The 144,179-nt window shown below is 39.6% G+C and overlaps 1 protein-coding gene across 1 annotated transcript; it reads left to right on the top strand.

Moving 5' to 3' along the window:
* Positions 1-29,382: 29,382 nt before the first annotated feature.
* On the top strand, positions 29,383-107,854 carry LOC129476697 (amelogenin, Y isoform). Its single transcript, XM_055269580.1, has 9 exons — positions 29,383-29,475; positions 94,580-94,621; positions 99,533-99,632; positions 100,966-101,031; positions 103,494-103,541; positions 104,638-104,678; positions 104,770-104,815; positions 105,083-105,505; positions 107,783-107,854. The coding sequence occupies exons 4-9, from the start codon at positions 100,978-100,980 to the stop codon at positions 107,786-107,788; spliced, it is 618 nt and encodes a 205-aa protein (XP_055125555.1). The 5' UTR covers positions 29,383-29,475; positions 94,580-94,621; positions 99,533-99,632; positions 100,966-100,977; the 3' UTR covers positions 107,789-107,854.
* Positions 107,855-144,179: the final 36,325 nt, after the last annotated feature.

Below are 144,179 nucleotides of genomic sequence, written 5' to 3'. Positions count from 1 at the left end.
GATGAGCACCCAGAAGAAACAAATGATTAATAAGCATAGTAAATATTCAACTTCACTAGACATCTTTACTAGAAACTTAAGAACTGTGTGTTATAATCAAAATAACTTATGTTATCTATTCTAAACTTCTACAACTTTGAGCAAATAATGTGAATCTCATTCCTGTTAAATTGTAAAATTTGGAAGGCGTACTTTCCCTGAAGACTTCAAAACAATTTTTAAAAAATTTAAAAGAGAAATTTCTGGTAATATATGTACTTTGAAAAAAAGCATAGTTTTTAATTAGTTATAATTACTACATGTTATGTATTATACATATTATACTTTACAGTATGACATTACATTAGGTTTGTTAGGTTTGTTTACAGCTGCATCACCACAAACATGTGAGTAATTCATTGTCCTATGACTTTAAAATAGTTCCAGCATCATTAGGTGATAGGAATTTGTCAGCTCTATTATAATCTGATGTAAATGATGTCTTATATACATGTTTGTCCTTGATGAAAACTTTATTTTTCCATAAGTTATTGGGGAACAGGTGGTGTTTGGTTATATGAGTAAGTTCTTTGGTGGTGATTTGTGAGATTTTTGTGCACCCATCTCCTTAGCAGTATACACTGCACCCTATTTGTTGTCGTTTACCTCTCACACCCCTCCTGCTCCATCTCTCCGAGTCCCCAAAGTGTGTTGCATCATTCTTATGCCTTTGTGTCCTCATAGCTTAGCTCCCACATATCAGTGAGAATGTATGATGTTTGGTTTTCCATTCCTGAGTTACTTCATTTGGAATAATAGCCTCCAATCTCATCCAAGTCACTGCAAATGTCATTAGCTCATTCCTTTTTGTGGCTGAGTAGTATTCCATCGTATGTATGTATGTATGTATGTATGTATGTATGTATGTATGTATCTATCTATCTATCTATCTATCTATCTATAACACAGTTTCTTTATCCACTCATTGATTGATGGGCGTTTGGGTTGGTTCCATGATTTTGCAATTATGAATTGTGCTGCTATAAACATGCCATGTGCAAGTATATTTTGTACAATGACTTCTTTTCCTCTGGGTAGATACCCAGTAGTGGTATTGCTGGATCAAATGGTAGTTCTACTTTTAGCTCTTTAAGGAATCCTCACACTGTTTTTCATAGTGGTTGTACTAGTTTACATCCCCACAAACAATGTAGAAGTCCTCCCTGATCACTGCATCCACACTAACATCTACTGGTTTTTGATTTTTTGATCATGGCCATTCTTGCAGGAGTAAGGTGGTATAGCATTGTGGTTTTCACTTGCATTTCCCTGATCATTAGTGATGTTGAGCATTTTTTCATGTTTCTTGGCCATTTGTATATCTTCTTTTGCGAATTATCTATTCATGTCCTTAGCCCACTTTTTGATGGGATTATTTGTTGTTATTTTTTTCTTGCGAATTTGTTTGAGTTCATTGTAGATTCTGGATATTAGTCCTTTGTCAGATTTATAGATTGTGAATATTTTCTCCCACTCTATGGGTTGTCTGTTTGCTCTGCTGAATGTTCCTTTTGATATGCAAGGTTCTTTCGTTTAATTAAGTCCCAGCTATTTATCTTTGTTTTTATTGTATTTGCTTTTGGGTTCTTGGCAATAAAATCCTTGCCTAAGCTAATGTCTAGAAGGGATTTTTCAACATTATCTTCTAGAATTTGTATAGTTTCAGGTCTTAGGTTTAAGTCCTTAATCAGTTGATTTTTGTGTTAAGTGAGAGATGAGGATCCAGTTTCATTCTCCTATATGTGGCTAGCCAATTATCCCAGCACCATTTGTTGAATAGGGTATCCTTTCCCTACATTAAGTTTTTGTTTCCTTTGGCAAAGATCATTTGACTATAAGTATTACGGTTTACTTCTGGCTTATCTATTCTGTTCCATTGGTCTATGTGCCTATTTTTATACCAGTACCATGCTGTTTTGGTGACTGTGTCCTTTCACTATAGTTTGAATTCAAGTAATGTGATGCCTCCAGGTTTGTTCTTTTTGCTTAGTCTTACTTTGGCTCTGTGGGCTCTTTTTTGGTTCCATATGAATTTTATAATTGCTTTTTCTAATTCTGAGAAGAATGATCATGGTATTTTGATGGAGATTGCATTGAATTTGTAGATTGCTTTTGGCAGTGTGATCATTTTCACAACATTGATTCTACCCATCCATGAGCATAGGATGTGTTTGCATTTGTTTGTGTCATCTATGATTTCTTTCAGTAATGTTTTGTAGTTTTCCTTGTAGAGATATTTCTCCTCCTTGGTTAGGTATATTTGTAAGTAATTTTATTTGCAGCAATTGTAAAAGAGGTTGAGTGCTTGATTTGATTCTCTGCTTGGTCGCTGTTGGTGTATAGAAGAGCTACTGTTTGGTCTGCATTAATCTTGTATCCAGAAACTTTGATGAATTATTTTATCAGTTCTAGGAGCTTTCTAGAGGAATCTTTAGGGTTTTAGAGGTAAACAATAATATCATCAGCAAACAGTGACAGTTGACTCCCTCTTTATCGATTTGGATGCCCTTTATTTCTTTCTCTTGTCTGATTGCTCTGTCTAGGACTTCGAGTACAATGTGGAAGAGGAGTGGTGAGAATGGGAATCCTTGTCTTCTTCCTGTTCTCAGCAGAAATGCTTTCAGCTTTTCCGCATTCATTATGATGTTGGCTGTGCAGTTGTCATAGACAGCTTTTATCATATCGAGGTATGTCCCTTGTATGCCAATTTTGCTTAGAGTTTTTATCATAAAAGGATGCTGGATTTTGTCAGATGCTTTTTCTGCATCTATTGTGATGATCACGTGATGTTTGTTTTTAATTCTGTTTATGTGGTATATCACATTTATTGACTTAAGTATGTTAAACTATCCCTGTATCCCTGGTATGACATCCACTTGATCATGGTGGATTATCTTTTTGATATGTTGCTGGATTCAGTTAGCTAGTGTTTCGTTAAAGACATCAGCATCTATGTTCATCAGGGATATCGGTCTGGAGTGATTTTTTTTTGTTATGTCCATTCCTGCTTATGGTATTCAGTGATGTTGGCTTCATAGAATGATTTAGGAAGGGTTTCCTCTTTCTCTCTTTTGGAACAGTGTCAAAATAATTGATACCAATTCTCCTTAGAATGTCTGCTAGAATTCTGCTGTGAATACGGTTTTGACAGGTTGTGTCACTACTGTCGTTCAGTTCAAAGAATTTTTTTAAATTTCCATCTTGATTTGATGTTTAACTCAATGATCATTCAGGAGCAAGTTTTTTAATTTCCATGTATTTGCAAGGTTTTGAAGGTTACTTTTGGAGTTGATTTCCAGTTTTCTTGCACCACAGTCTCAGAGCATGCTTGATGAAATTTCAATTTTATTAAATTTATTGAGGCTCATTTTTGTGGCCTATCATATGGTCTAATTTGGAGAAAGTTTTGTGCGGTGTTCAATAGAATGTGTATTCTGTGGTTGTTGGATGGAATGTTCTGTAAATATCTGTTAAGCTCATTTGTTCCATGATATTGTTTAAATCCATTGTTTCTTTGTTAACTTTTTATCTTGATGACCTGTCTAGTACTGTAAGTGGAGTATTGAAGTCTCCCACTACTATTGTGGTGTTGTCCATCTCATTTCTTAGGTCTATTAGTAATTGTTCTATAAATTTGGGAGCTCCAGTGTTAGGTGCATATATTTTTAGAATTGTGATATTTTTCTGTTGAACAAGGCCTTTTACCATTATGTAATGTCCCTTTTTGTCTTTTTTAACTGCTGTTGCTTTAAAGCTTGTTTTTTCTGATATAAGAATAGGTACTTCGGGCCAGGCTCATGCCTGTAATCCCAGAACTTTGGGATGCCAAAGCAGGTGGGTTGCCTGAGCTCAGGAGTTCAAGACCGGCCAGCCTGGGCAACATAGTGAAGTTCCGTCTCTACCAAAATACAAAAAATTAGGCTGGTGTGGCAGCATGTGCCTGTAGTCTCAGCTACTCGGGAGGCTGAGGCAGGAGAATTGCTTGAACCTGGTGGGCAGAAGTTGCAGTGAGCTGACATCATGCCACTGCACTCCAGCTTGGCTGACAGAGCAAGACTCCTTTACCTGAAGTTTATGTGAGTCCTTATGTGTTGGGTGAGCCTCTTGAAGGCAGCAAATAGTTGGTTGGTGAATTCTAATCCACTCTGCAGTTCTGTATCTTTCAAATAGAGCATTTAGGCCATTTACATTTAATGTAAATGAGTGTGAGGTACCTAACCATTCCATTCATCATGCTATTTGTTGCCTATGTATCTTGATTTTTTTGTTTTTGTTTTTTAACTTTTATTTTTGTTTTATAGGTCCTGTGTGATTTACGCTTTAAAGAGTTTCTGTTTTGATGTATTTCCAGGATGTGTTTTAAGATTCAGAACTGCTTTTAACATTTCTTGTAGTGCTGGCTTGGTAGTGGTGAATTATTTCAGAATTTGTTTTTCTGAAAAAGACTGTGTCTTTTCTTCATATATGATGCTTAGTTTCACTGGATACAAAATTTTGGCTGATAATTGTTTTGTTTGAGGAGGCTAAAAATAGGGCCCCAGTCTGTTCTATTTTGTAGAGTTTCAGCTGAGAAATCTGCTTTTAATCTGATAGGTTACCTAGTGCTATTGTCTCACAGCTCTTAGATTCTTTCCTTTGTCTTAACTTTAGTTAACCTGAAGACAATGTGCCTAGGTAATGATCTTTTTCAATGAGGTTCCCATGCGTTCTTTGTGCTTCTTGCATTTAGATGTCTAGTTCTCTAGGTAGGTTGGGGAAAATTTCCTTGATTATTCCCCTAAATATGTTTTCCAAACTTTTAGATTTCTCTTTTTCCCAGGAATGCCAATTATTCTTAGGGTTGGTCGTTTAACATAATCCCAAACTTTCTGGAGGCTTTGTTCATATTTTCATATTCTTTTTTCTTTGTCTTTGTTGGACTGGATTAATTCAAAGAGCTTGTCTTCAAGCTCCGAATTTCTTTATTCTACTTCTTCAGTTCTATTGCTGAGACTTTCCAGAGCATTTTGCATTTCTGTGTGTCCAGTGTTTCCTGAAGTTTTTTTTTTAATTTAAGCTATTTATTTCATTGAATATTTTTTCCTTCAATTCTTGTATTTTTTTTTATTTCCTTATATTGGGCCTCACCTTTCTCTCTTGCCTCCCTGATTAGCTTAGTAACTAACCTCCCGAATTCTTTTTCAGGTAAATCAGGGATTTCTTCTTGGCATAGCTTCATTGCTGGTGAGTTAGTGTGATTTTTCGGGGGTATTAAAGAGCCTTGTTTTGTCATGTTACCAGAGTTGGTTTTCTGGTTCCTTCTCATTTGGGTAGCCTCCATCACAGGGAAGATCTGGGGCTAAAGGCTGTTGTTCAGATTATTTTGTCCCATGGGGTGGTCTCCTGATATAGTACTCTCACACTTTTCCAAGGGATGTGGCTTCCTGAGAGCCAAGCTGTTGTGATTCTTATCTCTCTTCTGGATTTAGCCACCCAGCGTGTCTACCAGGCTGTCATCTGTTACTGGAGATTGTCTGCACAGGGTTCTGTGCAGCCAATCTCTCAGCCATGGATACTGGCACCTGTTCTGCTGGAGGCTGCAGGAGGGTGAAATAGACTCTGTGAGGGTACTTAGCTTTGATCATTTAATACCCAATTTTTGTGCTGGTTGGCCTCCTGATGGAAGGTGGCACTTTCCAGAGAGCATCAGCTGTGGTAGTATGGAGAGGAACCAGCAGAGGGTGGGGCCTGGGAACTATCAATAATATATGCCCTCAGTTAACAGGATGGGTGGGGAAGGACTATCAGATAAGGGTGGGGCTAGGCATGTCTGAGCTCAGATTCTTCTTGGGGGTGGGGATTGGACTCCCAGTTCAATGGAGTCGTGTACCTAGGAGGATTATGGCAGCCTCTGCCCAGTCATGCAGGTTGTCAGGGAAGGGGGGAAAGCTGGTAGTCACAGGCTTCACCTAGCTTCCACACAATCCTAAAGGCCAGTCTCATTTCTACTGAATTCACCCCTAACAGCACTGAGTCTGTTTCCAGGCAGTGGGCAAGCAGGGGTGAGAATTTGCCCCAGGCTACCCACCTCCTAGCTGTGAAGGAAAGTAGGGCTTTAGTTCTTCCCACACCTGTAGAGTCTGCATGTCAGATTTGTGCCCTAACCCAAGTTCTGGCCACAAGGCTTCTCAATCAGCTCAAATTGTTACAAAGTTCATCTGGAGATTTCCTTCTCCCTGTGGCATTTTCCCTATACCTCTGGCCACCCTCCTGAAAGATCCTGTGATGCCATGCAGTAATGGCCTGCTTGGGGCCCCAGTGAGCTCACAGGGATTTTCCCTCTTGTTTCTCTACCCTTGTATTTTGCTTGTTCTAAATTGACTCAGCTCCAGGTAAGGTTGGAATCTTCTCCCATCAACTAGACCTTCATTTCCCCAGTTGAGGTGTGTGTTTGGAGACAGACAAGATCCCTTTCCCACTTCCACATTTTGGACCCTCACAGGATTTGGGGTGTCTTCCGGGTCCTACAAGAGCAATCTGCTTCCTTCAGAGGGTCTGTGGGTCCTCTCAGTTTTCCTGATTTATTCCTGCAGTTGTTCTGGAGCTTAAATTCATGGTGTGAACCTCCACATGCTGCTCTGTCCGTCCATGTGGATAATGAAAACATTATTATGCAGCACATGGCTGTATTGGGTTTCTCTGTTTTGTCCTAAAGTGGAAGTCGGAGATAAAAATTATGGAAGTTGTCAATTAATCAAGTCCTGGCCATTTTCAGCTCACTGATACTGAAGTTATTTTTAGCCTCCTTTGTTGTCATTAAAGATATAGCTCTCTGGCTGTCTATGAATCTGACTCATGGTAGACTGGCTTTCTGGGTTGTTCATTAAAGATAAGGAGGTTGGCTTCCTGGGAAGGTAGAGGATCAAAAGTTCTATTTTTATGTATAGTATAACCAATGTCCATTTGTATATTCAGTTTGTTAGAAGAGAGGATCAGTTTTTTTCTGATGATAGTATTTTCCTATGATGTAATACTGGGGAATCGCATGAATATAAAGACTTCAGGATATATTCTATTTTTTGTTTTTTTTTGCTTTGAGATGTAGTCTTACCATGTTGCCCATGCTGATCTCGAACTCCTAGGCCCATGCAATTTTCTTGCCTCAGCCTCCCAAGTGGCTAGAATTACAGGCACCCCACCATAACTAGCCATTCAACCTACTGATTATAGGTTACGTCAACCTAAAAAGAATGAGATGAAGAACAAAACATGATGTAAAGAATTTACATGCGCTAAAGTGAGCACAAGCTGTCTGAAAAACTCAGACCCAAGTAACCTTGGATATGAGCTTCATTTGGTCTCTATTAACAAGCAGGTTTTAAACCAAAAGATAGGGAATGGGGAGTAGGCTGATAAAAGTTACCTGTCAGGAATTCTCACTGGTTTACAGCAAAAACATTAACTAATTACTGGCTACACATTGTTAAGCTATTCAGTGTGGGCTATAGTATCTGGGGTGGCATTATTGGATAAATTTGTAGCTACTTGTGGCAATAGGAAGCAGTTTCAAGAGATGGTTACATAGCTTGAAGTGAGGAGTGAAAGCCAAGCCCAGTGGCTCATGCTTGTAATCCCAACACTTTGGGAGGCTGAGGCAGGCAGATCATGAGGTCAAGAGATGGAGGCCATACTGGCCAACATGGTGAAACCCCATTTGTACTAAAAATACCAAAATTAGCTGGGCATGTTGGCATGTGCCTGTAGTCCCAGCTACTTGGGAGGCTGAGGCAGGAGAACCACTTGAACCTGGGAGTTGGAGGTTGCAGTGAGCCGAGATCACACCACTGCACTCCAGCCTGGTGACAGACTGAGACTCTCTCAAAAAAAAAAAAAAAAAGGTGGGGAGTGAGACAGAATTCCTTTCTAATTTTAATGCCTCTTTGGGCCTGATCACTTAAAAAGACTTGCCTTCTTCAGATTAAAGTTTTTTCTTCCCTAATTTCCCCCTCCTTATGGACTCTTTTTTTTAAAACTGACTTCTGGCTGTTATTTTTTTACTTTTTAACAAAGGCCATTCTGATGCTGTGAGATGGTATCTCATGGTGGTTGTGATTTGCATTTCTCTGGTCATTAGGATGTGGAGTCTTTTCTCACATGTTTGTTGGCCATATTTATGTTTTCTATTTTTTTTTTTTGAGTCAGTCTCACTCTTTTGCCCAGGCTGGAGTGCAGTGGTGTGATCTCGGCTCACTGTAAGCTCCACCTCCCAGGTTCACACCATTCTCCTGCCTCAGCCTCCCTAGTAGCTGGGACTACAGGTGCCCGCCACAGCGCCTGCCTAATTTTTTGTATTTTTAGTAGAGATGGGGTTTTACCGTGTTAGCCAGGATGGTCTCGATTTCCTGACTTCATGATCCACCCATCTCAGCCTCCTAAAGTGTTGGGATTACAGGTGTGAGCCACTGTACCTGGCCTTATGTTTTCTTTTGAGAAGTGTCTGTTGATGTCCTTTGCCCATTTTTAATAGGGTTATTTATTTTTTGCTTTCTCAATTAAGTTCTTTATAGATCCTGGATATTAGACCTTTGTTGGATGCATAATTTGCAAATTCTTTCACCCATTCTATAGGTTGTCTGTTTACTCTGTTCATAGTTTCTTTTACTGTGCAGAAGCTCTTTATTTTAATTAGGTCCTACTTGTCAATTTTTGCTTTTGTTGTGATTGCTTTTGAGGACTCAGTCATGAATTATTTCCCAAGGCCAAATCCAGAGGGCTGATTCCAAGGTTTTCTTCTAGGATTCTTATAGCTTAATGTCTTACCTTTAAATCTTTAATGGACCTTCAGTTAATTTTTGTATATAGTGAAAGGAAAGGCAGTGGTCCAGTTTCAATCTTCTGCATACAGCTAGTCAGTTATTCTAGCAACAATTATTGAATAGGGAGTCATTTCCCTATTGCTTATTTCTGTCAACTTTGTTGAAGATCAGATGTCTAGGGGTGTGTCTTATTGCCTGGGTTCTCTATTCTGTTCCATTGGTCTGTTTCTGTGCCAGTACCATGCTGCTTTGGTCACCGTAGACTTATAGTATAAAGTTAGGTAACATAATGCCTCTGATTTTGTTCTTTTTGCATAGGAGTGCTTTAGCTATTAGGACTTAAAAAACATACGAATTTTATTCCTGTTCTAAGATGGCCAAATAGGAACAGCTCTGGTATGCAGCTCCCAGCGTGACTGACGCAGAAAGTGGGTGATTTCTGCATTTCCAACCAAGGTACCTGGTTCATCTCACTGGGAGTGGTTGGACAGTGGGTGCAGCCCACAGAGGGCGAGCTGAAGCAGGATGGGGCATAGTCTTACCTGGGAAGTGCAAGGGGACAGGGGATTTCCCTTTCCTAGCCAAGGGAAGCCACGACAGACAGTACCTGGAAAAATGGGAAACTCCCGCCCAAATACTGTGCTTTTCCAACAGTCTTGGCAAATGGCACAACAGGAGATTACATCCCATGCCTGGCTCAGCAGATCCCATGCCCATGGAGCCTTGCTTACTGCTAGTGCAGCAGTCTGAGTTAAGCCTGCGAGGCAGCAACCTAGCAGGGGGAGGGGCGTCTGCCATTGCTGAGGCTTGGGTAGGTAAACAAGGAGGTGGGGGAAGCTCGAATTGGGTGGAGCCAACCACAGCTCAGCAAGGCCTGCTGCTTCTGTAGTCTCCACTTCTGAGGGCAGGGCGTAGCTGAAAAAATGGCAGCAGAAATTTCTGCAGATTTAAATGTCCTTGTCTGACAGCTCTAAAGAGAGCAGTGGTTCTTCCAGCATGGTGTTTGAGCTCAGAGAATGGACAGACTGCCTCCTCAAGTGGGTCCTTGAACCCTGTGTAGCCTAACTGGGAGATACTTCCCAGTAGAGGCCGACTGACACCTCATACAGGTGGGTGCCCCCTGGGACGAAGCTTCTAGGGGAAGGATCACGTAGCAATATTTGCTCTTCTGAAATGTTTGCTGTCCTGCAGCCTCCACTGGTGATACCCAGGCAAACAGGGTCTGCAGTGGACCTCCAGCAAACTCCAACAGACCTGCAGCTGAGGGACCTGACTGTTAGAAGGAAAACTAACAAACAGAAAGGAATAGCATCAACATCAACAAAAAGTTCATCTATACCAAAACCCCATCTGTAGGTGACCAACATCAAAGACCAAAGTTAGATCAAAACCACAAAGATGGGGAGAAATGAGAACAGAAAAGCTGAAAATTTTAAAAACCAGAATGCCTCATCTCCTCCAAAGGATCGCAGCTACTTGCCAGCAATGGAACAAAGTGGGATGGAGAATGACTTTGACGAGCTGACAGAAGTAGGCCTCAGAAGGTTAGTAATAACAAAACTCTCTGAGCTAGAGGAAGATGTTCAAACCCATTGCAAGGAAGCTAAAAACCTTGAAAAAATATTAAATGAGTGGCTAACCAGAATAAACAGTGTAAAGAAGACCTTAAATAACCTGATGAAGCTGAAAACCACAGCACGAGAACTACGTGACACATGCACGAACTTCAATAGCTGAATCGATCAAGCGGAAGAAATCGTATTACTGATTGCAGATCAAATTAATGAAATTAAGCGAAAAAGAGAAGTTTAGTAAAAAAAGAGTGAAAAGAAACGAACAAAGCCTCCAAGAAATATGGGACTATGTGAAAAGACAAAATCTACATTTGATTGGTGTACCGAAAGTGATGGGGAGAATGGAACCAAGTTGGAAAACACTCTTCAAGGCATTATGCAGGAGAACTTCCCCAACCTAGCAAGGAAATACAAATTCTCTGTATTTCCTGAATTGCTAGCAAATTCAGGAAATACAGAGAACACAACAAAGATACTCCTCAAGAAGAGCAACCCCAAGACACATAATCGTGAGATTCACCAAGGTTGAAATGAAGGAAAAGATATTAAGGACAGCCAGAGAGAAAGCCCATCAGACTAACAGCAGATCTCTTGGCAGAAATCCTACAAGCTGGAAGAGAGAGGGGGCCAGTATTCAACATTCTTAAAGAAAAGAATTTTCCACTCAGAGTTACATTTCCAGCCAAACTTCCAGCTTCAGAAGTGAAGGAGAAATAAAATCCTTTACAGACAAGCAAATGCTGAGGGAATTTTTCACCACCAGGCCTGCCTTACAAGAGGTCCTGAAGAAAGCACTAAACATGGAAAGGAACATCTGGTACCAGCCACTGCAGAAACATTCCAAATTGTAAAGACATTGATGCTAGGAGGAAACTGCATCAACTAATGGGCAAAATAAGCAGCTAACATCATAATGATAGGATCAGATTCACACATAATAATATTAACCTTAAATGTAAATGGGCTAAATGCCCCAATTAAAGACACAGACTGGCAAATTGCATAAAGAGTCAGGACCCATCAGTGTGCTATATTCAGGAGATCCATCTCATGTGCAGAGACACACATAGGCTCAAAATAAAGGGATGGAGGAAGATCTACCAAGAAAACGGATAGCAAAAAAAAAAGAAAGGGTTGCAATCCTAGTCTCTGATAAAACAGACTTTAAACCAACAAAGATCAAAAGAGACAAGGAAGGCGATTATATAATGGTAAAGGGATCAATTCAACAAGAAGAGCTAACTATCCTAAATATATATGCACCCAATACAGGAGCACCCAGATTCATAAAGCAAGTCCTTAGAGACCTACAAACACACTTAGATTCTCACACAATAATAATAGGAGATTTTGACACCCCACTATCAACATTAGACACATCAATGAGACAGAATATTAATAAGGATATCCAGGACATGAACTCAGCTCTGCACCAAGCAGACCTAATAGACCTCTACAGAACTCTCCACTCCAAATCAACAGAGTATACATTCTTCTCGGCACCACATTGCACTTATTCCAAAATTGACCACATAGTTGGAAGCAAAGTACTCCTCAGCAAATGTAAAAGAAAAGAAATCATGACAAACTGTTTCTCAGATCACAGTGCAGACAAATTAGAACTCAGGATTAAGAAACTCAGTCAAAACCGCACTATATGGAAACTGAAACTATATGGGAACTGAACAACCGGCTGCTGAATGACCACTGGGTACATAATGAAATGAAGGCAGCAATAAAGATGTTCTTCGTAACCAATGAGAACAAATACACAATGTATCAGAATCTCTGGGACACATTTAAAGCAGTGTGTAGAGGGAAATTTATACAACTAAATGCCCATAAGAGAAAGCAGAAAAGATCTAAAATCAACACTGTAATATCACAATTAAAAGAACCAGAGAAGCAAGAGCAAACAAAAGAGCTGGAGGCATCACACTACCTGACTTCAAACTATACTATAAGGTTACAGTAACCAGAACAGTATGGTACTGGTACCAAAACAGATATATAGATCAATGCAACAGAACAGAGTCCTCAGAAGTAACACCACACATCTACAACCATCTGATCTATGACATACATGACAAAAACAAGAAAAGGGGAAAGGATTTCTTATTTAATAAATGGTGCTGGGAAAACTGGCTAGCCATATGTAGAAAGCTGAAACTGGATCCCTTCCTTACACCTTATACAAAAATTAATTCAAGTTGGATTAAAGACTTAAATGTTAGATCTAAAACCATAAAAATCCTAGAAGAAAACCTAGGCAATACCATTCAGGAGATAGGCATGGGCAAGGACTTCATCACTAAAAACACCAAAAGCAATGGCAACAAAAACCAAAATAGAGAAATGGGATCTAATTAAACTAAATAGCTTTTGAACAGCAAAAGAAACTACCCTCAGAGTGAATAGGCAACCTACAGAATGGGAGAAAATTTTTGCAATTTACCCATCTGACAAAGGGCTAATATCCAGCATCTACAGAGAACTTAAACAAATTTACAAGAAAAAAACAAACAGCCCCATCAAGAAGTGGGCAAAGGATATGAACAGACATTTCTCAAAAGAAGACTGTTACGCAGCCAAGAGACACATGAAAAAATGCTCATCCTCACCGGTCAGCAGAGAAATGCAAATCAAAACCACAATGAAATAGCATCTCATACCAGTTAGCATGGCGATCGTTAAAAAGTCAGGAAAGAACAGATGCTGGAAAAGATGTGGATAAATAGGAATGCTTTTACACTGTTGGTAGGAGTGTAAACTAGTTCAACTATTGTGGAAGACAGTGTGGTGATTCCTCAAGATCTAGAACTAGAAATACCATTTGCCCCAGCCATCCCATTACTGGGTATATACCCAAAGGATTATAAATCATGCTACTATAAAGACACATGCACACGTATGTTTTTTGTGGCACTATTCACAGTAGCAAAGACTTGGAACCAACCCAAAGGTCCATCAGTGATAAACTGGATTAAGAAAATGTGGCACATATACACCATGGAATACTATGCAACCAAAAAAAGGGATGAGTTTATGTCCTTTGCAGGAACATGGATGCAGCTAGAAACCATTATTCTGAGCAAACTATCACAAGGACAGAAAAACAAACACCTCATGTTCTCACTCATAGATGGGAATTGAACAATGAGAACACTTGAACACAGGGCAGGGAACATCACACCCTGGGACCTGTCATGGGGTGGAGGGCAGGGGGAGGGGATAGCATTAGGAGATATACCTAATGTAAATGATGAGTTAATGAATGCAGCAAGAAACATGGCACATGTACACCTATGTAACAAACCTACACGTTGTGCACATGTACTCTAGAACTTAAAGTATTAAAAAAAAGAATTTTAAAATAGTTTTTTCCCATTCTTTTAAAAATTACCTTGATAATTTGATAGAAATAGCATAGAATTTGTATATTGCTTGCAGTAGTATAGAGATATTAATGATACTGATTCTTTTAGCCCATGAGCATGATATATTTTTCTATTCATGTCATCTATGATTTCCAACCACAATATTTTGTAGGTGTTCTTGTACAGACCTTTTAACTCCTTGGTTAGCTCTATTTCTAGGTATTTTATTTTATTTTTGTGTGGCTGTTGTAAATGGAATTGTGTTCTTTATTTGGTGCTCAGCTTGAACATTATTGGTGTATATAACTGCTACTGGTTTTTGTACACTGATTTTGCATCCTGAACCTTTACTAAAGTTTGTTTATCAGTTGCAGAAAACTTTTGGATGGATTTTGAGCATTTTCTAGGTGCAGCATCATATTTTCTGCTAAGAAGGATGGTTTGATTTCTTTTATCAGGATGCCTTTTCTTTCTTTCTATTGACTAATTGTTTTGGCTAGGACTTCCAGTTCTGTGTGGTGAGAATAGGAGTGGTGAGAGTGGGCAACCTTGTCTTGTTCCAGTTCCCAAGGAATGCTTCCAGTTTTTGCCTGTTCAGTATGATGTTGGCTGTGGATTTTTCACAGATGGCTCTTTTGAGGTATGTTCTTTTGATGACTCATCTGTTGTCTGTTGAGAGCTTTCATCGAGAAGGGATATTGGATCTTTTTTTTTTTTTTTTTTGAGGCAAAGTTTCACTCTTGTTGCCCAAGCTGGAGTGCAATGGTGCGACCTCAGCTCACCGCAACCTCCACCTCCTGGGTTCAAGCGATTCTCCTGCCTCAGCCTCCTTAGTAGCTGGGATTACAGGCACACACTACCATGCCTGGCTAATTTTGTATTTTAGTAGAGACGGGGTTTCGCCATGTTGGTCAGGCTGGTCTCAAACTCCTGACCTCAGGTGATCCTCCCGCCTCGGCCTCCCAAAGTCCTGGGAGCATAGGCATGAGCCACCATCCCTGGCTGGTTTGTTTTTTACTTGTGTTTATGAGGTGAACCATATTTATTGTGATTTAATTTCCCTTTGTACATGATCTGACATTTTATCTCTAGGTGCCTTTAAGATTTTTTTAAATTTAGCATTGATGTTGGACATCCTGGTGACTAGAGGTGTTGGTGATATTTGCTTTGTATGGTATCTCTCAAGTGTTCCTCGGATTTCTTGTATCTGGATGTTTACCTCTCCAGCAAGATCAGAGAAATTTTCTTGATTTATTCCCTGATGTATCTTTTTCAGGTTGTTTACCTATTTTCCTCCTCTCTCAAGAATCCCAATAATTTGTAGGCTTGGTCATTTTACATAATCTCATATTTCTCAAATACTTTGTTCATTTTTTAGAATGCTTTTTAAAAGCTTTTATTTCATTGGGTTATTTTGATAGACCATTCTTCATGATCTGAAATCTTTTCTTCTGCTTATTCCAATCTGTTGATAAACCTTTCCACTGTATTTTAAAATTCCTTACATGAGTTTTCCACCCAACAAACTCTGATTGACTTGTTTTGAAGTTATTTATCTCTTCCTTCATTTCCTGGATGGCTTTAGAAGTTTCTTTCTGTTGATTTTTAACCTTGTCTTGGATCTCATTGAGTTTTCTTGCAATCCATGCTTTGAATTTTTTATCTGTCATTTTCTGAGTTTCCATTTTAGTCAGAGACCATTCTTGAAAGGTAGTGCGATCCTTTAGTGGTGTCAGTGCATTCACATTTTTCATAAATGCTAGAATCTTTCCAGCAGATGGTGTCTTGTCATCTGAAGATGCTGGCACTTCTAATTTTTGTAATTATTTTTGGTGTGGGTAGAACTTAGTTTTTCTTTTCAAATAATGTTATTATTATCACTGTTTCATTTCCTCTTCCCTTTCTACCTTCCCTAGGGGGTGTAACTCATAGAGTTTTTTGGCTTTGCTTCTATAGCCTTACGCACTTGTTGGCTTATGCTGGCGGTTTTTACTTTTTTTTGTATACTGGGCTTTTATTGGGCTCTGTAGTTTGAACGATAAGCCAGGAGATGGTGCTGATTGCTAAGAACCAGCTGCAGCGAATAGCCTGAGTATTTGATCCTTGTTTCCGGAGAGAAGCTCTGTTACCTCACGCAGTGGGTTGGTTTGTGGAGTGCACAGTGGTCTAATCTCCCTGCTGTGCCACTGCGGGCGGAGGGACCAAGGTGAGTAGGGCTGGACCAGTTAGATCTGCCTGCAAGTCCGATGACGGCAGGCAGGCACGGACACTAGCACCAAGGGAGAATCCAGTGGGCAGCCACCAAGCGTCTGAAGGTGTTCCTAGGGGTAGAGCTGGGAAACTTCCATGGACTCACGTTCTCTGCCTAGGGATGGACGGCAGCCTAAACTCCTAATCCAAGACAGTCGGGATTTCAGATGGTTAAAGATCTGTTTGGGTAGGGAGGGCCCCCTGCACCAGGATATCTGCACAGAAAAGGTGAGTTGACTCAGGCCACTGAGCAAGGCAAGCGGGTTCTCTAAATGCCTGGAGATCTGCCTGAGTGTGAAACAGAAGGCACCCCCTGCGCATGGATCTCTGCACCGGAAGGGTGGGCAGCTGAGGCTGCTAGTTCAGACACGCTGGTATTCCGAATGCCTGGATTTCTGCCTGGGTGTGGATCAGAGAAAGCCCCACTGCAATGCAATCTCAGGGGAGCAGGGTGGGGCATCCAGCAATGGCACATGCAGACCAGTTCCAGGTCACCAAGCTGGACCTAGCTGCAGGTCTTATTACCCAAGAGAAACTGCAGCTGTAGCAGCTTTCCATACTTGCCCCTTCATCCCTTCCAGGCCTGCGGTTGGGTAGGGCACAATTCCAGCTTCTACTGCCGAGGCTTCTTCCACAGTTCTGGCTGTGGAGGCCCCTATCCCTCTCCAGGTGCTCCGTTCTTCCGCCTGAGGCTAAAATTCCTGCGTGGATACCCTGCCAGGTGGCCAGATAATGGCTGACTTTGACGTTGTATGTTGCCAGATTAAAAATGGCCTCCTTCTCTAGTCCAGAGTCTGGGAAAATGCCCGCAGCTTTGCCTGTTGTAGTTTTCTCAGTATTTCTAAGCCTCTTCCCATGTCAGCTCCAGGGCTTGGAAGAAACAATGTGTTCTCCCTCAGTCTGGGATCCCCGGTGGAAAGCTGACTCACAGAAGGAGACTCCCTGCCTCTCCCCCATACTGGGGCTTCACTAACTTTTATAGGCCAGACATCTTCACATGAGCTGTTTGCTGGTGTTCTCTTCCCCAGGATGTGGACTGTCCTTCATGATTCCAGTGATTTCCACTTTGCTTCTTGAATTAAAGTGCACAGAGTTAATCTTGATGCACTATCTTGCTATTGCCAAGTAGCTGAGACATACTAACAATTGTAAATCCACCACCTTTGAGGGATAAAAGCATCAATAGCTTTTGGGATTACAGTCAGAAACTTTTTTGAAATTTTGATCTAGTTTTGGTGGCATTGGAATCTGTATTTGTCAGCTATGTCATTTCTCTTTTCTGGACAAAGAATACTTATAACAATCTGGGGTATGGATGAACTCACCTAGAGCCAGAGGAGAGAAAATATTCTAGAATTCTAACTCAAGGAAATATTGTTTGCTGATGTTCGAAAAGTTGTCTTTGGTTTCTTGTGGAAGCAAAAACTGCTAGATCTTTATGCAGGATCTTGGAAATGTTTGTGCAAGAAGTGTGTTGATCTGTTTATTATTTCTTATAGTCTAAACTAAAGGGTACCAGTAAATCTTTTTTAATAAGCGCAGTGCTTCTGGTTCTCCTAAACACAGATGGAGAAGTGAAGAATCTGAGGCCCTTTTTGACAGTGATGGAAAATGATTCTGATGTTCCATGGCATCTTCTCAAACTAGAAATACTTATTGAAGATAAGGAAGCAAATTAATCATAATATGCTGTTTTAAGTTAAGGATTTTGTTGTTTGTAAATTATTAAAATATGCTTACAGAATAAAAAATATGTAGGAATTTATTCTGTAATTTGAAACAAATTTTCCAATTACACCTATCTTTGTGAAGTGTCAGTATTCTTTCTAGTACAATGATCCACGTGGTTAATTTCATTTGTACTTCTCCTCCCAAATTTATCATTACCTAGTATACTTTTAGATATCTGGTATTATGCTACCATTTGTACACCTCTGATTGGCCACCTCCTCTTCTCATGCCAATGTAAGATGATTGAGCTTTGATTCACAGGATATAAATCAACTTTATCTGTCACCTGTTCAATCCATGCTCCTTGCTGATGATAAACTACTTCAGGACATGTGTAACTGCAGTTTGAGGCATGCAGTTATATAGATTTCGTGTTTATCCAATTTTTATTTGTCTGTAATCTTAAATAGTGGCAGCCCACCAAAGACTTTCTTTTTGCTTTCTGTTTTGGTTGTTATACGCCTGGAGTAACTGGCAAATCTGAATAACATGAATTCTTTTATAACAAACCAAGTTTTAAATTACATAGTTGAGTTTGTAAGATGAAAACCAAAAGTGATTAGTGAAAAATCGTAATATTTGGTCTATCCATATACTCGAAACTAGTAAACTAAGGGGACTTTATGCTTTAGTTTACATTGCCTCAAAATTAAAAGTAAAACAATTTAAAATAATTATTCCCCAAGTTATTACATGTATTCAATTTGTTGATATAAGTCAATAGAGAAATGTGAGTCAGTAGAATTTCCTTAGAATCACCTTTCTGAATGATGTCTATATTAAATGAAGTTTACCTTTACTTGACTGGGTCTTGTAATTAATCTTATGTTCAATTTGCTTAACCAGATCCATTGATTCTTTCTGCTTAGCACTTCAGTTAGAAGTGCTACATTCCCAAACTTTAATGTTAGTTCAGGAGAGCTGGGAGAGCTTATGCATTTTTCATGCTGAAAAATGTCTTTTCCTTTCAGCTTGAAAGTAAGCAAAATTGGATCTTGTGGAATGGTGATCTGATGCAAATATTCCCTTTTTGCTTATTTTTTGTCTTCGTATGTTTAACATGTCCATAGCATATACCTTAGATTGGCACTATTAGATATATTATGTGAGCCACAAATGTGAGCTGCATCTGTAATTTTAAATTTTCTGGTAGCCATACAGAAAAGTTTAAAAAACCCAGATAGAATCAATTTTAATGATATATTTTAAGTAAATATATTAAATATATCATTTCGACATGCAAATTATACATTCTTTTTTTCTTCAATTTTCTGTGTATTTTACCCCTATCAGTTTCAACTAGTCATATTTCAAGTGCTTGATTAGTCACATCTGGCTAGTGGCTATTATACTGGACAGCCCAGGTCTGGATAGAAGCCTGGCAATGTTCTACATAAAATAAAAGAACTATCATGTACCTTTCCATGGTGTTGTATGGGCAGTGTAGTACATTTGTTATTAACCTTTTAGAACATTGCATTTTCTTTTTCTTTTTTTTTTTTGACATGAAGTCTCGCTTTGTTGCCCAGGATGGAGTGCAGTGGTGCGATCTCGGTTCACTGCAAGCTCCGCCTCCTGGGTTCATGCCATTCCTGTACCTAAGCCTCTTGAGTAGCTGGGACTAGAGGTGACTGCAACCGTGCCCGGCTAATTATTATTATTATTATTAGTAGTAGTATTTTTAGTAGAGACAGGGTTTCACCGTGTTAGCCAGGATGGTCTCGATATCCTGAACTCGTGATCCACCCGCCTTGGCCTCCTAAACTACTGGGATTACAGGCGTGAGCCACCGCGTCTGTCCCCCAGAACACTGCATATTTTAGGTACTCAAGCAACCTGTATCTCTTTGTAGCAACTATTACTATTAAAAGTTTTGAGATGCTACGTGCAATGGCTCACACCTACAACCCCAGCCCTTTAGAAGGCCAAACTGCAAGGATCACTGAGACCAACTTGAACAACATAATGAGACCCCATTGCTACAGAAAATAAAAATAATAAAATTAGCTGGCATGATGGCACATAACTATAGTCTTAGCTATTCAGGAGGCAAAGGCAGAAGGATTGCCTAAACCTGTGATTTTAAGGCCAGCCTGGGCAACATAGGGATAGCCAGTCTCTTAAAACACACACACACACAAACACGTGTGTAAATTTTTAACGTATATTGGCTTGCTTTTTTTTTACTCATATTGCTTAATCAGTACGATTCTGAAGATAAATTTTGGTAGTACTCAGATTTTTACTCTGGTCTCAGAATTTTAATGTAATAATGTTTAAGTTGCAAATAGAATTCTTTCTTCTTTATGCAGATTGATCAACTTTCAACAGAAAACTTTTCATTGACCATGTCTCTGGAAGAACTCATCAGAGCTCCAAGAATTATAAGTTTTTATTTAAAAGATTTGACCTTTCTGAATTTTAACCTCTGATTTATTAAACTCTGCTCTTACTGACTTCTTTCATTCTTATTTTCTTATTTGTATAGTTTGACTTCATTTTTGGCTCTCTGTAAACTTTTTTTCTATTGAAATAGAAAATATTTTGACACTTCAATATGAATGTATGAGTTTTCTCTTTTTGACATACAGCAGCTTTGAAATATTTATACTGTATTTATAAAATATAACTGAGCAAAGAATTGTTCATCATCTGTTTTGGATTTTTTGATTGGCAATATGTTTTTTATATAAGGTACATAGTTACCAACACTCAGAGAGGAAAGTTTGTATCCCTTTTTTGCCCATTCAATCTTGCTATCCATATTACTTTCTTTTGCTTAAGTAACTTTAGAGGATTTAAAAAGTAAGTAAATTTAAACATGTTTCTGCCCCTTTTATTTGGGATGATATACATTGTAAAATATTACTTAGAATTACTGAATAAAGAGGTTAAAGATTGTCTTTCTTCCCTTTAGTTATTTGTTTTCTTCTGTGTATACTTAGAAATTTTAGAATGTGCTAGAGAATTTTCTTTTCTTTTTTTTTTGAGAAGAAGTCTCGCTCTGTCACCAGGCTGGAGTGCAGTGGCACAATCTCAGCTCACTGTAAGCTTCACCTCCCAGATTCAAGCAATTCTCTGCCTCACCCACCCAAGTAGCTAGGACTACAAGTGTGTGCCACCATGCCCAGCTAATTTTCATATTTTTAGTAGAGACAGGGGTTTCACCATCTTGGCCAGGCTCGTCTTGAACTAACCTCTTGATCCACCTGCCTTGACCTCTCAAAATGCTGGGATTACAGGTGTAAGCCACTATGCTCAGCTGATAATTTTCAGCTGAATAATTAATTACTTTTTTCCAATGTGGAATTACTTAGTAGGCACAGATCTTTTGGAAATAAATTCTTTAGATTCTTTGGAATGTAAACACTTTTATTCTAGGAATATAATCTCTCACAGTCATAATGAGCATATTTACTATCTTCACCCTAATTTTTTTTGCTTTATTTTTGTCATACCCAAGATGAATATAATGTTTAACTAAATAATAGATTACATAGGTGCGTTAGAGTAGGCAGATAGCCAGAAATGAACAGCCAAGGATGCTGCTGGGGAAATAAGACCTGGAGATGCTGCTTACTGACAGCAAAAAAGAGAGTGGCTACAAAGGATACTTTTGGCCTTGTGTTTGAGCTCCTCTGGCCCTGAAGGGGACTTACTGGGGGCCAGCTAGAGATAATCATGCTAGGGACTTCCCTTACTGATGAGTACATGCATGCCTCCAATAACTTGCCCTAGAGTAGCCTTTTACTCAATAATAATCAAAAGCACACCCTTGAGTGGAGATTTTAGATGCTAATGAAATATGCAATGTATGTACTAGCATGTACAACCACACAGCATGCACACCCAAAGAAACTTAAACATGCTTACAAGTGTCACCCCCTTTTGCTCCTCCATGAATAATCATATAAGACTCTCATAGACTCTTGCAGCACTATCTGCAGCTGGCTCATTCTGTTGAGCAGGCTGCTTGGCCTTGTCTTTCAGAGTGTACTGTGTCTTTAAATAAACATTACTCCAGATTTTTCCGGCTGGAGCAGCCCAGAGCTATTTTCCACTTCTCTCTAGGAATGCCCTTTATTTTCCTTGAATAAACTGTGCTACTTAAACCTTGCTATGCATCTCTTGGCTGATTTATTTCTTCCAATTTAGACAAGAACTGAGGATTCTACCACTTCCTGGTAATCAGTGGAGAGTCTTATTAGTATGAAATCTTGCAGCTGCTGTAATGTTTCTTTCTACCTTCATCACAAAACTCAGCTCAAGCTGTTATACTTAAACACCATTTCTTAAGTATGCTAAGTGAACCTAATCAAACAGTTTTGATGTAGTAGAAGAAAAAGGAAGAAAGAGAGGAAGTTAGAAATATAAATTTGTAATTAGAATATAATAGTTATTTAAGAAAACTGAAGTGGCCAGGCATGGGGGCTCATGCCTGTAATCTCAGCAGTTTGGGAGGCGGAGGTGGGCAATCACGAGGTGAGGAGATCAAGACCATCCTGGCTAACATGGTGAAACTCCGTGTCTACTAAAAAAAAAAAAAAAAAAATTAGCCAGGTGTGGTGGCGGTCACCTGTGGTCCCATCTACTTGAGAGGCGAGGCCTCTGCTCCCTGAGAGGCCTGAGAGAAAGAGAATCTATTTGATCCTTCTCTCTTTTCTTCTTTAGTGTCTGGCTAGCAGTCTGTCTATTTTGTTAACCTTTTCAAAACACCAGCTCCTGGATTCATTGATTTTTGAAGGGGTTTTTCTGTCTCTATCTCCTTCAGTTCTGCTCTGATCTTAGATATTTCTTGTCTTCTGCTAGCTTTTGAATTTTTTGCTCTTGCATCTCTAGTTCTTTTAATTGTGATGTCAGAGTGTCGATTTTATCTTTCTTGCTTTCACATGTGGGCATTTAGTGCTATAAATTTCCCTGTAAACACTGCTTTAGCTGTGTCCCAGAGATTTTATTATGTTGTGTCTTTGTTCTCGTTGGTTTCAAAGAACTTATTTATTTCTCCCTTAATTTCATTGTTTACCTAGTAGTCATGCAGGAGCAGGTTGTTCAGTTTCCATTTAGTTGTGTGGTTTTGAGTGAGTTTCTGAATCCTGAGTTCTAACTTGATTGTGTTGTGGTCTGAGAGACAGTTTGTTATGATTTCTGCTGTTTTGCACTTGCTAGGGAGTGTTTTACTTCAAATTATGTGGCCAATTTTAGAATAAGTGCTATGTGGTGCTGAGAAGAATGTATATACTGTTGATTCAGTGGGGAGAGTTCCATAGGTATCTATTAGGTCAGCTTGGTCCAGAGCTGAGTTCAAGTCCTGAATATCTTTGTTAATTTTCTGTCTTGTTGAACTGTCTAATATTTACAGTGGGGTGTTAAAGTCTCCCATTATTATTGTGTGGGAGTCTAAGTCTCTTTGTCAGTCTCTAAGAACTTGCTTTATGAATCTGGGTGCCCTTGTATTGCATGCATACATATTTAGGAGAGTTAGCTCTTCTTGTTGCATCGATCCCTTTACCATTATGTAATGCCTTTGTCTTTTTCGATGTTTATTGGTTTAAAGTCTGTTTCATCAGAGACTAAGATTGCAACGCCTGCTTTTTTTTTTTTTTTTTTTTTTTTTTTTTTTTTTTTTTGCTGTCCATTTGCTTGGTAAATATTCCTGCATCCCTTTATTTTGAGACAATGTGTATCTTGCATATGAGATAAGTCTCCTGAATACAGCACACCTATGGGTCTTGACTCTATTCAATTTGCCAGTCTGTGTCCTTTAACTGGGGCATTTAGCCCACTTACATTTAAGGTTAATATTGTTATGTGTGAATTTGATCCTGTCATCATGATGCTAGCTGGTTATTTTGCACATTAGTTGTAGTTTCTTCATAGTGTCATTGGTCTTTATATTTTGGTATGTTTTGCAGTGGTTGGTACAGGTTTTTCCTTTCCATATGTAGTGCTTCCTTCAGGAGCTCTTGTAAGGCAGATCTGGTGGTGACAAAATCCCTCAACATTTGCTTGTCTGTAAAGGATTTTATTTCTCCATCACTTATGCAGTTTAATTTGGCTGGATATGAAATCCTGGGTTGAAAATATTTTTCTTTAAGAATGTCGAATATTGGTCCCCACTCTCTTCTGGCTTGTAGGGTTTCTGCTGAGACATCAGCTGTTAGTCTGATGCGCTTCCTTTTATAGGTAACATGACCTTTCTCTCTGGCTGCCTTTAAAATTTTTCCTTCATTTCAACCTTGGAGAATCTGATGATTTTGTGTCTTGGGGTTGCTGTTCTTGAGGAGTATCTTAGTGGTGTTCTTGGTATTTCCTGAATTTGAATGTTGGCTTTTCTTGCTAGGTTGGGAAACTTCCCCTGAATAATATCCTGAAGTGTATTTTCTAACTTGGTTCCATTCTCCCCATCACTTTCAGATACACTAAAGAATTATAGGTTTGGTCTTTTCACATAGTCCCATATTTCTTGGAGGCTTTGATCATTCCTTTTCATTCTTTTTTTTCTAATCTTGTCTTCATGCTTTATTTCATTAAGTTGATCTTCAGTCTCTGATATCCTTTCTTCTGCTTCATTGATTCAGCTATTGATACTTGCGTATGCTTCATGAAGTTCTCATGGTGTGTTTTTCAGTTCCATCAGATCATTTATGTTCTTCTCTAAACTGGTTATTTTAGTTAGCAGTTCCTGTAACTTTTTATCAAGGTTCTAAGCTTCCTTGTATGCTCCTTTAGCTCAGAGGAGTTTGCTATTACTTCTGAAGCCTACTTCTGTCAATTCATCAAAGTCATTCTCCATGCAGTTTTGAGCCCTTGCTGCAGAGGAGTTGCAATCATGTGGAGGAGAAGAGGCATTCTGGGTTTTGGAGTTTTCAGCATTTTTGTGCTGCTTTTTCCTCATCTTTGTGGATTTATCTACCTTTGATCTTTGATGCTGATGACATTTGGTTGGGGTTTTGGTATGGGTGTCCTTTTTGTTGATGTTGATGTTATTGCTTTCTGTTTGTTAGTTTTCCTTCTAATAGCGAGGCCTCTCTTTGGCACGTCTGTTGGAGTTTGCTGGAGGTTCACTCCGGACTCTGTTTGCCTGGGTATCACCAGCAGAGGCTGTACAACAGCTGCATCCTTCTTCCTTTTGAAGATTCATCCCAGAGGGGCACCTGCCTGATGCCAGCTGGAGCTCTCCTGTATGAGGTGTCTGTTGACCCGTGCTGGGAGGTGTCTCCCAGTCAAGGCACAGGGGTCAGGGGCTCACTTGAGCAGGCAGGCAGTCTGTCCCTTAGCAGAGCTCGAGTGCCGTGCTGGGATATCTGCTGTTCTCTTCAGAGCTGGCAGGCAGGAACGTTTAAGTCTGCTGAAGCTGTGCCCACAGCTGCCCCTTTCCCCAGGTGCTCTGTCCCCAGGAGATGGGGGTTTTATCTATAAGCCCCTGATTGGGACTGCTGCCTTTCTTTCAGAGATGTCATGCCCAATGAGGACCAATCTAGGCAGTCTGGCCACAGTCGCTTTGTTGCCATGTGGTCAGTTCTGTCCAGCCTGAACTTCCTGGCAGCTTCCTTAACACTGTGAGGGGAAAGCTGATTACTCAAGTCTCAGAAGTGGCGGGTGCCCCTCCCTGCACCAAGCTTGGGCATCTCAGGTCAGCTTTGGACTGCTGTTCTGGCAGCAAGAATTTCAAGCCAGAGTTTCTTAGGTTGCTGAGCTCCATGGGAGTAAGACCTGCTGAGTGAGACCACTTGGCTCCCTAGCTTTCATACCTTTTGCCTGGGAGTGAAGAGTTCCTGGGGTTTCAGGTGCCACTGGGATATGAAAAACAAAAAACAAAAAACCAAACTCCTGCAGCTAGTTCAGTGTCTACCCAAACAATGTCCCACTTTTGTGCTTGAAACCCAGAGCCCTGATGGTGTAAGCACACGTGGGAATCTCCTGGTCTGTGGGCTGCAAAAACCATGGGAAAAGTGTAGTATCTGGGCCAGATAGCACAGTCCCTCTTGCCTTCCCATGGCTAGGGGAGGCAGGTCCCAGGCCCTTTGCACTTCCCGAGTAAGGCAACTCCCCACCCTCTTTCTGCTTATCCTCTGTTGGTGGTACCCACTGTCTAACCAGTGCCAGTGAGATGAACTGGGTACTTCAGTTTGAAATGCAGAAATTACCAGCCTTCTCTGTTGGCATCACCAGGAGCTACAGATGGAGCTGTTCCTATTCAGCCATCTTGAGCCAGACATAAGATTCTTAAATAATATCATAATTTTACTCACATATTAAAAGTTTTGACATTAGTTAAATATGTCATAGAAATACTATACTACTTTGGATAAAAATTGCAAGATACATCATTGACACAGCAAGTTTCAAACAAACGCAGTGACCAAAACATTTGTGCCCTTTTACTCAAGCTCTTACAAACACATTTAATTGTTGGTGTTTGAGTAAATCAGTTTTGGTTTTCTCATACTGCTCCATGTGTCTTATGCTAAACCCATTTGTAGATGATCTGCTTAGTGACCCATCTCCCTGGCTGTGATCTACTGAAAGTCAACACAAGGTGGGGAAACTGGTGCTAACATTGAGGCAGAAGTAAAGGAAAAGTCAGTTAGATAGACAGTTAAGAATGGTCCTTGGAGAAGTAGCCTGCCTGAAAAAACACAGCTACAGGCAAAATAGAGCAGCCTGGGGAAAACTTAGACTGTATCTGCACAGATAAGCAGGCAGGGTTCACCACAGAAGTCTTTTGTTCTTTTGTGATTAGCAGCCTCCCAGGAAAAACTTTTGTCCCCTTTTCAGGCTTATACGTCAAGAGAAATTTCACAGGGAGGAGGGGGCCTTACCTAAAACAAACCCACAGTTATATATACAAGAGAAGCAGCACTTTGTGCTTGTCTAGAGACATACCTGCAGCTGTATAAGATAAGGGGAGTTGCACAGACAGTTTTACTGATAAGAGAAGTTACTCAAACTGCTACAGAGATGAGAGCGGGTTCATATAAAAGCTTTGGAATTGAACCGTAAAAATGGCAAGCCAGTGAGGCTCCCCCTCTCCACTGCGGAGAACTTTCTTCTTTCGCTTATTAAATTTTCACTCCAACCTCACCCTTTGTATCTATGCTCTTTAATTCTCTTGGTCATTATGCAACAAGTGCAAATATTTTAGATAATGAGACCAGTGACCCTGACCTATTTCTTTCTTTCTGTTTTTTTTTGAGACAGATTCTCACTCTGTCATCCAGGCTGGAGTGCAGTGTTGTGATCTTGGCTCATTGCAAGCTCTGCTTCCCAGGTTCACTCCATTCTCCTGCCTTGGCCTCCCGAGTAGCTGGGACTACATGCACCCGCCACTGTGCTCACCTAATTTTTTGTATTTTTAGTAGAGATAGGGTTTCACCATGTTAGCCAGGATGGTCCCGATTTCCTGACCTTGTGATCTGCCCTCGTCGACCTTCCAAAGTGCTGGGATTACAGGCATGAGCCACTGTGCCCGGCCGACTCTGACCTATTTCTATATGATGATTGTCTAGTTGCTAAATTTATAATGTAATGGCATTTTAGACAAGTTTTTTTCTCCATATTTTTCATGTTAGATATTAGATTGTTTTACCTGTTTCCAATGCCATACCTGATTTTAATTACTATTAATATTATTTAATTTTATTTTTTAGAGATAGAGTCTTGCTCTGTCATGCAGGCTGGAGTGCGGTGGTGAGATCACAGATCACTACAATTTTGACCTTGTTGGGTGAAGCGATCCTCCCACCTCAGCCTCCCGAGCAGGCAGCACTACAGGTGCGTGCCGCCATCCCTGGCTAATTTTCTATTTTCCAATTTAATTTTTTTTTTTTGAGACAAAGTCTCACTCTGTCACCAGGCTGGAGTGCAGTTGTGTGGTGTCAGCTCACTACAACCTCTTCCTCCCTGGTTAAAGCAATTCTGCTGCCTTAGCCTCCTAAGTAGCTAGGACTACAGGTGCATGCCACTACACCCAGCTAATTTTTTTGTGTGTATTTAGTAGAGACGGGGTTTCACCTTGTTGGCCAGGATGGTCTTGGTCTCTTGACCTCATGATCCATCCACATCAGCCTCCCAAAGTGCTGAGATTATAGGGGTGCACCACCTCACCCAGCCTATTTATTTATTTATTTTTGAGACAGAGTCTCACTTTGTTACCCAGGCTGGAGTTAAGTGGTGCAATCTTCGCTCACTGCAACCTCCACCTCCAGGGTTCAATGAATTTTCCTGCCTCAGCCTCCTGAGTAGCAGCTAGGATTACAGGTTCCCACCACCATGTCCAGCTAATTTTTGTATTTTTAGTACAGATGGGATTTCACCATGTTGGCCAGGATGGTCTCAATCTCTTGACCTCATCATCTGCCCCACCTTGGCCTTCCAAAGTGCTAGGATTACAGGCATGAGCCACTGCACTGGCCTATTTTACTTTTTTCTGGAGATGAGGTCTCACTGTGTTGCCCAGGCTGGTCTTGAAATTTTGGGCTCAAGCGATCTTGCAACCTTAGCTTCCCAAAGCCTGGGATTACAGACGTGAGCCACTGCACCTAATCATATGTTTTTAGGCAGATGTTTTTCAGAAGTTTCTGATTGTGTAAAAAATGAGTTTTCTTGCTTTCAGCGGCTCTTTTACTATATCTGTTCACTTTTTACTGTTTCTCAATATATGTTCTTGCTGGTTTCTATGCTTTAACTTAGATAAAATATTCTTATGAGTTATTTTTCTTATGTCAAAATTCGCTTGTTTTAATTTCTGTAAAATAACTTCTGGATTTACCTTTAAAATTACTGTTCTTGAGGCGGTTGGATCACTTGAGGTCAGTAGTTCCGATCAGTCTGGCCAACATGGAGAAACTCCCTCTACTAACAACACAAAAAATTAGCCTGACATTGTGGCACATGCCTGTAATCCCAGCTACTCAAGAGGCAGAGTCAGGAGAACCGCTTGAACTCTGGAGGCAGAGATTGTAGTTAGCCAAGATTGTGCCTTCACCCTCCAACCTGAGTGACACAGTGAGACTCTGTCTCAAAAAAAAAAAAAAAAAATTACCGTTCCCACTCTTTCACTTTTCACCACTTTTATTGTTGCCTTCCTTAGAAAGCCTGATGATTTTTCATTCAGCACATAATTCTCATTAACACTTAACTTTCTACATCATATAGTTGTAGCAAAGTGTTGAAAAAAAGTGAGAGGTAAAGCCAGCTGGACTTCCTGGGTCAAGTGGGGACTTGGAGAACTTCTCTGTAGCTAGTTAGAGGTTTGTAAAATGCACCAATCGGTGTTCTGTAAAAATGCATTTGTGCTTTATAGCTAGCTAGAGGTTTGTAAATACACCAATCAGTGCTCTGTAAAAACGCACCACTCAGCACTCTGTAGCTAGCTACAGGTTTGTAAAATAGACCAAACAGCACTGTGTAAAATGGGCCAATCAGCAAAACATGGGTAGGGGCAAATAAGAGAATAAAAGCTGGCCAATACATCCAGCAGCAACAACCCACTTGGGTTCCCTTTCACACTCTAGAAGCTTTGTTCTTTCACTCTTCACAGTGAATCTTGCTGCTCCTCACTCTTTGGGTCTGCACCAACTTTAAGAGCTGTAACACTCACCATGAGGGTCTGCAGCTTCATTCTTTAAGTCAGCAAGACCACAAACCCACCAGAAGGAACAAACTCTGGTCACATCTTGGCTACTACAAAGGGACTATCACCAAGCGGTGAGTATTATGGGACCCCTTTTGCTTGTTCTGTTTTTCCTTAGAATTCGGGGACTAAACACCAGGCATGTGTTGGCTAGTTAAAAGTGACTAGCATGGCCACTGGACTCAAGACACAGATGTCAGGCTTTCTGGGAAAGGGCTATCTAACAACCCGTGACTCTTTGGAGTTGACATTGTTGGTTTTCCTGGAACCAGCTTCCACTTTTTCTGTACTTCCGAGCTGAGCCAACGGTGGACAGAGAGGAAAGCCATTCAGCTCCAGGGTCCCAACAAAAAGTTGGTTGACCCTGTAGCCATGAGCGGAACCCTCAGAGCCACATCGCCCAAGTGAGACTCACTCATCTTTCCTATCCATCCTGACCCATGCCTCCTGGGTCCTAATGCCTAACAGACAAACTTCCTCCTGTCTCTCTTCTCGCAGGCTAGTCCTGCTTCCACTCCCTGTCTCTTGTGCTTATCTAGTTTCTCCTATAAGAATGATTTCTAGTATAAATTTTGGGACTGTGTTCCTTTCTTTAGGCACCCAGGCTCACCAATCAGAAAGACATTTTTTTTTTACCCAAAGTCCCATCGAGGGGGAGACCAAATGGAATTTTGGTATCCCTCCTCAATTTGTTAGGCCTAGCAGGCCTAACAAAGGCTATTCCCAAAGCTAAGATATGGGGAGCCTCAGAAATTATATCCTTCATATCTATATGCTGAAAAGTGAGGACAAAAGGCATCACTCTTCCAACCCTGGAAATCCCTTCCCTCCCTCATGGTATGCCCCTCCACTCCATTTTGAGGCATAGCATCTTTATAGGACCAAGGGTAAGGTCCCAATACTAACAGGAGAAAATATTTAGGACTCTGACAGATTTTCGAGAATGCATTGGTAAGGGCCACTAAATCTGATTTTTCTCAGTCCTCTTTGTGGTCTAAGGGGAAAGGCAAGGGTGCAGAGTTTTGAGAATGCATCAATAAGGGCCACTAAATCCAACGTTCCTCAGTCCTCTTTTGTGGTCTAGGAGGAAAACTAGTATTTTTGGTGCTGCATTGGTGAGTGCAATTATTCCAGTCAGCAGGGTCCAGAAACTGTTGTGGGTTCTTGGGCAAGAGGGGGATCAGCTGCTGCATCGGTGAGCACAACTATTCTGATCAGCAGGGTCCAGGGACCATTGCGAGTTCTTCAGCGGGGTTGGGGGGAAACAAACAAATCAAAACCGCTGGCAGTTTTTTCTTTCAGATGCAAAACACTCAGGCATCAACAGGCTCACCCTTGAAATGCCTCCTAAGCCATTGGGACCAAACCCTGAAAAAGAGGTGACTCATTTTTTCTGTACCATGTCCTGGCCCCAATATTCTCTCTCTGATGGGGAAAAATGACCACCTGAGGGAAGTATACATTACAATACTATCCTGTCCCTTGACGTTTTCTGTAAGAGGGAAGGCAAATGGAGTGAAATACCTTATGTCCAAGCTTTATTTTCATTGAAGGAGAATCAACAGCTATGCAAAGTTTGCAATTTACATCCCACAGTAGGACCTCTCAGCTTACCTCCATATCCTAGCCTCCCTATAGCTCCTCTTCCTATTAATGATAAGCCTCCTCTAATCTCCCCTACCCAGAAGAAAACAAGGAAATCTCCAAAGGAGCACAAAAACCCCTGGGCTATCAGTTATGTCCCCTTCAAGCTGTAGGGGAGGGGAATTTGGCCCAACCCAGGTACATATCCGCTTCTCCATCTCTGATTTAAATCAAATCAAGGTAGATCTGGGGAAGTTTTCAGATGATCCTGATAGGTACATAGATGTCCTACAGGATATAGGGCAAACTTTTGACCTCACTTGGAGAGATGTCATGCTATTGTTAGATAAAACCCTGGCCTTTAATGAAAAGAATGTGGCTTTAGCTGCAGCCTGAGCATTTGGAGATACCTTGTATCTTAATCAAGTAAATGACAGAATGACAATCAAAGAAAGGGACCAATTCCCTACTGGTGAGCAAGCCATCCCCAGTATGGATCCCCACCAGCACCTCGACTCAGATCATGGGGACTGGCATGGTAAACATCTGCTGACCTATATTCTAGAAGGACTAAGGAGAATTAGGAAAAAGCCCATGAATTATTCAATGATGTGCACCATAACTCAGGGAAAGGAAGAAAATCCTTCTGCCTTCCTTGAGCAGCTATGGGAGGCCTTAAGAAAATATACTCCACTGTCACCCAAATCACTCAAGGGTCAATTGATATGAAAAGATGTTTATTACCCAATCAGCTGCAGATATCAGGAGAAAGCTCCAAAAGCAAGCCCTCAGCCCTGAACAAAATCTAGAGACATTATTAAACCTGGCAACCTCGATGTTCTATAATAGGGACCAAGAGGAACAGGCCCAAAAGGAAAAGTGAGATCAGAGATAGGCCACAGCCTTAGTCATGGCCCTCAGACAAACAAATCTTGGTGGTTCAGAGATGACAGAAAATGAAACAGGCTAGTCACCTGGTAAAGATTTTTATCAGAGTGGTTTGCAAGGACACTTTTAAAAAGATTATTCAATGAGAAACAAGCTGCCCCCTCGTCATGTCCACTATGCTGAGGCAATCACTGGAAGGTGCACTGCCCCTGAGGATGAAGTTTCCCTGGGTCAGAAGCCCCCAACCAGATGATCCAACAACAGGATTGAGGGTGCCAGAGGCAAGTGCCAGCTCATGTCATCACCATCACTGAACGCTGGGCAAGTTTAACCATTGAGGGCCAAGAAACTTATTTCCTCCTGGACACCAGGTGCAGCTTCCTCAGTGTTAATCTCCACCCTGGACAGCTGTCTTAAAGGTCTGTTACCATCCAAGGAATCCTGGGAGAGCCTCTAACCATGTATTTCTCCCACATCGTCAGTTGTAATTGGGAGACTCTGCTCTCTTCACATGTCTTTCTTGTTATGCCTGAAAGTCCCACACCCTTATTAGGGAGGGATATATTAGCCAAAGCTGGAGCTATTATCTACATGAATATGGGGAACAAGTTACCCATTTGTTGTCTCCTAATTGAGGAGGGAATCAATCCTGAAGTCTGGGCAATGGAAGGACAAATTGGAAGGGCAAAATTGCCCGCCCAGTCCAAATCAGGCTAAAAGACTCCAACACTTCCTTATCAAAGGCAATATCCCTTAAGGCATGAAGCTCATAAAGGATTACAGGATAGTGTTACACATTTAAAAGCTCAAGCCTTAGTAAGGAAACACAGCAGTCCCTGCAACACCCCAATTCTAGGAGAACAAAAACCGAACGGTCTGTGGAGACTAGTGCAAGATCTTAGACTCATCAGTGAGGGAGTAACTACTCTATATCCAGTTGTACCCAAGCGCTATACCCTGCTCTCTCAAATACCACAGGAAGCAGAATGGTTCACTGTTCTGGACCTCAAGGATGCCTTCTTCTGCATTCCCCTGCACTCTGACTCCCAGTTTCTCTTTGCCTTTGAGGATTCCACAGATGACACATCCCAAATTACATGGATGATCTTGCCTCCAGGGTTTAGGAATATCCCTCATTTGTTTGGTCAGGCACTGGCCCAAGATCTAGGCCACTTCTCAAGTCCAGGTGCTCTGGTCCTTCAGTATGTAGATGATTTTCTTTTTGCTACCAGTTCGAAAGCCTCATGCTAGCAGGCTACTCTAGATTTCTTGAACTTTCTAGTTAATCAAGGGTACAAGGCATCTAAATTGAAGGCCCAGCTCTGCCTACAACAAGTCAAATATATAGGCCTATTCTTATCCAGAGGAACAAGGGCCCTCAGCAAGGAACAAATACAGCCTATACTGGCTTATCCTTGCTGTAAGTCATTAAAACAATTGTGGTGGTTCCTTGGAATTACCAGCTTTTGCCAAGTTGAATCCCCAGATACAAAGAGATGGCCATGCCACTCAATTCTCTATTAAACAAGATGACCCAGAAGGCCAATACTCATCTACTAGAATGGGAATCAGAGGCAGAAACAGCTTTCAAAACCTTGAAGCAGGCCCTAGGACAAGTTCCAGCCTTAAGCCTTCCCACAGGACAAAAATTCTCTTTATACATCACAAAGAGAGTGGGAATAGCTCTTGGAGTCCTTACTCAGACTCAGGGGACAATCCCACAACCAGTGGCATACCTAAGTAGGTAACTGATATAGTAGCAAAAGGCTGGCCTCACTATTTATGGGTAGTTGTGGCAGTGACTGTCTTAGTGTCAGAGGCTATCAAAATAATACAAGGAAACGATCTCACTGTCTGGAGTACTCATGTTGTAAATGGCATACTAGGTGCCAAAGGAAGTTTATGGCTATCAGACAACCAGGTGCTTAGATACCAGGTGCTACTCCTTCAGGGACCTGTGCTGCAAATACACACGTGTACAGCCCTCAACCCTGCCTCTTTTCTCCCAGAGCAGGGGGAACCAATTGGGCATGACTGCTAACAAATTGTAGCCCAGACTTATGCTGCCTGAGAGGATCCTTAGAAGTCCCCTCAGCTAATCCTGACCTTAACCTATATACCGGTGGAAGTTCATTTGTGGAGACTGGCATATGAAAGGCAGGTTGTGCCATAGTTAGTGATGTAACAGTACTTGCAAGTAAGCCATTTCCACCAGGGACCAGCATTCAGTTAGCAGAACTAGTGGCACTTACATGAGCCTTAGAACTGGGGAAGGAAAAAAGAATAAATGTGTGTACAGATAGCAAGTATGCTTATGTAATCCTACATGCCCATGCTGCAATGTGGAAAGAAAGGGAGTTCCTAGTCTCTGGGGGAACCCCCATTAAATACCACAGGAAGTCATGGAGTTATTGCATACAGAGCAAACTCCCAAAGAGGTGGCAGTGTTACACTGCTGAAGCCATCAAAAAGGTGAAGGAGAAAAGGCAGAAATAAACCATCAGGCAGATGCTGAGGCCAAAATTGCTGCCAGGCAGAAGCTCCCATTAGAAATACTTATGGAATTTCCCTTGATATGGGACAACCCTCATCAAGAGATTAAGCCCCAGTATTCCCCAACTGAAACAGAATGGAGACTTTCATGGGGGCATAGTTTTCTCCCCTCAGGGTGGTTAACAACAGAAGAGGGAAAGGTACTCATACCTGAAGCCAGCCAGTGGAAAATACTGAAGTATCTCTACCAAACTTTTCATGTGAGTATTGAGAACACTCATCAAATGGCCAAATCTCTCTATTTACAGGGCCAAATATCCTCTGGGCTGTCCAACAAGAAGTGAAAGCCTGTGAGGTGTGCCAAAGGAATAATCCCTTGGTCCATCATAAGGCCCCTGTAGGGGAACAAAGAACAGGGCACTATCCCAGAGACGAGTGGCAGTTAGACTTCATACATATGCCTAAGTCAAAGGGATTTCAGTACTTCTTGATCTGTGTTGATACCTTGACAAATTGGATAGAAGCCATCCCCTGCAAGAAGAGAAGGCTCAGGAAGAGGTTAAAGTCCTAATTCATGAAATAACTACTAGATTTGGGCTTTGCCAAAGCTTACAAAATGACAATAGTCTGGCTTTTAAAGCCATGATAATTCAGGGAATTTCCAGGGCACTAGGGATACAATATCACCTTCACTGCACTTGGAGGCCACATTCTTCAGGGAAGGTCAACAATGCAAATGAAACATTCAAAAGGCACTGAAGGAGACTAACACAAGAAACTCATCTCCATGACCTACTCTCTGGAGTCCCAAGATCATCCAGACCAGCCTCGATACACCTGTGAGCCATTGGAGGACTTGCATCTCCTATTTCAGAAGGACACATCCCAGACTAAAAAGGCTCCTACAACTGATCCTGAGGAGAAACCCCTTTCTACTTAAAAAAAAAAAATGAAAAAAGATAAGTGAAAACCTACATAATCCTTAACATCTCTGCTTGCCCCTTCAAAGGAATCCTTTTACTATTTCATCACATTATCAAGCAGTACACTAACCATACTCTTTGTAGTAGGATTATACACTGTGGCTCCTGCCGGGATGAAAATGATAATCACATCAACCTTTATTCCATCATCCTTCTTTCTGACAGCAATTTACTCCTACTTTTAACTCAGACTGGATAAAATGATCGCATTTTCCAGGGCACCCTCTTTACCTTCCTACTTACTCTTTGCCTGTCTATTGCTCCTGCTTCCTTAGATACCCCATATAGTCACCCCTCCACTTTCACTGGCTCTTAATTACCTCTACAAGACTCTCAACTTCACCCATTCTCTGCTAAACCAGTCCAATCCTTCCCTGGCAAATGACTGTTGGCTTTATACCTCTCTAACAGCCACTGCTTACGTTGCCACTCCCGTTCCTGCAAAAAACTGGGTCCTTATTAACTTAACCTACCACCCCTGTTATGACCGAAAAGACCCTTTCCAACTTCCAAATATGCAGTCATTAGCCAATTTCCCCATTTCTGATAGGACCAAGAAAACCCTAACAGGACATGCAATTCAACTTTTACGCTCTTACATTTCCAACCTCACCTATTACATGAGCAATGAAAAGCCCAGACACAGTCCTGTAACCATGAATACTGTCTTAACTTTCCAAGACCCTTTATGCATCCAACACAACCTGTTATCAGGCCTGCACCTGGGGCACCTAATATCCCATCAGTGTAATTACACCCTATAACTTCAAGCCCCAACTGATCATAGTAACTTCTGAGTCACCCAAACAGCTCCATTCAGATGGCTTGTCTGCTTCTCAGGGCCTCCAAAAATCATCACTTCCTCCCTGCTTAACAAACTTGTCAGGTTTTATAATGGCAAACATATTCCCTGCATGACCATTCACCCCTGGACCCCCTGCAGGAGTGCCTCCACCACTAGTGAATGCCTTCTCGTCCCCACTTTCAATTTCTCCCTTGACTGGTTCCTAGTAGATACAAAATAGTTTTTTCTCCAGCTGGAAAATAGAACCCAAGGAGCCACTCAGTTTGCTCCCAACACCCCTTTCCAGCCACTCACCAAAGCTACCTTGGCAAGGACTTTAGGAGTATGGGAAAATGAAAACAACAAACTCACACATGTTTTTAATATACACAACCAGTTCTGTCTACCCAACCAAGGCATATTCTTATGTGGAACTTCAACATATATCTGCCTTCAAACCAACTGGACAGGCACCTACACCCTGTCTTCCTAAGTCCCAACATTGACACTGCCCCAGGAAATCAGACCCTATCAAAGCTCAAGTCTGTCAGTGTGGGGCCATACAACTAATATCCCTACTTATAGGGTTAGGAGTGACCACTGCTACAGGAACCAGAATAGCAGGTTTGTCCACTTCACTATCCTACTACCACACACTCTCAAAGGATTTCTCAGACAGTTTGCAAGAAATAACAAAATCTATCCTTACTCTACAATCCCAAATGGACTCTTTGGCAACAGTGACTCTCCAAAACCACTGAGGCCTACAGCTCCTCACTGCTGAGAGGCGAGGACACTGCAACTTCGTAGGCGAATAGTGTTTTTTTCACACTAACCAGTCAGGGGTGGTAAGAGACACCTCCCAGTATTCACAGGAAAGGATTTCTGAAATCAGACAATGCCTTTCAAACTCTTATACCAACCTCTGGAGTTGTGTGACATGGCTTCTCCTCTTTCTAGGTCCTGTGACAGCCATCTTGCTATTACTCGCCTTCTGGCCCCATATTTTTAACCTTGCCAAATTTGTTTCCTCCAGGATTGAAACCATCAGACTACAGATGGTCTTACAAATGGAATCCCAAATGAGCTCAACTCACAACTTCTACCAAGGAACCCTGGACCAACCCACTGGCACTTTGACTGGCCTAGAGATTTCCCCGCTGGAGGTCACTACAACTGCAGGGCCCCTTCTTCACCTCTATCCAGCAAGAAGTAGCTAGAGTGGTCATTGCTCAATTCCCAACAGCAGTTGGGGTGTCCTGTTTAGAGGCAACATTGAGAGGTGAAGCCAGCTGGACTTCCTGGGTCAAATGGGGACTTGGAGAACTTTTCTGTCTTATAAGAGGATTGTAAAATGCACCAATCAGTGCTCTGTAGCTAGCAAGAAGATTGTAAAATGCACCAATCAGTGCTCTGTAGCTAGCAAGAGAATTGTAAAATGCACCAATCAGCAGGAGCCTAAAAGTAGCCAGTCATGGGGAGGATTGAAAAAAGGGCACTCTGATAGGACAGAAACAGAACATGGGAGGGGACAAATAAGGGAATGAAAGCTGGCTACCCCAGCCAGCAGCAGCAATCTGCTCAGGTTCCCTTCCACACTGTGGAAGATTTGTTCTTTCGCTCTTCACAGTAAATCTTGCTGATGCTCACTCTTTGGGTTTATGCCACCTTTAAGAGCTATAACACTCACCATGAAAGTCTGTGGCTTCATTCTTGAAGTCAGTGAGACCACAAACACACCAGCAGGAACAAACTCTGGACACGCTAGCACACAATAGCACCAAACAAACAAAGAAAAGACAATTGCTAGTTAGGATATGGAGAAATCAGAATGCTTCTTCATTGCTTGCCAGAAGGTAAAATTATATAGCCCTGCAGGAAACATTTTGAGAGCTCCTCAAAATGTTAAGCGTAGACATACTATTCAGTTGGCCAGGTACAGTGGCTCACATCTGTAATCCCTGGACTTCTGGAGGCCAAGGCAGGTGGATCACCTGAGGTCAGGAGTTCAAGACCAGCCTGGCCAACATGGTGAAACCCTGTCTCTACTAAAAGTACAAAAAAGTTGGTTGGGCATAGTGGTGGGTGCCTGTAATCCTAGCTACTCAGGAGGCTGAGGAAGGAGAATCACTTGAACTCAGGAAGTGGCAGTTGCAGTGAGCTGTGATTGCACTACTGTACTCCAGCCTGGGTGACAGAGCAAGACTCTGTCTCCAAAAAAAATATGGTTTATAGTTTTTCTCTTAGGCATACACACAAAAGAGCTGAAAGCAAGGACTTATAGTGTACCCATGCACAGTAATGTTTATAGCAGCATTATTCACAGTAACACAAAAGGTGGAAGAAACTGAAGTATCTTGTTAGGTGAAACTTAGCCCCCTGTTCCTGCAAAGATTCCCCCCATTTCATTTAAATATTATGTAACCTGAGCTAGAAATAATGCAGCACTGTTAGAATTTAGCAACACAACTCCAGGATGTGGTTTTACTCATAATGTATGCCATGCCAGCCTCCACAGTCAACCCTCATAAAACACCCCCTAGCATATGAGCTTGGGGCTGCCTCCTCTGTTTACTGTGGAGCAGTCCAGCAGATTATTAAAACTTGCTTGTCTGACTTTGGGTCTACTCATTCTTTCTCTCAGCTAACCTTAAATTTTGGTGCTGAAATCCAGGAAGGGGTAGGCTCTTGCTGGGAATCCTAAAAGGGCTCTTTCTCTTACCATCTCTCATACCCTTTCTCTCCTCCTGGGCTGGTCCATTGCAGCACACTAGAGCCTCAGTGCCTTTCCTCTTCTCCTGGCCACCCTCCCTTTCCTGAACCTGCTGAAGACCTGAAGGATTTCTCAGACTGCCCATTGCTGGTGACTTCATTCATCATTAGAGTATACACGGGGGTGAGTAAGAGAAGCTCTTGCCATTTACCCTGGACACTTGACCATCTGTGTCTTCCTGAAAGACCCAGCACTGGGCCAAGTGCTCCCTCTGGCCTCTAGGCCTCCAGGTCCCCCATTTCAGGGACACCTAACTCAGTGATTGCCTTCCTTATAGTGAACAAGTCCCACGGGACTGGGGACACCATCTCCTGCTGTCCTTGCCACCAGCAGTCTCTTCTTCCTCTATGCCCTCTTCTATTTGCTATAGGAGCCTCTTAGTCTACTACATCTAAAACTGCCCTCCTGGGGTGCCTCCTGCACAACTTTAACATGCTTGGCCTCTGTTCAGAGGTTTGTCCCAAGAGGCTTATTTTCTACTGTAATACGGCTTGGCCTCAATATAAATTATATAATGGCTCTCAATGGCCTGAAAATGGTACTTTCAATTTCAATATACTCAGGGACCTAGAAAATTTTTGCCATTGCAATGGGAAATGTTCTAAGATTCCTTATGTTCAGGCTTCCTTCACTCTCTGTAGCAGCCCTTCCGTTTGCCGGTCCTGCTCTACTTTTCAAATCCTTCTTGCCTGCTCCAAATATGATTTATACCCAGTCACTCACTTTACTGCCCCAGCCAATGACTCTTCATCCTTTGATCCTGCCGATTTTCCTCCTCCCTGGCAACCTCATGTCCCTCCACTAAAACATCATGACCCCCCTCCATATGCCCCTATCTCTTTCCCCTCCTCTTTCCAGCCACCCAGCCTCTGACTGTAAAACATCTCCATCTCCAATCCTCACCTGCTCCCAAGCCTAATATACCCCTCCTCCAGCGCTGTTGCTACCCCTCCAAGAGGTGGAAGAAGCCAAAGGGATCATCCATGTTCATGTTCCTTTCTCTCACTCTAATCTCTCCCAGATAAAAGAGGCTTGTGTGCTTCTCCTCCAATCCCGATACTTATATCAAAGAATTTAAATATCTCAGCCAGTCTTATGAACTTACTTAGCACAATCTCTGTATTATCCTCTCTTCTACCCTTCTTCTGGAAGAGAAAGAAAGAGTGTGGCTTGCAGCCCAGGCAAATGCTGACGACCTCCATTGGCAAGATCCTACTAAGCCCATAGGAGCCACCGCAGTTCCCTGGAAAGTGCCTTCCTAAGAGTAGCAACCCACAGACACCAGCTGGGTGTCCCATACTCATCTAACTACTTGCCTCATTGCAGGCCTTAACAAAGCTTCCTATAAGGCTGTAAATTAAAACAAACAAACAAACAAACAAAAAACACTCCAAAAACTTTCCCCAAAAGCAGATAAAAACCCTGCTGAATTCCTTTCCCACCTTACAGAGGCTCTCCAAAAATATACCCGCATTGACTCTGCCTCTTGGGAAAAAACTATTGTTCTTAATACCTATTTAATCTCCCAATTGCCCCCAACATCTGGTGCAAACTTAAAAAGGTTGAAGATGGTCTCTCAAACCCCAGAACAAGACCTCTTTAACCTGGCTTTTAAAGTCTTCAATAACAGGGATGAGCAAAATAAATTAAATAAAGCCTAAAGAGATAGTGCTACATACCAGCTTCTAGTAGCGGCTATCCACCAACCTGGCCATACCACCCAAGGGCACAAAAGACCTGATAGCATTAACCCTACTGGGCCTTGTTTTAAGTGCAGAAAAAAGGCCACTGGGTTGTGGGCATGTCCTAACCTGAGGGTGCCAAAAGGCCCTTGCCCAGTCTGCCAGGAGGCAGGCTACTGGAAGTCTGACTGTCCTCCCTGCAGAAAGAAAAAAAGCCTGCACCCCAAGATATCCTGTCTTCGGCAAGAAAAATGGCAATGAATTGCTTGCACTCCCACAGCTTCTTGGCCTAGCTGCTGAAGGTTGATGAGGCCCAGGGCCCTCAGCCCCATCTGCTGTCACTGCATTGGAGCCCAGGGTAACTCTACTTGTAGCAGGTAAATCAATCTTTTTTTTAAGTCAATACTGAGGCCACCTACCTGGCTTTGCCTGAATTTTCAGGACCAACTCATTCCTCCCAGGTTTCAGTTGTGGGAGTTAATGGACTCCTGTCATGTACGCATGCCACTAGACTTCTTGCTTTTTCCTTATTTAATATTGTTTTTTCTCACACTTTCCTTATCATGCCTCGTTGTCCTACCCCCATTCTAGACTGAGACCTTTTAGCCAAATTCAAGGCTTCTATCTCATTTTCCTACCTGCCTCAACCAGAGTCCCTCCTGCTCCTCTCCATTAGTCTAGCCCCGACCCCTCTCCCCAGCACCCACTTCCCACCTCTCTCATTATCCCAGTAGTGTAGCACACTGCCCTAGCTGCTCACCATGACCCCATTAAAATCCAGTTAAATGACCCTTCTAACTTTCTCAATGTCCCTCAATATCCTATCTCACTGATTCATCAGAGGGGCCTACAACCCATCATAAGCAAACTCCTCTTGTGCAGCCTCCTCAAACCAACCCATTTTCCATGTAATACTCCCATACTCCCTGTCAAAAAGACAGACGGCTCTTATCAACTAGTCCAAGACATCCAATCTATTTATCAGGCAGTCCTAACCATCCATCCAGTAGTTCCTAATCCCTACACACTTCTTTCCCTTGTCACTCCCAACACAACCCACTACACTGCAATCGGTCTAAAAAATGCCTTCTTTACCATTCCCCTTCACCCTGACTCCCAAGATCTCTTTGCCTTCACCTGGACTGACCCTAAAACCATCATCACAACAACTTACTTAGACAGTCCTTCCTCAAGGCTTTAGAGACAATCCTCCTTTCTTTAGATAAGCTGTAGCTCAAAACCTCACCTCCCTAAACCTCTCCCCTAGCCAGCTCCTTTGCTATGTAAATGACCTCCTTCTCTGTAGTCCTTCCTTTAAAAAAACTCTCAGAATCACACTATCATCCTACTAAGTTTTCTTGCTAATAAAGGATGTCAGAATTCTCCCTCCAAGGCACAACTCTCCACCCCAACAGTAACATATTTAGGAGTCCAACTTTCACCCAGGGCCCAAGCCATGACTCCAGTGTAGGCAGCCTTAATAGATAGCCTGCCTCCATCCACCGCTAAAAATAAAATCCTTTCCTTTTGGGGGTTAGCAGGCTTCTTCAAAATACAAATTCCCAACTTTGCCCTGTTAGCCCACCCCTCTATCAAGGAGCCAAAGGCCCTTTAAATGAACCTCCAAATCCTTCCCACAACATAATCCCTAGCTTCTGCAAACTTAAAGCTACTCTTGTAACCACCCCCACTTTATCTCTGCCAAACATTTCTCAGGAGTGAGGAGGTCTAGCCTCTGGGGTTCTGTAGGGTTACAGCAGCCAGGGAATCTAAATGGTTTTGTAAATGAGTGATGGAATTAGCAATTCCATCAGCCCTTCATTCTTTATTACAGCCAAACACCAAGAAATAGCCCTCAGTGTTCTTGGCCAACAAAAGGGAAATCCTCCTTCCTTTGCTCCTGTAGCCTATCTTTCTAAACAAGTAGACTGTACCACCAAAGATGGCCAGCTTTCCTCAGGGTCCTAGCGGCGGCCACCACCCTGGCATTAAAAAGCAAAACAACCTAACATTTGGTCTACACAACACCATCCACAGCTCACAAAACCTACAAGACCTACTGTCTTCCAAAGTGCTCAGTGCCCTTTCTCCATCCTATATCCAACTACTCCATGCTCTGTTTCTTAAAACGGGAGTTCTACTTTTCCAAAAGCACTCCCCTCAACCCTGCATCTCTACTTCCAGTATCTTCCTCGCCTCCCACCAACTCCTGTACTAATATCCTTAATCACCTGCAACTTCATTTCCCTAATATCTCTCCTAAACCCCTCTCCAATCCCGACAGTTATTTATTAATGACTCCTCTTCCAAGTCTGTTGCCAAAGCTGAACCAAGCCCCTCCACACTTCAACACCTATTCTCAATCCACTTGTCTGTTTGTATTAACACCTAGGCATCTTCTTCTTCTTCTTTGGATCTATAACCTACTTTTGTCTCATTACCAATTGGACAGGTACTTGCACCCTAATTTACCCCCACCATTAACGTTGTTCTCCCAGACCAAGACCTCCCTGTCCCTGCCATGCTTCCTGCCTGTCCCCCAAAAAGGCAATTCAGTCCATTCCCTTATTAGCTGCACTTGGAGCTACAGCTACTGTCAGGTTAAGAGCAGGAATCCTAGGAACATCATTGTCATAGTTTTAGATACTTTCTTAAGATCTCCAATCCGCTCTAGAAAAAAATTGCTAATTCCATCACTCATTTACAAAACCATTAGATTCCCTGGCTGCAGTAACCCTACAGAACCCCAGAGGCTAGACCTCCTCACACCTGAAAAAAGTGGCATATGTCTCTTTCTCAATGAACAGTGTTGTTTCTATGTTAATAAGTCTGGGGTAGTTCAAAATCCTGTCAAAAAACTCAAAGACCAAGATCAAAAACTCCAAAATAATGATTCTAACTGGCCTCAATGGCTACAAAACTCCCGGGCACCCTGGCTATTGCCTCTTCTTAGCCCCACAATAGGGCTGTTTCTCCTGCTAGCTTTTGGACCCTGTCTTTTATGCCTCCTAACCCAGTTCTTGCAGGACTGGATCAAAGCCTTCATACACAGCACCTTACAGGACATGATGCTCCTCCAAAAATGCTAGCAACTCTATAAGCAGCCATACCCAACCTTTGTCCCCATTCAGTAAGAGGTAGCCTGATGACCACAAAGCTCCATTTTCCCTAAAATTAATAAAAGACAGGAATGTTAGGTGAAACTTATCCACCTGTTTCTGCAAGGATCCCCACTCCCGATTTCCTTTAGGTGTTATGTAACGTGAGCTACAAATAATGCAGCACTGTTAGAATTTAGCAAAACAACTTCAGGATGTGGTTTTACTCAGAATGTATGCCATGCCAGCCCTCACAGTCAACCCCCATAAAGCCCTCCTAGTGTGTGAACTCAGGGCTGCCTCCTCTGTTTACTGTGGAGCAGCCCGGCAGGTTAATAAAACTTGCTTGCCTGACTTTGGGTCTGTTCATTCTTTCTCCCGGCTAACCTTTCATATCTATCAACAAATAGAAGTAATACATGGCTTATACACACAATGGAATAGTCTTATAAAAGAAGAAAAGTATGACACACGCTACAAAATGAATCAGTGTCAAAGTCAATACATTAAATGAAACAAGCCAGTCACCATATAAAAAATATCAAGTGATTCCACTCATATAAGTGATCAAATTCACACAGACAGGAAGTGGAATATTTGTAGCCAGATAGGGGCATAAGAAGGGATAGGAAAGCATTGCTTAATTGGTTTAAATTTCTAGTTTGAAAAGGTGAAAATGTTCTGGAGATGGATGGTGATGATGGTTGCCAATGTGAATGTACTTAATGCGACGGAATTTATACTTAAAAGTAGTTAGAACTGTAAATTTTATGTTGTGGGTGTTTTATCACAATAAAAAAGTAGTTTCTATGAAGGGGATAAAATCTGAGTGTAAATTCACATCAAAAGAGAAACAAGATAGAGATAAATAAAAGAGATTTGTATTAGGCAAGCCTGAGAATGTAATGAGGAAAGAAGAAAAATCAGTTATAGAAATGATGACATTAATTGAATCTTGATTGTAAATAAGGTGTGATAATTTTTAATAGTCATCTTAATATAAATAGCCTATTTTAGTAGTACATTTTAATATACAAAAAATCATAAATTATAAGCTTATAATAGGTATGTAATATATACCTGGTATATTACATAAACCTGTTATTATTATATAATATATAATATACACCTGGTAATATATTATATACCTGGTTTATATAATATACCAGGTGTATATTATATGTTATATAATAAATAATATGTTATATACTTGGTAATATATACCTGGCTTATATAATATACCAGGTATATATTGTATGTTATTATATAATACATAATATGTTATATACTTGGTAATATATTATATACCTGGTTTAGATAATATACCAGGTATATATTACATATTATTATATAATACATAATTGTTATCATATAACATATATTTCTAATATATAAGTATATATAAAATACATGTGACATATAATACATGTTATCTTAGATATTACCCATTATATATGATATAACAGCTATATTATACATTTATATATTATAATTATATTATATACTGTATAATTATATAATATTATATAATTATGTTGTATATTATATAACATTCCAGGTATATGTTATATATAATACAATTTTCCTGAAGTTTGTCACTTGAACTTTAGGATACTAGAAACAATTTTAAATAGGATATTAGATACAAATACAAATAGTATCTAGTATCCCATAGGTTGATTAAGTGACAAACTTCAGGAAATTTTTTTAGGCTTTTGGCTGGGCATAGTGGCTCATGCCTATAATCCCAGGTCTTTGGGAGGCCAAGGCATGGGGATTACCTGAGCCCAGGAGTTTGAGATAAGCCTGGGAAACATAGACACCCTATCTACAAAAAATACAAAGGTTAGCCAGGCGTGGTGGTGCACACCTGTGATCCCAGCTACTTGAGAGCCTGAGGTGGGATAACTTGTGCCTGGGAAGTCAAGGCTGCTGTGAGTTTAAACTTTGACACTACACTCAAGCCTAGGCTACAGAGTGAGAGTTTATGTCAATGACAACAACAACATTGTCTAGGTATTGAACTTCTACTTGCTTTCTCATTCTAGGAAGATTAACAGAAGTAACTCTTTTTTGTGGAAGTGGTATAAACATTAAAAGGAAGTTCTTTGCATTTTTCTTTTTAATATAAGCAATGAAGTGTCTAAACTGACAACTCTACAAGGTAGACTACATTCCTAAGACAAGAAGCTTCTACACAGCAGTCAATACTGAACCTGCTTATTGTGACCTAGGTAGATAAACAGAAGTCTTACCACTATAAAAGGAAAATCATAGGGCCCTAAAATTACTAAGCTAAAGGGGAAAGTCAAGCTGGGAACTGCTCAGGACAAACTTTCCTCTCATTCTATTCAAAGTCACCCCTCTGCTCACTGAGATAGATGCATATCTGATTGCCTAAAAATTTTTGTGATTTACAAACAAGTGTTGTCTTATTTCGGTTCCTTTAGAAGGTGGTTTTATAATCAGCTATAAACTCTCTTGAATTCAGGTTTCTGATAGCTTTGGAGATTGTGACATCAGAATAGAGGAAAAACTTTCAGGACTCATAGAGAACTGAAATGTTCCTGAATATCAAGCAGAATAGGAATTAACTGCATGAACTGAATATGAATATGAACTTCTTGACTTTTTGCTTAAAACATTGCTGATTCCTTGTTTTTCAGTCTGGAAATTTTTCTTTTGTGCTATTGCCAGCTTTTAATAATTTAATAAATAACTATGAATATAATGTGGAGCATATTTGTTTCTCTTGACCTGATTTCTCCAGAATTTGAAAAGCATTTGTCAGTATTCTTAACTTATAGCAATACAGCTATTTACATAAGAACAATAACAATGTATTTTCATTTATAACAGGACACCATTGGAGAAACTGGTTATTTTACCACAGCATTGACTGGAATAATGTTCTTCTTTTAAGGAATCAAACTTGATTTACAGAGCCAATAAAGTCCTTGGAAAAAGTGGTCACATATTTTGTGTACACAGTCCCCATACAGGCTTTCTGATCTGTGGTGAATAAAGAATGTCACTTTCCGACAGGCCCAGAAGCCGCAGGTTTATTTTGGACCCAAAAGAGGGAGGAAGTTCACCGAGCTCATAGGTATTTGATTGTACAAAGCCATGGATGGGCTGGGCTTTATAAAATTCTCATCTGAGATTCCTTCTATGGAGAAAGTCCCATTATAGCCAATTTCTAAAAAAGCTTGTGTGAAAAATAATTATTTTTGCTGTAGTTTATGCAAATAATCTGGCCAAGTATAATAAAGCAAATTCATCCTACCATGATTTGTCTGTAGTAAAATTGGAAACTGGATAGAGAAAAAATTGTTTCAAAAACTAGGGTACACCCATTATTAGGTTCTAATGTTGCCTAATGTTTTATTTGATTTTTATTATTTTCTACAGTTTGGGCTGAATTCTATTTTTTCTTGGCTACAAGTCTTCAAAATAATGTTACCAAGGTTTTTTTCTCATTCCTCCCCTATTTTTCCTAATTTGGGGTCAATGAAAACTAAACTGTGCTTTCTTAAAGCCTGCAAACTGAAGCCACACAACTTAAACTTCACATGAAAATAACAACAACCTATTTACATACATAAGCCACCTTCATACCTGCCTACTGATATACGAATTTCAGAAAAAATTTAGACTGTATCAATTTTCCAATATTGTTCTTTTGTTTGTTGTTGTTTTTCTCCCTTCCTCCTCCTAGTTTCTCTTCATAGGAAATGAGACTTGACAACCTGCTAAAAATGAGCTTTCAGGGTCTGTCTGGTAATAAACCATCCTATCCATGACAGATCAGATGAAAACTGAGACCACAGACTCATTTTTTTCTGAAATATTTTCTCCAAAATATTTCTTTTTTTTATTATTATACTTTAGGTTTTAGGGTACATGTGCACAACGTGCAGCTTTGTTACATATGTATCCATGTGCCATGTTGTTTTGCTGCACCCATTAACTCATCATTTAGCATTAGGTATATCTCCTAATGCTGTGCCTCCCCCTCCCCCCACCCCACAACAGTCCCTGGAGTGTGATGTTCCCCTTCCTGTGTCCATGAGTTCTCACTGTTCAATTCCCACCTATGAGTGAGAATATTTCGTGTTTGGTTTTTTGTCCTTGTGATAGTTTACTAAGAATGATGTTTTCCAGTTTCATCCATGTCCCTACAAAGGATATGAACTCATCATTTTTTATGGCTGCATAGTATCCTATGGTGTATATGTGCCACATTTGCTTAATCCAGTCTATTGTTGGACATTTGGGTTGGTTCCAATTCTTTGCTATTGTGAAGAGTGCCGCAATAAACATACGTGTGCATGTGTCTTTATAGTAGCATGATTTATAATCCTTTGGGTATATACCCAGTAATGGGATGGCTGGGTCAAATGGTATTTCTAGTTCTAGATCCCTGAGGAATCGCCACACTGACTTCCACAATGGTTAAACTAGTTTACAGTCCCACCAACAGTGTAAAAGTGTTCCTATTTCTCCACATCCTCTCCAGCACCTGTTGTTTCCTAACTTTTTAATGATGGCCATTCTAACTGGTGTGAGATGGTATCTCACTGTGGTTTTGATTTGCATTTCTCTGATGGCCAGTGATGATGAGCATTTTTTCATGTGTTTTTTGTCTGCATAAACGTCTTCTTTTGAGAAGTGTCTGTTCATGACATTCGCCCACTTTTTGATGGGATTGTGTTTTTTTCTTGTAAATTTGTTTGAGTTCATTGTAGATTCTGGATATTAGCCCTTTGTCAGATGAGTAGGTTGCAAAAATTTTCTCCCATTCTGTAGGTGGCCTGTTCAGTCTGATGGTAGTTTCTTTTGCTATGCAGAAGCTCTTTAGTTTAATTAGATTCCATTTGTCAATTTTGGCTTTTGTTGCCATTGCTTTTGGTGTTTTAGACATGAAGTCCTTGCCCACACCTATGTCCTAAATGGTATTGCCTAGGTTTTCTTGCAGGATTTTAATGGTTTTAGGTCTAACATTTAAGTCTTTAATCCATCTTGAATGAATTTTTGTATAAGGTTTAAGGAAGGGATCCAGTTTCAGCTTTCTACATATGGTGAGCCAGTTTTCCCTGTACCATTTATTAAATAGGGAATTGTTTCCCCATTTCTTGTTTTTGTCAGGCTTGTCAAAGATCAGATAGTTGTAGATATGTGGCACCATTTCTGAGGACTCTGTTCTGTTCCATTGATCTATGTCTCTGTTGTGGTACCAGTACCATGCTGTTTTGATTACTGTAGCCTTGTAGTACAGTTTGAAGTCAGGTAGCGTGATGCCTCCAGCTTTGTTCTTTTGGCTTAGGATTGACTTGGTGATGCAGGCTCTTTTTTGGTTCCATCTGAACTTTAAAGTAGTTTTTTCCAATTCTGTGAAGAAAGTCATTGGTAGCTTGATGGGGATGTCATTGAATCTATAAATTACCTTGGGCAGTATAGCCATTTTCACGATACTAATTATTCCAACCCATGAGCATGGAATGTTCTTCCATTTGTTTGTATCCTCTTTTATTTCATTGAGCAGTGGTTTGTAGTTCTCCTTGAGGAGGTCCTTCACATCCCTTGTAAGTTGGATTCCTAGGTATTTTATTCTCTTTGAAGCAATTGTGAATGGGAGTTCACTCATGATTTGGCTCTCTGTTTGTCTGTGATTGGTGTACAAGAATGCTTGTGATATTTGTACATTGATTTTGTGTTCTGAGACTTTGGTGAAGTTGCTAATCAGCTTAAGGAGATTTTGGGCTGAGACGATGGGGTTTTCTAGATATACAATCGTGTCATCTGCAAACAGGGACAATTTGACTTCCTCTTTTCCTAATTGAATACCCTTTATTTCCTTCTCCCGCCTGATTGCTCTGGCCAGAACTTCCAGCACTATGTTGAATAGGAGTGGTGAGAGAGGGCATCCCTGTCTTGTGCCAGTTTTCAAAGGGAATGCTTCCAGTTTTTGCCCATTCAATATGATATTGGCTGTGGGTTTGTCATAGATAGCTCTTATCATTTTGAGATATGTCCCATCAATACCTAATTTATTGAGAGTTTTCAGCATGAAGCGTTGTTGAATTTTGTCAAAGGCCTTTTCTGCATCTATTGAGATAATCATGTGGTTTTTGTCTTTGGTTCTGTTTATATGCTGGATTACATTTGTTGATTTGCATATGTTGACCAGACTTGCATCCCAGGGATGAAGCCCACTTGATCATGGTGGATAAGCTTTTTGATGTGCTGCTGGATTCGGTTTGCCAGTATTTTATTGAGGATTTTTGCATCAATGTTCATCAAGGGTATTGGTCTAAAATTCTCTTTTTTTGTTGTGTCTCTTCCTGGCTTTGGTATCAGGATGATGCTGGCCTCATAAGATGAGTTAGGGAGGATTCCTTCTTTTTCTATTGATTGGAGTAGTTTCAGAAGGAATGGTACCAGTTCCTCCTTGTACCTCTGGTAGAATTCTGCTGTGAATCCATCAGGTCCTGGACTCTTTTTGGTTGGTAAGCTGTTGATTATTGCCACAATTTCAGAGCCTGTTATTGGTCAATTCAGAGATTCAACTTCTTCCTGGTTTAGTCTTGGGAGGCTGTATGTGTCGAGGAATTTATCCATTTCTTCTAGATTTTCTAGTTTATTTGCATAGATGTGTTTGAGGTATTCTCTGATGGTAGTTTGTATTTCTGTGGGATCGGTGGTGATATCCCCTTTATCATTTTTTATTGCATCTATTTGATTCTTCTCTCTTTTCTTATTAGTCTTGCTAGCAATCTATCAATTTTGTTGATCTTTTCAAAAAACCACCTCCTGGATTCATTAATTTTTTGAAGGGTTTTTTGTGTCTCTATTTCCTTCAGTTCTGCTCTGATTTTAGTTATTTCTTGCCTTCTGCTAGCTTTTGAATGTGTTTTCTGTTGCTTTTCTAGTTCTTTTAATTGTAATGTTAGGATGTCAATTTTGAATCTCTCCTGCTTTCTCTTGTGGGCGTTTAGTGCTATAAATTTCCCTCTACACACTGCTTTGAATGTGTCCCAGAGATTCTGGTATGTTGTGTCTTTGTTCTCGTTGGTTTCAAAGAAATTCTTTATTTCTGCCTTCATTTCATTATGTACCCAATATTCATTCAGGAGCAGGTTGTTCAGTTTCCATGTAGTTGAGCAGTTTTGAGTGAGTTTCTTAATCCTGAGTTCTAGTTTGATTGCACTGTGTTCTGAGAGACAGTTTGTTATAATTTCTGTTCTTTTACATTTGCTGAGGAGAGCTTTACTTCCAACTATGTGGTCAATTTTGGAATTGGTGTGGTGTGGTGCTGAAAAAAATGTATATTCTGTTGAATTTGGGTGGAGAGTTCTGTAGATGTCTATTAGGTCCACTTTGTGCAGAGCTGAGTTCAATTCCTGGATATCCTTGTTAACCTTCTGTCTCATTGATCTGTCTAATGTTGACAGTGGGGTGTTAAAATCTCCCATTATTATTGTGTGGGAGTTTAAGTCCCTTTGTAGGTCACTCAGGACTTGCTTTATGAATCTGGGTGCTCCTGTGTTGGGTTCATATACATTTAGGATAGTTAGCTCTTCTTGTTGAATTGATCCCTTTACCATTATGTAATGGCCTTCTTTGTCTCTTTTGATCTTTGTTGGTTTAAAGTCTATTTTATCAGAGACTAGGATTGCAACCCCTGCCTTTTTTTGTTTTCCAGTTGCTTGATAGATCTTCCTGCATCCCTTTATTTTGAGTCTATGTGTGTCTCTGCATGTGAGATGGGTTTCCTGAATACAGCACACTGATGGGTCTTGACTCCTTATCCAGTTTGCCAGTCTGTGTCTTTTAATTGGAGCATTTAGCCCATTTACATCTAAAGTTAATATTGTTATGTGTGAATCTGATCTTGTCATTATGATGTTAGTTGGTTATTTTGCTCGTTAGTTGATGCAGTTTCTTCTTAGCTTCAATGGTCTTTACAATTTGGCATGTTTTTGCAGGGGCTGGTACTGGTTGTTCCTTTCCATGTTTAGTGCTTCCTTCAGGACCTGTTTTAGGGCAGGCCTGGTGGTGACAAAAATCACTCAGCGTTTGCTTGTCTGTAAAGTATTTTATTTCTCCTTCACTTATGAAGCTTAGTTTCATTGGATATGAAATTCTCGGTTGGAAATTCTTTTCTTTAAGAATGTTAAATATCAGCCCCCACTCTCTTCTGGCTTGTAGAGTTTCTGCCGAGAGATCAGCTATTAGTCTGAGGGGCTTCCCTTTATGGGTAACCCGACCTTTCTCTCTGGCTGCCCTTAACATTTTTTCCTTCATTTCAACTTTGGTGAATCTGACAATTATGTGTCTTGGAGTTGCTCTTCTCGAGGAGTATCTTTGTGGCATTCTCTGTATTTTCTGAATCTGAATGTTGGCCTGCCTTGCTAGATTGGGGAAGTTCTCCTGGATAATATCTTGCAGAGTGTTTTCCAACTTGGTTCCATTGTCCCCATCATTTTCAGGTACACCAATCAGACGTAGATTTGGTCTTTTCACATAGTCCCAAATTTCTTGGAGGCTTTGTTCATTTCTCTTTATTCTTTTTTCTCTAAACTTCCCTTCTTGCTTCATTTCATTCATTTCATCTTCCATCACTGATATCCTTTCTTCCAGTTGATCGCATCGGCTCCCAAGGCTTCTGCAATCCTCGCATAGTTCTCAAAACTTGGCTTTCAGCTCCATCAGTTCCTTTAAGCCCTTCTCTCCATTGGCTATTCTAGTTATCCATTCTTCTAATTTTTTTCAAAGTTTTAAACTTCTTTGTTATTGTTTTGAATTTCCTCCCATAGCTCGGAGTAGTTTGATCGTCTGAAGCCTATGCCTGTGAACTAAGTGTTAAATGATAGTGTTTACAAATAAGAAAAATACCTTTTTCCCCCTATACATTTTAGCTCTGATCACTGGAAGAGAATAAAATTAACTTGTTAGTCTTAATTATTCTGAATTATTGGACTACTAGTTACAAATCTAATGGAATTATTATTTAAATATATCAACTTAATTTCAATTTAAATACAAATGATTAATTCAAAAATCTACAAAATCCATTCTAACATAATTAATAAATGAAGTCTTTTAGTTGAAATGCTTTTTTTTGTTTTTTGATTTTTTTGAGACGGAGTTCACTCTTGTTGCCCAGGCTGGAGTGCAATGGCATGATCTCAGCTCACTGCAACCTCCGCCTCCCGGGTTCAAGTGCTTCTCCAGCCTCAGCCTCCCAAGTAGCTGGGATTACAGGCATGCACCACCATGCTCGGCTAATTTTGTATTTTTAGTAGAGACAGGGTTTCTCTATATTGGCCAGGCTGGTCTTGAACTCCCAACCTCAGGTGATCCACCTGCCTTGGCCTCTCAAATTGCTGGGATTACAGGCATGAGCCACCATGCCCAGCCAAATGCTTGTTTTAAAAGTGCAAGGATTTATAAAATGTTTCCAACTTCAGCTATTCATGCTTTTATTTCTTTAAATGTGTAACAGCCAGGTGCAGTTTCCTAAAAAAAAGTATCTTGTAGTTTATTATAAAAGGTTTACAGCTTACTGTAGTAGACAAAGGTGCCCTGGATTTATGAAATTCTGGTTTATCACAATGAAACAAAACAATCAGGGTGTAAGTAGAAAAGCATCATTGCCTCCCCCTTACTTCTTGGTTTACTGCAGGTAAATGGAGCATATGTATATATTACTACATACTTTTAAGATTCTGATGAACTTTAAAAAGCATCATATGTGAAGTAAATTAACATGTGTTTTCTTTTGATGTAATCTAATTTTATTTACAATTAAAGAAGTAGGTTGACAGGTAACTGTCAAAACAGTATTTCCATTTTTTCTATGTCAGACTTTGTGTCCATTTATATTGCTCACTGGACAATAATTTGAAATTCTTACCTACACTGTCTAATATCGAAATAATTCACAATCATAGCTTATTCAGAATAACTGAAACTAGTTTATGTATCCTGACTACCACTGTTACTAAAAACGTATTCAGCTCCTATATATAACACTTTGAAATAAGCATTGTATGAAGCAAATTATACACATATGAAACCTCTATAGCTTTAACACTTAAAAGTTGTACACCAAAGACCAAGTTTTTGCAAATTTTTAAAATGTGCACAGAATTTTTAATATTTGTACACAATAACCATAGCACCTAATGCCCTTTCACACCTGTTATTGGTGATTTCTATCAAGGTATTTGACAATTAAATTTTTAAGGTTCTGTATGCAAATATCTTACGGTCTTTATATTTGATGTGAATTAATGAAATTCTCATTTTATCATTATATTTATTGTCTTTCTATTTATCATACAGTATCTATTGCCCAAATAAATAAATCAACATATTTATTTATTTTTATTTAGTTTTTGTGGGTGTATAGTAGAGGTATTTATTTATGGGGTACATAAGATGTTTTGACAGGGGCATGCAATGTTAAATAAGCACATTATGGAGTAGGAGGTGTCCATTCCCTAAGCATTTATCTTTTGTGTTACAAACAATCCAAGTTTACTCTTTTTTCTTTTTTTGAGATGGAGTTTCACTCTTGTCGCCCAGGCTGGAGTACAATGGTGCTATCTTGCCTCACTGCAACCTCCATCTCCCAGGTTCAAGCAATTGTCCTGTCTCAGCCTCCTGAGTAGCTGGGATTACAGGTGCCCACCACCATGCCTGGCTAATTTTTGTATTTTTCAGTAGAGACAGGGTTTCACCATGTTGGCCAGGCTGGTCCTGAACTCCTGACCTCAGATGATCTGGCCACCTTGGCCTCCCAAAGTGCTGGGATTACAGGCATGAGCCACCATGCCCAGCCCCAGTTATACTGTTTAAATTATTTAAAAATATATAATTATGTTATTATTGATTATAGTCATCTTGTTCTGCTATCGAATACTAGATATTATTAATTCTTTTTTTGCTATTCTTTTGGTACCCATTAGTCACCTCCATCTCCCAGCTGAGACTCCCACTACCCTTCCCAGCCTCTGGCAACAATCTGCCTACTCTCTCTCTCTCCGTTTCCTTTTTGAATCAGGGTCTCATTATGTCACCAAGGGTGGAATGAAATGGTGTGATCTTGGCTTACTGCAGCTATGACCTCTGGAGGCTCAGATGATTCTCTCACCTCAACCTGCAAAGTAGCTGGGACTGCAGGTGTGCACCACCATGGTTGGCTCATTTTTGTATGTTTAGTAGAGATGGCATTTCACTATGTTGCTCAGGCTGGTTTAAAACTCCTGGAGTTGAGCAATCTCACTTCCTTGGCCTCCTAAAGTACTGGGATTACTGGTGTGAGCCACCATGACTGGCCCAATCCTTCTACTCTCTATGTTCATGTGCTCAATTGTTATGATTTTTCAGACCCAGTACTTAGTGAGAACACATGATGTTTGTCATTCTGTGCCTGGTTTATTTCACTTCATTCTATTTATGTTGTTGCAAATGAATGGATCTTATTTTTTTATGGCTGAATAGTAATTCTTTGTGTATATGTACCACATTTTCTTTTCTTTCTTTCTTTTTTTTTTTTTTTTGAGACTAAGACTTATTCTGTTGCCCAGGCTGGAGTGCAGTGGCATGATCTCGGCTCACTGCAACCTCTGCCTCCCTGGTTCAAGCGATTCTCTTGCCTCAGCCTCCCCAGTAGCTGGGACTACAGGTGCTCACCACACCTGGCTAATTTTTGTATTTTTTAGTAGAGACGGGGTTATACCATATTGGCCAGCCTGGTCTCAAACTCCTGACCTTGTGATCTGCCTGCCTTGGCCTCCCAAAGTGCTGGGATTACAGGTGTGAGCCACCATGCCCAGCCACCACATTTTCTTCATCCATTCATCTGCTGACAGACACTTAGGTTGCTTGCAAATCTTATCTATTGTAAACAATGCTAAAACAAACAGGAGTGTAGATATCTCTTCAATATATGAATTTCCATTCTTTTGGGTATATACTCAGCAGTAGGACTCTAAGTCATATGGTATCTCAAGTTTCAGATTTTTTTCTTTTTTGAGGAACCTCCAACTGTTCTCCATAGTGGTTGTACTAATTTGCATTCCCTCCAACTTACATGAGGGTTCCCTTTCTCCACATCCTCACCAGCATTTATTACTGCCTGTCTTTTGTATATAAACCATTTTAACTAAGGTGAGTTGATATGTCATTCTGGTTTTGATTTACATTTCTCAGGTGATCAATGATATTGGGCACATCTGCACATGCCTGTTTGCCCTTTGTGTGTCTTCCTCTGAGAAATGTCTGTTTAAATTTCTCATGCATTTTTTTGATCAGATTGTTAGATTTTTTTTTCCTATAGAGTTGTTTGAGCTATTTATATATTCTGGTAATTAATCCTTTGTCAGATGGGTAGTTTGCAGATATTTTCTTCCATTCTGTGGGTTGTCTCTTCACTTTGTTGACTGTTTCCTTTTCTGTGCAGAAGCTTTTTATTTTTATTTATTTCTTTTCTTTAACTTTTATGTTCAGGGATACAAGTACAAGTTTGTTATACAGGTAAATTTCTCTCATGGGGTTTGTTGTAGAGATTATTTCATCACACAGGTATTAAGCCCAGTACCCATTAGTTATTTTTCCTGCTTCTCACCCTCCTCCCACCCTCCATGATCCAAAAGGCCCTAGTGTATATCATTCCCTTCTATATGCCCAGGTGTTCTCATCATTTAGCTCCCACTCATAAGTGAGTACATGCTGTATTTGGTTTTCTGTTCCCGTTTTAGTTTGTTAAGGATAATGGCATCCAGCTCCATCCACGTTGCTGAAAAGGATTTGATCTCATTCTTTTCTATGGCTGCCTAGTGTTCCATGGTATATATTTACCACATTTTCTTTATTCAGTCTATCATTGCTTTTTAACTGGATGTGATTCCATTTATTCGTTTTTGCTTTGGTTGCCTATGCTTGTGGGGTATTGGAAAAGAAATTTGTGCCCAGGCTAATGTCCTGGGGATTTTTACCAATGTTTTCTTATAGTAGTCTAATGATTTCAGACCTTGGATTTAAATCATTAATTCATTTTGATTTGATATTTGTATATGGCAATAGATGGGGGTCTAGTCTCTTTCTTCTGCATGTGCATATCCAGTTTTTCGGGCACCATTTATTGAATAGACTGTCCTTTCTCCAATGTATGTTCTTGGCATCTTTGTCAAAAACTAGTTCACTGTAGGTGTGTGGATTTGTTTTTGGGTTCTGTATTCTGTTCCATTGGTCTATGTGTCTGTTTTGATGCCAGTAACATGCTCTTTGGTTACTATAGCTAAGTAGTATAATTTGAAGTCAGGTAAGGTAATGCCTCCTGCTTTATTCTTTTTGCTTTGGCTATCTTTGACTATTAAGTCTTTTGTGTTTCCATATAAGTTTTATAACTAGGTGCAGTGGCTCATGCCTGTAATCCCAGGATGTTGGGAGGCTGAGGTTGGTGGTCACCTGAGGCCAGGAGTTTGAGACCAGCCTGGCCAACATGGTAAAATCTCATCTCTAACTAAAAATACAAAAATTAGTTGAGTGTGGTAGTATGCGCCTGGAGTCCCAACTACTCAGGAGACTGAGGCAGGAAAATCACTTGAACCCAGGAGGCAGTGGTTGCAATGAGCTGGGATCATATCATTGTACTCCAGCCTGGGCAACAAAGTGAGACTCTATCTCAAAAATAAATGAATTTTAGGATTTTAAGATTTTTTTCTATTTCTGCGAAGAATATTACTGATTTTTTTTTTTTTTTTAAAGATTGAGTTTTGCTTTTGTTGCCCAGGCTGGAATGTAATGGTGCAATCTCGATTTTGGCTCACTGCAACATCTGCCTTCCAGGTTCAAGTGATTCTCCTGCCTCAGCCTCCTAAGTAGCTAGGATTACAGGCGTGTGCCACCATACCTGGCTAATTTTGTATATTTTTAGTAGAGATGCAGTTTCTCTATTTTGGTCAGGCTGGTCTCAAACTCCTGTCCTCAGGTGATCTGACTGTCTTGGCTTCCCAAAGTGCTGGGATTACAGGTGTGAGCCACCGCCCCAGCCATTATTGATATTTTTATATGGATTTCATTGAATCTATAGATTGCTTTGGGTAGTATAGGCATTTTCAACAATGTTGATTCTTTCAATCTATGAACATGAAATATTCTTTCATTTTTGGTATTCTCTTCAATGTTTCATCAGTGTTTTATAGGTTTTATTATTGAGATCTTTCACTTATTTGATTAATTTTTAGATATCTAATTTTATGTGTGGCTATCGTAAATGAAATTACCTTTTAAGGAGCCAATTGTTTAATGTCTATGTAGTTGTATAATTTCCAAAATTCCTCGTTTTTATTTCTAATTTTATTCCACTGTGGTCAGAGAGAATGCTTGATATTAATTACAAAAAATGTATTTCAAAGTTTTTGAATGTGTTACGACATGTTTTGTGACATAACATGTGGTCTATCCTGAGAATAATCCATGTGCTGAGAAAAAGAGTGGAAATTTTGACGTTCTTGGGTGAAATATTCTGCAAATATTAATTCAATTTATTTGGTCAATACTGCAGATTAAATCTGATGATTCTTTATTAATTTTCTGTCTGGAAGATCTGTCTAGACATGAAAAGGAAGTGTTGAAATCTCTAGCTATTACTGTACTGGGGCCAGTCTCTCTCTTTATCATGAATAGTATTTTCTTTGTATACCTGGGTACTCCAGTGTTGTGTGCATGTTTATGTAAAATTGTTAAATAAATTTGAACAATTTAAAATTTTTAACAATTAAACAACAATTAAATTAAACAATTTAAAATCATGCTGAATTGACCCCATTATCATTTTATAGTGATATTCTATGTCTCTTCTTATGGTTCCTGTCTTGAAATCTATATTGTTTGATAGTGAGTCCTGCTTCTTTTTAGTTTCCATTGACTTGGCATATCTTGTATTCATTTCTTTAATTTTAGTATATGTGAGTTTTTATATAGGTGAAGTGTGTTACCTGTGGAAAACAGATAAATGGGTCTTGCTTTTTCATTCATTCAGCTAGACTATGGCTTTTGATTGGAGAGTTTAGTTCATTTACACTCAATGTTATTGATAAGTAAGGATTTCCTCCTGCTATTTTGTTTTTTTTTTTTTCTGGTTGTTTCATGGTCTTCCTATTTTTCTTTCTGTCCTTCCTCTCTGTCTCTGGCAAAGTTGATTTTCTCTGGTGATATGACTTAAATTTATTTCTTTTTATTTTTTGTGTACCTATGTTATGATTTTTGGATTAAGGTTACCATCAGGCTTGCCAATACCAACAATCAAAATATTTAATCATTCCATTTTTGATCATATCTTTGACAGATTCTAGTGCTGTGATCAAACATCTAAATATCTGAGCACATTAGCATAAGGCAGAACTTTATTTTGATATTTAAAAAAATCTCATTATCTTAAGAAAGTTTCCAGTACATAGTTTCTAAATAATTAATAGAGTTGCTTTAAAAACCTATGAAGCAATTGTAGGTATTGTGCTTAATACCAAAGAAAGAAAATGTAGTTCAATGACAAAGAAGTATTTATTCATATTATCTTTAAATTATTCTTAGATGATTATTCAAAACTGTGAATTGAGTTTTTTGACATTAATGAGCAAAGTATGTAGCTTTCTTATGTATTCTAAGCTTAAAAATGTTCATATGTTTAAAAATAATAAAAACAATATTTAAAATATATACATATAATTGTAATTAGATCTGAAAAACACAGCCATTTTGAAAAATACTTTCTAAGTAGTTCCTGGATTGTAAAAAACAAAATTGTCATAATTTAGAAAAAATTTAAAATAAGATCATTGTACTTCTATAAAGTATTTTTATGTCATGTGGTCAGAGCGGTACTCAGAGGAAATTTCATATATTTTTATTACTAACAGAAAAGGACTGAAAATAAATGTTCCTTAGTTAACTCAAGCATTATAAACAGAAAAACAAAATAATTATAATGAAACAAGGACTTAATAAATGTAAATTAGTTTGACAAATCAGAAAAAAATAGTATTAAAAATTAAATCTAAGAGCTTGTTCTTTGGTAAAACAATGAAAAGAACAATAAATGGACACATCTTTTGCATGTCTAATGGAAAACTTTGAAAAATTGAAAAAAGAGACAAAAATAATGCATAAACCAAAAAATGTACAGTGACCATTGCCAAAAATATTTAGATATTTTATGGAAAAATATAAATATAAAAAGCTAATGAGACTACTGAAAATTTGGAATAAAATTCAAGATTTTTCTTGAAACTTACAGACAGTCAAAATAAATTTAGAATGAAGTGTGATGGGAGAAATAAAGAACTATGGTAGAAATGGAAACTTTTAAAACAACTTTTCCAAAATTATGTATAACTCAGAATTTTTTTTTTTTTTTTTTTTTGGAGATGGAGTCTCGCTTTGTTCACCAGGCTGGAGTGCAATGGCACAATCTTGGCTCACTGCAACCTCCGCCTCCTGGGTTCAAGTGATTCTCCTGCTTCAGCCTCCTGAGTAGCTGGGATTACAAGTGACCACCACTGCATCTGGCTAATTTTTGTATTTTTAGTAGAGACTGGATTTCACCATGTTGGTGAGACTGGTCTTGACTCCTGATGTCAGGTGATCCACCCACCTCTGCCACCCAAAATGCTGGGATTACAGCTGTGAGCCACTGTGCCTGGCCATGACTCATAATTTTTATCTGAATTTAAAATTTTTTTTTTTACTCAAATATTTCTAAACACAGGACATGTTAGAAGTCCATTTATACAATTTTTAAGATGTTATTAATATAATGATAAAAAGTGAAATCTTCAACAATTAGTCCTCAATAAGGAACCTACATACTATTCTTCTTATGAAGGTTGGCTTAAAAGTGTTAGGGAAAAAACTATCAAGTTAAGTTTAATAGTATGTTAAAAATGATCAAACTGAGTTTATTGAAGAGTTGGATCAATCTAAATAAATTTGTTAACAGTGTATCAAATGGAAAATCTTTTAATCAAATTAATAAATATTGAAAGGTTAATAAAATTTAACATCAATTACTGATAAGAGTTAGTAAAATATAAATAATAGGACATTTATTTTATGATACATTATATTTAACAGGTTTCATGGAGTAGAAACATTTTACCAGAGCAAAGAAAACAAGATTTCTATGAGGTAGTAGAATAGGGTCTGGAGGCAGAGAACCTAAGACCAATTAGAACTGAATCAAAAGGAAAACTCCACCTTTCCACATCCAACTAACAAGAGTCAGAGACTCCGTTTGCAATCCCCCTCTTTCTACTGTGTTGCAGATGAAAAATGGAAAGCCCTCGGATTGGTCGCCTCCCACAACCAATCAGGCTGGTTGTGGTCCACTACTTCATTTATATAGGGTGTAAACCAAGTAACCAATGGAAAACCTTTACAGGTTATTTAAAACACAGAAAATCTTGGCCAGGAGTGGTGGCTAATGCCCACAATCCCGGCACTTTGGGAGGCTTAAGTGGGCAGATTAGGTACCTAAAATCAGGAGTTTGAGATCAGCCTCACCAACACCACAAAACCCTATCTCCACTGAAAATACAAAAATTAACCAGGCATGATGGTGCCTATCTGTAGTCAGCTACTCAGTGAGGGAGAATGAAAGAAAAAATGATACAAAAAAAATTCAGACTGCAGAAGAATCCTACCTAAAAAGCCAAATCAACAGGAAAAAAATAAAAGAACCTGGGAAAGAAAGAAATAGGGAAAGAAAACTCAGGCTGCACCTGGACAAATAAGTAAACAGGGTCAAGCACAGAGCTCTTTGTTCTTTGTCTAATTGGTAGGCACCCAGGAAAAAATTTCCTCCCCCTTTCAGGCATATTCACAATGGGAACTTGCACTGGGAGAAGGGGTCTTACCTAAAACAAACCAAAAGTGATGTAAATAAGAGAAATGGTGTTTGTGCTTGCTTAGAGACCTACTCACAACAATATAAGAAGAGCGGTTGCACAGACAGCTTTACTGATTAAAGGAGTTATTAAAACTGATACAGAGGTAAGAGGAGTTTCTTATAAAAAGTTCTTGAATTCAGCTGTAACGTGGCAATCCACTCAGATTCCCCTAACTGCTGCAGAGAGCCTTTTTTTTTAGTTTCACTTATTGAACTTTACCTCCAACCACACCTTTGTGTTTGCATTCCTTAGTTTTCCTGGACATGGACAAAGGACCCAGGGTACTAGTTCAGACAATGAGAAACTGCTACATTAAGGTGCAGTGGTGATACTGCAACATATTTTGGTGCACTAGCTAGAAAGAGCGGATTTCATCATTAGGGTAAGAGCAGACCTTTAACTTTAGCCCTTTGCTTTCATCTCTAGGGTTTCTTGTCTATTCCAATCCAGTTTCACTTCATGGGGGGCCTAAGACATCACATGGGATTGGAAGGAAGTCCTAGTGAGACGTGACAGCATGCTGGCAGCCCTAAGAGCCCTCACTTGCTCTAGGGGCCTCCTCGGCTTTGGCACCCACTCTGGCCAAGCTTGAGGCGCCCTTCAGCCCGCTGCTGCACTTGGGAGCCCTTTTCTGGGCTGGCCAAGGCTGGAGCTGGCTCCCTCAGCTTGCAGGGAGGTGTGGAGGGAGAGGCGTGAGCGGGAACCAGGGCTGTGCAGCACTTATGGGCCAGCTGGAGTTCTGGATGGAAGTGGGCTTGGGGGGGCCCACATTCAGAGCAGCCGGCCGACACTGCGGGCCCGGGCAATGAGGAGCTTAGCACACACGCCAGCAGCTGCAGACGGTATGCTGGGCCTTAGCTGACCCGTCCGGCAGGGCTCAGGACCTGCAGCCCGCCATGCCTCAGCCTTCCCCACCCACTCCGTGGGCTCCTGTTTGGCCGAGCCTCCCAAACGAGTGCAGCCCCCTACTCCACGGAGCCCAGTCCCATCCACCACCCAAGGGCTGAGGAATGCGGGCACATGGTGGGGGACTGGCAGGCAGCTCCACCTGCAGCCCTGGTGCAGAATCCACTGGGTGAAGCTAGCTGGGCTCCTGACTGGTGGGGACTTGGAGAACCTTTATTGTCTAGCTATGGGATTGTAAGTACACCCAACGGCACTCTGTATCTAGCTCAAGGTTTGTAAACATACCAATCAGCACCCTGTGTCTAGCTCAGGCCTTGTGAATGCACCAGTGGACACTCTGTATCTAGCTACTCTGGTGGGGACTTGGAGAACCTTTGTGTGGACACTCCCTATCTAGCGAATCTAGTGGGGAGGTGGAGAACCTTTGTGTCTGGTTCAGGGACTGTAAACGCACCAATTAGTGCCCTGTCAAAACAGACCACTCAGCTCTCTGTAAAATGGACCAATCAACAGGATGTGGGTGGGGCCAGATAAAAGAATAAAAGCAGGCTGCCGGAGCCAGCAGTGGCAACCCACTCGGGTCCCCTTCCACACTGTGGAAGCTTTGTTCTTTCACTCTTTGCAATAAATCTTGCTGCTGCTCAGTCCTTGGGTCCATACTGCCTTTATGAGCTGTAACACTCACTGCGAAGGTCCGCAGCTTCACTCCTGATCCAGCAAGACCACAAACCCACCAGAAGGAAGAAACTCCATACACATCCGAACATCAGAAGGAACAAACTCCAGACGCACCACCTTAAGAGCTGTAACACTCACCGCAACGGTCCGCAGCTTCATTCTTGAAGTCAGTGAGACCAAGAACCCACCAATTCCAGACACACTAGGGTAACTAAAGATTTCTGGCTGGGGAGAGACAAGTCAGGTTCCCACAAAGGGAAGCCTGAGACTAACAGCGGATCTCTCAGCAGAAACTCTACAAGCCAGAAGAGAGTGGGGGCCAATATTCAACATTCTTAAAGAAAAGAACTTTCAACCAAAATTTCATATCCATCCAAACAAAGCTTCATAAGTGAAGGAGAAATAAAATCCTTTACAGATAACCAGATGCTGAGAGATTTTGTCAACACCAGGCTTACCTTATAAGAGCTCCTGAAGCAAGCACTAAATATGGAAAGGAACAATCAGTACCAGCCTCTGCAAAAACATCCCAAATGGTAAAGACCATTGATGCTATGAAGAAACTGCATCAATTAATGGGCAAAATAACCAGCTTGCATCATAATGACAGGATCAAATTCACACATAACAATATTAACCTTAAATGTAAATAGGCTAAATGCCCCAATTAAAAGACACAGACTGACAAATTGGATAAAGAGTCGAGACCCATCAGTGTGCTGTATTCAGGAGACCCATCTCACCTGCAGAGAGACACATAGGCTCAAAATAAAGGGATGGAGGAGGATCTACCAAGAAAATGGAAAGCAAAAAAACCCAGGGGTTGCAATCCTGGTCTCTGATAAAATAGACTTTAAACAAAAAAAGATCAAAAGAGACAAAGAAGGCCATTACATAATGGTAAAGGGATCAATTCAACAAGAAGCGCTAACTATCCTAAATATATATGCACCCAATACAGAAGCACCCAGATTCATAAAGCAAGTTCTTAGAGACCCACGAAGAGACTTAGACTCCCACACAATAATAATGGGAGACTTTAACACCCCACTGTCAATGTTAGGCAGATCAACAAGATGGAAATTTAACAAGGATATCCAGGACTTGAACTCAGCTCTGGACCAAGCAGACCTAATAGACATCTACAGAACTCTCCACCCCAAATCAACAGAATATGTGAGATTTAATCCTGTCATTTGTTAGCTTGTAGTTACGTAGACTTGATAGTATAGTAGCTTTTTAATGTAATGTGATTAAGTGTGTTTTTGTGGTAGTTTTATTTCCATGTTTAATACTCCCTTACAGACTTCTCCTAAGGCAGATCTGGTGGTAATAATTTCTGTCAGTATTTGCTTATTTGAAAAAGACTGTAATTGTCTTTCACTTATAAAGTTTAGATTGTTGAAAATGGAAGAACATTCCATGCTTATGGGTAGGAAGAATCAATATCGTGAAAATGGCCATCCTGCCCAAGGTAATTTATAGATTCAATGCCATCTTCATCAAGCTACCAATGACTTTCTTCAGAGAACTGGAAAAAACTACTTTGAAGTTCATATGGAACCAATAAAGAGCCTGCATTGCCAAGACAATCCTAAGCCAAAAGAACAAAGCTGGAGGCATCACACTACCTGACTTCAAACTATACTGCAAGGCTACAGTAACCAAAACAGCATGGTACTGCTACCAAAACACAGATATAGACCAATGGAACAGAACAGAGCCCTCAGAAATAATGCCGCATATCTACAACGATCTGATCTTTGACAAATCTGACAAAAACAAGAAATGGGGAAATGATTCCCTATTTAATAAATGGTGCTGGGAAAACTGGCTAGCCATATGTAGAAAGCTGAAACTGGATCTCTTCCTTACACCTTACACAAAAATTAATTCAAGATGGATTAAAGACTTAAATGTTAGACCTAAAACCATTAAAATCCTACAAGAAAACCGAGGCAATACCATTCAGGACATAGGCATGGGCAAGGACTTCATGTCTAAAACACCAAAAGCAATGGCAACAGAAGCCAAAATTGACAAATGGGATCTAAATAAACTAAAAAGCTTCTGCACAGCAAAAGAAAGTACCATCAGAGTGAACAGGCAACCTACAGAATGGGAGAAAATTTTTGCAACCTACTCATCTGACAAAGGGCTAATATCCAGAATCTACAATGAACTCAAACAAATTTACAAGAAAAAAACAGAAAACCCCATCAAAAACTGGGCAAAGGATATGAACAGACATTTCTCAAAAGAAGACATTTATGCAGCCAAAAGAGACATGAAAAAATGCTCATCATCACTGGCCATCAGAGAAATGCAAATCAAAACCACAATGAGATACCATCTCACACCACTTAGAATGGTGATCATTAAAAAGTCAGGAAACAACAGGTGCTGGAGAGGATGTGGAGAAATAGGAACACTTTTACACTGTTAGTGGGACTGTAAACTAGTTCAACCATTGTGGAAGTCAGTGTGGCGATCCCTCAGGGATCCAGAACTAGAAATACCATTTGACCCAGCCATCCCATTACTGGGTATATACCCAAAGGATTATAAATCATGCTGCTATAAAGACACACGCACACGCATGGTTTTGTGGCACTATTCACAATAGCAAAGACTTGGAAGCAACCCAGATGTCCAACAATGATAGGCTGCATTAAGCAAATGTGGCACATATACACCATGGAATACTATGCAGCCATAAAAAATGATGAGTTTATATCCTTTGGAGGGACATGGATGAAGCTGGAAACCGTCATTCTCAGCAAACTATCACAAGGACAAAAAACCAAACACTGCATGTTCTCACTCATAGGTGGGAATTGAATAATGACAGCACATGGAAACAGGAAGAGGAACATCACACGTCGAGGCCTGTTGTGGGTTGGGCGGAGGGGAGAGGGATAGCATTTCGAGATATACCGAATGTTAAATGATGAGTTACTGGGTTGAGCACACCGACATGGCACATGTATACATATGTAACTAACCTGCACGTTTTGCACATATACCCTAAAACTTAAAGTGTAATAAAAAATAAAAAAATAAAAATAAAAATAAAAAAGTTTAGATTGTTGGAATATAAATGTTTGGGTTAGATTTTTTTCTTTAAGTACACTAAATTTAGGCCCCCAGCCTCTTCTGGCTTGTAATCTTTTTGCCAAAAGTTCTGTTATACTGTTAAAGATCCCTTTGTATGTGACCTGCCCCATCTCTCTAGTTACCTTTAATACTTTCACATTGGCCTTGGAGAATCTGATATGAGCCTTGAAGATAGTCATGTTGTAAAGTATCTTGCTGGTTTCTCTGCATTTCCTGGATTTGCATGTTGACCTCTCTAACCAGGTTAGAGAAATATTCATGAATAATATTTGAAATATGTTTTTTCAAGTGACTTTGCTTCTTTTCCTGTCTTCTTGGATGTCAATGAGTCACAGGTTTAGTCTCTACATAATCTCATATTTCTTGGCATCTTTATTGATTTTTAAAATTCTTCCTTTTATTCATTTTCACCTGCGTGAGTTGATTTGAGGAATCAGTGTTCAAGCTCTGAGATTCTTTCATCAATTTGATCTATTCTGCTGCTGATACTTGCAATTGCATTATGAAATTTGTGAAGTGTTTTCCAGCTCTGGCACGTGTCTGGTTGCTTATTAAAATGGCTATTTTGCACCGGGTGCAATGGCTCATGCCTGTATTTCCAGCACTTTGGGAGGCTGAGGCGGGCAGATCAGGAGGTCAGAAGTTCAAGACCAGCCTGGATAATATGGTGAAACCCCATCTCCACTGAAAAATGCAAAAATTAATCAGGCATGGTGGCACACACCTGTAGTCCCAGCTACTTGGGAGGCTGATACAGGAGAATTGCTGAAACCCGGGAGTCGGAAGTTGGAGTGAGCCGAGATCACCCCACTGAACTCCAACCTGCGTGACAGAGCAAGACTTCATCTCAAAAAAAAAAAAAAAAAAGAAAGAAGAAAAAGAAAAAGGCTATTTTGTCTTTCGGCTCCTGTATTATTTTATTGGGGTCCTTAGATTCCTTAGACTGGGCTTCAACTTTGTACTAAATCCGGATAATCTTCATTGCCATCCAGTTTCTAAATTTCATATCTGTCATTTCAACCATTTCAGCCTGGTCAAGAACAACTGAGCTGGGGCAGTTTGGAGTTAAGACAACACTTTGGCTTTTAGAGTTACCCGAGTTTTTGTGCTGATACTTTGTTATCTATGTGGACTGACGTTCTTTCAATGTTTGAGGTTGCTGTCCTTTGGATGAAATTTTTTGCTTTTATGTAATTTGATGTCTTTGAGGGTTTAACCATGGCATAAATTGAGTTAAGTTGATTGGCTTTTCTTCTGGATGATTTTAGGAGGTGAAGGCTCCCCTCGGCCTGGGCTGTGTGTTCTGATCCTGGGGGCCTGAGACTAAGCTTGTTACTTTTTTCTCTCACTCTCAAAGTTAAGCACCTGCTGGGCTGGAGGGGCTGAGCTGTTTTCAATCAACTGACTGTAACAGTCCAATGGATGTGCCAGCAAAAGTGCTTTAGGGTGGCTTTGGCAATGGGATGGGCTTTGACAAAGGAGGGGTGGGCACTGTCTCTGCACACATGCATATGGCAGCGCTGAGCAGTAGTCGGTCTTGTGCACATTCATGTCCCAAACCATTATACATTCCATAGGGCAGTTTTTTTTTCCATTTTTTTTTTTGAGATGGAGTCTTGCTGTGTCACCTAGGCTGGAGTGCAGTGGCACAGTCTCGGCTCACTGCAACCTCTACCTCTCGGGTTCAAACAATTCTCCTGCTTCAGCCTGTGGAGAAGCTAGATTACAGGTACGGGCCACCACGCCCAGCTAATTTTAGTATTTTTTAGTGCAGACGGGGTTTCACCATGTTGGCCAGGCTGGTCTCGAACTCCTGACCTCAAGTGATCCACCAGTCTTGACCTCTTAAAGTGCTGGGATTGCAGGTGTGAGCAATTGCATCAGGGCAGCATGGCAGTTATTTATCTATTTATATTTTAATGCCACTTTTTTGTTGTTGAAAAGTTGGCAAATACTACAATGAGGCTCTTCTGGAGATCGGAAACTATCTTCAGAGTTGCTGCTACTTCTTCTGAGCTTTTTTTCTCATCTTGTGACTTTTCTAAGCTATTTTTGTGAAGTCTTATTCTTTGTCATGTAAGACCATTGAAGTCTCTGTTACATTAGCTTAGTGTTCTAGTGATTTGACAGTATTACTTTAAACACCTGAAGCTGAAAATAAAAAGGGAAAAAATAAAGGTGAAGAAAAAGTGAGTAAACATCTCTGTCTCTGCAGATTTCACATTGTTGCATTTAGCCTAGTCATTTATAACCCTCCCTATTTTTTCACTCCTGCTTGAGTACTGCTTGAAAGTAAGCCAGATGTGAAAGCTCACAATTTTCTCAAGTTTTTCTTTTTTTCTGAACACGCATTCACCACTAGGGATATGCATAAACTTTTCAAATCTGATATACACAGAAGTTTTATTAATTTTTCCAACCTCCTCCCTTCTAGGCTTTTCAGTCTGTATAATGCTCATCTTCACTTGCCTTGGGAAATGTGGCTAATATTAATTATTTAAATGCTTTCTGTTGAAGATACAAAAAAAACTGTGCCATTCCTCAAACTATTCCAAGTTGAGTGGGGCAAGGGGAAGCCCTTCCCTCAGTCCTTCACATAGTAGCCAGAGAGGTCACAATCCAAAGCAAAAATTGTATGGGGATTAGGTACATAATGCTTCCTCTGGCACTAGCAGCTTGTCCTCATGGACGTCACTAAACTTGGATATGGAGATCATGGGTAGATGATTTAAATTCCAAAGTACTCTGTTATCAAAAAGCAGCTTCTTTTTATTGTTCCTCTGCCTCCGGCTGTTACAAATTTTGGAATATATTCCAAACGGAAAAAGTTTGTCCTGATAGTGTTTGCCAACGTTTTGGAATGAACAGAGCTGTGAGGTTTCCTACATGATATTTTCAGTGATACGGTACCTTATTATTTTATTTTACTTTTAAAATAACTTATTGAGATAAATTACATAATATAAAATGAAGCATTTTAAAGTGTATAGTTTCATGGCACTTAGTTCATTTCAATGTTCTGCAAACATCATATTTACTGAGTTCCACAAATTTCCATCCCCAGAAGGTAAAACATTATATTCAGTAAGAAGTTTCTCCTGCCAGGTGCGGTGGCTCACGCTTGTAATCCCAGCACTTTGGGAGGCCGAAGCGGACAGATCACGAGGTCAGGAGATCGAGACCATGGTGAAACCCCGCCTCTACTAAAAATAAAAAAATTAGCCGGGCGTGGTGGCGGGCGCCTGTAGTCCCAGCTACTCGGAGAGGCTGAGGCAGGAGAATGGCGTGAACCCGGGAGGCGGAGCTTGCAGTGAGCCGAGATTGCGCCACTGCACTCCAGCCTGGGCGACAGAGCGAGACTCTGTCTCAAAAAAAAAAAATAATAATAATAAGTTTCTCCTTATTTATTCCTTTTATCCAGTCCCTGGCCAATCTACATTTTATATCTACGCGTACACATATTTTGGATATTATATATAATTAGAAACATACAATACATGATTATGTCTGGCTTCTTTTACTAAGGATAATATTTTACACATTCATCCATGTTGTCATATATATAAATTCTTTATTCTTTTCTGTGATTCAAATCTATTCCATTTTACAAATAATCCACAATTTGGTTATTTATCCCATGATAAATTGTCAGGGTGGGTTTCCTTATCCTTTTCCCAATCTTAGAGGAAAAACTTTCAGCTTTTCATAGTTATGTCAACTGTAAATATGTCATACATGGTTTGATAATATTGTGGTACATTCTTTCTATACTAATAAATATTTTCTTGAAAATCTGTTGAATTTTTACCATTCTCTGTTTCTTTTGCGATGTATCTGTAATTAACCCTTCATTCAATAAATGTGATTTGTCACATTTACTGATTTCTGTATAAAGAACTATTCTTGCATCTCAAAAAATAAATCACACTTGATCATTATGTTGATCCATTTAATGTGCTGTGGAATTTGATTTGCTAGTGTCAGGACATTTGCATTCATGCTTATAAAGAATGTTAGCCTATAATTTTATTTTGTGTCCTTGTCTTTGATGCTAGGATAATCAGTGTCTCAGAAAATACATTTGGATTTGTTCTCTTCTCTTGAATTTTTTTGAAGACTTTTAAATAAGGATTGGTGTTATTTCTTTGTAAGTGTTTTGTTAAATTACCCATTGAAGCCATTAGGTTCTTGATTTTTCTTTCTTCGGTCATTTTTGTTTCCTTATTTTCTATTGGTGTTTAGGTTATTATCTACCTCATTATTCAAAGTTGACAGGTCATATGTTTCCAGGAATGTATCCATTTCTTCTAGACTATCCAATTTGTTGGTGTATGGCTGCTAATAGTAACCTTATATAAGCCTTTGTATTTCTGTGGTATCATTTGTGATGTCTCCTCTCTCATTTTTAATTTTATCTGAGTGTTTTCTTTTTTTCATGGTCTGCTAAAGCTTTTTAAATTTTGTTTTTCTTTTAAAAAACTACTTTTTAATTCTATTAATCTTTCCCATTGTTCTTTAAACAATTTCATTGTTTCTGCTCTAATCTTTATTACTTTTTTCCTTCTGCAGACTTTGTGCATAGTTTATTCAGTCTTCCTAGTTCTAGACATAAAAAGTTAGGTTTTTAATTTAAGATATTATTTTTAAATGGATATGTTTATTAGTATATATTTCCCTAGAAATACTTATGCTAAATTTTATAAGCTTCGGTACATTGTGTGTCTATTTGTGTTGCAATTAAAGAATACCAGAGACTGCATAATTCATAAAAATAGAGGTTTATTTGGCTCACAGTTCTGAAGACTGTGTGAGAAGTGTGACACTAGCACCTGCTTCTGGTGAGAGCCTCAGGGTTGATGCCATTTGTGACAGTAGGTGAAGGGGTGCTAACATTAGAACATGGCAAGAAAAAGCAAGAGTTGGGGAAGAGGGGCCCGATTCTCCTTAACAATCAGATATTAGAAGAACAAAGAGAGTAAAACTCATTCATTACTGCAAGGATGGCACAAAGATATTCATTAAGTATCTGCTGCATGACACAAATATCTCTCACCAGGCCCCACCTTCAACATTGGGAGTCAAATTTCAACATGAAATTTGGGACAAACATCCACACCATATCACTGTGTTTCACTTTTGCTTGTCTCAAAATATTTTTAAATTTTTCTTTTGTTTTCTTTTTTTTGACCTAATGTCTGGCAAAGAGTATGTGGTTTAACTACCACATATTTGAAATTTTTCTGATTTTCTTTTCATTTTTCTGTATCTAATTTCACATTACTGTGGTTGGAAGAGAATCTTGATATAATTTCAATCTTCTTGAATCTGTTAAGATTTATTTTATTGTCCAACTTAAGATCTATTTTGAACAATGTTCTGTGTGTTCTTGAAAATACATTGTATTCAGCTGCTGTAAATAGAGTGCACATATCTCTTAGGTTTATTTGGTCTATAGTGTTAAGTCTACTGTTTACTTATTGCTCTCTGGATAATATACCTTTCTTTTTGCTTGTAATTAGACATTTATGGCTTTTTATGTTTTAATTCACTTTATTTGTTTTTTAAATTTTATTTTAGGTTTCAGAGGTACATGTGCAGCTTGGTAATATAGGTAAATTGTGTGTCATGGGTGTTTTGTGTACTGATTGTTTCATCAAAAGGTAACAAGTATCCTATTTAATAGGTAGCATTTAAATTCTCTCTTTCCACCCTCCACCCTGAAGTAGGCCTTGTGTCTGTTGTTCCCCCTACCTCGCTTTTTTGGAAACAGAATCTTGCTCTGTCACCCAGGCTGAAATGGAATGGCACAATCTCAACTCACTGGAACCTACAGCTACTGGGATCAAGTGACTCTCTAACCTTAGCTTCTGAGCAGCTGGAACTACATGCGTTCACCTCCATGCCTGGCTAATTTATTTTTTATTTTTTGTAGAGATGGGGTTTTGCCATGTTGCCCAGGCTGATCTCATACTTCTGGGCTCAAGTGACTCACGTGCCTTATCCTCCCAAAATATTTTAATTACACGTTGTGAGCCACTGTGCCCAGCCTATTGTTCCCTTTTGTCCATATATACTCAAAATTTAGTCCCCCCTTATAGGTAAGAACACATTATTTTTGGGTTTCTGGCTTCTTGTTAGTATGCTAAGGACAATGGCCACCAGCTCTTTTCAGGTTGCTACAAAGGACACGATCTTTTTCTTCTTTTTATGGCTGTATAGAAGTCAATGGTGTATATGTAATACCATATTTTCTTTATCCAGCCTACTATTAATGGGTATTTTGACAGATTATCCATGTCTTTGCTATTGTGAATAGTGCTGTGATTAATGCATTTCTGCATTTGTCTTTATAGTATAATCATATTTGGGTAATTATACATCCAATAATGGGACTGCCAAATTTAATAGTAATTCTGCTTTGAGCTCTTTGAGAAATAACCAAATTTTTTTCTGTAGTGGGTGAACTAATTTACATTCCCAGAAACTGTGTACCTGTTCTCTTTTCTCCACTACCTCACTATCATGTTATTTTTTGACTTTTTTAACACTAGCCATTCTGATTGGTGTGAGATGGTATCTCATTGTGGTTTTGATTTGCAATTCTCTAACAACTAGTAATACTGAGCATTTTTACATGTAGTGGTTGGCTGCATGGATGTCTTCCTTTTAGAATTAACTGTTTATCTACTCTGACCACTTTTTAATGGAGTAGGTTTTTTTTTTTATGGGACATTTTTTAAGTTACTTAGAGAATCTGAATATTACCTTTAATTCATCCTGAGTTGAGTTTTTGTATATGGTGAAAAGAAGGAATAATCCAGCTTCAATCATCTGCATATGGCTATTAAGTTATCTGGCACCATTTATCAAATAGAAAGTCTTTTCCCCATTGCTTGTTTTTGTCAACTTTGTCAGAGATCAGATGGCCACAGTGGTGCACCATTGTTTCTGGGTGCTCTATTCTGTTTCATTGGTCTATGTGTCTGTCTTTGTACCACTATCATGGAATTTTGGTTACTATAGCTTTATAACATTGTTTGAAATCAGATAATGTGAGGCCTCCAACTTTGTTCTTTTTTGTTTGGGATTGAAATTGCCTCTTTTTTGTATGAATTTTAGAATAGTTTCTTTTTCTAATTCTGTAAAGAATGTCATTGGCAGATTTATGGAAATAGCATTGAATCTGTAGATTGCTTTGAACATTATGGCCACTTTAAAAATACTAATTCTTCTTATTCATGAACATGGAAAATTTTTCTATTTTTTCATTTCTGATTTCTTTGAGCAGTGTTTTTTACTTCTTGTTATAATGATTTTTCATCTCTCTGGTTAGCTGTATTGCTAGATATTTTATTATTTTTGTGGCAATCATGAATGAGATTGCAATCTTGATGTGTCTCTCAGCTTGGATATTGTTGGTATATGGGAATGCTACCAATTTTTGTACATTGAATTTGTATGATGATTCTGCTGACGTTATTTGTCAAATCAAGGAGCTTTCAGGCAGATATTATGGGGTTTTCTTTGTATATAAATATATTGTCTCCAAAGAGACATACTTTGACTTCCTCTTTCTATTTAGATGCCTGTTTTTTCTTTCTCTTGCATGATTGCTCTGATGAAGATTTTCAGTACTAAGTTTAATAGGAGTGGTGAGAGAGAGCATCCTTGTTTTGCTCCTGGTTTGAAGGGAATTGATTCCAGCTTTGCTCATTCAACATGATGTTGGCTATTGTTTGTTCACGGAGAGCTCTTTTATAAAAAAAAAAACTTACTGAGGATCGTTTTATGTCCTATTGTGTTGTTGATTTTAGTTTATTTGTCATGTGCGATGAGGAACTATATATTCTGTTGTCTTTAGGTCAAGTGTTCTGGTGATATCTATTTTGACTATTTGGTCAAGTGTTGGGTTCAAATCCTGAATATCTTTGTTAGTCTTCTGCCTCAACTGTCTGTCAGTGGAGTGTTGAAGTCTGTCGGTGTTATTGTGTGCTTATCTAAGTCACTCTGTAGCTCTCTACAAAAACTGCCTATGAATCTGGGTGATTCTGTGTTGGGTTAATATATATTTAGGTTAGCTCTTGTTGTTGAATTGAGATGTTTTCCATTATGTAATGCCTTTTCTTGTCTTTTCTGATTGTTATTGGTTTAAAGTCTGTTTTGTCTGAAACTAGAATAGCATCCTCTGCTTTCTCCTGTTTTCCACTTGCTTGGTAAATTTTTCTCCGTCCTTTTATTTTAAGCACATATATGGGTGTCATTACATGTGAGATGAGTCTATTGAAGACAACATATGATTGGGTCTTGCACCTATTCACCATGCCACTCTGTGCCTTTCAGTTGGAGCACTTATTTCATTTACATTCTAGCTTAGGATATGTGTGGATCTGGTCCTGTCATCATGTTGGTAGCTGGTTATTATTCAAACTTGTGTGGTTGCTTTATAATTTCAATGGTTATGTACTTAAGTGTGTTTTTCTAATGGCTGGCAATGGTCTTTCCTTTCCATGTTTAGTACTGTCTTCAGAACACTTGTAAGATTGGTTGGGTAGTAACAAAGCTCCTTAGTATTTGCTTTTCTGAAAAAGGATCTTATTTCCACTTCCCTTATGAAAGAAACTTAGTTTGGCTGGATATAAAATTCTTGGCTGGATATCATTTTCTTTAAGAATGTTGAATAGGGGTCCTCATACTCTTCTGGTTTTTAGGGTTTATGCTCAAAGATCCATTGATAGTCCAATAAGGTTCCCTGCCCTTTCTCTCTAGCTGCCTTTAACATTTTTCCTTTCATTCAACCTTCAAGAATTTGATAACTATGTATCTTGGGAGTTATCTCATCATTTAGTATTTCACGGGTGCTCCTGAATTTGAAGTCTGGCCTCTCTAGAGAGGTTGGCAAAAGTTTTAGGGATGACATTTTAAAGTTTGTTTACCAAGTTGCTTTCTTTCTCTTGCTGTCTTTCAGATTTCCTCTTTACATAATCCCATATTTTTTATAGGTTTTGTTCATTCTCCTTTATTTATTTTTACATTTTGTCTGAGTTATTTCAGTGAACAGATCTGGAAGCTCTGAATTTCTTTCCTCAATTTGGTCTGTTCTGCTGTTAATACTTGCATTCTGAAACTCTTCACGTGAGTTTTTCAGTTCTATGATCTTAGTGTGGTTCTTTGTTAAAGTTGTCATTTTGTTTTTCATCACCTGTATGGCTTTAGTATATTCCTTAAAATCACTGGATTGGGTTTTGACTATTTCCTTGGTTGATGAACTTTGTTTCTATCCATATTCTGAATTCTATTCCCATGATTTCAGCCTGGTTAAATGCCACTGTTGGGGAACTAATGCAATTGTTTTTAGATAAGAAAACGCTCTGGCTTTTTGAGTTGCCAGAGTTCTTGTGCTTGTTCTTTCTCACCTCTGTAGGTTCTTTCTCACCTCTGTAGGTTCTTTCTCATCTGTAATGTTCCTTCAGTCTTGGAAGTTGTTGTCCTTTGAATGAGGTGTTTTAATTTATTTTGTTTTGTGTTTGCATTTATCTTTTGCTTTTACCTTTCTCTATGTTCTCGTGGGTTTAATTAAGGTGAGTCCTGTCATCTGGCTTAGATTCTATTCTGTTCCTGGGTTGTGGATTAGCCCCCTTTAATTATTGTTTCTGAGCCCAGGTTTCTTTTGTTGGGCAGTCTGTTCTACAGTGTTCCCCAAGGCAGTGGCTGGAGTTGGTGAGAAGCCTTGTTTTTGCCCAGTCAACCCTGATCTGCTGTCTGTGTGCTTCCCAGGGAAACATGGGGCTGCACCTGCTCACAAAGTTCAGGTAGAAGCAAGATTGCTGGGTTGGAAGCTGTAGTGGGTGCAGCCTGTCTGGCTAAGGGAGTTAGCAGGTGGGTGAAATTGATCATCTTTCTGTCTGGGTGTTTTCAGGGCAACAAAAAGCTGTCCTCTTTGGCATATTCAGGCAGAAGTAGGACTGCTTGGCTAGAAGCTCTAGTTGGTGTGGCTCATCTGGCTATCAGTGGTGAGGGTGTGTGAAAATGCTCATCCTGAAATCTAGGTGCTTCCTAGGACATCAGAAGGCTGCACCTGGCAGCTGAGTTCCCATAGAAGCACGGCCTATGGGCTGGAAGATTTAGGAAGTGTTGCCTGCCTGGCTATCAGCAGGATACTGTTGCATGCCCTGCTGTCTAGGTGTCTAAGAATAACAGGAGGCTGAACTTTCCAGCTAAGTTTACACCAAATTAGAAATGCAGAGCTAGAAGCTCTAGTATGCCTTGCCTGCCTGGCTACCAATGGTGGTCAATGGGGTCACATGCCCTGCCATTTGGGTGTTTTCCAAGACTACAGGAAACTGCATCCTCTGGCTGAGTTTACACAGTAGTGGGGCCACTGGGCTAGAAGCTCTAGCAAGTGTTTCCTGCCTGCCTACCAGTGGAGGGAATGGGTGGAGTGGTCAGCTGAGTTCAGGGCAAAGTGAGACCACTTGGTCATAAGCCATGAGTTCCAACGAGCAAGTGAGAGTGGAGCAATGTTATCGCCCCAAGACACTGCAACTGTGGCCTTTACTGGGGCTATGGCATTGTTGCTGGTCTGATCCAGGGCCCAAGGCTTGTACAGATCCCCTTGGATTTGAGAGTTGTACCCGTAAAACATCTGGGGTCGTCTTGGCCTTGGTCTAGTGGCACATTTGGGGAGGTGTGGGGAAAGGCACAGATCCCTGTGGAGAGCATGGATAACACTGGGCTGCCATGCACTCAACCTTTCTTGTGCTGGAGAGATTCTCCTGGCTCCATGCTGAGTCCTGACAGGCTGGTTCCCAGCTTCACTCCTCCTCACTCTCTGTGTCCTTCTGCTGCCTGCTGGATCATGATGTGGCTTCTCAGATGCTCACCGTACAGGGTTGGTGTTCATTAAACTCAGAACCTCAAAATAGTTACATCTGAGAGATTCTGTCTGTGCAACAATTGTCTAAATGGGGAAAAAAATTTGTTGCTTCCTACTTTTCTGTCTGAGAATCCTTTCCTTTTCATTTCATGTAAGCAGAAATTTAACTATTGTACAGTCATGAATCATTTAACGTTGCAGATACATTCTAAAAATTTCATCGTTAGGCAACTTTATAATTGTGTGAACATCATAGAGTGAACTTAGAGTATATGCACACCTAGGCTGTATGGCATAGCCTATTGCGCTTAGGATACGTATCTATATACTATTCCGCTTTGCTAGATACTTTAGGGAACCATGACACAATGACACTTGTATATCTAAATATAACTACACATAGGATGGGTAGAGTAAAAATATAGTATTATAATCTTATGGTGTCACTGTCATATATGTTGTCTTATCATTGACAGAAAAAACATCATTATGTGTTGCGTGATTTGGCCAGAAGCTCCATTAAAACGCAGGTCTAATGATTTATGTTAACTGTATAAACTTGAGTAAGTCTGTGTCTTCATCTACAAAATGGGAATTTCATGATCGTTTTGAGAATTAAATAAAATAATACATATCAAATGTTTAACAAGGAGCCTGACACATGCTTATAAATTCGTATCTACTTTCTTTTTAGAGATGGGATAGGATCCCATAGCATGGCTGTAACATGATTTAATTACTTATTCCTTCACTGTTGGACATTCGAGTGGTTTCCAATTTTGCATTATAATAAGCAAGGCATAAATATTTTTTAGCATCAGGTAATTGTGACAAATGTACAGCTATGTCTGGCAATCAACTACCTAAATGATAAAGGTATGACTCTTTTTAGTGAACAGTACAACTCAATCCTGGAATATCATTATAAAATACCATAATTCATCATTGCTAAAATACATTTCAGAACTGTACATCTGCCAATTTCATATGCCTGAGGAGCAAATTATAAGTCCACAGTCCCGTCAGCCAGATAGTCATCATAGTGCTCAATAGGTACTTTTCCAGCCCATGCTCCCCACTCCCTCTCTCTGCCCTCTAGTTGTCCCCAGTATCTATTGTTTTCATTTTTTTGTCCCTGTATGTCCTATGTTCAACTTTCACTTACAAGAGACAACATGCAGTATTTGGTTTTTTGTTTCTTTGTTAATTCACTTAAGATAATGGCCTCTAGCTGCATCCATGTTGTTGCAAGGACATGATTTTATTCTTTTTTATGTCTAAGTATTATTCCATGGTATATGTTTACCATATTCTCTTTATCCAATCCACCATTTATGGGCATCTAGTGTGATTACATGTCTTTCTTCTGTGAATAGTGCTGTAATGAACATATGAGTGCATGTGTCTTTTTGGCAGGAGGATTTCTTTTCCTTCAGATATATAGTAATGGGATTGCTGGGTCTAATGATAGCTCTGTTTTGAGTTCTTTGAGAAATCTCAAAACTACTTTCTGCATGGCTGAACTAATTTGCATTCACACAAACAGTGTATAAGCATTCTTTTTTTCTCAGCAGTCTCACCGGGATCTGTTATATTTGATTTTATAAATAACTACCATTCTGACTGGTGTGAGATGGCATTTCATTGGGTTTTCATTTCATTTCATTTTCATTTCCCTGATGACTGGTGAAATTCAGTATTTTTAATGTTTTTTTGGCTGTGTGTGTATCTTCTTTTGAGAGGTGTCTGTTTGTGTCTTCTGTCCACTTTTTAAATTTCTTCTAAAAATATGGGATACATGTGCAGAACATGCAGGTTTGCTACACAGGTATACATGTGCCATGTTGGCTGGCTGCATCTATAAACCCATCTTCTAAGTTCCCTCCCCTCACCCCACTAACCCCCAAAAGGCCCTTGTGTGTGTTATTCCCCTCTCTGTGTTCATGTGTTCTCATTTTTCAACTCCCTCTTATGAGTAATAATACACAGTATTTGATTTTCCTTCTGTGTTAGTTTGCTAAGGATGATGGCTCCAGCTTCATCCATGTCCCTGCAAAGAACATGATCTCATTTCTTTTTCTGGCAGTAAATAGTGCTGCAATAGACATAGGTGTGCATGAGTCTTTATAGCAAAATCATTTATATTCCTTTGCGTATATACCGAGTAATGGATTTGCTGGGTCAAATGGTATTTCTGGTTTTAGATAACTGAGGAATCACCACACTGTTTTCCACGATAGTTGAACTAATGTACGTTCCCTCCAACGGTGTAAAAGCATTCCTATTTCTCCACAGACTCATCCGCATCTGCTGTTTCTTTTTTTTTTTTTTTTTTGAGATGGAATCTGCTCTGTCGCCAGGCTGGAGTGCAATGGCATGATCTCAGCTTGCTGCAGTCTCCGCTGCCTGGGTTCAAGTGACTCTCCTGTCTCTGCCTCCTGAGTAGCTGGGATTACAGACACATGTCACCACACCCAGCTAATTTTTGTATTTTTGGTAGAGACAGGTTTCACCATGTTGGCCAAGATGGTCTCAATCTCCTGACTGCATGATCTGCCCCGCTTGGCCTCCCAAAGGAGGCGTGAGGCACTGCACCAGGCCTGTGTCTTGACTTTTTAATTATCACCATTCTAACTGGCATGAGGTCGTATTTCACTGTGGTTTTGATTTGCATTTCTCTAATAATCAGTAATGTCAAGCTTTTCTTTTCATATGTATCAGCCACATAAATGTCTTCTTTTGACAAGTGTCTGTTCTTGTCCTTTGCCCACTTTTTGGTGGGGTTGTTTCTTGTAAATTCGTTTAAGTTCCTTGTAGATTCTGGATATTAAAAGCTTGTCAGATAAGTAGCTTGAAAATATTTTCTCCCATTCTGTAAGTTGCCTGTTCACTCTGATGATAGATTTTTTGCTGTGCAGAAGCTCTTTAATTAGATCCCATTTGTCAGTTTTGGCTATTGTTGCAGTTGTTTTTGGTGTTTTCATCATGAAGTCTTTGCCCATGCCTATGTCTTGAATGGTATTGCTTAGGTTCTCTTGGTTTTTATGGTTTTAAGTTTTAAATTTAAGTCCTTAATCCATCTTGAGTTATTTTTTGAATAAGGTATAAGGAAGGGGTCCAGTTTCAGTTTTCTACATTGGATGGCCAGTATTCCCAAAGCCATTTATTAAATAGGAGATCCTTTCTCCGTTGCTTGTTTTTGTCAGGTTTGTCAAAGATCAGATATTTGTGAATGTGTGGTTTTATTTCTGCAGTCTTTGTTCTACCCTATTGCTCTACATGTCTGTATTGGTACCAGTACCATGCTGTTATGGTTATTGTGGCCTTGTAGTATAGTTTGAAGTCAGGTAACAGGACGCTTCCAGCTTTGTTATTTTGCTTAGGATTGTCTTGGCTGTACCAGGTCTTCTTTGATCCATATTAAATTTAAAGTACTTTTTTTTAAACTATGTTAAAAATATCAGTGGTAGTTTGATGTGAATAGCATTGAATCTCAAAATTACATTGGGCAGTATGGCCATTTTCATGACATTGATTTTTCCTATTCTTGAGGATGAAATGATTTTCCCATTTGTTTGTGTCCTCTCTTATTTTCTTAAGCTGTGGTTTGTAGTTCTCCTTGAAGAGGTCCTTCATATCCCTTGTTAACTGTATTCCTAGGTATTTTCTTCTCATTGTAGCAACTGTGAATGACAGTTCATTCATGATTTGGCTCTCCACTTATCTATTGCTGGTGTAAACTAATACTTGTGATTTTGGCACATTAATTTTGTATCCTGAGACTTTGCTGAAGTTGGTTATTAGTTTAAGGAGTTTTGGGGCAGAGATGATGGGGTTTTCCAAGTATTAAATCATGTCATCTGCAAACATTTGACTTCCTCTCTTCCTATTTGAATATCCTTTACTTCTTTTTCTTGTCTGATTGCCTTGGCCAGAACGTCCAATACTATGTTTAACAGGAGTGGTGAGAAAAAACATTCTCATCTTGTTCTAGGTTTCAAGGGAATGCTTTCGGCTTTTTCCCATTTAATAAGATATTGCATGTGAGTTTGTCATAAATAGCTCTTATTATTTTGAGATATGTTCTATCAATATATAATTTATTAAGAGTTTTTAATATGAAGGGATGTTGAATTTTATCAAAGGCATATTCTGCTTCTATAAAAATAATCATATGTGATGGATTATGTTTATTGATTTGCATATGATTGAACAAGCCCTGAATCCCAGGGTTGAAGCTGACTTGATCATGGTGGATTAGTTATTTGATGTGCTGCTGGATTCAGTTTGTCAGTATTTTATTGAAGATTTTCTCATTAGTGTTCATCAGGGTTATAGGTCTGAAGTGTTTCTTTTTTTGTTAGTCTGTTAATTACTGTCTAAATTTCAGAACCTATTATTGGTCTATTCAGAGATTTGACTTCTTTCTGGTTTAGTCTTGTGAGGGTGTATGTGTCCAGGAATGTATCCATTTCTTCTAGATTTTCTAGTTTGTTTGCATAACAGTGTTTATAGTATTATCTGATGCTAGTTTCTACTTCTGTGGGGTCAGTGGTGATAACCCCTTTGTCTTTTTTTATTGTGGTTATTTGATTCTTTTTTCTTTTCTTCTTTATTAGTATAGGTAATGGTGTACCTTTTTTGTTAATTGTTTTTAAAAAACTACGTCCTGCATTTATTGATTTTTGGAGGGTTTTTTGTGTCTACATATCCTTCAATCTTGTTTTGATATTAGTTATTTCTTGCCTTCTGCTGGCTTGTGGATTAGTTTGTGCTTGCCTCTCTTTTTTAATTACAATGCTAGCGTATCAATTTGAGATCTTTCAAGCTTTCTGACATGCACATTTAGTGCTATAAATCTCCCTCTAACACTGCTTTAGCTGTTTCTCAGAGATTCTAATATGTTGTCTCTTTCTTCTCATTGGTTTCAAATATCTTTTTGATTTCTTCCTTAAGTTCATTATTTACCCAGCAGTCATTCAGGAACTGGCTGTCCAATTTCCATGTAATCGTGTGGTTTTGAGTAAATTTCTTAATCCTGAATTCTAATTTGATTGCACCGTGGTCTGAGAGACAGTCATTATTTACGTTCTTTTGCATTTGCTGAGGAGTGTTTTACTTTCAATTATGTGGTCAATTTCAGAATAAGTGCCATGTGGCGCTGAGAAGAATATATATTCTGTTGATTCAGAGTAAAGAGTTCTGTGGACATCTACTATGTCCACTTGATCCAGAGCTGAGTACGAGTCCTGAATATCCTTGTTAATTTTCTTTCTCATAGATCTAATAGTTACAGTGGGGTTTTAAAATCTCTTACTATTATTAGGCCGGGCGCAGTGGCTCATGCTTGTAATCCCAGCACTTTGAGAGGCCAAGGCGGGTGGATCACGAGGTCAGGAGATCGAGACCATGGTGAAACCCAGTTTCTACTAAAAAATACAAAAAAAAAATTAGCCGGGCGTGGTGGCGGGTGCCTGTAGTCCCAGCTACTTGGAGAGGCTGAGGCAGGAGAATGGCGTGAACCTGGGAGGTGGAGCTTGCAGTGAGCCGAGATCGCGCCACTGCACTCCAGCCTATGTGACAGAGCAAGACTCTGTCTAAAAAAAAATAAAAATAAAAATAAATAAAATCTCTCACTATTATTATATGGGAATCTAAGTTTCTTTGTAGGTCTGCCAAAATTGTTTTATGAATCTGGGTGCTCCTGTATTGAGTGCATATGTATTTCAAATAGCTCTTCTTGTCGAATTGTTCCCTTTACCGTTATGTAGTGTCCTTCTCTTTTCTATTGGTTTAAAATATGTTTTGTCAGAGAATGGAATTGTAACCCCTGCTTTTTTTGCTTTCCCTTTTCTTGGTAAACTTTCCTACATTCCTTTATTTTAAGCCTATGTGTGTCTTTGCACAGGAGATGAGTCTCCTGAATACAGTACAATAATGGATCTTGACTCTTTATCCAATTTGCCAATCTGTATCTTTTAATGGGAGCATTTAGCCCATTTACATTTAGGGTTAGTATTGTTACGTGTGAATTTGATCTTGTCATCATAAGCTAATCATTTTGCACACTAGTTGATGCAGTTTCTTCACTGTGTCATTGGTCTCTATATTTTGTTTGTTTTTCAATTGGCTGGTACTAGCTTTTCCTTTCCATATTTAGTGCTTCTTTTAGGCAGGCCTGGTGGTAATAAAATCCCTCTGCATTTGCTTGCCTGGAAAGAATTTTATTTCTCCTTCACTTATGAAGTTTAGTTTAGCTGGATATGAAATTCTTCTGGGTTGAAAAATTATTTTCCTTAAGAATGTTGAATATTGGCCCCCAGTGTGTTTTGGCTTATAAGTTTTCTGCTGAGAGGTCTGCTTTTAGTCTGATGGACTTCCCTTTGTGGGTGACCTGGTCTTTCTCTTTGTTGGCCCTTCACAGTTCTTCCTTCATTTCCACCTTGGAGAATCTGATGACTATGTGACTTGGGTTTCATCTTCTCATGGAGTATCATAATGGTTTTCTCTGTATTTCTTGAATTTGCATGTTGGCCTGTCTTGCTAGATTGTGGAAATTCTCCTAGATAATATCCTGAAGTGTGTTTTCCAGCCTATTTCCATTTTCCCTGTCTCCTTTTCCAATCAATTGTAGGTTCAGTCTTTTTATGAATTCCATCTGTCTTGCAGTCTTTGTTTATTCCTTTTCATTCTTATTTCTCTAGTCTTGTCTGCATGTCTTATTTCACCAAGGTGATCTTCAAACTCTGTTATTCATTCTTCCATTTGGTCTATTTACCGATATTTGTGTGTGCTTCATGAAGATCTTGTGCTGTGTTTGTCAGCTCCAACAGGTCGTTTATGTTCCTCTCTCTAGTGGTTATTCTATTTAATAATTCCTCTAACCTTATATTAAAGTTCTTAGTTTCTTACAATAGGTTAGAACATGCTCCTTTGCCTCAGCGTCATTTTTTATTACCCATTTTCTGAAGCTTACTTCTGTCAATTCATCTATCTGATCCTCCATCCAGTTCTGTGCCCTTGAGGCATTGTGGTCACTTGGAGTAGAAGAGGCACTCTGGCCTTTGGGGTTTACAGTATGTTTTCATTGATTTTTTTTCCATCCTTTTGAGTTTGTGTAGTTTCGATGTTTAAGGCTATTGACCCTTGGATGGGGTTTTCTAAGTACAGAATTACATCATCAATAAGGAGAGACAGTTTGACTTATTTTTTTATTTGAATGCCTTTTATTTCTTTCTCTTGCATGTTTTCTCTGGCTAGGAATTCCAGTACTATGTTTAGGAAGAACAGTGAGAGTGGGCATTCTTGTCTTTTTCCAGTTCTCAAGGAGAATGTTTTCTGCTGTTGCTGATTCAGATGGCTTTCATTACTTTGAGGTATGTTCATTTAGAGAGATACTTAGTCTATTGAGGAGTTTTATTATAAATGAATATTGGGTTTTATCGAAAGTTTTTTCAGCATTTATCAAAATGTTAATTTTTTAATGTTTACTTTTATGGGTATATAATAGGTGCATATAATTATGGACTACGTGGGGTATTTGTATGCAGACATACAATGATAGTAATCACATCACAGGTAATAAGGCATCTATCCTCTAAAGCATTTATCCTTTGTGTTACAAACAACCCAATTATATTATTTTAGTTATTTTTAAATGTAGAATTAAATTATTTTGACTATAGTCACCCTGCTGTGTTATCAAATACTAGGTATTATTTATTCTTTCATACTATTTTTTTTTGTACCCATTAATCATCCCCACCTCCTCCCCACTCCATTAATACCTTTCCCAGCCTCTGAACCATTCTACTCTCTATCTGTCTTCATGTGTTCACTTGTTTTGGTTTTCATATTCCACAAAAAATGTGAGAGCATGTGATGTCTGTCTTTCTGTGCCTGGCTTATTTCACGTAACATAATGAGCTCCAGTTCCCTTCATATTGTTGCAAATAATGAGGTCTCATTTTTCATGGCTGAATAGTGCTCCATCATGTGTAACACATTTCATCTATTGAACACTAGGTTCAATAGATGACATTTCATCTACGTTGCTTCTAAATTTTGGCTCTTTTAAACAGTGCTGCAATAAACATAAGAGTGCATATATCTTTTTCATATACTAATTTTGCATTTTGGAAATATATAAATAACAATGAGATTATGGGGTCATATGTAGTAGCTCTATTCTTAGTTTTTTGATAAGCTTCCAAACTCTTCTCTATAGTGATGATGCTAACTTAGATTCCCATCAGCAGTGTTCAAGGGTTCCCTGTTCTTCATATCCTTACCAGCATTTGTTGTTGTCTGTCTTTTGGATGAAAGATAGGCAATAACAAATGCTGATATATCATTGTAATTTTGATAGAATTAACCTGATGTCAATAATATTGAGCACATTTTCGTATGCCTGTTTGCTATTTGCATGTCTTCTTTTTCACAACTGTCTATTCAAATATTTTGTCCATTTTTAAATCAGATTATTAGATGTTTTCTTAGACAGTTCTTAAACTTCTTACATATTCCAGTTTTTATCCCTTGTCAGATAGGTAATTTACACATTTTTCTTATTCTGTGGGTTGTCCCTTCACTTTATTTCTCTCACCTATTGCTCTAGCTAAGACCCCCAGTACAATGTTTAATATCAGTGGTGAAAGTAAGAATCCTTGTCATGTTCTAGTCTAGATCTCAGTTAAAAGTCTTTCAGCTTTTTAAATGACAAGTTAATGGGTGCAGGAAATCAACATGGCACATGGATACATATGTAACAAACCTGCACATTGTGCACATGTACCCTAAAACCCTAAAGTATAATAAAATTAAAAAAAAAAAAAAAAAAAAAAAAAAAGTCTTTCAGCTTTTCCCTATTCAGTATAATAAAAGATGTGGGTCTGTCAAACATGGCTTTTTTTTTTTTTTTTTGAGACAACGTCTTGCTTTGTCACCCAGGCTGGAGTGCAGTGGTGTGATCTTAGCTCACTGCCACCTCTCAGGTTCAAGCAATTCTCCTACCTCAGCCTCTCGAGTAGATGGGACTGCAGGCACCTACCACCATGCCCAGCTAATTTTCATATTTTTAGAAGTGATGAAGTTTCACCATGTTGACCAGGTTCGTCTCAAACTTCCAACCTCAAGTGATTTGCCTGTCTCAGCCTCCCAAAGTGCTGCAATTAAAGGTGTAAGCCAGCACACCTGGCCATATATGGCTTTTATTAAATTATATAATTTTTGTTTTTGATAATGTTTATATGGTGAATTATACTTATTGATGTGGGTATGCTGAACCAACTCTGCATGCAAGGAATAAAGTTTATTTGATCATGAAGAATTAACTTTTTGATGTAATGCAGATTTGGTTTGCTACTATTTGGTTGAGGGTTTTTATGTCTGTATTCAGCAGGAATATAAAACTAAAAAGTTCATTTTTCTTGTATCTTTGCTCAATTTTGGTATAAGGATGATGCTGGCTTCATAGAGTAAGTTAGGAAAGAGCCACTCTTCCTCAATTTTTTGAGTAGTTTCAGTCGAATTGTGACTTATTTATTTTTATTTTTTTTTTGAGATAGAGTCACTCTGTTGCCCAGGCTGAAGTGCAGTGGCATGATCTCTCCTCACTGCAACCTGCATCACTCAGGTTTAAGTGATTCTCATGCCTCAGCCTCCTGAGTAACTGGCATTACATGCACCCACCAGCACACCCAGCTAATTTTTGTATTTTTAGTAGAAATGGGGTTTCACTATGTTGGCCAGGCTGGTCTCAAACCACTGCCCTCAAGAGATCTGCCCACCTTGGCCTCCTAAAGTTCTGGAATTACAGGCGTGAGACACTGTGACCAGCCTTAAAAAAAAAAAAAATTACTTCTGATAGCCTTCAGGTTCAAATACATCTGGTCCATGGAATTTGCTTTGCCCGGCAGGTCTTTTATTATTGATTTAAATTTTGAACTTTTTAGTAAAAAGTTCAAGTTTTTACTTATTTCCTGGAAGTGTGTGTTTCCAGAAATTTATCAATTTTCTCTAGATTTTCTAAATTGTTTGCATCAAGGTATTTCCAAGTCTTCGAAGAGCTTTTGTTTTTCTACAGAATTAGTTGTAATGACATCTTTGTCACATGGTTATACTTATTTGGAATCTTTTCGTTGTTGCTAATCTAACTGGTGGTAAATCAATCTTTTTTGTTCCTTTGAAATAACAACCCAGCTTCATTAATCTTTTTTATGGGTTTTTCATTTTATTTTCATTCAGTTCTTCCCTGATTTCAGTTATTTCTTTTCTTCTGCTAGATTTGGGATTGGTTTATTATTTTCCCCTAGTTCTTCTAGGTGTGATATATCCTTAATTTCAGATCTTTCTAACTTCATGATGAAGGTATTTGGCACTATAAAGTTTCTTGTCAACACTGCTTTCACTGTATCCCAAAATTGAGGTAATTTTTGTCTCTTTTTATTAATTTTAAAGAACGTTTTCATTCCTGCTATAATTTCATTGTTCTCCCAAGAGTTATTTAGGAGGAAGTTGTTTAATTTTCGTGTTTTCACATAGTTTTGAGAGATCTTCATGGTATTGATTTCGATTTTAATTTTTGATATGGGAGGAGTGTAAAGAAGTGTTGCTTAGAAAAGGGCAGGGTCATGGCAGGGTGCGCTGGCTCATGTCTGTAATCCCAGCACTTTGGGAGGCCAAGGAGTGCGGATCACGAGGTCAGGAGATAGAGACCATCCTGCCTAACATGGTGAAACCCCGTCTCTACTAAAAATGCAAAAAAATTAGCCGGGCATGGTGGCGGTGCCTGTAGTCCCAACTACTTGGGGGCTGAGGCAGGAGAATGGCATGAACCCATAAGGAGGGGCTTGCAGTGAGCCGAGATCACACCACTGCACTCCAGCCTGGGCAACACAGCGAGACTCCTAGACTCCATCTCAAAAAAAAAAAAAAAAAGAGAAAGAAAAAAGAAAAGAAAAGGAAAGAAGAAAAGAAAGAGAGGAAGGAAGGAAGGGGGAGGGGGAGGGGAGGGGGAGGGGGAGGGGGAAAGGAGAGGGAGGGGAAGGGAGGGGAAGGGAAGAGAAGGGAAGGGAAGGGAAGGGAAGGGAAGGGAAGGGAAGGGAAGGGAAGGGAAGGGAAGGAGTCACCAGTGAGGGTTCCACTCTTGGGCCTGTAAACATGGACCTAAGTGAGGATAGGCACTCCTGTTTTCACACTCAAATGTTGCTTTTCCAAAACCACTCTAGCCTGCCATACCTCCTATTCTGTGTCCATAAAAATCCCTAGACTGGCCAGGCATGGTGGCTCACATCTGTAATCCCAGCACTTTGGGAGGCTGAGGCAGGCAGATCACGATACCAGGAATTCAAGACAAGCCTGGCCAACATGGTGAAACCCTGTTTCTATTATAAAGATACAAAAAAAATTACCTGGGCTGGGTGCACTGGTTCACACCTGCAATCCCAGCACTTTGGGAGGCAGAGGCAGGCGGATCAGGAGGTCAAGAAATCAAGACCATCCTGGCTAACACGGTGAAACCCCATCTGTACTGAAAATACAAAAAATTAAGCGGGCATGGTGGCAGGCGCCTGTAGTCCCAGCTACTCGGGAGGCTGAGGCAGGAGAATGGCGTGAACCTGGGAGGGGAGCTTGCAGCGAGTCGAGATGGCACCACTGTACTCCAGCCTAGGGAACAGAGCCAGATTCTGTCTCACAAAAAAAAAAAAAAAAAAAAAAAAATTACCTAGGCATGGCGGTGTATGCCTGTAATCCCAGCTACTCAGGAGGCTGAGGCAGGAGAATCACTTGAACCCAGGAGTCTGCAGTGAGCCAAGATCTAGCCTGGGTGACAGGGCGACTCTCCATCTAAAAAAAATACAAATAAGCAAACAAAAAACCCTAGACTCTAACACACAAGCGGCTGGGTGTTGGGAAAAGCAGAGGACTGGAAGAGCACACCAACAGGCACCAGCAGATGCCAGCAGGCTATCAATGGCAGGAAGGCATGGAATTTGGTTGGGGGTTGTGGGAGGAAAGTCTGATTGTTGGATCACCCAAGTCCAGAGAAAGACCATTTTTCCACTCCACCCCGCTTCTAGCCTCCCCATCACCTCACTGAGAGCTACTTCCACTCAATAAAGCCTTGCACACATCCTCCAACCCCACATGTGATCTGACTTTTCTGGTACACTAGGGCAAGAACCCAGGATATAGAAAGCTCTCTGTCCTTGTGATAAGGCAGAGGGTCTAACTGAGCTGATTAACACAAGTTGCCACACATGCCCACTTGGGTTTCAGGAGCTGTAAACAGTCAACACTACCTGCTGCCATGGGGTCGGAATGCAAAAATGCTTCCCACAAACTGCCTGTCTGCATGCTCCCACTATGGGTTTGACCAGGGGAGCAATGAAGAAGCAAGCCACACCCCAGTTTCATGTTCTGTGTGGGGCAACGAGGGAACTCTTTCCATTTCACTTGTGTAGTAGCAGATACTAATATTTTGCTTCCATGTTTAACATTCCCTTAAATATCTGTTGTAAGTGTAGTCTGGCGGTAAAAAAATTCCTTAGTGTTTCCTCATTTCATAAGGATTTTATTTCTTCTTCACTTATGAAGCTCAGTTTGGCAGGATATGAAATTTTTAGTTGATTTTTTTTTTTTCTTTGAGGTTGCTGAAAACAGGCCCCAATCTATTTGGGATTGGAAGATTTCTGCTGACAGGTCTTCTGGTAGTCGTAATAGGGTTCCTTTAGTAAGTGACTTGATCTTTCTTTTCACCTGCCTTTACAATTTTTTTTTTTTTGTATTGACTTTATTGAATCTAATGACTATGTGCATTAAGGATAGCCATCTTGTATAGTATCTTTCAGGGGTTCTCTGTATTTCTTGAATTAGCATGCCCATTGAGGCAGTAAGATTGGGGAAGTTTTTGTGGACTGTATCCTCAAATATGTTTTCTAAATTGCTTACTCACTCTCCTTTTCTGTCAGGAATGCCAGGGAGTAATAGATTTGGTCTCATTCATAATCTCATCTTATTTTATAGGTTTTGTTCATTAAAAACTTTTTTTCTTCATTTTTGTCTGAATTGACTCAAAGTCCTGGTTTTTGAGCTCTGAAATTCTTTCTTCAGCTGATTGTACTCTACTATTTCTTTGGAGAGAGTATTCTTAGGCATTGGGGGCAGAGTGTTCTCCTGAGAGGAGTTAGTCACCCAGTTGAAAGTTCTCCCATACCATGTCCCACTTATGCTTGATAAGTCTTTAACAGATAAATGTAAAGCCAACAAAGGAAATTCTAACACGGGTGAGTTCCAGGTCATTGTAGAGTTCTTCAGTGTCACGCAACTGAATGAACTGCTTAGAACAGACCCAATAGTTAGTTAGTCTTGTATAAATTGGGCCATGGCAGATACTGTAGGTGCTAAAAGGTGTGACCAAAGTATTACTAAGTCTGACAAAAAGTCCTAACAGACTTAGTGATAGTAAAACCCTCATGTTTACCTCCTGTTAGTAACCATTATTCCTGCTATGAGAATAATTAACCAAAATGCTACAGTAATTGAGATTCTCTGTCTGATATTCCATACTGGTGCTACAGTATATAGTTCTACAGCAAATAGTAGAGTGAGTATAGCAATTCCTGCAAGGGTGGCATAGTAAATAATTTCCATCAAAAAGAAGTTCTAATATTTTGCTTAAAGGAAGAGGTAGAAACAACAAAAAGTATTTGGAGAGTTAGGGGCGAGACTGAGTAAGATGAGTAGCTCTCACTCAGTTACTTATCTTTTGTGATTTTCAGCTTAAGCTCTCCTACTTCTTCACACTGATATTCAGGACATTGCTCTGGACCGTTAGGGGTTGCTCCCGCAGCCCTCCAGGCTTTGACTCATATGTGATGTATCCAGGAGTCAATTCCTGTAACTTTTATTACTGAGAGCATTGAAAGAAGAACAGTGTAAGGCCCTTCCCAGCTTGGGCTCAGGGAGGGAGAGAGAGAACAGAGAGCCTTTACCAATACTAAATCTCCTGGGTTAAACAGAGGTAGCCCTGTTTCCTGGGGATGGGCCTTTGTCAATTGTGCTAATTCCTTTGGAAGTGAGCCAGAGAAGTTACATGCTTAACTAGCGCCAACGTTTCCTGATCTAATAGAAAATCATTAGTAAGGGAAGGCTGTCCATACAGAATCTCAAAAGGGCTCAGACTTAATTTTGAAAGGGTTATTACTTATTCTTATGGGAAGAAGAGTGACCCAAGAAAAGTGAGTTTTTAGGATAATTTCCTGAGTGTCTCTTGATAATATGATTAGTTTCCTCTACGCTTCCTGAGAATTGGGATCTCTGAGCACAATGCAGATGATATTCTACACCTACTACTTTTTTTTTTTTTAAACACATAGTTCTTTTAAGAGCCCTTGTGTGACAACTGCCTTGAATGAAGGCCCATTGTCACTCTGAAGAACTTAGGTAGACAAAGCAAGGAGTTATTTCATTAAGTAACACTTTTATTACCTCAGAGGCTTTTTCTGTGTAGTACGGAAATACCTCTACCAAGTTAGCAAAGGTATCTACCCATACCAGCAGGTGTGCCCTTTTCCTTTGGCATGTGGGTAAAGTCTATTTGAGAATATTCCCCTATTCTTTGCATTTGAGGAGGAAGGAGTCACCTTCAGGGTATTATTTTTAAGACAGACTTCACAAGCATTAACAACTTGCTTGACTGTTTTTAGTAAGTTCTCTCCTGAAAACAATCTCTGGGCACATTGATAAATTTTATTTTTTCCTAGGTGAAAAGCTTGGTGAAGGACTTTGAAGACTTTCCATTGGCAGGAGGCTGGCAAGTGGAGTTTGCCATCCTGACTGTAGCCATTCTGAGGGCTAAAATATATACCCTTGAGAAGCGGCCCATTCTATTCTGTAGAGGAGTACTGAGGTTTAGTTTCTCTTATGGAGCCCTCCCAGATTAGAGGGATTTGAAGAGTGTTGATATCTTGAGGCTTCCTTTCCTCTGATTTAGCTGCTTGATCAGCTAATCTGTTTCCTTCACCTACCTCTTGATGTCATCTACAATGTATCACTTTTTGATGTCATCTACAATGCCTCACTGCTATTTCTCATGGAAGGAAAACTGAGGATAATAACCTGTTAATTTGCTGATGACATTTTATAGAAGATCCATTGGTGGTAAAAAAAAAAAAAAAAAAAATGACTTTCCTTCCAAATGGAAGCATGAGCATGAAGAACTAGGAAAATTATGTTCCTTCCATGCCTAAATTGGTATTTTTTAATAATAAAAGAATATTGAATATTTTTTCTGAATTGAGATGATTATATGTTTATTCTTCATTCTGTTGATGTAACTTATTACATTTATTGCTTTGCATATTTCAATAATCCTCATATTACTCGAATAAATTCCAATTGATCATGGTATATTATATTCTTGATATCTTGCTGTATTTGCTTTGCTAGTATTTTTCAAGTAGTTTTGTGGCTATGTTGATCAGGGATACTGACCTGTAAGGTTGGTAACTGCAACCTTGTCTAGTTTTGGCTTCAGAATGAGTGAGAAAAAAAGTCTCCTTTTAAAATTTTTATAAATTTATAGGGTACAAGAGTAATTTAATTTCTTATCATCCACTTCCTCATATCCTCTCACCCTTTGGAGTCTCCATTGTCCATCATTCCACACTCTTTGGCCATGTGTATGCATTATTATCTCCTATTTGTAAATAAGAATATGCAATATTTGTCTTTCAGTGTTTGTCTTGTTTCACTTAGGGTCATGTCCTCCATGTTTCTGCAAATAAAATGATTTTATTCCTTTTTATGGCTGAATGACATTTCATTGTGTATACATACCACGTTTTCTTTATCTAAGTATCTGTTGATTGACACTTACTCCATATTTTTTTCTTTTTTGAGATAGAGTTTTGATCTGTCACCAAAATGGGAGTGCAGTGGGGCAATCTTGGCTCACTGCAATCTCTGCCTCCTGGATTCAAGTGATTCTCCTGCCTCAGACTCCCAAATATCTGGGATTACAGGCAAGTGCCACCACATCCAGCTAATTTTTGTATTTTAGTAGAGACAGGGTTTTGCCACGTTGGCCATGCTGGTCTTGAACTCCTGACCTCAGGTGATCTACCTACCTCAAGCTCCCAAAGTGCTGGGATTACATGCGTGAGCCACCATGCCTGGTCAATAATTTGTTTTCCTTTGGGTAGATGTCAAATAGCGAGATTGCCGAATCAAGTGGTAGTACTATTTTTAGTTCTTTGAGAAATCTTTACAGGTTGTACTAATTTACATTCCATCAACTGTGTATAACAGTTCCTTTACCTCCACATCCTTGCCATCATCTGTTACTCTTTGTCCTTTTAACAACAGCCACTCTGACTGGTGTAAAATTATATCTTATTGTGGTTTTAGTATGCATTTCTGTGACGATTAGTGATACTAAACATTTTCTCATATGCCTATTGACCAATAATATGTCTCCTCTCATTTCTTAAATAATATAGGTCTTCTCTTATTTCTTAAAACATTAATAAATAATGTTTCTTGCCCATTTTAAGCTGATAGTACACTTGATCTTAACAGGTCAAGAAATGATTTTGCCCACTTTTTAATTAGAATTATTTATCTTACTGAGTTGCTTGAATTTCTTTTCTTTTTTTTTTTTTGGAGACGGAGTCTTGCTCTGTGGCCCAGGCTGGAGTGCAGTGGCGCGATCTCAGCTCACTGCAAGCTCCACCTCCTGGGTTCACGCCATTCTCCTGCCTCAGCCTCCCGAGTAGCTGGGACTACAGGCGCCCACCCCCACGCCCGGCTAATTTTTTTTTGTATTTTTAGTAGAGACGGGGTTTCACCGTGGTCTCGATCTCCTGACCTCGTGATCTGCCCGCCTCTGCCTCCCAAAGTGCTGGGATTACAAGCGTGAGCCACTGCGCCTGGCCAGAGTTGCTTGAATTTCTTATAAATTTTTGATATTATTACCTCGTTGAATGTACGGTTTAAAATACTTCATCCCATTCTGCAGATTGTGTGTTCACTCTTCTAATTATGCTCCTGCAGAAGGAAAGATTTTTGGTACAAGAACCTTTTAGCTATTCTTGCTTTTATTGCATGTGCTTTTAAGGTCTTAGTCATGAAATCTTTGCCTAGAACAATGTTGAGAAGAGCTTTATGTAAGTGATCTTTCAGTATTCTCATAAATTTCAGGTCTCACATTTAAGTCACATATGACTATCCAATTTTCCCAGCATCATTTATCGAAGAGAATGTTCGTTTCTAAACATATGTTACGTAGTGAAATACCAGTGTAATACAGTTGAACTTATACCCTGCTCTAACTTGCTTTTTTTTTTTTTTTTTTAAGAAAGAAGATGCCTGTGATGAATTCCCTTTGTAGCTAGACCAGGTGAGTCTGGTTAAAACCAAGATGGCTGAGCAAGTAACTTCAAAAAGACCTTAAGCCTCATCATAACCTGATTTTAATGCAAAATGACATTTCTACCAGTGATACAACAGGTGACTAATCACCAATGCAATGACTAGAACGAACCACAAGTAAGGCAAAACTACAGTTCTGAGAAGTTGAAAGCCCACTTTCTGAAAAGACATGATGTTCTTCTCCTTACTTTTAATGTCAGTTCTTTCATTAGAGAAATAATATATTTTAACCCTCTTCTGTTCACTAGTGGAGAATTTCATTTGTGAACCATGCTCTCATTTCTCAATTTCCTGGCTATAAAGCCTGAAATACTTGACACTCATTTTTGATTTCTTGTATTGGCTTCATGTCAAGAACAGGGAAAGACCCATCTTTTAGGGGACAGGCTTTGACAGTAACAGAACTGGCAACCCAGATAGGATCCTGGACTAGATAATCCACCTTTCTTTTGGGGAAGTCATGTTACTTCCCTACAAACCCAGCACTGCCACCTGAAAGTATCAGCGAACAAAGAAGGTAAATTTATTCTAACTCTAGGTGCCACAAATCAGCTTCAGGGAAGGTAATGTACCATTACTGCAGGGTCATAAACAGGCAAACAAAGGGTTATAGAGCTGTACTGGAAAGGATGCCCTGAGCTAAGTATGGCAGGAATGCTCACCCAAAATGAGGGTTGTGCATGGGAAACCTGGCAGCATGTCATGATCTTATCCTCAGTAAAAAGTCCCTGTGGAAATCCTTCAAAGGGGAAAAGAGGACTTGTTGCTGGATAATTATTGTGGTCCTTTGGTGATGTCATATTTTCTTACTTGTTTCAGTGTTCTTATGTTAGGATCTGCACATTTGCCGTAACAATTACTTCTTACAAGTTTTTGAAATTGCTCTCATAAGGGATAATTTTTTCCTGAAGGTACACACACACACACACACACACACACACACACACAATTGTTTGAGACATTTGGCTTTGATTTTGGGTACCTGCAGTTGTGTAATCTCTGTATGATTTCTTCAGTACTAAACAAGTTCAGTGGTGTCTCTGATTTGCTCAGTGGCTTAGGGTAGGTTATTAGTTGAGGTTATGGTGAAGTTTTTCTGGGGACCGCGATACCAGGTGAGTTAATGCCCCCAGTGGCAGTGGTACATCAAGCATCCCTGTTCGTAGCCATCAATGCAGCTTAAAAAGGCACCAATGTTACTGGGTCCTGGAAAGTCAATTCTTGGACCACTAGACGGCTTGCTTAGACACTGGTAGTGAGAGCAGTGGTCTGGGTGACTAGGTGGATTCTCAGGCCCCTGTCCAGCTGGTATGATATGTGTTACAGCAGTAGCAGTGGTGGAGGAACACATTGGGAACCAGAAGCCCATGTTGGTGTTGCTGGTAGCTGTGATGTATTGGGTAGGATAGTTCTCTAGCTTGCTGGTGGCATGAATGGATGGGTGTCATTTGTGGCAATATCAATAGATTGGGTCAGTCTGACTTCAGACCCTGGCAGAAGTGATTAGATGCGATTGGTGATGGGCTGGGCCAGGATATTTCTGGTCTCCTGGATAACATACTAGAGCCCTGGGTCTGGGGCTTCTCCTCAGGGCCCTGGCAGTGTCTTTGCACACTGGCTGTGACAGACAGGCATTACTGGAGGAATGCTCTAGTGTGGGATGATATGGTTGGTGCATTGTCAGCCTACCACCAGGGCGGGGGAACTCTCAGGTGGAATGGCATGTGTAAGAAGCTATAGAAGCTGTGGGGAGTTAAGACTCTTCATGCCCTAGTCTCACAGTAGCCCATAGCAGAGTGGTGGGAATTGTCTTATGTTTATCTAACAGTCTGGTCTCACCTGTCCTTTCTTGGTCACATGGTAGCTGCAGCCATGTCTGTTTGGACTCATCCCCAGTGTGGAGCACATCCCAACCTTAAATTCTCAAGATGGTGCCATGAACTCATGACCAGAAAGGGCAGGGTTTCTCTCTGGTGAGTTGCATGAGTAAGAAGTTGTGAGGACTGCTGACTTATCACACCCTGGTCCTACAGTATGCTGTAGCAATATGGTAAGAATTGTCCTAGTGGTCTGTGGGAGTGTGCCTTCTCTCCTCTCTCTTTTTGGCCCAGTGGCAGCAGCCATTTCAGTTCTGGCCTGTGGGCAGGAGTAGATCCCAGCACGTAGGTTCTTAGAATCATGCCAAGCTGTAGCTGCTCTGGGCTCATGTCTGTGGGATTCTAGGTGTGTTGCCTTTCTGGAGCAATGTCTCTGTGCAATGTCTAGGTCTCTCCCTATGTTAGGCCTGAGGCTTACATGGATCAAGGGTATCTCCCATAGTCAATAACACAAAAGCCTGTTGCAGAAGGGTGGAACCCTGGGGGTTTCTCTTTTACTCTTTTTCCATATTTAGGAGCTTCTCTTAATCCCTGGCTGGGCAAGCTACCTTAAGCCCTTTTTTTATGTGCTTTCAGTTATTCTTATCACTTGTCTCTTCAACCCTAGGATTCTCTCTTAGACAATGTGTTTAAATTGTGAATATCACTTGCTATTCGGGTTTCTCTCCATGGAAGCGGTACATATTAGCAACATCTAATCAGCTATTTTGATCCTCTCCCTCAGGAAGTAGTCAATACAATAATTTATATTTTCTTTTTAAAATTCAACTTATTCATAAATGAAATTTTTGTTTATATAAAAAATTTTTTACTGAAATTTTGTTCTCTCTTCCAAAACAGCTGATAATTTTTCAATGTTTAAGGGAGACCTAAATGGAGAGATTTCATGCAGAGTTATCCATATGTTAAGACTGTATGAATTAGGATATTCAGTTGGGAAAAACAAATAGAATCATATTGTTTTTGTGATACTGGTCATCAAACTCTGGATAATTCTCCACAGTGAATCAGAAGCAAGCATTCTGTTGTTTACATTGAACAAATATATAATTTCTTATCATTCAAAAATATGAGACAACATAAAATAATACATTGTTAAAGCCACAAGACCTCTACTTTTTTTCAATAATTTCTTTAGTAGAGATCACCCATAATTTTGTAGAAAAATTTCTTAAATCCTTTTAGGAACTTCAATAAACATAAATAAAATGAAATAAAAATAAAATAAAATAAAATAAAATAAATTGAAGGAGAATATGTATTATACTTCCCTTCTCTCTTCTTTTACTCTCTCACTCCCTCACCTCTTCTCTACAAATATGCTAAAGCCTGTTTTCTTAAAACTTAGTTTTACAATTTCCTTCAAAGAGTATTCTTACCTTCAATATACAATTCACCAATAAATATATTCATAAATACATATACACCCTGGGTACTGCTGGCATTTAGAACTATATTCTATCCTGGGTACAGCTGGCATTTAGAACTATATTCTATGTTCACTTTAATTCATCTATGTTGCCCTTTATAATCTTCTACATCTTTCTGTATAGCAAGAAGTAGAAGGTGATAGGTTTACCTTTCTTCCTTTTAGCTTGAAAGATTTACCTTTCTTCATAAAAATTACTCATTTCTTTTCTTACTAATACCCCCACATCATCCTAGAATCTTATTTTCATCTTTAAAAAATTTCTAAGTGCCATATGGTGAATTAGGACAGGTAATAAATAACTTTCCATTTACTAAGAATGTCTCTCTCTAATTTTCATGCTAATTAAATTAAAAGGGTTTTATTACTGTTCCCAGTTTATATATGAAGAAACTGTGGCTCAGACAAGCTAAGTAACTTGAAGGTTGTCCCTTGGTGAAACTTGGGTAAGGTGAACCCACATGCATTTATATCGCAGCATTAACTATTATACACGTGCTTTTCATACATATTTTGTCCTTGAATTTAATTATTCAAATTTGGCTCTTCTATATGGTATAATATTCATATGCAAAAAGTTTATAAATATTAGCTAATTATTCAAAGAGATTCAGCTATAATATTAATTGTATCTGAGTATTACTATTTCCTTTATTAATTTAATATTGATAGACATCATTATCTCTTGATGCTAGATTTTTAATTGATCAGATATAAAATAAAATCATAAATTTTTGTGGTTCACTAATATGAAAGGGTTATAAAAAAGCATGCTTTTAGTAGATCACAGTCCTCAGAGAGGGACAGACTTTTGTTGTTGTTGTTGCTTAGGCAAAGTAGAGCTTACTAAAAATATGAAAACGATGCAACTAAAGAGACACTAAAGAAAAAGAAAATCTGTTTCATGCATGAAAGAAAGCAGAAATGGGCTAGAAGCACATGGGCAAAGAAGGCCATCATACTTAGAAAGGTTGATATGCTATCCTTCATGCATCCTTCATGTAGGATGAAGTAGCCAGGGCAATATGCCTTATGATAGGTGTTCCTAAGTATTTAAATATATTTTTGTGTGTGCTGACAAATGTGTAAAATCCCTTTTGTCTTGCCTTTTAGATCATGCATAAAAGTTTTGCTACTATGATAACCTTGAATTTATTTAGATAATAAATAGTTGCAGATCACACCAGAAAGACTTTTAGCCCTTTTCTGAACAACACAGTGGTGACAAACGAGTAGCAACAGGGAACAAAGGACATATCTTTAAGGAAAGCAAAAAATACAGCTGTAGGGATTTTAAAATTTTAATCAATCACAGGCAATGACATAAGATCCACTTAAACATAACTCTGAATGTTTTGGCATGTGCAAGCTACAAATTTGCTGACTTAAAAACAGTGCAATGAAGTTCCTTCTACCTGTTAAACATATTATTGACTATAATGAAGGACTATATGGACTAATCACAATATACTACCTTATATTTAGCCATGGTTGCAAAAAAATTATGATGATACAGGAATTTTAGTCATATTCAACACATTTTTTTCTTCACAAATCTGATTGGTTGTTGTAGATACCTTGAAGGATATAAATTGAGCCCATAGTTAAAGAAAATCTAGAGGACCAAGCCTCCCTGTGTTGCACAAAGAAAGTTTCTCTGAATATATTTAAAGGTATGTGGATTTTACACGTTATTTTGTGTCCTTTTTATTCTGCTTCTTTTCTGTAATTCATATTTAATAGATGCAAATAAATTCCATTTTTCTAATACTTTATGCTGTTAAGAATCAGTTACTTCTGTTGGATTATAATTAAATTTGACTCTCATTACATAATTTTTTTTTTACTTTATAATGCATCAAAGTATTTGTCTATATATGTATTTAAATTTTAATTTTAGAACCCATAAGGAGTTCCTGGAAGCCAAACTCACTTGTAAACTAAATTGAAATAATACTTTAAGGCTGTCTTTATTACTTTTAACACTTTTTTTGTTAAATACATCAAATAATACATTATTTCATACTAAAACCATCATCTAAAACTTTATCTCTTTAAAAATTATTTCAACTTTAATAACCCACATTTAGGATAGAACATCAATGTAGTACTCATATCAGCATTACTACATATTATATTCACTGTCTTTACCAAAATCAATATCTTTTTACTTAAAGATTTTTAAAGTTAGTCAATAATTTGAGCCATGAAGCATTGTGCATATGTTTAAGTGAACAAGTTTTAATTCATATCTCACATCTCTAATTTGTAATTAAATTAGAACATATATCAAAGGGAAGATACCATGAAACAAAAATAGAATCTTTGAGATATAAATTATCCAAAACTTACTGAAGAATCAATAAATTCACAGATTATTGTTTTCTTTGCCTTTCTGTTTAACCTCATCTTTTGCTATGCAGACCCCCTGAGCTCAGACATTTTACTTGCCTAAAGTTCCATAAGGCTGGAAATCCCTGTCATTTCTTAATCTGTTTTGGCAAATAACTTAGATTTTTTTCCCTCAAATCATCAGTCTTTGTTTTTAACAGTATCAATACCTAGATGGATAATACAAGAAATATTTCTCAGCTCCTCATTTTAAAATGATAAAATGCTATGTAGTAATGGGTCAATACCTACCTTGATGGGCTCTTGAACCTTAAGAGTCAAATTTGTTCCTTCGATTATTAATTAAAAATTATACTTAGCTTGTATGGCTTTACGGACCATACAGACAGACAGGAATATGGCATTCCAAATTACATAACAACATGATTTATTTTCCTCAACTTGTTCAATTTCCAACCTAAATGAAAAATGATTTTATGCTAACTACTGTGACTCCGAAACAATAAAATGGGCTGAGAACTTGAAATCAAATATGAAAAATTAACCTTGCAAAGAATATCCTACTTGCTAGCCACAGACAAATGCAGATTATGTTTTTTAAGGCACTTTATGATGCACATGTTTGAGAAAAGCACTTGCTGATTTTCATTTCAGAACCATCAAGAAATGGGGACCTGGATTTTGTTTGCCTGCCTTGTCGGAGCAGCTTTTGCCATGCCTGTGAGCAAAACATTCTTTGCATAAGTTGTGTCCAATTTACAAATGTGGAAATAAGAATCTGTCCCCCAGCTGGGAAACTTTAAGGTTTAAAACAATTTAAGCTGAGAGGCCCCAAAACATCTGTGTTGAAGAAACACTTTGAGGAGTGAAAAAATTGATTATCTCTTCCTAGCTTATTTTGCTTAGTATAATGTCTTTCGTGCTCATTCACATCTTTGTAAATGTCAGGATTTTATTCCTTTTTAAGGTTGAATACCGTTCCATTGGTTAGCCTCATTTAATCTTTCCACGCTGTAAATATATGTCAAAACATCATATTGTACACCATGAATATATATACCTATGTACCCACAAAAATTTAAAAATAAATCAATTAATTAAATACATAAAATAGCTTCTGAGATGCCTCCGCTAGAGGTTCTGATTTGGTACAGCTGGAGTTGGGCCCAGGACTCTGCGTTTTTACAAGCACTCAGGAGATTCAGTTGATATCATTAGCTTGTAAATATCACCACCCATTTCTAGATGGAGGAAGCTTTTGTTTTTTGTGTGTTTTTGTTGTTGTTGTTGTTGTTATTGAGATGGAGTCTTGCTCTGTCGCCCAGGCTGGAGTGCAGTGGCACAATCTTAGCTCACTGCAACCTCTGCCTCCCAGGTTCAAGTGATTCTCCTGCCTCAGCCTCCTGAGTAGCTGGGACTACAGGCATGTGCCAGCATGCTGCGCTAATTTTTTGTATTTTTAGTAGAGACAGGGTTTCACCATGTTAGCCAGGATGGTCTCGATCTCCTGATCTCATGATCCGCCCGCCTCAGCCTCCTAAAGTGCTGAGATTACAGGCATAAGCCATGGCGCCCGGCTTGGAGGAAGCTTTTGAAAGGGACTCTTGAAAGGTCTCCAGAGAAAGTGCTTAATCAGCCTTATAAAAATATTAACAAAATGCCCATTTGGTCTAAAATCCAATTCCTCTCAAGTTTCCAGATATCTTCTTGCCCTTCACATATTACTGCTGTTACCACTCGAAGGGTAAGATTTCTGTGTTAGGAATCCACTTCTAGAACCATCTTAACTATTCTCAGAAGTCCCACCCCTTTGGGTGCTTCTGATAACCATGTGGCTTTCTTGTGGTTGTCCAGGATCCCACCTACACCCAATATATAGTGATGTATTTTATATTCAAATGTATTAGACACCAGGGTGTCACACCCACTCTGTCTGGACACAGGTGCATAAAGGCAGAGAACTTAGATCATATTCATGCCAAGCAGCCTGCATCTACTTTTTGGTGGCATAAAGAGCAGTTGATACAACCAGAAACCAGCAAGCTTCCACACCAACCTCCTCTCTTCCTCTCTCACCCACAAAACCAAGTTTCTGTGCTCTGCCTTCGTGAAATCCTGCGCTGTGGCAATCCCTAGTCTTCTCAGGAGCCCCAGCATTACAAAATCAGCCCTTTTCCTCTAAGATGGTATCGATCAAAAGGGTATAGGACCTAAATAAAACCATTCACATCCAGATGAGAGTGAATAAACCCCTCCTATGAAATGTGAGAATTTTAAAATAATTTAATATAGCCAGTCCTAAACGAGGTCAATGTCTTAGGGAGATTTTCTTCATGATTGTCTCTCTTCTCCTTCACGTGGACCCCAGGCACAACGAGAGTTCCACAAGGCAGGCGCCAAACACTTGGCCCCCGCTTTTGAGAGGATAGATAGTCCTGATTCAGATTATCATTCACGTGGCCTTTTATTTTTAACTTAAAAAATTTTTTTCTGCCATAAAAACACTGGGAGAATAATAAAAAAGATTGGCCTAAATAAACTCTTTCATTTTTCCATGGGATTTATGTTTCTACTTTCTCCACCCATCTTGTTCTGGCATTCATTAATTTCCAACTTGTGGTTTCTTTTGTGGCTTCTTTTGTTGTATGGATGTGTTGTTTACTTTGCATGTCAATTATGAGAAATCCCTTAGATACTTAAATTATTTGACCACCTCCTGATCTACAAGGGAACATTTGTGAGACAATTCTCTGCTTGTTGATATTTCTTTACACATACTTCACTCCCCAACATGCGGTGAGTTTTATCAGCAAGTAAACTGTTAGACAGGATAAGGTAGAATTCATTGACAGCACTGGGATGGGAGAAGGATGTTGTTTGATCACTGGAGAATAAATGTGTCCTGGTTTCTGCTTCCAGGTCTTCAACATTAAGACTATAACCCCAGGAACAATCACTTAGCTATTCTAGACCTCTTTAGAATAAGAGGTCTCCTCTCCTACATAGCGTATTTGTTTTAACGAAAAACAGACCTCAAATATATTCTGTACTATATAGATATTTAAAAGTAATTTTAGTCTCTCTTAATGTTAACAATTGCATATTGACTTAATCTCTTACTCTCTCTTCCCTTCCTTCACACTCTCCCTTCCTCTCTTTTTCTCTTCTCCTCCCTATAAAAGCTACCACCTCATTCCGGGCACCCTGGTTATATCAACTTCAGCTATGAGGTAATTTTTCTCTTTATTAATTTTGATCACTGTTTGCATTAACAGTCCCCTGGGCTCTGTAAAGAATAGTGAGTTGATTCTTCATCCCAAATGAAGTGGTTTCTCAAGTGGTCCCAGTTTTACAGTTCCTACCATCAGCTTCCTAGTTTAAGCTCTGATGGTTGGCCTCAAGCCTGTGTTGTTCCAGCACCCTCCTGCCTGACCATTCGGATTGACTCTCTCCTCCTAAATATGGCTGTAAGCTTATTCATTCATGAACCACTGCTCAGGAAGGTTCCATGAAAGAGCAAAAAGTCAACTCTGACTGACCAGCTTGGTTCTATCCCATCTGGTAAAATGTAAAGATGAGGTAAAATTACTAACTTTGGGCAAATAATTTCCTCTCTTTGGAACCCTGGTTTTCTCATTTGGACAAGGGAAATTACTGCAATATTCACATTTCAAAATATTGCAGAGTAATATAGTTAACAACTATAAAAACTGCTTTGTCAAGTATAATATGAGCAAGGTAACTAATTTTTTTTTATTGATTACATGCTGTATTACTATATAAAGAATCCCCAAACCTAAGGTTAACCAAGTGTACATACTGTTCAGAAAGGAATAAAATTCCTACTTCTCTCACAGGTTCAGGTAACAATCTGTGAGTTTATTTACTTACACAAGCTGCTGACAAATGTTAGTAAGAGTCTGAGGCAAGGTTTTCTGTTAAACCTAAAAGATTGACAAATTTAATCAGTAAATCTATGTTTTTAGGATGAGGGACAGTGTTTGTACCGCTTTTTTCCCCATTGTGACATCAAAGGAAAGATGAAATTAACATTATGTCACATTATTATGGCATAATTTTATGTTTGCTTTGCTCTTACAATGAAGAGCAGGAGCTATGGAAATAAACAGATTTACACCCTTTGTAACTTCAGTCAAGTTAATGAATCTCTTTAACTTCCCATGACGTTATCTAAAAAGTGAGAGTAACAATACTTGCCTCCTAGCATATGAGAAAAGATGAAGAATGTGTGTGATGGATGTAAACACAGTGCCTGACACACAGGAAGTACCCAACAAATGTTTTACCTTCTTCTTTCTCTTGTAGAACTCACATTCTCAGGCTATCAGTATTGACAGGATTGCTTTAGAGAGTCTATATTTCCTACTGCATCAGTGAATTTCTGCATGGGATGAAAGTAAATTAAATCAAATGGATTCTAATATATCTTTCTCTTAAGGTGCTCACCCCTTTGAAGTGGTACCAGAGCATGATAAGACCACCAGTACGTAGACATTTTGTTCTTTATTCCCTGAAAATATTAGGCATGCATTTAAACTCCCATTTTAAGAAAATACCATGTGTACTCCACATAGACACTAATGGGAAATTTAGTTTGTAAAAAGTCATATCTGTGTACACAGTTACAAATTTTTGCAGAGGAAAAATAAATAAAATATTCCTATGGCCATAATGGCAGAGAAAACACTGCTGCTTCTCTGGGTGGAGTCACTTGAGCCAATGGTAAACCTGCCTGTCTGTTTCCCACCAGTACTCTTCCTATGGTTACGAGCCCATGGGTGGATGGCTGCACCACCAAATCATCCCCGTGCTGTCCCAACAGCACCCACTGACTCACACCCTGCAGCCTCATCACATCCCAGTGGTGTCAGCTCAGCAGCCCCGGATACCCCAGCAACCACTGATGCCTGTTCCTGGCCAGCAATCCATGACTCCAACCCAACACCATCAGCCAAACCTCCCTCTGCCTGCCCAGCAGCCCTTCCAGCCCCAGCCTGTTCAGCCACAGCCTCACAAGCCCATGCAGCCCCAGCCACCTGTGCAACCCATGCAGCCCCTGCTGCCACAGCCACCTCTGCCTCCGATGTTCCCCATGCAGCCCCTGCCCCCCATACTTCCTGATCTGCATCTGGAAGCTTGGCCAGCAACAGACAAGACCAAGCGGGAGGAAGTGGTGAGTACACCTTGAAGCCACTGCAATGCAAATCCTGTGAAAATGATGCAGCAAAGTTGGCCCCAGAGTTCTAAGGGGTCCAACAACTCAGGGTCATAGTAGTTACAGATCTATGATTCTATTAGTCCAAATAATATGTTGTATCTTTACATTATAAACAAATTTATCTAAATGGCTTGGTAATTAAGACCACAGTTTTTATGATAGGTTTAAATTTTATTATTATTGAATTTCTACCAGACTATATATTATGAAAACCCATTAATAGAAAAATGTATTATTAAACCCTCTTAATTTTAAGGGCAACAGCATAAGGGAATATCAGTTCTTTCATTTCAAAGATTTGACTAGCAAGAAGAGGCTAGAATTGCAGTGAAGGCTTAAGATGGGGTGGGTAATTTTTAGAGTGCAAACATTTGAACAAGCTATGAAAGGTAGATGGGAAATCTCTTTAAAAAAACCTATAGGAAGGTTTCCTGTTTTCAGTAGTTTTCAGTCTAACTTGGAGGAGGCTAAACTAAACATGCTGTTAGAGTCCTTTTTAGTGCTCAGATTCTATAGATGATTAAGCTTTTAACAAGAAGTTACCTCAATTTAGGACTGAATCTTCCATTACAAGAAGCATTTACAAATGAATGGGAATAATCAATAAAACAAACTTTATCCACATCCGTAAAGTCTTATTTCTATGTATATAAGATTATGTGATCTATCACTTATATATATCCAACTGTAATTCCAATTTATACAAGCTATTGATGATATACTACTGAGAAGCAGAGAAAAGTGAGGTGGAAATGATCAGGATAGACAGCCAGGACAGCTAGGTTCAAGTTATGGCTTTGCCCTCAAAAAGGAGGCACTATTGTAAAAGTTACTTCAAATGTATGAATATTTTCTTTTCTTTTAAATGGGGTAAAATGACAAAATCAGATCATATTCAAGCCTCTGTCCAGATATAAATGTGATAACTTCTGAATTAAAAAATTATAATATATGTCATAAATGGCTTAAAATTGTGAGCATGTTTACAGAGAATATGGGGCAGGATTTTTGAAAATTGATTGAGGCTGGATGGGTTGCTCACACTTGTAATCTCAGCACTTTGAGAAGCCCAGGCAGGTGGATCACCTGAGGTCAGGAGTTTGAGACCAATCTGGTCAACATGGTGAAACCACATCTCTACTAAAAATACGAAGGGAAAAAAAAAAAGTTAGTTGGGCATGGAGGCAGATGCCTGTAATTCCAATTAATAGGGAGGCTGAGGCAGGAGAATTGTTTGAACCCAGGAAGTGGAGGTTGCAGGGAGCCAAGATCGTGCCACTGCGCTACAGCCTGGGTAACAACAGTGAAACTCTGCCTCAAAAAAAAAAAAAAAAAAAAGAAGGAAAATTGATTGAATCCCAAGTAATCTGACGTCTATCATTGGCTATTCTAGTCTAAAGCACATGTTCTGTCTGTGCATAGAAAATGCATTTATTTATCTCCTTATTAAGAATTAACACCATGGATTTATAATGTGCTCACACCCTGACAAAGCTATTTATGGAAAGATGACTTTGGGCAGATAGTTTGAACTCTTTAAAACTCAGTTTCTTGGCCGGGCGCGGTGGCCCACGCCTGTAATCCCAGCACTTTGGGAGGCCGAGGCGGGCAGATCACGAGGTCAGGAGATGGAGACCATCCTGGCTAACATGGTGAAACCCCGTCTCTACTAAAAATACAAAAAATTAGCCGGGCGTGGTGGTGGGCGCCTGTAGTCCCAGCTACTCGGGAGGCTGAGGCAGGAGAATGGCGTGAACCCCGGAGGGCGGAGCCTGCAATGAGCCGAGATTGCGCCACTGCACTCCAGCCTGGGCGACAGAGAGACTGTCTCAAAAAATAAATAAATAAATAAATTAAATTAAATAAATAAAATAAAATTCAGTTTCTTTTTGTGTAAAATTTGAGTATAAATAATGATAATTTCTTAGAGATGTTTTATGAAAAATAAAATAGCATGATGAGCTTGGAACCTAGCATGCAAGAATTACTCAAAGGTAGCAATTGTTATTTTGTTATAAAATAATAGGTTTAAGTGTTCTGAAGGTAGAAGAAGGCTTCATGGACACCTAATATCTAATGACAATGAAAGAACAAAGAAACTTTGGAAATTATAGAGTTCAACTTAAGTGGTTGTACATTGTTTTGACAAAACCGAAGGCATACATATATTGTAAATGGTACTCACTAGAAACAATTAAATTATTTAATTGTTCCTTTTGCTATTTTTTTCAGGATTAAAAGACCAGAATATGAGAGGGGAACTGAAGTAAACACTTTAGTTGCTTTCAGGGATGACACAAGGACACAATGATTTTTGCTTACAATCAACATAGCAAATTCTGTAACTAAAAATGTACCAATAGTAGACAATAAAATGTTTTAAAAATCATTCATGTCTTTGTGTTGAATGAAACTTAAATTTTCCTATCATTTGAGACAACATATTATGAATGAGTATTCTTGAATAAGGTAAGAACTGCTCATTTACTCATACAAATTCACCATTTGGCAAGCAAATAAGGGACTATATTTCTTTTTAGAGAAAACTGAAATTATACTACATCAAATCGTTTTTAAAAATGAAGTTTACACATCAGTTAAAATCGTTGATAAAATAAAAATGTGTGAACATATACAATCACTGAAACCTGAACCAAATAAAGGGAAGTTTATGTGAAAATTTCTTTACATTAAAAAAGATAAACTTTTGAAGACTGTATTACAAAACAAATTAGGATGTGGAATACTGGTTGTGTGCGTCACACCACATTGGCAATCAAAATCTGGTTTTTTGGTCTCATTCTATAGAAAATGATTTTTAAATAAAATTATTTGATATGCATAAAAATGTACTGAATTGAAAATTATTTAAGTAATTTGTTTTCTCAAGAGAAATGTTATTAATGGAACTTCAAGTAGACAATTGCAGTTATGTTATATGCAAGTCATTTATTTCACTTCATAAACTTTAAGATGATAAATTGTATTGCACAGTCTTCAAAATGTTAACAGATGCATAAAATGGACTCCAAACAAGTTTTCTATTCCACTCACATTTACATTTGAATCCTTTTTTTCTTCCTACACCCACACGGAATTGTAAACAGTGTTTGCGGGGTTTATATTACATGCACCCATGGTAACTTTATTTCAGTACCTTTAAGACCCCTTAATCATTTTCTGGAACGGATAAACATAACTTTACTGGAAGGGTGTCAATATTCAAGCAAATAACTTCATTTTAAAGAATTTAGATTCAATTTTTTAAAGGTAGAAAAACATTTAATCAGTTGGCCTGGACCAATTCTAGTCAATTGAGTCTATATAAGCACAGTCTAGGGCAGGGCACTACTCTATGTGCTGTTGAAAATAGTTAGGTCCACATCCTTAAGGAATCTAGAAATTATCAAAGGGATAAAAGAAGCCCACAAATAACAACTAAAAAGGCCAAATGGCCTTTTCTGTCATAGTATTAATATTATGACAGAAGTACAGTCAAAATGCTCTGGCAAATATGGCAAATATCCTTGGCTAGCTGTCCGACAGCTTTTCTCAGCAGTCCTTCCTTGCTGGCAGGCCTGAAATCAATCCCAGCATTCAGCCTTCCATGAGCTGAGGAGCGAGGAGTTCCCTTGCTACCCCAGAGGAGCCCCCACCCCACAGCCAAGGGAGGTGGTGAGGGAGCTTGATACCCAGCCTGGGAAACCATGTTCCACAGAACAGTGCAATCCACAGATTGAAAAGTGCCATTCATGAACTCATGCCACTGGGGCCCAGGATCCCAATTCTGGAGCCATGACGATTCTCAACAGCCTCTCAGCTAGAATCTGCTTAAGGCTGTTGAGTTCCTGGGGGGAGGGTTGACCAGCACCACAGCTGCAGCTGCCTACTGCCTAAGCAGTTTGTACTCCATGAGGGAGGGGCAGCAGCAAGCACTGAGACTGATGGCTGCATAACATGCTAAGCTCTGCAAGTGGGGGAAGGGTGGCATCCATCTCTATGCTCCAGGCTATGCTTTTCCCCTGCTGAAGCCAGGGAGGCTGGACAGCTGGACACCTTGGTCCCAAGAGGTGTCCCACACAAGCCAGCTGTGGCAGACTGCAGGCAGGGCACCTCTTCAGGCCTGGTTGACCCATCCTTCCTCAATAAGCGGGCCTCCATGGAGGAACCCAGCAACTCCAGCCAGAGACTCAGTTGTTGGAGATATCAGAACCCTCATTTCCCTGGCTCTGAGTCCCCAGAGGGGTGGTCACAGTCTCTGGGGACAAGCAGACTTAGCCTTTCCTCCTGGCAGATCTGAAGATTCTGGGCAGCCCAGACAAGTGATTTTCCCTCCAGCAAAGCATACCCCCTACACCAAGAGAGAGTCAAAGTGCTTCATTAAATGGGTCCTGTTCCCTGTGCTACTCAACTGGGTAAGATCCACCAACAGGGGTTTTCAGATCCCTATAGAGGAGCTATCCTACTGGCTTCAGGTTGGTGCCCCAAGAAGCCAGAGATCCCAGAAGAAGGAGCAAGCACCCATCTTTGCTGTTTCCCCGCCTCTTTGAGTAACATCTCCCGGCGTGGGAGCATACAAGATGAATAGGGCCTGAAGTGAACCGCTAGCAAATCACGGTGGCCCTACAGAAGAGGGATCTAACCATTGAAAGAAAAACAACAGAAACCAATAACAACAGCATCAACAACAACAAAAAGTCCCCAAGAAAACCCCATTCAGGCTCAGCAGCCTCAAAGTGTGAAATGAGACAAACCCATAAACACGAGAAAGAATCAATGAAAAAAAAACGCTGAAAACCCAGAAGGCCAGAGTGCTCTTCCTCCATATGATTGCAACACCTCTCCATCAAGGACACAGAACTGGATGGAGGATGAGATGGATAAAATGATATAAGTAGGTTTCAGAAGGTGGGTAATAAGAAAGTCCACTGAGCTAAAGGAGCATGTTCTAACCCAATGCAAAGAAGTTAAGAGCCTTGATAAAGGGTTAGAGGAGCTGTTAACTAGAATATCTAATCTAGAGAGTTACGTAAGTGACACGATGGAGCTGAAAAACACAGAATGAGAATTTTGTGAAGCATACACAACTATCATAGCCAAATCAAACCTGTAGAAGAAAGGATATGAGTTTGAAGACCACCTTGCTCAAATAAGGTGTGCAGATAAGATTAGAGAAAGAAGAATGAAAAGGAACAAGCAAAGCCTTCAAGAAATATGGGATTATGTAAAGAGACTGAACCTACGATTGATTTGAGTACCTGAAGGATGTGGGGAGAATGGAACCAAACTGGAAAACTCACTTCAGACATTATCCAGCAGAAATCTCCCAACCTAGCAAGACAGGCCAACATGCATATTAAGGAAATATAAAGAACAACACTAAGATACTCCACAAGAAGATCAACCTCAAGACATATAATCATCAGATTCTCCAAGGTTGAAATGAAGGAAAAAATGTTAAGGGAAGCCAGAGAGACAGGCCAGGTCACCTAAAAAAGGAAAGCCCATAAGAGTAACAGCAGACATATCAGCAGAAACCCTGCAAAGCAGAAGAGATTAGGGGCTAATATTCAACATTCTTAAAGAAAAAATTTTCAACTAAGAATTTCATATCCAGCCAAACGAAGGTTCATAAGTGAAAGAGAAATAAAATCCTTTCCAGAAGCAAATGCTGAGGGGTTTCATCACCACCAGGCCTGCCCTTGCAAGAGCTCCTGAAAGAAGCACTAAAGATGGAAAGGGAAACCAGAACACCAACTGCAAAAACACACTGAAATATAAGGACCAATGACACTATGAAGAAACTGCATCAACTAGTGTGCAAAATAACCAGTTAGCATCATGATGACTGGACCAAATTCACACATAACATTATTAACCTTAAATGTAAACGGGCTAAATATCCCAATTAAAAGACACAGACTGACAAATTGGATAAAGAGTCAAGACCCATCAGTATGCTTTATTTAGGAGACCATCTCATATGCACAGACACACATAGGCTCAAAATAAAGGAATGGAGGAAAATGTACCAAGAAAACGAACAAATGGAAAGCAAAAAAAGAGCAGGGGTTGCAATCCTAGCCTCTGAAAAAAACACACTTTGAACCAACAGAGATCAAAAAAGACAAAGGAGACATAAAAGTAAAAGGATCAATTCAACAAAAAGAGCTAACTATCCTAAATATACATGTACCCAATACGGGAGCACTCAGATTCATAAAACAAGTTCTTATAGACCTACAAAGAGACATAAACTCCCACACAATAATAGTGGGAGATTTTAACATCCCACTGTCAACATTAGATCCATGAGACAGAAAATTAACAAGGATAATCAGCTTGAACTTGAACTCAGCTCTGATTATCTAGTGGACCGAATAAATATCTACAGAATGCTCCACCCTAAATCAATAGAATATACATTCTTCTCAGTGCCACATGGCACTATTTCTTAAATTGACTATGTAGTTGGAAGTAAGACACTCCTCAGCAAATGCAAAAGAAGTAAAATCATAACAAACAGTCCCTCAGATCACAGTGCAATCAAATTAGAATTCAGCATTAAGAAACTCAATAAAAACTGCCCAATTACTTAAAAGTTGAACAATCTGCTCCTGAATGACTCCAGGGTAAATTAAGGAAGAAATCAAGGAGTTCTCTGAAACCAATGAGAAGAAAGAGACAACATACCAGAATCTCTAGGATACAGCTAAGCAGTGTCAAAAAGTGTCAATAAACAGCCTTGTTGCTCACACAAAGACTGTTTGGTGGTCTCTTCACACAGACAGGAGTGACACAAGTGAAATTAACATCACAATTAAAAGAGCTAGAGAAGCAAGAGCAAACTAATCCAAAAGCCAGCATGAGACAAGAAATAACTAAGATCAGAGCAGAATTGAAGGAGAAAGAGACACAAAAAACACTCCAAAAATCAATGAATTCAGGGGCTGTTTTTTGAAAAAACTAACAAAATAGACTGCTAGCTAGACCAATAAACAAAAAAGAGAAGAATCAAATAGACACAATAAAACATGATAAAGGGGATATTGCCACTGACCCCACAGAAATAGAAACTACCATCAGAGAATACTATAAACACCTCTACAAAAATAAACTACAAAATTTGGAAGAAATGGGTAAATTCTTGGACACATGCACCTCCCCAAGGCTAAACCAAGAAGAAGTCAAATCCCTGAACAGACCAATAACAAGTTCTGAAATCCAGGCAATAATTAAGAGCTTACCAACCCCAGAAAAGCCCAGGGCCAGACACATTCACAGATGAATTTTACCAGAGGTACAAAGAGGACCTGGTACCATTCCTTCTGAATCTATTCCAAATAATTAAAAAGGAGGTACTTTTCCCTAACTTCATGTTATGAGTCCAGCATCATCCTGATACCAAAACTTGGCAGAGCACAACAAAAAAAGAAAACCTCAGACCAATATCTGTGATGAACATTGATGTGAAAATCCTCAATAAAATACTGGCAAACCAAATCCAGCAGAACATCAAAAAACTTATCCATCTACCATGATCAAGTCAGCTTAATCCCTGAGATGCAAGCCTGGTTCAACATATGTAAATCAATAAACAAAATCCATCACATAAACAGAACCAAAGGAAAACCACGTGATTATAGCAATAGATGCAGAAGAGGCCTTCAATAAAATTCAACATCCTTTCATGTTAAAAACACTCAGTAAACTAGGTATTGATGGAACATATCTCAAAATAATAAGAGCTATTTATGACAAACCTGCTGCCAGTATGATATTGAATGAGCAAAAGCTGGAAGCATTCAGTTTGGAACCTGGTACAAACAAGGATGCTCTCTCTTAGCAGTCCTACTCAACATGATATTGGAAGTTCTGGCCAAGGCAATCAGGCCAGAGATTTAAATAGGAAGAGAGGAAGTCAAATTGTCTCTGTTTACCGATGACATAGTTCTACATTTAGAAAACTCCATCATGTCAGCCCAAAAACTCCTTTAGCTGATAAGCAACTTCAGCAAAGTCTCAGGATACAAAAATCAATGTGTTCAAATCCCAAGAATTCCTTTACATCAGCAATACACAAGCAGAGAGCCAAATCTTGAACGAACTCCCATTTACAATTGCTACAAAGAGAATAAAATACCTAGGAATACAGTTAACAAGGCATGTGAAGGACCTATTCAAGGAGAACTACAAACCAATGCTCAGAGAAATAAGAGAGCACACAAACAAATGGAAAAACATTCCATCCCCATGGATAGGAAGAATCATTATTATAAAAATGGCCATACTGCCCAAGGCAATTTATAGATTCAGTGCTATTCTCATCAAAGTACCATTGATATTCTTCACAGAATAAAAAAAAAACTACTTTAAATTTCATATTGAATGAAAGAACACCTTGTACAGCCATGACAACCCTAAGCAAAAAGAATAAAGCTGGAGGCATCACACTACCTGACTTCTATACTGCAAGGCTAGAGTAACCAAAATTTGGTACTTGTACCAAAACAGATAGGTAGACCAATGGAAAAAAACAGAGATCTCAGAAATAATACCACATATCTACAATGATTTGATCTTTGACAAACATGACAAAAACAAGCAATAGGGAAAGGATTCTCTATTTAACAAATGGTGTTAGGAAAACTGGCTAGCCATATGCAGAAAACTAAAACTGGATCCCTTCCTTACACGTTATACAAAAATTAACTCAAGATAGATTAAAGACTTAAACGTAAGACCTAAAACCATAAAAACCCTAGGAGAAAACCTAAGCAATACCATTCAGGACATAGGCATGAGAAAAGAATTCATGAATAAAACACGAAAAGCAATTGCAACAAAAGCCAAAATTGACAAATGGGATTTAATTAAACTAAAGAGCTTCTGCATATGAAAAGAACCTATCATCTGAATGAAAAAGCAGCCTAAAGAATGGGAGAAAATCTTTGCAATCTATCCATCTGACAAAGGGCTAACATGCAGAATCTATGAGGAACTTAAACAAATTTACAAGACAAAAACAAACAACCCCACCAAAAAGTAGGCAAAGGATATGAACACACACTTCTCAAAAAAAGACATTTATGCAGCCAACAAACATTGAAAAAATGTCAACACCACTAATCATCAGAGAAACACAAATCAAAACCACAATGAGATACCATCTTATGCCAGTGAGAAAGGCAATTATTAAAAAGTCAAGAAAATACAGATGCTGGTGAGGCTGTGGAGAAACAGGAATGCTTTTTGTCAGGCCTCTGAGCCCAAGCCAAGCCACTGCATTCCCTGTGACTTGCACGTATACACCCCTATGGCCTGAAGTAACTGAAGATCTACAAAAGAAGTAAAAATAGCCCTAACTGATGGCATTCCACCATTGTGATTTTTTCCTGCCCCACCCTAACTGATCAATGTACTTTGTAACCACCCCTACCCTTAAGAAGGTTCTTTGTAATTCTCCCTACCTTTGAGAGATCCACCCTCTACCGCCAAAACATTGCTCCTGACTCCACTGCCTATCCCAAAACCTATAAGAACTAATGATAATCCACCACCCTTTGCTGACTCTCTTTTCAGACTCAGCCCACCTGCACCCAGGTGAAATAAACAGCCATGTTGCTCACACAAAGCCTGTTTGGTGGTCTCTTCATACTGATGTGAATGAAATTTGGTGCTGTGACTCGGATCAGGGGACCTCCCTTGGGAGATCAATCCCCTGTCCTCTTGTTCTTTGCTCCATGAGAAACATCCACCTACGACCTCAGGTCCTCAAACCGACCAGCCCAAGGAACATCTCACCAATTTTAAATTGGGTAAGCAGCCTCTTCTTACTCTCTTCTCCAGCCTCTCTCACTATCCCCCAACCACATTCTCCTTTCCATTCTTCAATTTCTCCCTTCTCTTAATTTCAATTCCTTTCATTTTCTAATAGAGACAAAGGAGACACATTTTATCCATGGACCCAAAACTCCAGCACCAGTCATGGACTAGGGAGGGCAGACTTCCCTTGGTGTTTAATCATTGCAGGGATGCCTCCCTGATTATTCATCCAGGTTTCGGAGGTGTCAGACCATGCAGGGATGCCTGCCTTGGTCCTTCACTCTTAGCGGCAAGTGCCCCTCAACCCCTTCTTCACCGTTAGTGGCAAGTCCCGCTTTTCTGGGGGAGGAGCAAGTACCCCTCAACCCCTTCTCCTTCACCATTAGCAGCAAGTCCCGCTTTTTGGGGGAGGGGCAAGTACCCCTCAACCCCTTCTCCTTCACCCTTAGCAGCAAGTCCTGCTTTTCTAGGGGAGGGGCAAGTACCCCTCAACCCCTTTTCCTTCACCCTTAGTGGCAAGTCCCACTTTTCTGGGGGAGGGCAAGTACCCCAACCCCTTCTCTCCATGTCTCTACCCCTTCTCTGCTTTTCTGGGGGAGGGGCAAGTACCCCAACCCCTTCTCTCTGTGTCTCAGCCCCTTCTCTGCTTTTCTGGGGGAGAGGCAAGTACCCCTCAACTCCTTCTCCTTCACCCTTAGTGGCAAGTCCCACCTTTCTGGGGGAGGGGCAAGTACCCCAACCTCATATCTCTGTGCCCCAATCCCTTATTTCCGTGCCCCAAACCCTTCTCTACTTTTCTGGAGGGCAAGAACCCTGCACCCCTTCTCCATGTCTCTACTTTTTTCTCTGGGCTTGCCTCCTTCACTATGGGCAAGCTTCCACCTTCCATTTCTCCTTCTTCTCCCTTAGCCTGTGTTCTTGAGAACTTAAAACCTCTTCAACTCTCAACTGACCTAAAATCTAAGCATCTTATTTTCTTCTGCAATGCCACTTGACCCCAATACAAACTCGACAGTAGTTCCAAATAGACGGAAAACAGCACTTTCAATTTTTCCATCCTACAAAATCTAAATAATTCTTGTCACAAAATGGGCAAATGGTCTGAGGTACCTGACATCCAGGCATTCTTTTATACATCAGTCCCTTCCTAGTCTCTGTGCCCAATGCAATTCATCCCAAATCTTCCTTCTTTCCCTCCCACCTGTCCCCTCAATCCCAACCCCAAGTGTCACTGAGTCTTTCTAATCTTCCTTTTCTACAGACCCATCTGACCTCTCCCCTCCTCACCAGGCCAAGCTAGGTCCCAATTCTTCCTCAGCCTCTGCTCCTCCACTGTATAATCCTTTTATCACCTCCCCTCCTCACACCTGGTCTGGCTTACAGTTTCGTTCTGTGACTAGCCCTCCCCAACATGCTCGGCAATTTATTCTTAAAAAGGTGGCTAGAGCTAAAGGCATAGTCAAGGCTAATGCTCCTTTTTCTTTATCCCAAATCAGATAGTGTTTAGGCTCTTTTTCATCAAATATAAAAATCCAGCCCAGTTCATGGCTCGTTTGGCAGCAACTCTGGGACGCTTTATAGCCCTAGACCCTAAAAGGTCAAAAGGCCATCTTATTCTCAATATACATTTTATTACCCAATCTGCTCCTGACATTAAGTAAAACTCCAACAATTAAATTCTGGCCCTCAAACCCCACAACAGGATTTAATTAACCTCACCTTCAAGGTGTACAATAATAGAAAAAAGTTGCAATTCCTTGCCTCCACTGTGAGACAAACCCCAGCCACATCTCCAGCACACAAGAACTTCCAAACACCTGAACAACAGTGGCCAGGCATTCCTCCAGAACCTCCTCCCCTAGGAGCTTGCTACAAGTGCCAAAAATCTGGCCACCGAGCCAAGGAATGCCCGCAGCCCAGGATTCCTCCTAAGCCAAGTCTCATCTCTAAGGGACCCCACTGGAAATCGTACTGTTCAACTTACCTGGCAGCCACTCCCACAGCCCCTGGAACTCTGGCCCAAGGCTCTCTGATTGACTCTTTCCCAGATCTTCTAGGCTTAGCGGCTGAAGACTGACACTGCCCGATCACCTCGGAAGCCCCCTAAACCATAACGGACGCCAAGCCTTCAGTAACTCTCACAGTGGAAGATAAGCCCATCCCCTTCTTAATCAATATGGAGGCCACCCACTCCACATCGTCTTCTTTTCAAGGGCCTGTTTCCCTTGCCACTGTAACTGTTGTGGGTATTGATGGTCAGGCTTCTAAACCTCTTAAAACTCCCCAACTCTGATGACAACTTAGACAATACTCTTTTAAGCACTCCTTTTAGTTATCCCCACCTGCCCAGTTCCCTTATTAGGCTGAGACACTTTAACTAAATTATCTGCTTCCCTGACTATTCCTGGATTACAGCTGCATGTCATTGCTGCCCTTCTACCCAATCCAAAGCCTCCTTTACATCCTCCTCTTGTATTCCCCCACCTTAACAAACAACTATAAGATACCTCTACTCCCTCCTTGGCAACTGATCTTGTACCCCTTACCATCTCATTAAAACCTAATCACCCTTACCCTGCTCAATGCCAACATCCCATCCCACAGCACATTTTAAAAGGATTAAAGTCTGTTATCACTCACCTGCTACAGCATAGGCTTCTAAAACCTATAAACGCTCCTTACAATTCCCCCATTTTACCTGTCCAAAAACCAGACAAGGCTTACAGATTAGTTCAGGATCTGAGACTTATCAACCAAATTGTTTTGCCTATCCACCCCATGGTGCCAAACCCATATACTGACCTATCCTATCCTCAATACCTCCCTCTACTACCCATTATTCTGTTCTGGATCTCAAACACATTTTCTTTACTATTCCTTTGCACCCTTCATCCCAGCCTCTCTTTGCTTTCACTTAGACTGACCCTGACACTCATTAGGCTCAGCAAATTACCTGGGCTGTACTGCCACAAGGCTTCACAGACAGCCCCCATTACTTCAGTCAAGCCCAGATTTCTTCCTCATCTGTTACCTATCTCAGCATAATTCTCATAAAAACACATGTGCTTTCCCTGCTGATCATGTCCGATTAATCTTCCAAATCTCAATCCCTTACAAAACAACTCCTTTCCTTCCTAGGCATGCTTAGTGCAGTCAGAATTCTTACACAAGAGCTGGGACTGCACCCTGTAGCCTTTCTGTCCAAACAACTTGGCCTTACTGTTTTAGCCTAGCCCTCATGTCTGCGTGCAGCAGCTGCCACTGCTTTAATACTTTCAGAGGCCCTAAAAATCAAAAACTATGCTCAACTCACTCTCTACATTTCTTGTAATTTCCAAAATCTATTTTCTTCCTCATACGTGACCCATATACTTCCTGCTCCCCGGCTCCTTCAGCTGTACTCACCCTTTGTTAAGTCCCATGATTACCATTCTTCCTGGCCCAGACTTTAATCTGGCCTCCCACATTATTCCTGATACCACACCTGACCCTCATGACTGTATCTCTCTGATCCACCTGACATTCATCCCATTTCCCCATATTTCCTTCTTTCCTGTTCCTTACCCTGATCATGCTTGATTTATTGATGGCAGTTCCACCAGGTCTAATCACCACACACCAGCAAAGGCAGGCTATGCTATAGTACAAGCCACTAGCCTGCCCCTTAGAACCTCTCATTTCCTTTCCATCGTGGAAATCTATCCTCAAGGAAATAACTTCTCAGTGTTCCATCTGCTATTCTACTACTCCTCAGGAATTATTCAGGCCCCCTCCCTTCCCCACACATCAAGCTTGAAGATTTGCCCTCACCCAGGATTGGCAAATTAGCTTTACTCAACATGCCCCAAGTCAGATAACTAAAATACCTCTTAGTCTAAGTGGACACTTTCACTAGATAAGTAGAGGCCTTTCCTAGGGTCTGAGAAGGCCACCACAGTCATTTCTTCCCTGCTGTCAGACATAATTCTTCAGCTTAGCCTTCCCACCTCTATAGAGTCAATAACAGACCAGCCTTTATTAGTCAAATCAGCCAAGCAGTTTTTCAGGCTCTTGCTATTCAGTGAAACCTTTATATCCCTTACGGTCCTCCAACTTCAGGAAAAGTAGAACACACCTCACCAAGCTCAGCCACCAACTTAAAAAGGACTGGACAATACTTTTACCACTTTCCCTTCTCAAGGATTCAGGCCTGTCCTTGAAATGCTACAAGGTACAGCCCATTTGAGCTCCTATATAGATGCTCCTTTTTATTAAGCCCCAGTCTCATTCCAGACACCAGACCAACTTGGACTGTGCCCCAAAAAACTTGTCATCCCTACTATCTCCTCTCCAGTCATACTCCTATTCACCATTCTCAACTATGCATACATGCCCTGCTCCTGTTTACACTGCCAGTTTACACTGTTTCTCCAAGCCGTCACAGCTGATATCTCCTCGTGCTATCTCCACTCTTAACCCTTGAAGTAAATAAATAATCTTTGCTGGCAGGACTATGCTAAATCTCCTTAGGCACTCTCTAATCGGATGTCCTAGGTCCTCCCAATTCTTAGAACTTTTATACCTCTTTTTCTCCTCTTATTCTATTTAGTTTCTCAATTCATCCAAAACTGTATCCAGGCCATCACCAATCATTCTATACGACAAATGTTTCTTTTAACATCCCCACAATATCACCCCTTACCACAAGACCTCCCTTCAGCTTAATCTCTCCCACTCTAGGTTCCCATGCCACCCCTAATCCCGCTTGAAGCAGCCCTGAGAAACGTCACCCATTCTCTCTCCATACCACCCCTGAAAAATTTTCACTGCTCCAACACTTCAACACTATTTTGTTTTATTTTTCTTATTAATATAAGAAGGCAGGAATGTCAGGCCTCTGAGCCTAAGCCAAGCCATCACATCCCCTATGACTTGCACATGTACACCCAAATGGCCTGAAGTAACTGAAGATCCACAAAAGAACTAAAAATAGCCTTAACTGATGATATTCCACCATTGTGATTTGTTCCTGCCCCACCCTAACTGATCAATGTACTTTGTAACCTCCCCCACCCTTAAGAAGGTTCTTTGTAATTCTCCCTACCCTTGAGAATGTACTTTGAGAGATCCACCCCCTGCCCCCAAAACATTGCTCCTAACTCCACCACCTATCCCAAAACCTATAAGAACTAATGATAATCCACCACCCTTTGCTGACTCTCTTTTCGGACGCAGCCCATTGCACCCAGGTGAAATAAACAGCCATGTTGCTCAAACAAAGCCTGTTTGGTGATCTCTTCACAGGGATGTGCATGAAACTTTTACACTCCTGGTGGGAATGTAAATTAGTATGACCATTGTGGAAGACAGTGTGGCAATTCCTCAAGTATCTAGTAACAGAAATACCATTTAACCCAGCAATCCCATTATAGTGTATACACCCAAAGAAATATAAATCATTCTATTATAAAGACTCATGCACACATATGTGTATTGCAGCACTATCTTCAATAGCAAAGATATGAACCAACCCAAATTCCCATCAATGATAGACTGGATAAAAAAAAATGGTACATATACTTGATAGAATACTATGCAGCCATAAAAGGAAATGAGATCATGTCCTTTGACGGGACATGGATAGAGCGAGAAGCCAGCATCCTCAGCAAACTAACACAGGAACAGACAACCAAACACCAATGTGGAGACATGTGCCATTTGAGTAACTTGAAATTTTAAATGAAACTTCTCTCCATTCCAATCATTTAGAGAATGATTATATGGTTATGGTACTCAATATCACTGCCACAACACATTACACTTCTTCCAATACAAAAATTATATCAAGAAAAAAATGATGAAATTGTGCATTTTATTTGCAAGCAATGTCAAGTTTACCACCTCCTTTCTCAACTCCACACAAAATAAAAATAAGACTTTTTCCCTAAATATGAAGTGTTTCCCTTGGTAGTAAAGAATAGCAGAAAATACCAGGAATGAGTTTAAGGCCAAGACTTTTTAAAAGAGTACAAAACAGTAGAAGACTGTATTAATTAGAAAAAATAACTGAGATCCTACTATGAGCAATTTAACATGGGACTCACAAGAGAAAAATGACTTCAGTTTCCTACATTTCCGGAAGATAGTGGCATTTAGTAGTACTCCACATTATTTTAGTAAAATAACAATCAGCTTATGTCTGCTGTAAAAATCTTATTAGCTGGAGTTTTTACTTATTTTTATTATGTAGCTTCCAATTCCTTTTGCCCCCATTTGATCTGAAGCATTATCAGCAAGGGTCATTGGCTGATATTTACATATTCAAAAATACATCCCTGTTGGGAAAAGTCTGTGCTGGCATCATGTGAAACACCTGACTCTTCTAGATGATAATTATTGAGGAATAAGATTGGGCTGGGAGTGATAAGGAGTTAAAGACAAAATAAAGGAGTAGTTATTTGGGTTCAAAACATTTGCCTTGACAAATCACACTTAAATACCCCTTTTTTTTTTTTTTTTTACAAAAAATCTCAATCAATAAAGCCCATTTACAAATATCATTGCTATATGGTCAATAAAAACACCATAGGACCCAGAATTCACTTTATTATTAATTTTAAAATTGAGCAATATTAAAATATCTCAATTCCTCCAAACAGCCAAATTTTGTTTGCCTCTCCAAATAATTTTCCATGCTTCATATTTGGCCATGGAATGTAGAGGCCCTGGGGGTCAGTTAAGCATTCATAGAAGCACAGAGATAACTTTTCAATGTGGTAGTAGGATGTGCAGCCTCCATTACCAAAGCATCTCGTTCACAGTCATGACCATTTCCTATGTGCTGTGGAAACTTGGACAAAGTTTTTGGCCTCTCTACAGCTCATCCATAAAGTGCACTATTATGAGTATACCCATCCATAAAATGCACTAATATCATCCTCTGAGTTCTTTCATGTTAAAGAATCCCAAACTCAATACATGTTGGCTAGAGTTCTTATATTCAGAAATGGCTTTGTCCTGCCTCTGTAGACCCTCAAAGGATATACTACATAGCTGGAAGCAGGAGTGATACAAAGTTTGAAATAAAAAGGAAGTTTCTGATGCCAAAGGCATTGAGGTAGATAGTGTCTGCCATTTATCAATGCATCACTTCTGTGTAGCCACCTGAACACCTCCCTTACTGATTTTGACCATGCATGATTTTTGCCTTCTTCTACCTGATATCCCCAGACACTGTTCTTTGCTGCCTCAAAGACAAGCCTTCAGTCTCAGTTCAGCACTCTGAGGGTAACAGGAGAGCAAATCCACCAGGTGAGGGGCATCATGGGGGCACAAGGCTTGATGGAGGCTAAACCTTGAGAACACCTCTCTCTGCATATCTTCCTTTCACTTTCTTTCTAGGGTTGGGCCTTTGTGTACAGTGCCTCCCAACTCAGACCATTTCTGTGTCAATCTGGGATTGGCACAGTTCAGCTAATTCCACTTTATAAGGATTTCTTTACCAAGCCAATTTCCTTTAAATGAGTGGTTCTTAACCAGGGACAGTTTGTATCATAGGGGGGACCTTGGGCAAGGTCTGGAGTCACAACAGGGGATTGGGCAGAGTGGGGTGGCAGTTGGAGGAGTGCTCTCAGTATCTCCTGGGTGAATGCCAGGGCTGCTGCTATTTATCTTACAATTCACAGAACTCTCCTTCTGCAACTTAAGTTTTCCTGATCATTTGCTCTCCCAAATATATACTAGAGAGCTAACTATAACTTAAAATGAAGAATCCCTAACCCAACAACTGCTTTGTAGTTGCATGAGGGAGCTTCCTTTTGTGCTAAGCTGCCAACGATGGGGAGGACATCTCTATAAATATGGGCAAGTATCCCCATGCCAGCATTGCTATGGCAGCTGGGGGAAGACCATCTATCCCAGCTTTGAGTGTGAACCTGTGCATGGATGGTTCTCAGACCTTCTCTGGTTCCAAAGTATGGATTGAAAACAAATAAACACAAGACGAGTGCTTGTAGAAACCATGAGGCCCTGTCTTTCTCTCACTGATTGGTTCAACGAAATAATAATGTGTTTTAGGAGACCCAAGCCTTGGCCCTCCTCTAATCTTCCTTCCCAAACAGCCCTCTGAAAACACACTCAACACATACAGAAAGCCCATTTCAAGCAGCATTCTGAAATTCATGAGAATGACCAGAAAAATATGGCTGCTGATATATCAAGACATTGAAGCAGAACTAATTGGCTTGCATACTCTACCTGGCAACTAATGCCCAGATTAAAATAGATGACAAAGTTCAGATATCCCAATAGCCTTCCTGCACTGTAACCACCACAAATGTTACCTATCAAGGCATCAGTCCAAACTGACTCCTTCTAAACGGACTTGACTAGAGAGGAACATGTTTACAAATTTGTGCAGCTGGATGCAATAATAAATTCAGGCTCTGCAGGTTTACAAAATTCCATTTTCTCCCTGTGATTAGAAACTTGGAATCAGTTTGGTTTCTACAAATGATTTTTCTTAATTTGGAAGTAGGTACACAAAGCAGATTTAAAATCTATTTGTTTTAAAAGACAGTTGTCAATTTTTAAAGTACTTACTAAACATTGCTAAAGTGTGCAGTTCTTATCAGCAGAATTTACAAAGACACTTGGAAAGCAAAGGGATTTACTGTTTTGTGGCTTTTTTTCCACACTGATACTGGGAAAAAATGTTCCCAGTGACAGTAATAGGTATCCAAAAATCTGCAATTACCACAACATTAGTTGAATTGATAGTTGCTATTACTGTAAATAATCAGAATCACAATAAAAAGTCTATGCCTACAAAATGGAATTATTCAAAGAACTAGAAATAATTACAATCTAAGAACATCAAATTTTCTTCAAAAGCAACTTGGCTTTTAATAAATTAAATAATTTATATATATTTAAATTACTTTATATTTATCATGACATGTGTACCAGATAGAAAGAGGAAGAAATCTGCAAGTGAATTGAAGTAGCCTTATCACAGTGTTTAACGTAATAAATCACCAATCTGTTGAAAAGCTAGCGATTTCACTTTCTTGGTGTTAAAAACAATTCACCGAATAAACCAATCTTACTTTAGGAAGGATTCAAAGCAGATTTTACTTGTAGTGATATAAGATACTAGCAAGTATCTTATTATGCTCTATAAACAGTTTGGTAACATTCAAAATTAATAATATGAAAAGATGACTTTTGAGGTTCTTTCTATGAAACCATTAAAAAAAACCCTGGAATCAATAAAAAAGTAAGGTTTGCACCAAAGTCTGCCTTTATTGCATGCAAACAACAAAACCAAAGTTTTCTGAACCAGTCATCTGTCTTTGCCGCAGGGAGTGGCCACAGGACAAAGTTGGATCACATTTTGTGATGCCACATCAGTACCCTAATTGCTTATAGATGTCGTAGAACCTTGATCCTTCATCATACTAAGGGAAAAGGCAATGTATGCCCTTGTCACCAATTGTCAGTCATTATATAGTACCCAATGATTGAGACCCAAAGAGAGGCTCCTTAGCAAGGATGTTTCAGCTCAGTTCTGTCCTGGATTAGCCTGGTGACACTGCCAATGTCTGATCTAGTGTGAACTTCTAGCAGGAAAATACTGGACAGGAATATCACTAAGACCCATGCAGCAGTAACATTATAAGCTAATGTGCATGTTAGAGTCAAATTCCATTGATTTTCAAATTCTGAGAAAATAGCCAAAAGGAGTGGTGTAGAAAAAATGGTGGGTCCTTACTATAATTCGTTCTGAGCTTTCAATAAATATTTAAATGTCTTGGCATATGCAATATTCCCATGAGCCAGGTTTGAAGATTGAGTTTTCTCCTAAACCAACAGGCAGACACAGTGGGACTGTAATTTGAACCACCTGAACTTTGAGGTTAAAAGAGACTCAAGTGCCAGAGCACAGTGAGTGAGTCCCTCCAATGCTATTGTTTCTCTCCTTCTTTCCTGCTTATGTTCACCTTTCCCAGATGCTGCTCTGGGATTATTACCCCATGGAATCTTTCATCTCTTCTTGGCTTGGGTCCTACCTTGCTTCTAGCAGTAGGCACAGAACACAGAGCCTGAAATGCACACACCCTATCTTCTTACCTCTCCAGGGTTCTTACACCTCAGGAATAGCAGCAGATCCAGGCAGTAGTGAGCCCCCATGCTCCCCACACAGAGCCCCTGTGCAGTATGGGAACAGAGAACGAGATGGGAGGCAGGGAGGGGACACTGCTCAAAGTGCTAGAGGAGCTAGCTGGGCAGCCTTCCTGTCTGGAATGCAAAACAAAAGGCCCTGGGATGGAGAGAGCCTTGGGTCACTGTGAATTTCTGAGTCAGACACCTTAGGGATCTCTCAGTTCTGAAATTCCTCCCTAGGCACAGAAGGCTGAGAGCCCCTAAGCACTCACTAGGGAGAAAAGTGTAAAAGTTAGAAAGTTGAGGTAAAAGAGACAGACATATGCCAGTTAACAGTAGATGGTAGAAATATGAATGCTGCAGGGAACAAATCATTTCAATAAAATGCTCACGCATGAATCTGATGAGAGATTTCTATCCAGAATATAAAGAACTCATAATCTAATAGTAAAAGACAAACTAATTAAAAATAAGAAACAATTCTGAAGATGGCCAAATAGGAACAGCTCCGTTCTGCAGCTCCCAGCAAGACCAACATAGAAGGCAGGTGATTTCTTTATTTCAAACAGAGATCCCCAGTTCATCTCACTGGGACTAGTTAAAGAGTGAGTGCTGCCACAGAGAGCAAGCAGGAGCAGGGTGGGATGTCACCTCACCCAGAAAGTGTAAGGGGCTGGGGACCTTTTTCCCCTAGCCAAGAGAACCCTTGACGGACTGAGCTATCCAGCCCAGATACTATGTTTTTCCCCTGGTTTTGACAACCTGCAGACCCAGAGATTCCCACATGTGCCTACACAACCAGGGCCCTAGGTTTCAAGCACAAAATTGGGACACTCAGCTATCTATAGCAGGTTTTTTTCATACCCAGTGACACCTGGAACTACAGTGAGACAGAACCACTCACTCCCCTGGAAAGGGGGCTGAAGCCAGGGAGCCAACTGGTCTCCACTACCACTCCCACGGAGCCCAGCAAGCTAAGCACCACTGGCCTAAAATGCTCACTACCAGCACAGCAGTCTGAAGTCAAACTGGGACCATCGAGCCTGGTGGGAGGAGGGGTGTCCACCACTACTGAGGTGTGAGTAGGTGGTTTTCCCCTCACAGTGTTAAGGAAGCTGCCAGGAAGTTTGGAGTATGCTTAACTCACTGCAGTGTACAGCAAAGTGGCTGTGGCCAGATGGCCGATCTGGATTCCTCCTCACTGAGCAGGGCATCTCTGAAAGAAAGGCAGCAGCCCCCATCAGGGGCTTACAAATAAAACTCCCATCTCCCTGGGACAGAGCACCTGGGGGAAGGGTCAGCTGTAGGCACAGCTTAAGCCAATTTAAATGTTCCTGTCATCTGGCTCTGAAGACAGCAGATCTCCCAGCACAGTACTTGAGCTATGCTAAGAAACAGACTGCCTCCTCAAGTGGGTCCCTGTGCCCTATGCCTGCTGACTGGGAGATACTTCCCACCAGGGGTCCACAGACACTTCATACAAGAGAGTTCCAGTTGCCATCAGGCTGATGTCCCTCTGGGATGAAGCTTCCAGAGGAAGGAGCAGGCAGCAATGTTTGCTGTTCTACAGCTTCTGCTGGTAATACCCAGGCAAACAAGGTCTGAAGTGGACTCCTATCAAATTCCAGCAGACCTGCAGATGACAGACCAGACTGTTAGAAGGAAAACTAACAGAAAGCAATAATATCAACATCAACAAAAAGGACACCCACACAAAAACCCCATCCAAAGGTCATCAGCATTAAAGATCAAAGGTAGATAAATCTAGGAAGATGAGAAAAATCGCAAAAATGCTAAAAATTCCAAAAACCAAAATGCTGCTTCTCCTCCAAATGATTGCAACTCCTCTCCAGCAAGGACAAAAACTGGATGGAGAATGAGTTTGACAAACTGGCAGATGTATGGTTTAGAAGTGGGTAACAGCAAACTCCTCTGAGCTAAAGGACGATGTTCTAACTCAAAGCAAGGAAGATAAGAACCTTGAAAAAAAGTTACAGGAACTGTTAACTAGAATAATCGGTTAGAGAAGAACATAAATGGCCTGATGGAGCTGAAAATCACAGTATGAGAACTACATGAAGCATACATAAGTATCAACAGCTGAATTGATCAGGCAGAAGAAAGGATATCAGAGATTGAAGATCAACTTAATGAAATAAAATGTGAAGACAAAATTAGAGAAAAAAGAATGAAAAGGAATGAACAAAACCTCCAAGATATATGGGACTATGTGAAAATACCAAACCTATGATTGACTGGCATACCTGAAAGTGAGGGGGGAGAATGGAACCAGGAAAACTTCCCCAATCTAGCAAAAAAGGCCAACATTCAAATTCAGAAAATACAGAGAACACCACTAAGATACTCATCTAGAAGAACAACCCCAAGACACATAATCTTCAGATTCTCCAAGGGTGAAGTAATGGAAAAAATGTTAAGGGCAGCCACAGAGAAAGGGGAGGTGACCTGCAAAGGGAAGCCCATCAATCTAACAGTGGATCTCTCTGCAGCAACTCTACAAGCCAAAAGAGAGTAGAGGCCAATATACAACATTCTTAAAGACAGAATTTTCAACCCAGAATTTCATATCCAGCCAAACTAAGCTTCATAAGTGAGGGAGAAACAAAATCCTTTCCAGAGAAGCAAATGCTGAGGGATTTTGTCACCACCAGGCCTGCCTTAGAAGAGCTCCCAAAGGAAGCACTAAATATGAAAAGGAAAAACCAGTACTGGCCATAGCAAAAACATTCCAAAATGTAAAGACCAATGACACTATGAAGAAACTTCATCAATTAATGTACTAAATGACCAGCTGGCATCAGGAAGACAAGACCAAATTCATGTGTAACAATATTAAACTTAAATGTAAATGGGCTAAATGCCCCAGTTAAAAGACACAGACTGGCAGACTGGATAAACAGTTAAGACCCATTGGTGTGCTGTATTCAGGAGACTCATCTCATGTGCAAACACACACATAGGCTCAAAATAAAGGGATGGAGGGAAATGTACAAAGCAAATGGAAAGAAAAAAAAAAAAGCAGGGGTTACAACCTCAGACTGATGAAACAGCCTTTAAACCAAGAAAGATAAAAAAAGACAAAGAAGAGCATTACATAATGGTAAACGGATTATTTCAATGAGAAGCACTAGCTATCCTAAATACATATATGCACCCAATACAGGAGCACCCAGATTCATAAAACAAGTTCTTAGAGTCCTGCAATGAAACAGAGACTCCTACACAATAATAGTAGGAGAATGTAACACTCCACTGTCAATATTACACAGACCAAAGAGACGGAAAAGTAACAAGGATATATTCAGGATTTGAACTAGTGCTGGACCAAGTGGACCTAACAAATATCTCCAAAACTCTCCAACCCAAATCAACAGGATATACATCCATCTCAGCATCACATCACACTTATTCTAAAACTGACCACATAATTGGAAGTAAAACACTTCTCAGCAAATGCAGGAGAAGAGAAATCATGACAAAGAGTCATTCAGAACACAGTGCAATCAAATTAGAACTCAGGATTAAGAAATTCACTCAAACCACTCAACTACATGGAAACTGAAAAACCTGTGCTCCTGAATGACTACTGGGTAAATTATGAAATTAAGGCAGACAAATACGTTCTTCGAAACCAATGAGAACAAAGAGATGACATACCAGAATCCCTGGGACACAGCTAAAGCACTGGTAAGAGGGAAATTTATAGCACTAAATGCCCACATGAGAAAGTGGAAAAGGTCCAGAATCGACACCCTAACATCACAATTAAAGAACAAAAGAAGAAATAGCAAAAAAATTCAAAAGCTAGAACACAATAAATAACTAAGATGATAGCTGAATTGAAGGAGATTGAGACATGAAAAATCCTCCAAAAAAATCAATGAAGTGGGGAGCTGTTTTTTGAAAAGATTAACAAAACAGATGGGCCTCTAGCCAGACTAATAAGGAGGAAAAGAGAGAATCATACAGACACAATAAAAAATGATAAGGGGGATATCACCACCGGTCCCACAGAAATACAAACTACCATCAGAGAATACTATAAACACCTCTATGCAAATAAACTAGAAAATCTAGAAAAAATTGATAAATTCCTAGACACATGCACCCTCCCAAGACTAAATCAGGAAGAAGTCCAATCCCTGAATAGAAAAATAACAAGTTCTGAAATTGAGAAAGTAATTAATAGCTTACCAACTAAAAAATGTCCAAGACCTGACAGATTCATAGTGGAATTCTACTGCATGTACAAAAAGGAACTGGTTCCATTCCTTCTGAAACTATTCCAAACATTAGAAAAAGAAAGACTTCTCCCTAACTCCTTTTATGAGACCAGCAACATCCTGATACCAAAACCTGGCCAAGACACAATAAAGGAAAATAAAATTTCAGGCCAATATCTCTGATGAACATTTACATGAAAATCCCAAATACTGGCAAAACAAGTCCAGCAACTCATTAAAAAGCTTATCTACCATGATCAAGTTGGCTTCATTCCTGGGTTGCAAGGCTGGTTCAACATACAGAAATCAATAAATGTAATCCATCACATAAACAGAACAAATGACAAAAAACACGTGATTACCTCAGTACATGGAGAAAAGAACTTCCATAAAATTCAACATGAATTCATTCTAAAAACTCTCAATAAACTAGGTATTGATGGAATGTATCTCAAAATTATAAGGGCTATTTATGACAAACCCACAGCCAATATCATACTGAATGGGAAAAAGCTGGAAGCATTTCCTTTGAAAACTGGCACAAGAAAAGGATGCCCTCTTTCACCACTCTACTTCAACACAGTATTGGAGGTTCTGGCCAGGGCAATCAGGCAAGACCAAGAAATAAAGGGTATTCAAATAAAGGGAATTCAAACTGTCTCCATTTGCAGATGACATGGCTGTATATTTAGAAAACCCCATTGTCTTAGCCCAAAATCCCCTTAAGCTGATAAGCAACTTCAGCAATGTCTCAGTATACAAAATCAATGTGCAAAAATCACAAGCATTCCTATACATCAATAATAAAGAAACAGAGAGCCAAATCATGAGTAAACCCACATTCATAATTGCTACAAAGAGAATAAAATACCTAGGAATACAACTTATAAAAGATGTAAAGGACCTCTTCAAGGAGAACTATAAACAACTGCTCAAGGATATAAGGGAGGACACAAACAAATGGAAAAATTTCCATGCTCATGGATAGGAAGAATCGATATCATGAAAATGGCCATACTGCTCCAAGTAATTTATACATTTAATGGTATCCCCATCAAACTACCAATGACTTTCTTCACAGAATTAGAAAAACTACTTTAAGGTTTCACATGGAACCAAAAAAGAGCCCGCATAGCTAAGACAATCCTAAGCAAAAAGAACAAAGCTGGAGGCATCACACTACCTGACTTCAAACTATACTACACGGCTATGGAAACCGAAACAGCATGGTACTAGTACCAAAATAGCATGGTACTGGTACCAAAACAGATATGTAGACAACTGGAACAGAACAGCAGCCTCAGAAATAATACAACACATCTACAACCATCTGATCTTTGACAAGCCTGACAAAAACAAGCAATGGGGAAAGGATTGCCTATTCAATAAATGGTGTTGGAAAAGCTGGCTAGCCATATGCAGAAAACTAAAACTGAACCCCTGCCTTACATCTTATACAAAAATTAACTCAAGATGGATTAAAGACTTATTTGTAAGACCTAAAACCATAAAAACCCTAGGAGAAAACCTAGGCAATACTATTCAGGTCATAGGCATGGGCAAAGACTTCATAACTAAAACACCAAAAGCAATTGCAACAAAAGCCATAATTGACAATTGTGATCTAATTAAACTAAAGAGTTTCTGCACATCAAAAGAAACTCTCACCAGAGTGAACAAGCAACCTACAGAATGAGAACAATTTTTGCAATCTATCCATCTGACAAAGGACTAATATCCAGAATCTACAAAGAACTTATACAAATTTACAAGACAAAAACAACTCCATCAAAAAGTGGGCGAAGGATATGACAGACACTTCTCAAAAGAAGACATTTATGCAGCCAACAAACATACGAAAAAAACCTCATCATCACTGGTCGTTAGAGAAATGCAAACCAAAGCCATAGTGAGATACCATCTCATGCCAGTTAGAATGGTGATCATTAAAAAGTCAGGAAACAACAGATGCTGGAAAGGATGTGAAGAAATAGAAACACTTTTATACTGTTGTTAGGAGTGTAAATTAGTTCAGCTATTGTGGAAGATAGTGTGGCGATTCTTAAGGATCTTGAACTAGAAATAACATTTGACCCAACAATCCCATTACTGAATATATACCCAAAGGATTATAAATAATTCTACTATAAACAAACATGCACACATATGTTTACTGCAGCACTGTTCACAATAGCAAAGACTTGGAACCAACCCAAATGTCCATCAATTATAGACTGGAATAAGAAACTGTGGCACATATATACCATGGAATACTATGCAGCCATAAAAAAGAATGAGTTCATGTCCTTTGCAGGGACATGGATGAAACTGGAAACCATCATTCTAAGCAAACTGTTACAAGGACAGAAAACCAAACACCACATTTTCTCACTCATAGGTGGTTGCTGCACAATGAGAACACATGAACGCAGGGAGGGAAACATCACACAATGGGGCCTATCTGGGGGTTGAGGGGGCATGGCAGGGAGAGCATTAGGAGAAGTACCTAATATAGATGACAGGTTGATGGGTGCAGCAAACCACCATGGTACATGCATACCTATGTAGCAAACCTACACATTCTGCACATGTACCCCAGAACTTAAAGTATAATAATAAAAATAAATAATCAAAATTAAAAAAAGAAGAGGCAAGTGTTAGAAGTTTTTAATGGCAGCTCCATCATCTTTGCAATTCAACTAATCCTATTACATGACACAAGAACAAATATCAAACTTTAATAATGAAGTTCATGAAGGCTAACAAGCTTGGGCAATATTGGCATTAGGGTTACGAGATTATTATGGAAGTTCTTGAACCTGGTGCTAGAGAGACGATTCATCAGTTCTCTGTAAGATGGTAAAGATTTTATGGATCAACATGGAAGAAGTCATTTTTTCAATATTTCACAAGCCTGGCTTGAATATTCAACAATTTGAGACTCTTAGCTGCAGCAGCGACCACAGTTTTCTTAGCCAGTGGCAACACGTAAGAGTGATAAAATAGAAAATATGAAGCAATTGTTTTCCTCACCTGCCTGAGTTTAGGTAATTAACAACAGCTGTTTTAATGAGTTGATTAATTTAGTAAATGAATGATTCAAGAGGCCACCATTATTTCTGTTCTCCTTCTAACAAGTCATTAAAGAATTGCCATCTCTGTTAAAGTATAGTCATGTTTCGCTTAATGATGGGGATACATTCTGAGAAAAGCATCATGAGGAGATTTTGTTGTGAATATCATAGAGTATATTTACACAAACACCTAAGCATTATCATTCCGTGTGGAAGATACACAGAAAGAGACATAAAAAAAGGTACAGGAAGGCTTCCCAATGATGTACTACACTAGGAAGTGAACACGATAGATATACTTACACAAACCTACTACATACCTAAGCTAGATGGTACAGCCTATTGCTCCTAGAATGCAGACCCATACAGTATGTTACTGTGTTGAATACTATAGGTAACTGTAACATAATGGTAAGAATTTGTGTATCTAAACATATCTAAACACAGAAAAGGTACAGTACCAATATGGTATTATAATCTTATGAGACCACTGTTGTCTGTGTGGTCCACTGTTGACGGAATCATCCTTATTTGGCACATGACTGCATATTCACAAGCAGATTCCACCTACCATTTTTCAGTAACAACAACAACCACATGAACAACACCAAAAACTAACAATTTTTTAGCACTGACTACATGCCAGCCACTGTTGTAAGCAAATCTCAAGGTGTTCCATCAAGTGAGAGAGGCTGGGGGTTGTCAGCAATGGGGTCAAAAGCTGCAAAGCTTCAGAAAGGAGGAAGACTCTGTTTTTTGTTTTTTTGGTTTTTTTTTCTTGTTGCTGTTGTTGTTTTGAGACCTACTGCACAGCATGGTGAATATAGCTAATAACTGACTATTGTACGTTTCATAATTACTGAGAGTAAATTTCAAATATTCTCATCACAAAAAAGGTTAAATATTTGGGATGATGGATATGTTAATCACCTCAATTTAATCATGACACATTGTATTCAAAAAGCATAGCATCACTTTTTACTGAATAAACACAATTAAAATTTTTCAATATATAATTTTAAAAATTTTGAGAGCCTACTAGATTTCTCAAGGGTTAACAAGATGCGTGTAGGTCTTAGAACTCCAGAAAGCACAACTATCTCCTTGGCATCTCTGAAGAGGATAGACTTACATTGAAAACCAGTTAAACACAATCTTTCACACATTCTCACAAATATTAACTTATGGCATCCTGTGTGTCAGGCACAGAGCTCTATGCTCCAAATGTGTTTACTCATTTAATCATCACAACACCAACACTGTTCCCACTTTACAGAGAGTTAATAGAAGGGTGGATAAACTTGCTCATAGATCCACAGCAAGAAAGCAGCAGAGTCAAAATGAAGAGAATAGATTTAGCTCATCACTTGGAGTCATTCACTAAATGGCGTCACCATCTTGACACCCAACAGGAAAACTGCAGGATTCCTCTCTTCTTCCTCTCTGTTCTCTTGGAGTTAGAATAATGTCTGGTCCATGTTCAGCATGGTAGAGTTTTGTTGGGACTCAGAAAAAGTTACCTCAAAATGAAGACATACTGCTGAGTAGTTTTAGAAATAGTTTTAGAAACAAAAGTTTCTCTCTGGTCTTCTCCTGTTCTCCTGTGTGTCAGCTCTCTCTCTATTTTGCCCTGAGGCTAGAAATAGAAACTAGAATCCCTTTTCCCCCAAGATGGGTCATACAAATCAGAACCTTTTTTCCCAAAAGTCAGTCATAAAACCTAAAAATATTCTACATAAAAACTGGCCATGAAGAAATGATCTGATCCATCTTGCTTGACTGTAGATCCTAAGACTCCTGTTCCAGACAGGGTTCTCTTTCACACCTAGAAGGAAGTAATGTTTCTCAGAGAGGCCAAGAAGAATCTAGACAGACAAGCCTTGCTGGGTTTCCCCACTCGGTTCATTAGCATTTAAATCAGACCCTTTTTTTCCAATCACGTTACTACACAGCTGTCCATGCATTGTTGAACTTAAGCATAAAAATGGACAATTTCCCCTCTATATTAGGTCTTCATTCTGAAGTGTACACTAGCTAAATAAATGTGTATGTCTTTTCTCCTGTTAATCTGTGTCATGCCAGTGGTTTTTCAGGGACCCTTCATGAAAGTCAAAGGGGAACTTTCTCCTTGACTCCCCTAGAGTTAATAAATAAAAAATGAGCCAACTGCTCCTACTAAATGAGTAAAACCATACTTAAGATAAGCAGAATAAACACAGGACTGTGAGCTGCAAAGTGAAGGCATTTAATCAGGCCCACTAATCAAATATTCTATGAGAATTAAAACATTATGGATCTGTTACTGATTTACTGTGTGTTATTCTTTATTGGTTTTGGAGGTCTGAGGCAATCACAAAGAGGCTCTTATGGTCTGTTAGTGGCATATCACATCTACAATATTGTCATAGGTAAGATAACTGAAATCTATTTGTTGATTGGACTTTCCTGGGAAAATATAACTGACTACAGATAAATCACAGCCATAACCAGCTAAGCTTACTTTAAGCTATGTATAAACAAGTGACAAAATGGAACATATTGCTGTACAGTAATTCTACTGTAACAGAGAATCCAGGCTGCAATAAGTCTATATGATTAGAGCATATGGTGGTTATCTTGCCAAAGAGTGAAGCCTGAGCTCAGCCAGCAGCACACAAAGCCTAGACTCATTGGTTTTCATACAACACAATTTCTCCAGTATGATCTGTTGATAAGGTTACTCCATCATGGAAGGACAAACGTAAGGCCAACTGTTAATGAAATAACTAGGTCCTCACTCAAAGTCCCTAATGTGTGCTATTTCTCATGAGGAAACCCTGATACCACAAGATGCTTCAGTTAAAGCTTCTGAAATATTGCAATGGCATAACTGACACTTTTTTTTTTTTTTTGGTGCCATGAGTTTCTTGCACATGTATGCCCTTTCAGAAAAACTGGAGATAAAAGGCAAGGGGAGAGTTTGCTTTAGAGCTACAAACTTCCAGACACCAGCCACAGATACCTCTGCCCAATGTCACTCCATGTTCTTTTCTGAGAAACATATTCAATCACTCAGTGTTATGCACTGTGGTTGAAAGAAATGATCCACTCACCACTATCTACCATCCCTCAACTTCCATGTGAAACCCACACTAGCAGCAGTTGAAAGCAGAAAAGTTGTATCTGTTCCCTCACACCAGAAACATTACTTGGTGACCTGACAAATGGCATAGCCAAGATAACCCACATTGCTGGAGGGGATCCTGTCACAGATATGCGGCCATCCTTTGTCATATAGATGGAGAACTCTGTGGTTAGCCTCTTCACCTGTTCAGCCTTTAGCCTTATGAAACACAGCATACCAATTTATTCAGTCATCTGTTGCCAGATGTGTAAGGAATCTTCCTTATTCAGGTTGCAGTCTAGCTGAGTCTGCATGCTAATAATGCAGTTAGCCGCGATTTTCGCTTCTTGCAATCATTGTTTTCACAAACCCAGGGTATTCAGAATGGTAGAGATAATCCAGGGCCCATTGAGAGGAGGGTTGGAATACATACGATGCGTGAGGATCTTCAACTGTGACTCTACCCTTTTGAGTTCATCCACTGTCTTTGCAGATCACAATGAAGCCTTCCACATGCTGACCACAGAAAGCCCATATGCCTGGCATATGATTGGCAGAGACAAACATCAATGCTCTATTCAATGAAGTAGCACACAGCCCAGGCATCCTTGTTATCTTCACCACTGGCAAAGCCTTGGTAGGCCATATCAAACAATGCAGAGATACATTTTCCTTGCCACTGTTGCTGTTTCATTCCACTGTTCTGCATGAGGGTCCCAGGCATGGAGAAGAGTAGTCTGCTGTGGTATTTTTGAAATGCTGCCACTGCAGGAAGGAAAATAAAAGGTGCTGTTTCCTGTCTTATTTAAGAAAATGGGAAAGCTCTCTCTTTTCCCTTTCATGCTGTTCTTTTCCTTATGCACAAAGATTTTTAACTAACCTAGATTTTCATCCCATTCTATGCTGAATTGACCATCTACCCTGTATTAGTAGGTTCTCATGATGGTAACAAAGACATATCCAACACTGGGTAATTTATAAAGAAAGAGGTTTAATTGACTCACAGTTCAACATGGCTAGGGAAGCCTCAGGAAATACAATCATTGTGGAAGGGGAAGTAAACATGTCCTTCACATGGCAGCAACAAGGAGAAGTGCTGAGCAAAAAAGGGGAAAGTCCTTTTTAAAACCATCAGATCTAATGAGAATTCACCCACTATCATGAGAAATGCATGAGGGTAACTGTCCCTATAATTCAATTACCTCCCACTGGGTCCCTCATGACACGTGGGGATTATGGGAATTACAGTTCAAGATGGGATTTGGGTAGGGACACAGCCAAACCATATCAAACTGCATCCTACTTGGAGTTATTTAAGAATAAAGAACATAACTTTCTGCTGATGTTATAGCCTCCCCTTTATCAGCAAAGAATAGTGTAGACAGTAACAGCACTTAATTTGAGCATCCTCTTCAATGATTGTGTTGCCTCTGCCCAGCTGGACCTCTGCCCTTCATTGAATATCGTTGTGCAGTCATCATCTCATATCATGAGTCAGGCAGCACAACACAATACCAGGAAAGAGGGCTCTGATGGGATCCCAGGGGGCATGGGCTCCTGCTGAAGGTCTTCTTCTTGCTTTGTATTACAAGACCTCCCCAGTGGAGTGAATAATGAAGTCAATTTCCTGTATATTTTAAATTAAAGAATGCACAGGTGTTTCAGCCAGCTAAATAGTTCAGCTTGGACTATTTCAGCTCCAATTATCCAAATAATTGTTTAAACAATATTTTAAATATAATTTATCACACAGAGAATGCCTCTGTGTGAAGCAAGTGGTGGTAATTTAAAATAACTAATAATCATAATTACTGGAATTTAGTCTCCTGATTATTTTCTACTTCATAATTTACAGAGAACCTATGAGAATTCAAACCCTGTGTCTTGCCAAAGGAGCTTCATGGTTTGTCTGCATTTGATGGTTTCTTTTCACCTGCAGCAGTTATTTTAGAACTATCTAGACAATCACCCCAACTTTAAAAGTCTTTTTCATTCTTTTCACAAAGTCACTGAGCACAAAGCATGATAAATAGATGATGCTGTCCCTCTCTCACCCAAGATGCTATTAAAATAGAGGCAGGAAAAAGAATGCCTTCACTCTGGCTCACAAAATCAAGAGGTCTTAATATGCAAGCCCAAGCATCCACCAATTACCAAGCTTTAACAAGAAGGCCTATTAATGTCCACATGTCTGTAGTAGCTGGATCATACTTTTTGATTGAGCTGCATGAAATGGTTAATATTTGACCATCTTGGACATATGAAAATGACAATTTAAGATGTTTCAACCCAAGAGATTGGGGAAAGAACTTGGGAGTGCTCTTTCCATTTTTCTTCTCCAGTTCCCAAACAACACTCATTTCGGTTCTAGCAATGACCCAGAATGTACAGCTTCTGTAGGCCACTTTTGCCACTGCAGGGAAATAATGCAACCAAACATGATTCTGGGACATTCCATACATGCTTGTCCTAGGTAATTCCTAAGAGTCAGTAAATAAGATCCCAGGGAGATGTATACTGAGTCAGTCTACTTCAGCCCTCACACCCCTTTCTTTCAAGAGGTGAGGGACAGCTTTCAAGTTTTCCACAGGACTCCTACAGCCCAACTATCTCCAGGATCTTTAATGGGTTCTGAGATTGCATCCCAATCTCTGACCCTCTTGGGAATATTCCTACTTAGTACTCTCTGATGTTACAAGCATTTTATTTTGGAGGAAAAAAATGCACTAGAGTGGGTATCTATAGATATACAGATGTATATTAAATATCATATTCAATATAATGTACAATTACATTATGTACAACATACATATGCATTTTTACTGGTATATCACATTATATATTATATGTATATATAAAGACACCTACCAATGATCAGTCAGTTTTATTCACTTCCTTATAATGTTAGATTATTTATTCTTCAGTAAAAAAATATACACATATTAATTTTCCACTAACATATCATTTCTACTGTCATGTTCAAGATCTGTCTCCACCTTTTGCTATGTCCCACTTTCTCCACAGATGATATATTTACATAAATTAGTTTGAGGGTCTTAAGTCCAAAGCATTTCTCCTGAATATAAAACTGGGGCTTCAGAAACAAGAGCAGCCCAAGAATGTTGGGCCAAGGGCTAAGAAATTTCATTTCAGTGCCACTCACAATTGAAAACTGCCTGTGCCAGGAGCTGGGCTAAATACAATAGTGGTAAGGGGATACAAAGTAGATGAATACTCAGTCTCTACTTAAGCAGGTACAATTCTTATAGGGGAATAAAATTCCAAGATCAAGTGGAGCAAATGGCATAAAACCAAGTTAAAAGATGTTGTCTTAGTCCACTCTGTGTTGCTATAAAGGAATAGCTAAGGTTGGGTAGTTTATAAATATCAGATTTATTTTGGCTCAAAGTTCTGCTGGCTTTAAAGATGCAGGGCACTAGCATCTGCTCAGCTTCCAGCAAGGGACTTTTGTGCTGCATTAAAATACGGTTGAGAAGTCAAAGGGGAAGCAAACACGTGCAAACAAGACCAAACCCAGGGGAGTCCTGTTCCAGCAACCCACTCTTGCAGGAATTAATCAATTCAGTGAGAAACAATCTAGTCTCAGGAGACCAACAATGCCATCATTGTCATAGGAAAGGTAGAAAGTCATTCATGAAGGATCTGTCCCGAAAACCTCTCACAATGCCACATCTCCAATACCACCATGCTAAGGATCAAATGTTAATGTGAGATTTGATGAGGACAAACAAACCATGGCCAAACCATAGCAAATATGCATTCAAATTCTCTGGGGCCATGACATATGAGCAGCATGATTAGGGCAATTTGCTTAACCTACCCTGTTTCCTGCCTTGTATATCAGTTAATAATAAATTTTTAATCTTACTTGCTATTTAATAATAAGATCATTACTGAAAATATTATGTCAGGTGGAGTGAGATTGGTAAACTTAAAACACTATAAGAGCAAGCCTTTATTTTCAGTGAGTATCCACTGCATGCAAAAACTATCCCAAATTCATCCTCAGCAAGCTTAAAATGTATTACTACTTTTTTCCTTTTAGATGGACAAGTTAAGCAAAAATAAGTTAATTAATCCCACCACTACCAGAAGACTTTTTCCTGCAGGGCAATAATGAAGTCCCGAACTGAGGGCAAATTTCTCCAGAGTCATCAGCAATTTCTCATTTCCTAATTGCCAACATCTTCTCACATTCCCATTTTTTACTTCACAGACACTCTTTAAAGCAACTCAATCTGATTTCTACTTCCATTATTCATATAAAACTGGTTTGGTAAAAATTCCAAATGCACCATGTTGTAAAGCTGAAGGGGGACTGTTCTGTTCTTATTCTACCTGACCCCTCAGCACCACTAAACCCTGCCATTCATTCACCTTGCTATCTGGAATCAGTTTCCTCCCCTAGCTTTTGCTATATGCACCCCTTTCCTCTTTTTCTTTCATTAGCCACATGCTCTAGGTTCTTTGCTACTGCTTCTGCCCCTTTAGAGCTGTAAATGCAGGCACTCCTCATGGCTCTGCTCCAGGCCAACATCTCTTAGTCAGTCCTTCTCAAGATGTGCCTGAAATTTGTGAACTTCCTGAATCAGACCCATCAGAAACAAGCTTCAGGAGGGAAAGAACCTTTGCACATTAATTGCTGAATTCCCAATTCAGGGAATTTAATCAGATATCTTGAAGATATCTGAAAGAAAAAGAAATCTCAGGCACACTCCAGGTTCTCCACAAATATTTGCTGAAGGAATGTGAATTGCCTAAAGTACTTGAGATGCTACTGGGATGCCTATATAGACTTCTAAATTGGAATCACAGTGCATCTGAGAACCAAAATCTCTGGTCTCCTACCACACTGCCTTTTATCCATGTTCTTTCCTTAACCTGATATCCTCTCCCACGTTCTCATTCTTTAATGCTCAGAGAAGCCTTTCCTGACCCAAGTTGGATTAAATCTCTGTGGATAGGATGAGGATTCGCACCTTTGCAAAGCTTGGTAGGTGGTATTAAAGTCCTGCTATGACTGCCAAGCACTATACAATGTCCCAGTGCATTGATGCCCTTACCTTGGAGAGGGCTGTAACACGGTCTTTTCTAACCACTATACAGGGTAAGATGAGATAGCATTTATGAAAGCATTTGCATCACAAGATAATAACTCCGTTAGAGGTAGCAGAGAAAAATAATGCACTTTTCAAAGTTGCCACTGAAATTGAAAACTATATTTAGCTCTTTATTATGAATTATAATGATTTATATTTACTGTCTATTAGACGCACACACCATTCCCAATAGAAAAGAGATGTGATGCATTATCTAAGTCTCTCTTGGGAGTAGAGTCAACATATTATTCAGTCTTTAATGGGCAGAAAACCCGTACAAATTGGATCAAATCGGTCATGCTATACAACAGTGATGCTCTGAACATATACTATAAAATCAGTATGTTTTCTATTCCTCTGCCTCTCAATAACCAATTTTAATAAGCAGGAAATAATTCACATTATTTTGAAATAGCCTCTTTAGAAATTGTTAGAATAAGGAAAAATCTTGGGTTTCAGTTAGCTCTGTAACTGTTCCTTATTTTTATTTGTTTATTTATTTTTAGACAGAGTTTCACTCTTGTTGCCCAGGCTAGAGTGCAATGGCATCATCTTGGCTCACTGCAACCTCCGCCTTCCAGGTTCAACCAATTCTCCTGCCTCGGCCTCTCAAGTAGCTGGGATTATAGGCGCCCACCACCACGTCCGGCTAATTTTGTATTTTTGGTAGAAATGGGGTTTCACTATGTTGGTCAGACCGGTCTGGAATTCCTGACCTCAGGTGATCCACCCACCTCAGCCTCCCAAAGTGCTGGGATTACAGGCGTGAGCCACCATGCCCAGTTGTATTCTTTATTTTTAAAAAAGATAAAAATCTCTGAAGTAATAACAAATGTTATTAAATCTGAATAACAAACACATAGATTTCCGTTTTAGTTTTTCTGTATTTTTCTTCAAGATATCTGATTAAAACTTAAAGAGGACATTAAAATAAGCTTAAACAAAGCACCACAAAACTCCTCAATGGCAAATAAAGAAGAGAGCATGTTCTTCTTGGTGCCAGGTGACTGTGGAGACCCCATGGGGATGGGGACGCCAGCTGGCGGCCAGTGGACTCCATTCCCACAGTGTCTACCTCAGTTTGTATTGCCAGCTTATGCAGGGAGAGCCCATTATGTTTCTGATATTCAAAAGAAATTCTAACTCAGCCAGGGAGTAAGGAAATCTTAGTAGTTGATGTTTTTTCATATGTTCTAACAGTTTTTAAATTAAGGAAACTATTATCAATATCTGCTTCTACCCTCCTTAATGAGTTGCAAAAGTGTGTAACCCCTACTTTTCTCTCTAATAGAACCAATATGGTAGCAAAAGGGATATTTTACACAAAAGGCCGTGTGAAAGACTGGACTTTCAGGCACATTTTTTAAGAGATGAGGGTTTCTCAAGGCTGGATGCAAAGTTATAGGGTGCAAGTTATCCTCCCACCTCAGCCTCTCAAGTAGCTAGGATTACAGGCAAGCAACCTCATGCGCAGTTTAGGCACAAATTTTAAAAGAAGCATTTGCCTGAAGCACTACACTTCCATGTGGGGTGTGGAAAGATAAGTAAGCAAAACAATTTTTCTCTTAGAGTACGGGTTGGAAATCTATAGCCCGTGGGCCAAATGTGGTCCACTGGCTGCTTCTGTAAATGAAGTATTAATTAAGCCCAGTCCATTCATTTGCATGTTATCTATGGCTTCTTTCTTGTTACATCAGAGGTGAGTAGTTGTGACAAAATCTGGATAGCCTCAAAAGCTGGAAATGCTTACCATCTTGCTGGCTACAAAAAAGTTATGAAAGAAGGGAGGCAGGCAGGGAGGCAGGGAGGCAGGAAGAAAGAAAGGAAGGGAGGAAGAAAGGAGGGAAATGAGAAAAACAAAGGGAGGAGGGAAGGAGGAAGGAAGGGAGGGAGGGAGGAGAGAAAAAAGAAAAAAGAAAAGAGAAAAGAAAAGAAAGAAAGAAAAAGAGAAGAAAAAAGGAAGGAAGGAGGGAAAGAAAAAAGAAAGAAAGGAAGGAAGGAGGGAAGGAAGGAGGGAGGGAGGAGAGAGAGAGAGGGAGGGAGGGAGCAGAAGAAAGAGTAACAAGTGACTGGAGAAAATAAAATATAGTGTTTCTCAATGACTTTTTCTAGTTTTCTAGTCATGCAGTAGTATACATTTATACTACATTTTTGCTTTAATACAGAAAAACAATTATAAAGACCCAAATATTATCACCTTTTCTCTTTTAAAAAAAACTAGTGGTCCAGCCAGGTGCTGTGGCTCACGCCTGTAATCCCACCACTTTGGGAGGCCGTGGCGGGCATATCACGAAGTCAGGAGATCCAGACCATCCTGGCTAACACGGTGAAACGCCATCTCTACTAAAAATACAAAAAAAAAAAAAAAAAAAAAATAGCCGGGCATGGTGGGGGGGCCCCTGTAGTCCCAGCTACTCAGGGGGCTGAGGCAGGAGAATGGTGTGAACCCAGGAGGCAGAGCTTGCAGTGAGCTGAGATCGCGCCACCGCACTCCAGCCTGGGCGATAGAGCCAGACTCCGTCTCAAAAAAAAAACAACAAAAAAACACTAGTGGTCCACAAAGGAAAGGCAAAGAGGATGTGTTGGCAATTAATAACTCAACACACACTGTTACAACATCACTGTTTGACAGCCTCTCAACTAGCCATTTCCTAGAGTAGGACTATTTTATTTGTATAAGTATTTGCAGTTGAATAACTCCATTACAGGTAAAAATACTAATTGAAGTTTATAGGCAAAAACCTTTCCCTTTTTCTAGAAAAATAGAAGTCACAGCTGTATGCTACAGAGAAACAGAAAAGTAAACTTTTCTTTCAGTTCTTTCAAAATAATTACCTCTATAGGGAATAAAGGTGATGTTTGTGTTTTGACATAAGTAAAAACCTATTTTTAGTTCATTTCATATGTCTGGACTTTCCAATGTGTGGGGAAATATTAGGAACTGGAGATGTTTTTATAGCTGCGTAAGACTGCATCATTCCCAGAAGCTTCATAAATTGAAAATGAAACCTTACTGATATTCTTTGTTTTTCCTCAAAATGGTTCCCAAATAGGAAAACAGTAAAAAAATAGACAGTGCAGAGCTATGGTTGCCAAGGCAACCATACCATCTTTCCCTTG

The sequence above is a fragment of the Symphalangus syndactylus genome, chromosome Y (assembly GCF_028878055.3).
Source record: "Symphalangus syndactylus isolate Jambi chromosome Y, NHGRI_mSymSyn1-v2.1_pri, whole genome shotgun sequence".
Taxonomy (NCBI): Eukaryota; Metazoa; Chordata; class Mammalia; order Primates; family Hylobatidae; genus Symphalangus; species Symphalangus syndactylus.
This window is presented reverse-complemented; position numbering and strand designations above follow the sequence as displayed.

Bases quoted from the DNA above. Each gene is read 5' to 3' on its own strand.
- LOC129476697 (XM_055269580.1), top strand. From the start codon at position 100,978: ATGGGGACCTGGATTTTGTTTGCCTGCCTTGTCGGAGCAGCTTTTGCC. The intron at 101,032-103,493 runs GTGAGCAAAACA...TCCCTATAAAAG, and splicing joins GAGCAGCTTTTGCCATGCCT to CTACCACCTCATTCCGGGCA. The intron at 104,679-104,769 runs AGAGAGTCTATA...TCTTTCTCTTAA, and splicing joins AGTATTGACAGGATTGCTTT to GGTGCTCACCCCTTTGAAGT.